At 39.3% G+C, this 144,179-nt stretch overlaps 2 protein-coding genes and 1 long non-coding RNA gene across 6 annotated transcripts; 2 read left to right on the forward strand and 1 right to left on the reverse strand.

The window, feature by feature from the left end:
• Positions 1-4,335: 4,335 nt before the first annotated feature.
• On the reverse strand, positions 4,336-75,900 carry LOC120441914. The gene is made up of 4 exons (XR_005614375.1): positions 75,807-75,900; positions 6,279-6,425; positions 4,946-5,145; positions 4,336-4,485 (listed from the first exon to the last, which is right to left on the reverse strand). It is a non-coding gene; the product is annotated as an uncharacterized LOC120441914 (long non-coding RNA).
• si:ch73-206p6.1 (phospholipid scramblase 1) lies at positions 55,714-69,896 on the forward strand. 3 transcript variants are annotated; one of them, XM_039617430.1, is made up of 7 exons: positions 55,714-55,733; positions 62,448-62,541; positions 65,021-65,063; positions 65,165-65,385; positions 65,553-65,714; positions 66,228-66,389; positions 67,810-69,896. In XM_039617430.1, exons 2-7 carry the CDS (start codon positions 62,473-62,475, stop codon positions 67,837-67,839), a joined length of 687 nt encoding a protein of 228 aa, XP_039473364.1. In that variant the 5' UTR covers positions 55,714-55,733; positions 62,448-62,472; the 3' UTR covers positions 67,840-69,896. The 3 variants fall into 3 exon arrangements, with proteins under 3 accessions (XP_039473364.1, XP_031588434.1, XP_039473362.1); XM_031732574.2 differs by lacking the exon at positions 55,714-55,733 and adding an exon at positions 61,704-61,796; XM_039617428.1 differs by lacking the exon at positions 55,714-55,733 and adding an exon at positions 61,840-62,193.
• A 3,831-nt stretch (positions 75,901-79,731) lies between the features above and the next one.
• plod2 (procollagen-lysine, 2-oxoglutarate 5-dioxygenase 2) lies at positions 79,732-114,931 on the forward strand. Of its 2 annotated transcripts, XM_031732502.2 has the most exons (20): positions 79,733-80,179; positions 92,933-93,024; positions 94,272-94,408; positions 97,619-97,782; positions 100,584-100,696; positions 101,032-101,095; positions 101,375-101,472; positions 102,452-102,553; positions 104,451-104,576; positions 104,691-104,812; positions 106,382-106,486; positions 107,294-107,419; positions 107,917-108,058; positions 108,781-108,843; positions 110,033-110,146; positions 110,442-110,507; positions 110,732-110,836; positions 112,121-112,267; positions 113,578-113,703; positions 113,871-114,931. In XM_031732502.2, exons 1-20 carry the CDS (start codon positions 80,077-80,079, stop codon positions 114,024-114,026), a joined length of 2,271 nt encoding a protein of 756 aa, XP_031588362.1. In that variant the 5' UTR covers positions 79,733-80,076; the 3' UTR covers positions 114,027-114,931. The 2 variants fall into 2 exon arrangements, with proteins under 2 accessions (XP_031588363.1, XP_031588362.1); XM_031732503.2 differs by lacking the exon at positions 108,781-108,843 and having other exon boundaries at positions 79,732-80,179.
• Positions 114,932-144,179: the final 29,248 nt, after the last annotated feature.

Raw genomic sequence — 144,179 nt, forward strand, 5'->3', positions numbered from 1 at the left:
AAAATGTTGCAGAGTAAAAGATGTATTCAATAAATAGAGAGGGACAGCATGGGGCCTGGGGAAAGTGTGCATGAGACGGAGGTTTGGAGAGTGGAATAATGGAAGAGAGGGTAGATGGGGCATGAGTGTACATTAAACAGCGGTGCTTGACGCCTGTGAAAGAAAGCATACCGCTGGGAATATAACTCTTAACTAGTATTGTCTCCTTTCAATTTAAAGGAAGAACAAGTGCTGTCATCTATATAATTCTTTCTTTTCAAAGGTGGTTATCAACATTCATTACTATACATTAGATCGCTAATTAGAATATCAGCGTTAAAATGGATGCTATGTGCCCCAGGATATTTAAGCACATCAGTACATATAGCTACAGAGTTGCTCAGGCTGTTTTTATGACCACAATAATGCTTTAAGCAAAATGTGAAAGAAGAGAAAGGGGCAAAAAATGTATCAGCGCAGAATGAAATGTAGCTCATCAGACACAACAACCTTATTGGGTATTTTATCTTTGGCGAATATACAGAATATATAAATACACTATGTTTATATGCTGTTTGTGTGTGTTTTTGCATATAGCTGAGGTCATTAATACACACATAAAACATTTAAGGGCTAGGGACCGGGGGCAGTTTTGTAAAGCATTAGAAAAGCTGGTGGAACATCTCAAAAGTAATTTTGTTAATTGGCAACAGGGGTATAAAATTGGGTATAAAAATTCCAGTGAGTATGAGTATCTTACATGTAAGGGAAGAGCGGGTGGGGGTTCCATCACAAAGAAAAAGATTTTGTTAAGAAATAGTTCAGCTATTTAAGATGTTTCTAAAATGTAAAATCGAAAACAATTTGGGGATCTTATCACCTGTGGAACATCGTATAATACGTTAAAGGAAATGAAGACGAATTCTTGTAGCATTGCTGAAAACCAATGTGTAATGGCCGTGGTCCTAGGACCCTCAGTCAGTACTGCAATAAAAACAGACATGATTCGGTAGTGGAAATCACTGCATGGGCTCAGGAACACTTTATAAAACCATTTTCAGTGAACACAGTTCATAACTGCATCAACGAACTGCAAGTTAAAATTCTACCATGCGCGGAAAGTAACCGTATATAAACAAGACCCAGAAACACAACCACCTTCTGGCCCTGAGCTTATTTTAGACTGGCTATGGCAAATTGGAAATCTGCCCTGTGGTGTGACAAGTCAGAATCTGAAACTCTTCGAAAATGACTGGCATCACATCCTCCTCCCCAACCTCTGCTATCATCTTTTTCATGTTTTGACTTCATGTATTCCTATTTCAGAGCTGAGCTTACCTTAAACACAAGTATAAGTGGTTTTGCTGCTTTGATGGCATCAGAATCCACAAGAGCAATGACCACTGCATAAGAAAGGGGCAATTTGGCTTAAACTCATGATGCCATGGGTTTCTTGCACATCTGATGTGACCTCCATTAAGGTATATAGAGGCTTGGGATAAGGTCAGAGTAGTAAGATAGTCTAAAACACCCAGAAAGCAATAAAAATTCAGCACAATGTATGTGATGGTAAACATCTGCCCAAAATACTTTAAACATTTGGAACTCTTATTCACATTCTTTGTTAATCAACTTGTGTATTCATATCGCTAAAATGTGTGGCCAGTCTCCGTAGTACAAATGCTAACAGCCCTCTCTCCTTTAAGGCCTACATCTCCATACACCATCCATGTATGCATTGCTCCAATTCAGTGATTATATACCAGTGTACTCTAATACAGCTGAAATATTGTATTAATTACTATAGGTGTTCACTTTCTAGATCAGGACAGGAGGACTGCACTGGCTTGCAGGGATTGCATACCTTCTTACTTTCAACCTTGCTTGTTTACAACTTCACAAAGGGAGGGGTGCTGCCATCTGCTGGGTCTCAAGACGCAGCTAGTGCAGGCTATGTAACATCTTACATAGCAGTTAGCTGACATTGTACTAGAGGTGGGCAATATAACCTTAAAATTTTACAAAGATATTTCATGGAAATTTGCAACAAATTTTATTCCTGACAGTAGAAAAAAAAGGTGAACAATAATTTATCGCTAATTGCAGCTTGCAGACAGCAGGATTTGTTAGTGTAAACAAAACAAACAGCCACCATCATTGATTACAGACTCTCGCCCCGTACTATGTTATTTTACATTTTTTAGCCACCACCTTTGGTTTTCACATGTACTATATCCATATATTCTCCATTTCTTTAAGTCAGGCGAATGTACGTCACAGCGCTCCTTGGCTAGCATGTTTGTGCTGCACTGCATGGTGCAAACAATAGACAAGAATGGGTTTCAGAGGGCAGTGCAGGGCTTGCTGTTTTTAAGTTATTGTTAAACTATAAGCTCTATAGTTTAAAATTAAACATTTTAATTTGTTACATTTAAAAAAAAATGTTGGATGTTGTACTTGTTGCTACTTTAAAAGCCTTTCGTCACCATCATGCAACTGCATCAGTAATGAGTGCAACTAGCGAGTGTTTCATCAATGCTCGGATGACACATCATGAGCTGCTGGCATCTCCTTCTCACATGCCTTCATCGCTTGGTTGTATTCAACAGTGTGTTTGATCATATGTTGTTTAGTAGAGACCTTTTTTTGTGTATATTTTGCAAAGTATTGTGATTATAATGAAATCATCTGGAGCAGCTAAATCAGAGGCCAACACTCAGCTCTTACCTTCAGACATGTCTGTCTCACTGTTGTGCAGAGATGGGGAGTAACATGTAATCCGATGACTTTTTTCAAGTAACGAGTAATGAAAGGGATTACTATTGCAAAAAAGTAATTAGATTACTGTTACTTTCCTGTAAGCACACTGCGTTACTGCGTTACTAAACTGAAGTGAATTTGTTTGTGAGAGTTTCTCATGACAATGACGTAAGGGCGTGCGACGTCCGTGATAGCAACAGATGTGTGTAGATCAACAATGGATAATATGGAGTGCAAGAGAGAGAACAGTGCAGTGCAGCGTTTAAAGCTTGGAGGTACTGACATTACTTTGAGTTTGATTCCGTAAAAAGTGACAAAAACATTAGCGTCCGCTGTACACTCTGCGTGGGAAGAAAACTTCTTTCTACAGCGAAAAATTAAACTTCAAATCTGAGCAAGCACCTAGCAAGTTGCCACTAGAATGTGAAATTCACAGAGAAACCCCAGGATCCCTCCCACTGACATGACCGCTGCGGCACCGTGCAAACCTCCACCCGCCCCACTCCTGCTAAACAGGTGACAACAGATTTAAGAGAGACAAGACTTAGTACTGCTGAATCTCTGATTTTATTTATTTTTTGCTGCGTTTTACTTGCATCTATTTGAAAGAGTGAGTGTAAACACAAAACATTTTATTTTATATGCTGGAATGTTAAAGAATTTCTTCAAGTCAAAGACTGTTGCATATAATTTAAATTTTGCTTAATGCAACGTGCATAAAATTAAAACTAATAAAACAATTTTTAAAAAGAGACTTTTTCATTTGATTCAATTTTATATGATGGATTATGCATAAAAACTAGAATTGGGCTGAATTGCTTTATTACGTATTCAGGTTGTGTATATTGTTTTTAAAAAGTAACTAAGTAACTACTTACTTTTGAAAATAAGTAATCAGTAAAGTAACGGGATTACTTTTTTGGAGAAGTAATCAGTAATGAGGTTACTAATTACTCAAGTAACTTGACCAACACTGCTGTTGTGTATGCTAAGGAGCATAAACACGTGCTGTTGCTCTATCATTGACCTGATGATGTGACACGTTTATATGATGTAAAAATCTATAGGATTACAATATGATATGAGAAAGTCCTACATATTTTTTTTAAATTAGCTAATCAACTAGTATTTCTGGCACCAGCTAGAGACAACAACAGCATTTAATTATCTAATTTACTAGGTATTACATTGCGGCTTATTAGGAAAAGACTAGTTGATAAACTGGCCTGCCTGCGTACCAAACCCATCACTGGGTGAAAATATTTGGTGCACTGTGAAACAAAACAGAACCAACAACCCCTGAAAAATCAAATGTAATGAACATGATTGGACAAGGACGGGTGATGCCAAAGAATGGTTGCTTGAGTTAAGATTTATAAAGCTGTAGGGACATATGAGACAAAGAAGGCTGAAAACCACTGATATAAATACATACAGTGTGTGGCTTTAAGAAGACAATGGCTTCCTTGATGGCACTTGAACCCATAAGAGAGCATCTGCCTGCCTTCATGTTTCACAATGAGGCTCATTACAAAGAATATTTGGGTCTTGATGAAAGATTTTCGTTGATGTCAATCCATCAAGCTGATACATACCTGTCAAAAAAAGAACAGAAATGTGCCATTGTAGTCATGTGGTCGTCACAAGATTCGACGCTGCGCGGCTGGTGATGGAGCTGTGATGGGGCTATGAGTGACAGCCGGTCGCTTGATTGTCAGCTCAGCCCTCCCATGACCTCCAATGAGTCTGTTTGTAAGCCACACATACAGTTACATGGTGTCCTACCAGTGAAGGATTTCACACAAAGCACAAATGATTCAGCTGCTATGCGGAGACGGCAGTGTGACTGCAACTACTAGAAAATGACAATCATTATATTCTTTTATCCAAGTTTCTGATGTACACACTGAGAAACTCAAGCAGTGTCATTGAATTTAATTTTAATGTGGTTTGATTGACTAAAATAGCATAAAGAGCGGTTTTAGAAATGCCTGCTCTTGTGCAAACTATTATCCCCGCAACAATCGCAACAGTAGATGGACACAAATTTTCTCCAACCTCTCTTAATTTGAAAAATATAAACATCTGGCTCTCCGTGCTTTAAAAAAAACAAGAAAGAAAAAGCAAACCAGTTGGTATGCTTCAGAGCTGAAACCCCACAATGCCCTGATGGCTTGTCTTTGTGCCACAGAAGCACATTCATTACCTCCTTCTGTCTATTTTAGACAAGGCATCAATTTGAAGATGTGAGGTGTCACGGTGTGGAAAATGTTGCATTTTCCTTGTCAGCCAAGCCTATGTTTCTCTTTCTATGGCCCGGATAAAAGGAGTGGCCTCGGCATGCATCTCTGCCATCTTTCCATTCCCCACGGAGATATTTGAGTGCGAGATGAGTCTCCCTCCATGCTGTGTACACACAGAGAAAAGAGAATTGGTGCAGATGCATACTTAGGACGAATAGCAAGTTTTTCCTCACCAATACAACCAGAGCAAAAGTATTCAATTTACGACATCTGCTTCACTTCAATAATTCAATGCATTTGAATGTTTTATAAGTAAACTATGTAATCTTTAGAAGGAAGGAAGTGGTGTTGTACTGGAAGCTGCCTTCGCTGTTGTCTTTCATAAACAAGGATGGCATAACGTATGCCTTAACCCTTCTTGGCTTGATGATTTAGCTTGACATGCTCTGTGTTCTTTAGATTTGACTGATTTGGGCTTTGATGAAACTGAATCATGACAATTTCTCGCTGCATTATAGCTGTTGTCATTCCAGCCTGAAGACAACAGTCTAATAGGATCAAAAATGAGGCAACAATGATTTCAGCCATACAGCCTTGCTTTATTAACATGCCTTTATCTCTGATATCATCAAAAGGCTATCATCAACTAAAAGTTAACAGCATAAACCCTGAGCTCCTCTATCTCCTGAATGCGACGCACCATCATTTGCTGTTTTTTTTCTGCCCCCTTGACTGATTATCATTACCTTTTCTTGCAAATACCATGCTCATTACGTTAGTGTACAGCCAAAACATTAGTAGAGGGAGCCTATCTCTCTCCCATGAAGGGAGAGGAGAGGAAGAGCTATGGAGGCAGATTTTCCCCTAGCCTCAGCAGCCAGCCCTGGCGCACTTGGCTATTAACCACAATGAACATGGGCTTTGTTATTAACATCTGTTCATCAGGGATCGGGCCCAGGCCTAATCACCCCTCACACCTTCTGTTTCTGCACAAGAAGAGAGGCAATCAAGGGCATCATTTGGCAGCTGGCTGGAACTACTAATGCTTTTCTCCTGCTCTGCTCTGCCTCCCCCCCCTCTCCTTTCATTGCCTTTTCTCTTTTCACTGCCATCATTTTTTCCTCTCTTTTCTGCCCTTATCCTCAAAAAATGTCTCTTTCTCCTCTTATGGGATTATGTTATTTGAGAAGAACACACACATACAGACAGACAGACAGACAAACAGACGTGAAACACATAGAGAAAAAACATGGACACACACGCACACACACCAACAGACAGAGGCAGAGAGTGAACCTTGATAGCAGTGAGATGGTAGATTTACTGATGGCCGTAACAGTCCGGCGCCATGGGTGGTTCACATGAACTCAACCTCATCTCAGTCTCTCCGGTCCGCTCCTCCCACTGTATCGCGGGCAGATGTTCACAGGTTCATATAAGCCCCTGAAACAACATTCAGACCGGGTGTGAGAGAAAAGACAGTCACAGGAAAAGATAGAAAGCCGTGAGAACCAACACTGGCAAGAAAGTAAGAGATAATAGCAAGACTGACAGAATACCAGTGGGAGATACTATATGTCAAAAAGAAAAAAGAAAAATCACTACTACAGATTCGCTCACAGTGCAGAAATAGTTCTTTTGAAGGTTATGTTGGTGCTAAAATATGTGACACTCATATCCATCTAGAGATGTGAGCTATTATTTGGAGGTTTTTCATTCTTTTCATTTTTTTGGAAGTTTCTGGCGCTCGATGCATGTTTGTCTGTGTCAGTTCTGTTGTGACCATATGATATGTGTTTTTCTGCTGCGATTTATGCCAGAAATTTCAGCATTTGTTGTCATCGGATTAATCCCTTTGTCAGCCCTGGCCTCTTGAACACATTGTGTCTCCTTCTGTTACCCACAGGAAGGAAGGACTGGGGCATCTGTGTTTGGGTTGGCTATGTCTAAATCAGCACTCCTTGTCCTATCGTGGTAAAGACATAGACACACACACACACACACGCACGCACGCACACAAACATATACCCCCTTCCCTCTCTCTCTCTTTTCCAGTCTCTGAATGTCTGTTTCTAGCCGAGAACAACATGTCCTCTTCTGTCTCAGTAGTGGGGCTTCTCAACACAAAGCCCTTTTCATGTGTGGATGCGGGTCTGTGATGGCTGTCACATTTTGGCTAAGTTCTCTGGGGCTGTCAGCTTGATATTATGTTTACCAGGATGCTGCTGTCACTCAGAAAAGTTGCTATTACTGACAGTGCTATTACTTCCTTGCAGTATTTCTTGACTGTTAAAGGGTTCAGTGTACCCAGAGCACTGAGATGGGTATGATCCATGGCTCATACCCATGAGCCATGGATCAAGCACAGTTAGATAGTTAGATACTATCTTTAAATCAGTTTAACTGAGTAAAGCTAAACCAATATAGACTGTTAGTTTAAAATCAGGCCAGTATAAACTGTCAAGCTTAACATTTAAACCCCTTTTAAAAGTTCTGTATCATAACTACATATCCAACTAACTGCTTATGCAGTTGCGGCTTAGCTCTATATCAGAGGGAAGGTCACTGGATCGATCCCTGACTCCTTCAGTCTGCATGCAAAGTGTCCTTGGGCAAGGTACTGAACTCAGAGTTGCCCCTGATTCATCCATTGGACTGTGTGTGTGTGTGTGTGTGTGTGTGTGTGTGTGTGTGTGTGTGTGTGTGTGTGTGTGTGTGTGTGTGTGTGTGTATACATGTTTAGAAATCTTTGTGAGGACAGAAAATTGGCATGCTACTATAGTTGTGGGGACCAACAGTCACTTATGGGGACAAAATGCCCGTCCCCATGAGTTTGAAGGTGTTTTTGAGACTCAAAATGTAGTTTTAGTTTATGGTTATGATTAGGTTCAGGCTGAGGGTTAGGATTAGGCATTCATTTTAGATGGTTAGGATTAGGGTAAGCGGCTAGGGAAACCATTATGTCAATGAGATGTCCTCACTAAGATATGAAAACGAGTGTGTGTGTGTGTATGTATGCATGCGTGTGTAAGTTTAAGAAAGTTTTTAGGTATAGATAAAAGTGCTGTAGGATCGTGCATGTTTGGAAGACGGAGACTTGTAGTAAGAAAGTTCTTTGAGTGCTCTACTGAGTAGAAAGGAGCTATACAAATAGTGGTCCATTTAATTTGTGAATGATTTTATTGTTTATAAACCCTTTATCACTAATACCTATTCTAACGAGAGATTTCAAAGTGATTGCCACAGATTCTAAAGGAGACACATATGCAGGTAGATATGCAGGCTACAGTGATACAAAGCCTGACTGCTCATCACTGCCTTTGATACCTTTGGAAGAAGAGGCTCTGGCCGCTGGGCTGGAGTCAGCATGCAGTCACTGAAACGCTCTCCTTTGCTAACTTTGTGTTACCGTGCTGTCTGTGCAGACGCTTGCAAAGAGCTGATGCTGTGTTAGCAGGTGTTTCTGTCCTAGACGCAGTTAGCACGTTACCTTTGCTCTCTTGCTCAGTCATGCAGTAAAAATAAATGTTATGCTCATATCTCCATTCTTCAAAAGTAGTAGATCACTCCACTATTCTCCTATTCCCTGCACACTAACTGAAATCAGCTGATTACAATGCAAGTGCAGGGAGAAAACGCAAAAAAATGTAATGTGATTACAGTAATGCATTACATTGGAATGAAACAGATTACACCCACTGTATACACACTGCAGTATAGTAAGCTAGCAGGAAAAATTAAGCTCAGAAACATTATTTTAAACCAACTCAACTAAAGTTAACTTAATTAGCTAGCAAGATAAAAGCTGGTATGCTCACTTAAAATAACTAATCAACAAAATAATCAGATTCATTCAGGATCATTTCACTAACACAGTCATTTTTTAAACGATTTGACAACCAGATGGTATTTTTAAAATGTAAATAATGAAAGAACTTTTTTATTTTCATTTGAACTGACTTTAACTATTTAAACTCATCTTGTGTCTGTTGCATTGAAAGCCCTACATCTGAACATGTCAAACCATAAACATTATGAGATTGAAAAGGCGTGGAAACACAACAAACACAAACTTAATTTACTTGTTCCAGCATATGGAGTTACAGTTGCTTCTCCTTCAATGAGAGAGGTCATCATCCAACCATATCCAAAACATAGTGCATCCATATGTCCGTGTGCATGTGGTAGCATGTTAATTCCATGCATCTCTATAACAGTTTGCCACCGTGTTTAACAGGCCTAATTGACTTCAGATATTTGCACTAGAATCTAAAACAAGTTTTTTACAACATTTAACAGACACGCAAACACGATAACATCTCTTGCACCCCCTGCCATGTGTACCGGTGCTATAGTGTGAGCAGGAATTGTCTAATTAGCCTGTTTGCAGGCTTGGAGCATCACTTTTAATGAGGTATCATTTCCTCAAGGTCATTTCCGTGTTCCCAGGTTGTGTGTACGTCTTTGTGTGCATATGTGAGCGTGTGTTTTTTCTTCCCCTCTGTTTGTTTGCATTCTCTTTTTTAATTGAAAATGTTGACTCAGGTTGTCTCCATCTGTTAAGTGAGGAGCAGCATGACAGCAAATAATTATGACCTTTGCAGCCTGTCTTCTCCCAGAATGCTGTTCTTTCTTCAATAGCACAGCTCATGAGAAAAAAAACAAAACTGTTGTTGCACTTCCTTTATGAATAAATATATTACCTGAGGATACTTACTACTGTGCTACCATTTAGAGAATTGACTCAGAATGTGTAAAGACTCATTTCTTTTCCTTCCATTGTCATACCACCACATGTTCTTCTGTAATTCATATTTGCTTCCTCTTTTCAACCTCTTTTTCCATTTCTAGCCACAGGGGTCAACGACAACGCACACGGTTGACAGTAGTCAACAATAGCTTTTTGGTCATGGCTCACAACGTCCACACTTTGCCTCTAAAGACAAGGGTCGTCAATTTTATTGTTTAAAAGTCATTCTGCCTAACCTCTATGACTCCATTTTCTTTCATTTCTTGACCTAACTACCCGTTCAGTTCTCGTCTCCTTCTCACTCGATGGCTTCAGTGCGTATGTATTCACCACGCAACAGCTCTCTCATTTCCAGTGTTCCCTTCATTTTCGTCTCATTCTTCATGGACACTTCTATTTCTGTAATGGTGCATGGTCAACCATTATGTCTCTATCACACAATTGTCTGTCTGAGACATTTGCCCATATACAGATTGAGCTTTTCACCTTCGTGTCACCTAAGCTTACCTTGTCAGGAGCATTTGTACCTTTCTGAAACCTTGAACCAAGCCAGGGATGGTAGCGCTAGCACAGCTAGCCAAGCTATGCTGCCACCCACCTAAATACCTGTGATTCAATGGGAGGAAGCGTGCCCACAGTGGAAATGATAACAGTGGAACTGGTCTAGGCCTCTATAACCAGGGGAGTTCTAGTGTCCCTCCTCTGTCAAAGTAAAAACAGTGAGGTGCTAAACACCTTCCATCCCAGCAGTGGCGGGGGGCTCACAATGCCATTAGAAAAAGTGTGGAGAAACACTTGGAGTGTCAATTCCTCAGGCTGGTTACACCGCAAGACTCTGTGTGTCCAGGTATGCTGTAGTCATGCCAGTAGGACAGAGTGATGTGGGGGTGGGGTGGGTGCTCTAGGAATTACATATGGCGGCTCAAGAGGGATAGGGGGTACGGGTGGGATGTGAAGGATGTAGTGTGTGACTGTATATGTGGTCTGACGCCTGGAATGCTATTTAACTACTTACTGGCAGGTGTGGTGTCCAAAACATACACACATACACAGTTGTGTGTAGTCGCAAAAAGAAAAAGAAAAGTAGACTGGGCCTTGATGGGTTAAATGGCCATGTCCCCCCTGTGTTGAGGGGGAATGTGCTCCTGTGCTGTGAGCGATCGCTTCCTCTCTCAGGGGCTCCAGCATGGGGCCAGACTGGTGGCTGTTAGCTGGAGATGGATGACTTCTCATCCTGCCTCTTCCGACAAGTAGAGCGCACAGGCAGAAAAACAACACAGGAAACATGAACATGCAGCCAGGAGTAGCAGTTTTATATATACAGTAGACAATGCACAGTGCTGCATGACTTTTGTAGAGGTGGGGGAAACAGCTTAATGGAAAAACAGTATTGCACTGTTATCCCAAGACTAAGATACAGAATTACCTAAGTCAACATATAAGTTTACCTAGATCAGCGGTCCCCAACCCTCGTTTGGTACCGGGCCGCGAGAGTTGAGGCTCAGGTGTGAAATGTATGGTTTTCAGGGTTTTTATCGGTTTTCAGCGTTATTTTGTTATCGTTTTTATCGTTAACTCGGTTTTCCTGGGTTTTTTCACGTGTGTTATGAATAAATCTTCTTTTTTCGGTACCGGTACTAGTTTTATTTTGTTGGATTTATCCGCGACACCTTAAAGGCCGGTCCGTGAAAATATTGTCGGGCATAAACCGGTCCGTGAGGCAAAAAAGGTTGGGGACCGCTAACCTAGATGATTTAGCTAATAGTCAAATTATTGTGATCCTGAAATTTCAGCTGTGACGGATTTAAAAGAAGCTCCTAAAACAACAACTAGACAAAATACACAGTAAAAACATGTATAAGCACATACTGTACATATATTGCAGGCTCCATATTCTTTTGGAATTTTCTTTAGTAGAATAAAATTCAGAAAACTAGCAAACCATGCTAAAAGTATAGTCATTATACCATCCCTTTTACAGATGGAGGTATTAAAGAGATGGCTATGAATCTATAAAGAGAAGAGCTTCCACCCTCAGAACTTTCATTTCATAGGGGGAGGTTTCAAAATGGACCAGAATGAATGTGAAGGTTTAGTCCAAACATCTTGTAACTCATAAAAAAGGCTTTTAAAAAAGACAGAAAATATTGTGTATTTTTTATGTATTTATTTATGTGCTGTCTGTTAGAAGGGGATCATAGATCTTATGTCTGAACAAAATTTCTTTTGCCTCACATCATAAAATGTACTGGTCTATAACAGCGACTTTAAAAGACTGAAAACCCATTTTCCTTGGTTCATGTGTAACCACATGAGCTACCGCACTTCAGCTGTAGTCTACATGGTCCAAGAATGGAGGTCACCCTCAAAGCCCAGTACAAAGAGTGGACTGATCCTGTGGTGTTGACTTTAACATAATGTCCTGACTCCCCTCCACAGTGTTCAGAGAGTCCTGAACAATGTATCTGAAGTGAAGTTCTCTCAGCAGGTGGAGGTTCAAACGGGTCCCAAACCAGAGGCACCTCGGGAGGGATCGTATGGCTGGTGCCATTAGGCCTGGCCAAAGTTTGACCCGCACTAAAAAACAGGCCTGTTCCAGACCATTTCTGCTAACCCCCTGCTAAAACAACACCAGGGAAAGTGTGCGCCAGTATAGGTATAGCTTTGGGTGTAAATGATGTGTGTGTGTGTGTGTGTGTGTGTGTGTGTGTGTGTGTGTGTGTGTGTGTGTGTGTGTCCATGGTGAAAAGGGGCAGGTGTATATGCAGCTGAAAATACTGACCCAAACTTGGGTAAACACACAAATGACAACCTCATGGGTTTCCTTCTTTGAACTCATGTGACATGCGGCAGAATGTGTCAGCGCATGAACATATGACCCATATGTGTGAAGCATTCTTCATGTGAGGTCAAATGTGGGTATATTTATACAGCACTGCATCAAAGTGCAATAGTCAAGTCATCTTTTACTATTGAAGTTCATCATTAGGGGTTTTATTATAAACACAAAGTTTAAACTTTATTGAGGAAGTTAAACTTCTTGGTTATTTTTATGTCTTTTTCCTAGATGTTCCTAAAGCTAACAAGGTGCAAGTTTTCTTTTTGGTTAATTAAGGATCCAATTTCTTTTTTCACACATCTGCACTTTATTTTTACTTGTAGCTATAATACAAAAAAAAAAAAAGTAAAACACTGACAATAGGGACCAGTGAACATCTTAACAGGCGTTGATGGCCACCAACTGATAGGCCCCGCCCTTTGGTCAGTGAGTGATGGGCCAAACTTGACCTTCTCTCTGAACGGCAAGGGGTATGGGGCTGGAGATTGAAAACATCCTCTCAGAATGATGGCTGTTTCAGGGCCTGCAGACATGGGAAACATGTCCTGCCAGTCACACGCACTCTGTGGTGTAAAAAAGAGCCAAGAGTGGCATGCCAGATATGTCACCCATGCGCCAGACCGACTTCGCAGGCCAAGCTGAGCTAGCGGGATGCCACTGGTCACTAACTTCACCAGACAGACATGGGATGTGTTTACAAATAGAAAAAAAGATAAGTATGTCTCTTGCATATTGCAATGCCACGCTCTGTAGCTGCAATGAGACTGTGGATTTTTCTCTCATGGATTTCTATCCAATAGTCAGGAGAAAATACGTTCTATTGACAGAAATGTCTGGTAACTGACAAAAAGACAGAGAAAACATGCATACTATTTAGCCACATGAATTCAGGTCTGCATATTCTATAAGAAACTATGAGAGAAGATATGCAAATGTATCTTATAGCATGTGATTGCTGAATTGTCTCTAAAAAGGGCCTTTTTTAGCTTGGGAAAGCTAAATATTACCAAATATCTCTGTGCTCACAAAGGAGGCAAATAGGTCTAGTAAATGTATATGCAGACACAAAGTCAAAATTTTAAAAAGTAAAAGAAAAAGTAGTTATTAAACTGTTCGTGATGCATGGATTTCTATTGAGGATCCAGTGGTATGCACTATTCTGTGATTTTAGGAGGTGCATTAAAAAAGGAAAGGGAGAAAGAAAGGGAGAGACAACAGCAAGTGCCTCTGATTGTAATTGACAAAGAGACCTTTTTGGGGATATGGGGGTGGGTTTATGTGGGCTGGATGTTTGATTTGCCGTTGATTTGTAGAGTCCCCCCAATTTAAATCAGCAACACAAACTCTAAAAGGCATCTAGAGGTGATTTGCTCCTTTTTTTCCCCTCCCTCTTATGGAACCATGAGGCTGGGGCATGAAGTGTCACAAGTGACGTTTTTCTTCTGGAGTTATGACTTTATATTTAGGTGTGATAATTTATATCACATTTGAAAGGTGTGCTATGTGGTAAAGTAGTCAATCCGCTGCTGATTACAAGCAGTTGTGCGAACAACATCTCAAAAAGTCCTTTCACCTTCTCCCTTCAGTTTTCAAATGTGCATCTCAATTGATAAACAGTGGCTGTGCTTAGTAGTGACCTAACAATTAAAGTAACATGTAAAGGTGTGTTACCCAGAATGCCAGTGAGTTATCTCGCCATAAGAACAGGCGGCGCATCGTCAGCCCAAGTCTCCAAGAGAATACAGGATGCTCCATACGACTTGGAGACTTGGGTTGACGTTGCCACGTATAAAGTTGAAGCGAACATCTCTTGATAGTCATGCTTGAGAAATGAGATGAGAAAATGATGCACACCCAGGTGGTCAAATGCTCTTTTTGTCTCTCAGCAGACAACCAGTGCTGCTTTTGTTGCTGTTCATCACTTTGAAGGAGGACCCATGGTGGGTGTTTACGGTTCCTCGCTTCCTCTTGGTACCACATGCTTCCATGCTCCCCTCACCAAACAAGCAGGAGCTTTTGTTGTAGGAGGGGAAGTGGAAACTTGTAAGAGCTTATAATATATGGTGTGAATATATGGGGGGTGAGTAATAAACCATACATCTATTCAACTTAAGCTACTCGGTGGCCATATTCCCTCACAGTCTCCACACTTCTCACGAGGACCCCATATCGGCACCCATTTAAACTACACAATAAAAAAAAAAATCACTTCATTGTATGCCAAGTTATATTATATATATATACAGTTGTAATCCTATTGGGCACACAGGCTAGAACATATTGTTACCAGTCATTAGGCCCAGATTAATACTTGAATACATATACATAAAACCCAACAGAATGATATTACTCTGACTTGGCATCCATAAATTGTGGAGATATAGTGTCGCCAGATAGAAGGCATATGGCCATGGTAGGACACTGCTCCTTGTAATTGAGCAGCAGAGCAAGCAGTCCATAAAGATGCCAAGACATAGTTAAATATTTATGTAGATGAATGGAGTAATAAATAAATGGTTAAATGAATAATGGCTTGACTAACGTGATCGCAATAGATAAGTCATGTTTTATTCAGGACCTCTAACCCGTTTAGAGAGAAAAGAAGATGTTATTTTAATGAGTCGTTTGTTTAAATTGCCTCTGAGTGAGGGTGGTATTTCAACAAAGTGAGATGTTCAGTGTTAAGTTTAAATAATCTTAATAAAATGCAGGTATGCTGGGTTATTCTGCAAAAGGTGCCTACAGAGATCTGAGGCAGTATTTCATTGTTTTAAATCAAATGCGGTTTCCAAAGTCAATGCAAAATGATTGTGCTGTTAAATCTAAGTTAATCAGCGCTGGAATAATACTTTCGCTCTCATCTGGGTAACAAAACCATATCTTCCCTTTACACACAGATAAAAGTCAGTCTGTGCTTTTCTCCTATTGGGGATATTGTATGTCTGTGGACTCCCCACTGAGCTTGACCAGATTGCTGTTTAGGCATGCCCTCTACAGGCAAAATCTGGAACTGAGACCACTATCTTCTGATGTCATCTTTTTAAAAATGAGCATGAACAGACATACTGATATTTAAAAGGAAATATTGGGATATTTTACAACGAAATAACCAAATTTATTCCTGCAATGTAAAAAAAATCATTTGTTTTTGCTGAAAATTCACTTTCAGTAAGATAACTGAAAGTGGACAGTGCCGTTGTTTTATCACATCCAGAACCATTGAGATAGTTTCTTGAGTGGACACAAGGGAAAAACTGTCAACAGCACTGACACAGATTCCCACTGTGAAGTCAGGACCACATAAGATGTAAAGCTGTCCACAGCATGCCATCAGGATTTCCCTCTTTGTCCTTCAGATTGTTTTTTTTCTCTCTTCTCCCTCTGGATGAAAAACGATCCCATTATACTATTTAATAGCCACAAATGTAGTCGTTCATAACCTACCATTGTTGTTCATTTTCGTCCTAAACAGATCCACATTAGTCCAGAGTCACAATAATATTTATGTTTGTTTTATGGTATGGTTTTACACCGTATGTTTATTGATTAATTCATTTCTTTTTCTAGTTATGAGACAGAATTCAGTAAATGTAATGATTTGTGAATAAAGACTCTGTTACCGAATAATGTCCCAGCAATTAAATTAGCTGTTTGGCATGTGGCTTGTGGCCATCTCAAATCTCCCTGGGACCCTTGCGTTCCTTTGACGGCCCACATTTTGAGTCGCCTCTTTGAAACCTGCTACTGTAAATAAAATATTTACACAGAAACCGTTAGCAATTAGTTAGTTCAGTGTTACTTAAAAAAAAAAAAATCCAGGAAACACACAGAAATTAGGCAAAAGAAAGATGAAGAAAAAGCATAAAACCAGCGTGATTTCATGATCTGCCTGCAGAAACTGCGTGATGTTTTGGTTTGTGAAAATAATTTTCAGGGGACATTGTTTTGTGTTCGTGTGGTTTGCGTTCATAAGTGTGTGTATTTGACTGCATATAACCGAGCGTGTGTATTTGTCTAGTCTTTGAAGGCACTGCCTTCCCCTGTGTGTCTTTATTGTGGGGCAGCTGAGGCCCTGCCTGTAGCTCTGTCCAGCAAAGAGACTCAGACACCAGCTGCATTCACCGTCACAAACCTCCACCGGCCTTTGATGTCTGCTCTGCTGCCCAGCCCCTGACCACAGAAACACAGTGCATCCACCAACCATCTTGAGCAAAAAAGACAGAAACACCTCAGTCCTATTTACATGTTTTTATTATCTAACGGGAGAGGAGAAGTTGTTTGATATCCGTGGACAAAAAACAAGCTGTTCGGGTCTGGGCACTCTGGGGTGTCGGACTGATTGACTGCATGGGCAAAGTTCCCAGGGTCTGTCTTTGTGTCCGACTGCTTTTCAAACAGCCTCAGGCTTGAGAGAGTTTTGCCTTGGGCAGAAAAATGATAAATTAGAATTACATTTTACCAAATCAGAGTGTCTAGTTTTGGACTAGAAAGGTGCAAGAATGAAATGAGATAGGCTTTTATCATGTGGAATCAAAGTACAATCACGTTGACGTGAATGCAGTTGTCCTATGAATATGCAAAAGAAGAAACGGGGCTTCCCGCTGCTGTGTTGATGCAATTGATAGAGCACTATTTGGTTTGTAGTTTACATTTTTGCATATTAGCATTGAGATGCACAACCTAAGACACTAAACAGAGGTATGCTTGATGAGGTGCATTTTGCCTACTGAATGAAATCTGCATGAATAAGAGCAATTATGTGTTTGTACATGTTTTAATTAGTATAAATGCTATCATCTGATTTGCATCTATTAGAATCTATTGTGAAATGCACCTTAGCAAAGAATACATTAGATTCAAAGTTTTAAAGACTGAATTGAAAGTCAGATCAGTATCCTCACACTGCTGTCACTGCAGTATATTTTCTAATTCAAGTGCTCAAACTGGGGCATGCCAGCCTCTCCCTTGCCTCTCGCTTCTGTAGTCAGCTACTCAGAGTATAGACTCTTCCTTAAGACAGCAAAGTGAATACAGAGTTGTCCAGCCTGTGGCTGTGATACTGCCTGTGACGAGTAGAGTCTATGGGGCAAACGAGAACGAGACAATAAATAAAAGGGAAAAAATAGGGTAGGGGGGTGGGGGGGAATCAAAGATAACAATGCATTTTTCCTACTGTCTTTCATGGTTTTACGGCAGAAGCTTTAGACGCAACGTTTGTATCATTACCTCTCAAAAAATTTCTAAGCAGTGACATTTCCATGAAACCCTAGACAGATGACACGGCACCCGATGTACCCCCGGATAGTGCCTTATTTCACGATCGTTGTTAGCCTTAAAGCCCCTGTGCAAGCATCTCACAAATACCTAATGGTCTTTATCATAAATATCAGTGCTGCAAAGGTTATAGTTAGATAGATATGTCCCTGCGCTCCATTTAGTTGCATAGTAGACACTTTTGACTGATGCTGCTTTCAAGTAGCTAGAAGCACATTGATAGAGGAGGCTTAGAGCTAAATAACAAGTAGGTTACACTCGGGGTAATCTTAATGCAGGTGAAATATCTGCTCTTGTGTAAAGGTTATCTCAATATAACTTCTACATTGTTTTCTCAAATCTCAGCAACATCCTCTGTTAAACTAATGGAGGACCTTGCCATTTTGCAATAGCGTGACTTCGAGGCAGAACAGTGAACTCAGAAAACAGTCTGCATCAACGTAGAACCTTTACAGAGAATCTGCAGCTTTCTCCTCTGTACTGGGAGCACTGGAGACAGACTATAAAGGCTATTATAGTTTTGACTAATAGTTTACTTGACTGAATTATAATCACATGATAATATCTATTGACCATCATTGATTTGCTATTAGAGGGCTAGTTTAACCTTGATTTATGGTAGCAGACCTGTCGAGTTCAAGGCCATAAAGGGATCATTGACAAGCAACGATAGCCCTTGGTAACATGCCCCTAAGGTCCCCTTCAGCAGCAGATCGATACCTGACCTCTATAACCATTATTTACCAGCAATAGCTTTTCAGCTTTTACTAAAAATGATGTACAGTATCTGTCTGGGGGGGAAAGGGATACATTGTTCTTAACCTTGTGCTAATAGGCTTTTCCTGTGACTGATGTATCGAGGTAAAACAGAAACAAAAATGAAAACCTGCAAAGAACACTATGATATGCTTTCCCCCCCATTATAAGCAACACTCGCAATTGTTGACTGTTTAACCTCTATGCATGTGTTATATTATGAATTCATAATCGACACTGCAAACAACACAATTTATTTTTCTCAGAGGAAGTAGGAGGTGTTGCGATCAGTGCTGAATTGGTGTAAACTTTCTAAACATGTCTTGATTTCATGCTGAGATAAAGTAGGATATTTATTTTTGTAATTATTACTTTGGGGAAAGAGATAAGGAAATACGTATAGATATGTCTAAATTCAGGATGTGTTGTTGGAAAATAATGTTTACCCTTCTGGTGTATTTAAGAAATGATTCTGTTGATTTAAGAAAAGCATCAGTTAGTTGATTCTGCTGGTTATCTGTATTGTTTAATATGAAACTTATTCCTCTGCGTCACAGGGGCACAGTAAAACACAACTGAGCAACACCCCACAAAAACACTTGATTCCTCTTCACAAAAAGGTGAAAACCATTGCAATGTTGTTTCTGGACAGCGAGAGTGGAAAGAGTCAGGTGACTGCTACTTATCTGTGGGACTTTTCCGAACCAACTTCAGGATCTGCAGGGTAGTTTCCCAAAGATCTCTTGTAACGAAGAAGTGTGTCACCCAATCAAATCTGCACTTCAGTGATGTGATGGCATTTTTTTACGACTAAAGTACATACAAGTATATTAAAATCAGGCTTTCTAAACACATGTGATAGAGTAGGATCAATCAATTGATGGTCTTAGTCTATATTTAGAACGGTACAGATCATTACATCATTTTAAATTGCTAAGATTTGTTTGCAGTGAGTTTACATTCTTGCCATAATATTCAAGTCAGTAGCGTGAACTTGGTAATAAAAGCAACGGTGGCTCCCCATTAAGAAGGACCTTGGGGGACAGAGTATCTCTCACAGAGTGACCTTTATTATGAACAGAGCCAATGGGTCGTTGGATGTGACACATATGTATTAGGCTGATTAGGAGCACAGCCTTGACTGGGGTCTGCAGGTGTCCAGCAGCACGACACCAGCAGCCTTTCTCTGTCCGAATTAAGAGGAAATAGTGAAGGCATGTGACCTTTTTAGATAGGAAAGAACTTCACTTTACAAGCTATCCCATACGAAGAAAAGCAAATCTAATCTTTAGTGTTTCTTTGTGACAAAGAGCGAAATGTCTGTTTTTCATTATTTACACACAAAAAGCCAATGATGCTGCTCATATTGCACTTTATGGTTGATTTGATAAAGGTTTTTTTTTTCTACAATATCAATCTTCCAACTTTCCTTAGAGGTTATAGTGCATGATTACATGTCTGCATGCAGCGTGTGTCTGTCGGTCAACAGAATCCACTCAGACAGGTGATGTGGGTGAGTAATCCATTATAAGGATACAGAATCCCTTCCTCAGCAGTGCACAGTTTGAGTGCACTCAGCAAGACCTTGATGGGCCCCAGAGCCAGGGCCTGTCAAGCCAGGAGGCAGAGTGATGGAGAGCCCCCACCATGGTGCAGTGGACCCTGGCTTTCACCCACGCACTGCCACTGAGGCTGCACACTCAGGGGCCTACGGTCACTGCAACACAATCCAGATGTAGTCTACTGTGTGTGCAGGTATGCACGCGTTGGACGTACGTGCGCATGTTCTTCTCACTAAGAGTATGTGAGAGTGCCAGCAAAGGGTCAATGCAGATTGAGATATTTCCTGCCAGTCTCCTGTCTGTCTGTCTCAAGGGCTTGGGATATTTCCATTATTGAAGGAAAATTCACTCAAATCCCTCAACCTTGTCAGCCAATGACATGCACTCCCAGAGGACATTGGGCTTTAACTCTGAGGGACATTAATGAAAAGGCTACCAGCTCCCTGAGGAAACACCGCACCACAGCACATAGTGCTGCACCAGATAATGGCCAAGAGAGACACTAAAAAGGATTAGTGTTACTTATATGGAATCTTGTAAAAAATATTTGTCTTTTTTTCTTTTATTTAGTTTTGATCCAGTATATAAAAAAAGAAGAAAAAAAAACTATTTTGTTCACTAGATTTCATGAGAACTACTTTTGACAATGTGTTGGACAGACAGCTGTGAAGACTTTGTTTATGCAGACGGAATCCAGACAGAAAACCAATGCCCCTCCTGTGGTGATCATGGTTATTGTCAAACCATTAATGATTAAACATAGAAGTTTGTTGTAGTTATGTCTTTCTTTGTGTGTTTCCCTGGCTTTATACACTTACAATTCTGTGCAAGTATGCCTGTGTACATAACTGACATACGTAATATATTTCCTGAATGTTTGGTTATATAGTAAATGACTTTAAATTTGTAATACAGCAACACCATGGTGAGCATAATGCAGTTTTTATTATAAATCAAATCTTACAGGAGTTATTAAAGCAAAAGGCCTCAACTTCACTAATTGGCGCAATGATTTAAAAAAAAAAAAAGCGCACGTGTGATTTCTTTTCAACCAACTGCAGTGAATAAAGACATTCCATGTTGTTATGAAACTGAATCAATAATGTAGAGCACTGCTGTGTCTTTATTGCCTATCTGGGGAGCTACCGATTCATTAAAAAAAAAAAGAAAAAAAAATACAATATGGGATTTGCTTGCCCAGGGGTTTAGGTTATTGCAATTAGAAAAAAAAAACATGCCATCAAAGTCTTCTGTAAATATGTCTGTTAATTTATTGATGCATGCATCTGCAGTAATGATTCATTAAAGAGTGAAAGTATAAAGTTATTGAGAAATGATTCTTAGTTGCTGACACACTGCAAATCGCACAACTGTCTACATCTAAATATGATAAGAGGTAAAGAAATAATTGCACAATTGTGTGTGACCGATTATGTGATATACTGGCATAACTTCAAAAAATAGAAAAACATAAACAAATTTTCACCCCGGCACCATGTCATGATATATATTTGTCTGTGTTTTTTGATATGGACTTGAGGGCGTGTGTGTGTGCATGTGTGTGCGCGTCTCTGTGTGTGCGCGTCTCTGTGTGTGAATCCTGCCAGCCTGAAAATCAGTTTGGGCTGTGAAATCCCTGTCAGTGCCCAGGGCTTATGCATTCTGATCTGCTTGGGAAAGCTGCTACACTAATATGTGGCATTAAGCCGGAACGGTCACATTGTCTCACTGTAAATGTTCTATTCATTTTTCATACCTCTTTGTGCAGCAGTGTAGTGTGTGAATACCTGCATGTCTATGGACTGAAATATAGCAATAAAAAATAAGTTGTGAAAAGAGACAAAGACATGCTTCTTTTACTAAAATATTGTAAAATAGCTTGGATTAAATTATTGATACCCCTCAGAAGGAGCGATAAATATGGATTGTAGTGACATTTCAAGCAGACTATTGTCTTCAATTAGTACCGCAGGAGGCTTCTATCAAATATATTAGTCATTATCTTATTTAAATGGATAAAAGTACCCATGGTGCTTTGGCATCACTGTGTGCACCACACTGAATGTGGGAGAGTGAAAGAATACGATTGTCTGAGGAGATAAGTAAGAAAATAATTACAAATTATGTTCAAGGTTAAGACTACAAGACCATCTCGAAGGAGCTTGGTGTTCCTGTGACCACAGCTGGTAATATTATTAGAGAGGAACATCTGAATGGTGGGAAAAGAACCAAGAAAACTTCAAAATAGATACAAGCTGACAAATTGACAGTATCCAGTTGCACCATTTGTTGCTTTCCGAATGAAAGTCAGCTCCTTGGAAGACCCAACTTTTGTAAAAGGAAATAAAAGAGGAAGAACTGTGATTTGCTAACGTGAATGCTGATGAGAACCAGTGCTTATGGGATGATATTTGTTGGACAGATGACGTTAATTAGAGCTTTTTGAGAAGTCACATAAGCTCTGTGCTCATGAAACAAAAAAACAAAACAAAAAAAGAAGCTTTCAAAGAAATTAACACCATGCCCACTGTGAAGCACGGAGGAGGCTTGGTGTCATGGCGCTGCTTGCTGCATCTGGCACAGGCTGCTTTGACTCTGTTTGGGGTCCAATGAAATCAAAAGCTAATTAAGGCATTCTGGAGCAAACCATAGTGCCCTGACTACACTGGCATTGTCAGGGAGCTCCATCTCAGTCACAGGTCACAGCCACTTCAAGAGCATAATGATCCGAATCATGCATAAACAGTGGAGAAGAAACAAAACATCAGCTCTTTCTGATCTTAATCCAATTGAATATTAATGGAAAGAACTAAAACTTGAAGCAGCTTGTCGAAGGAGAACAAAACTACAAATTCAAAGGTGGTTGTAGAGAGGGGCCTGTTATTAAATATCAGGATTACGGTTATAGAGTTTTTGTACATTGCATTTCCCTTTGTGCTTTTAAAAATCTTAACAGCAATGCCGTTTCAGTTAAATATGGAAGAGAAAATGATAAATGCCAGTTAACTGTGACAGTTTCAACTCATATGAGGAAAAAAAGCAGAAGGGAACCAAAGATTTGGCCACATCTTTAAAATCCTGCTTGCAATAAACTGACTATCCCTTAACATGACTAGAAATTTTAAAAACATGGTCAAAAATGATTTATATTCATATTGTGGGGTAACATAGAGGTACATAAGGAAACCTTAATACACATTGATGGTTATTAGTTGTTAGGTTTACATTCTCTACTCTATCATGAAGAAGTAGATGTTCTAGTAATTAGAGGACTATCTCAAAATATTAAAGTAGTTTGAGCTCTGATCTACTTCTTAACTGAAGTTGTTTGAAGGGCTGCTCTTTTGATTTTAGTTCACAAACTGTGTTTTATTTGTCGTAAAGTGCTTTGTGACTTTTTATGTCTTTGAAAAACTCCATATAAATAAACTTTAGTTACTTTGCTTAGTTACTTGCTTACTTAGATTTCCCTTGGACTGTTTTCTGCCTGATCACAAGCATTACCAAAATATTGGACTGTGCCTTTAAACCTTTACGGCTTTATACCCACATATCCACATATTGTAGATTTTGAATGTTTCACTATCAAATATTTGTACAGCTGTATACTGATGGTTGCATAAGTTAACCGGCTACCATCAAAATATCATTAACAGTAATTGAAACTCTCTGTGGATCTCTGCCCTCTAGGTGTTAGGACCGTCAGAGTTGGTTATGCAAAGGAGGACACGATGACAGTCGATGATATGTGTGTTTTTGTGTGTGTATATATATGTATACGTGAGTGTGTGTGAAAGGTGATTGTTGGTGGTAGCTCGGACAGTTCGCGGCCCAGCGGGGACATTGGCACTCCGGCTGGGTAGGTAATGATATCAGATGCCACGCTCGACAACAACAGGTGCCTTGGCACTGCCACCTTCTACCTCCACGCTGTGTCAATGACATCAACACCAACTCACTGGTTAATTATAGATCACCAATCCCCTGCTCTTCACTGTTCAGCAGTGACAGGAGCATGAGGTTATGGGGAGATGTTCTGTTGAAGCGGGATGACAGGCTTTGCAAAGAACATGACACAACAAGTCGTTTTTTTCTGCTATGGGCTGTTTAAAATTAATCTCGCAATGTGCTGCATACGCATAAAAATGCACAACTAATGTGGTTGTTTTGACTGATTTTTAGGAGGCTGCAAATGTTATTAACTGATGTCATAGCCTGCTCAGCATTCATGGTTATCCATTAACTGTCACTGGTGACACAAACCCAACTGGGTTGCGAACATGCTACTTTTTTCTTATTAACAACAGGCAATATTATAGGTATTATGAGTACATCCAAAATATACCTACAACTATATATAAATTATTTTTTTCATTCACCACTTTCTCATTTTTTTTCATGAAGGGCATATGCTTTTTGTTGTCTTGTACCTCATATGCTCAGAAGCCCTTGTGACTAATTCAGTAGAAGTGCTCAGCTCCAGGGTGGAGATTGGGAGCAGATTTAGGTGGAGCATTTGGATGACCATATGGAACTCTTTGTGGCGCCAAGAGACCATGCAGCTTGGAAACCTGATCACCATCTCCCTGGTGACAGCTGGAGCCTTTACACCATCAGAACATTTGTAGACTTCTAATTTGTCATAACCACCTCCTGTGGCAAAGAAATATGCTGCAAAAATTAGGTAAGCAAAGTTTGGAATTTCTGGGACGGAGCAAGATTTCGGGAGCAGCGCCAAGGAAGAAACCGGGGAGAGGGCTAAGAGACTGGGGGGGTTTGCAGCATGTACAGGAGACTTATCTTATGCTTACATAATCCCGCCGTGTTATTAACTGAGTCACTAGAGGTCTTGCTTTAAATTATGAAGATGTTGTCACTGCAGTGCATGCACAGGTTGCTCTCAGTATCTGCTGTAGGTATGAAAGTAGGTATGAAATGGGGTTTCCTTGTTCCTGCCCAGTCATAATTTCCAGTCACAAGTACACATATGAGTGTGCTTCTGTGTTTGTGCTCGCAGGTCATGCACATGTACCTCATGTATATAGTGGCTGTCAGTCAAGCACAAACTCCCTCTCCCTGAAGTCCCTAAAGAGGGAGAGCTGCTGGTTATTGTAGCTTGTCAGTAAACATATCCCATTAATATTTCATGGAGCTGTATATGTGTGTGTGTGTTATTCTTTTTTCAGCTTTCTCTCAGTGTACCTTGTTGTTTCTCCCCATTTGTCTGAATGAACCGTGTACCTTATGCTCATCAACCAGAAAATCCTCCCCCTCCGTCCATTCTCCATCTCCAGTGTGTAAAGTGTTTTCTGCCTGAAGGCACAATTCTCTTGTCATTGTTGTACACTCAGGGCCTTGTTGTAGTGTGATGTAATTGTTTTGCTCCGAGACCCTACACATTGCAAACTGAAAACAAAGGATAGTTTCATGATCTGTGCTGCTTTGAACCTTTTAAACTCACAGTTTGAGCACTTGAACCATTATTGTTTAGCTAACAAATTAATGACTCTTTAACAAAGCCTCACACTAACAGAACAGTAATTGCCTGAATACAACTCCCATATCTGCAGTCAAATTGGTGTTGTGGGCCTGTAACGCCGGCATGAAACCGAGACTCAAATTCTCATTGCACTTAGAAGAGCTCTGGGAAAGGCTTGTAGGCTAGCATTTTCTAGTGGGAAATAGCCTGAGTGTTTTTTTTTTTTTTTTCATTGCACAGTAGTAATGCTCTCTAATGCTGATGGTTGACTCTCGGCAGGCAGTCCCACAATTCTCAGGTGGGTCTTTCTAAAGCACTAGCTGAATTAAGTGGATATGGCTGCGAGATTTTTAAAGTGCGTCACAGCGTACAGACTGCTGGTCTACCGTGACATTAGTTGGTTGTTAAGTGTTCTTTAGCGGATTACAGCAGGCTTTGGCATGTTTCTGACAAAGCAAAATGGGGCTATCAAATCCAGTTGGCCTGATTGTGGACGGAGAGGTGATAGAGTCTGTTTCTGTTAATTTGGTTCAAGCTGGCACCTCTGGGAGAACAGCAGACAGAGAACTGTCCAAGAGGGCATTAGGGATGGTTTTAAAAACAATAGATGGGAATCCAGGCATTAGAAAACATAAAATGGAATCTGTGTGGTTGGGTTTGATGCACAATGAAAGGAACTGCTGCACACATAAAGCCCTAAGGCTTGCTACTGTATATCTGAATGGTACAGTTTGGCAAGGAGAGAAAGCTGTGACAGTGACCACGACATAAGGCAAGCTGATCCAAAGCTGTTCCTAGCATCACATGGTGAAAATATACATTTCTAGAAATAAAGCATTCTTATTTATGTTTAAACTTGCTCCATGTGATGAAACACTTCAGACGCCAGCTGGGTAATTCTTTATTTATCCTGAATGAATACAGTTAAGCAGTTGTCTTAGTGAGTAAATTCCTGCAAAAATAATAAAAAATAAATACATAAATAGTTCAGTCTTAGCAGCCAGGTACAAAAGTCGGGGTGAGCATGAAAGAATAAAGGGTAAGAAAAGGAATGGCTTTAGAAATGCTCGCCTTCAGCGGAAAGCTATCTGGACTGTAAGTTAGATGTAGTTTGGAGAGTGAGAGAGAAATACAGAGAGAGCGAGGGTGAGAGAAAGCTAGAGAGAGGGGGCTATGGATTTTAATCCGTCAGTCGATAAAGGTCAGTGCTCGAAAGGGCTTTATTCCTCAGCTCCACATCAAAGTGTAAATCCGCTGATTGCAGGCCCTGAATGGGGAGACAACAAGGCTCCATTTGTGGTCCGTTTCTATGGCTCAGTGTGTGTAAGACCCCGCGTGCGCAGACCCATAATACAGGGGGTTTCTATCAGGGGCCCCCTAGATCAATGGGCTGCATGACCTTTGTATTGTGCTGCCAGTTTGGCCCGTGATGTCATGCCATCTATCCGGTGCTCCACTTAAAGGGGTGAAAGAAAAGCAAGGCAAAGTCCCACACCTTCCTCCCACTGAGCCACAGAAAAGACAGCATGAAAGGCATCATCTGCAAATGTATCCACCTGAAACAGGATTTATTCCCTTCAAAACACACCTTTACAGATTAGGGTGCTTTCTGAGAAGGTGCGTAGGCGTTCAGAATGACATGTCTGCTGGTTAAATTCTGACTGTTACAATGACAGTTGTAGGTTATTGCTCAGTCACTGTTTGAATGCATGTTTGCGCATGCTAACAAAAGTCTTGTTGGCTGATTCAGATAGCCCCATCTCTTCTGGAGTGGTGTTCAGCATTGATCTATGGTAACTGAAATTAAACATGGTGCAGCAGAGACTCTGGGCCAAGAGAAAAGAGAAGCCCTCTCATTGTTCCCAAGTGAAAGGTCCTCTTTATAGTGAGGAGAGACGATGGCAGCTGGTAGGTTCTTCCCTCTATAGAAGATAGAGCACTTCCACAGAGTTGTGGAGTGCATTTGAATGGAAATCTAAAGAGGTAGGCGTGAACCATTTGTTTTGCTATGTTTGTGTTTGCTGTCAACATGTCTGTCTGTGTTGTGGGGCGGCCCCTTTTTACTGAACAAAGTGGCTAACCCTCCACCCCCACCCCAACTCCAAGGCACACACAAACATGACCTAGACATAATCACAGGGGAGGAAGAGTTACCCCAAAAGAGAGTGCCGGAGCCATCTTTGAGGGGCAGCTTTGTCATGGTGACAGATGTTGTAATTGCCAACTGATAGATCACTTGTCAAGGACGCCATTAGGACTTTGGTGGTTGGGGCCATTGGAAGAAGAGAAGTGGTTAAAGGAACAACTGGGAGGAGGCGGAGCTAGCACAGACGGGAATGGATGCAGACCAGGTCACATATATTAGCCTTTTGACTGGAGCCATGGAGATTAATAATGTGATTGGCCACGCATTAGAGGAGACACCGTTGAGAATAAAAGACTCTCTACTCCTGCCTTCTTGTGACGGCATGAAAAGTTTAAAGGATGGAGCGTATAAACAAAACAAACCCTCTATGGTTCTACCTATAAAGCACTATATGGCCCACTAGCATTGTGCTGAAACGAACAGTCTTTGGGTGATAAATGGCATGCACATGTACATGCTCCCACACATCCTGAACTCTTCATAATTCTGTGATGAGATCCAAAAATACGCCGTTTTAAAAAATCTTACCTCTATCTCTCTAAATCCGAACAGTGACGCCTTAATGTAAAAGATAGCCGGGGTCCTCCATAAGAGCGTGATGAGGCTTGAGGGGCCCAAACCAGAGAGAAGGCGCTTTTCTCTGGTGGCACATTCAAGGTCATTTAAGCAAGTGTCCCCACGTTCTACAAAGTGTCACTCTACACCAAAGTAAATTGTCAGTTTGTTTATACTTGCCAGTTGATTGTGTAAGGCACCCCTCAATGCACACACACACACCCACACATACACACACACACACACACACACACACACACACACACACACACACACATAGACACACAAATGCATACACCAAAGGCTCCCCAGAGGTCAATTAGGACAGACAAGGGGCTTTCAAACAAAGGGTGCTAGTGGCCCAGAGCAGCCAAGGGAACCACATAATTAACAGTTATAAAGTACTTTACTCTGTTAATTTAATTAGTTAATCCTTTTATCAGTGATGCTTTGTTGAAGAGAGTCATTACAGGGCTCCTCTTCCAGTGTAAGGGCTGAATGGGTGGTAATAGAGCTACACAACTGATCTGATCTCCAATGGCCACAAAGACACTCAGGGGGCTGAGAATGGAGGTCTGTGGACTTCCATCAAGAAAATGTGGTCATATGTTATTTCTCCTCATTAATCTTGGCAAGGTGGTGGGTTGTTATATCAAATGTGTGTCTGTGACGGTTCGATTATTTTACTTCTGGTTGTAGAAAGAGTCAACGAGAAAAGAGACAGATCAAATACATTTGAACGCACAGGTTTCTCATCTCTGATTGTATGTGGTAGTTTGAAGTCAAATGATTGTTTTCAAATAAATAAATAATAAATAATGCAAAAAAAATTGCTTCTTCTTCTTCTTCCCCCAAACCCATATCTGCCTTTGCACTCTGGAAATTATTTAAATGAGCTGAGCTTGCCATTACATTTATTTTGCAGCACCAATTGAAGAGGTAACAATAACGGGCGTGTAATTGTACATGATGTAGTTGCACGCAGTGTCACTTCTTTGCATGTGCAGCACCTTTGAACATCAAATCGTGTTTGAAAATGTTTTAATAATCAGTTCCGCTGCCCCCTGTTGGGCGGTGAACCTGGCTTCCCAGATTTCGACAGAGGCGCCCTCTGGCCCTTGCCTTCCTGTACTCACACAAGCATTTAACTTGGACTTAAAAATGGAGACGCTACTGTTTAACTTCATATAACATCTTTAAATGTGTGGTAAAAAAAAAAAAAATCATCAACTGGCTCTGTGTGTGCCGTTACGCCCATTCCACATTAAAGTGGAACACAGGGTCCTGCTGATTGCTACAAGCCCAGCATAACACCATTACAAATGCATGTGCTGGGCTGAGGATAGATTTCATAGCTACTGTATGCAAATATTCTAACACAATTAGCAACACCATCACTGTACATTATATTAATAAAACATAGGCAGTAAGTGTGTGCTGAAATGAACAGCTAGTTCTTTCTGATGTACATAATTCATCTAATTCTATCCAAACAATGCGTTTCTTCAGTATCTTTATCAAGAGTGCCTATAATTACTTCTCAATCTTTTAATTGTGGTAGGCCAGTGCCAAGAAAATTGGTGTGGAAGTCACAATCAAACAAGTCTTAATCTGACCAGATGGCTAATTCTATACTTGTGGGGAGGTTTGACAGGAAAAAAAAAAACATATCTCTGATTGCAATCATTCTCAAACATCAGAGCTTCATTAGGGAGACTAGAGGAATCGTGATGATGCAGATGTGAAACACCTGTTAGTAACCATGTTAACGTCAGCCCGGACCATGTGCATCTTACAGACATATCAAGATGTAGTCTGGAGACATGTCATTCTTACACTGTAAGAGAACACTGTGGAGAATTAGCCCCTGGTTAATTAACTGCACCTGCTGGAGCATCCCCCAATGCCCGGCAGCCCTCTAGCCTCTGCTTAACAAAATTGATGAAGAACCCCCCCACCTCACACTCACACACGCACACAGACACAAAAATCCTCTGGCTTCCTTCCTTTAGCTAGTTTCCTGTTTTATCACTGTTGTTGTGTAGTTTAAACAATACACAAAGAGATAAAGAAAACAAAAGTACTAACAAGGTAAAGTTCTGAATTTTTAAAAAAGGTAGCATCAGTCTTTAAAGCCTGAATATTTCATATTCACTTTGTGAGGAAACCAAAAAAAATAAAAAGAAAACTGCTCAGTCTGTCACACACATGCAAGTACAACTCCCACTCAATGATGAAATCATAAGAAAAGAGCACGTACTTTAACTGTCAAAGCTGCTGTGACCGAAAAGTTGTACTTGTACTAAAGTGTAATTTTGAGGTATTTGTAATTCGTGTAACTGCCTTCATTTTGTGAGTAATATTTTCACTTTGCTGTACTTGGAAATATTGGATTTTTTTAAAAATTCTGCACATTTATTTGACAGCTGATGTTATGATTTATTTACATGATTTAAGTCTATAAATTATGGCAATTTAACCACAAATGAGGTTATGTAGCTGCACTTTACATTTGACACAATATACAAAAAGATGAGGAAGGAGTGAGGAGGAGTAAGGTTGGTAAAGGGTTCACAACTCCCTAACAAAACCACACTGGCAAGCAGATTATTTCTCAGCATAAAATTGCAAATTTTGGGTGATTCATTACCATCATCTTCATCATCTGGCACACGGTATCACTGAAAGATTCAGAGAATGAAAAAGGTTTCTTGGCGTCAAAAGACAATTCCAAACAAACAAAAAAACCCAGATCCAAATATGCTGTCCTTTTTCTCAGCCCTCTCTCCTTTCCAGTAAGATGGACAGAGGTAAAGCTGAAAACTGATGGCAATGGATCAGACTTGTGATAGCACACAGTTCACAAGCCAGCATCGATGATACTACACAGAACATTAGTGCATATGGTATGGGCATATTACAGATCGCTGATGAATACTAACCATTATATAAGGGATGAGGTGTCTAAAGGAAGGCCTTGCTTATTTCATCAAGACTGTGCTAAACTACATTCAGTATATATTACGTGTATACTAAAACAGTTTGGGTGTTTCATAAAAACTGACACCGCCTAATAACATTGGTCCAACTGTTAATATGTCAAAAGAAGACCAGACTAGTTGAGGTCCTAAAATCCAACCAAGAAAGAATAGGGAAACGTTTTACTTTAAATATTCAACTACTGGTCTCCTCAGCTTAATAATAATTTTTTAAAATGCTTAGAATGATAAAAAAAAAAAAAAAAGTGGATGTAACAGAAAGTAAATATACCTCTATCCCAGCTTTACTGAAATGTGGTTCTGGTATTAAATTCCAAATCAGCACATACTGTATGTGTGATAAAAAATATACACATCTTTTGAACTTTCAGTGCTTCCTTTACTCTGCTAAACATGTGCTTCCAATTATGTGTAAATTGTTACATTCTGTTTTATTTATTTTGGAACAGTTTTGTACTTTTACTTGAGACTTTGAATACACGACTATAATTGTGATATTTAATCTTGTATTTCATCTTTTGCGTAAAATCAACGATGATATTTCTTCCTTATCTGGATCTTAATGTGTATTAAATCTATTTTTCCAATATATAAACTGTATTAGACAAAGTCAAACTAGAGACTGCATAACTGTATGTTCTATTAGTAAGTTTACAAACTCCCCCAACTGTTAAAAAAATGGCTCCTTTATAATTTCTGGCAGTCTTTGTGGGGATTTGTGCCCAAATGAAAATGCATTCGAAATGAGCAGCCCTCTGTGGCCCCCACAGTGTGCAAAGATGGCATACAGCAATAATCTTAAAAAAATGTAATTAAACACAGATAAGATTAATACAATCAGGGAGAGATGATTGAAAGATGCTGTTGTTGTGTAGGAGGGTGGTCAGGCCCCCGGGCCCCTGGGCCCCAAAACGAGGCAGCTAGCTGTGGGGAAGGGGGCCCTTCGCATTGGGATTAGCTTAGCCAGGTGGGGGAGCTTCGTGGTTGGAGCATTTAAATTAGCGGTGAGATGACAACCCCCATTAGGAGGGATTAAAGGCCTGCTGGCAGGCAGAAATGCACTGGCACTGGCAGGGGCATCCGTCACACAAAACCCAAGGCGATGTGGCACAAGTCAGTCACTCAACAGCCACTGTCATTCTTCTCATTACAATCGCACAAGACAGTGTAAAATCATTTCATAAAATTTGCTCGTCCATGAATTGCTTTTTACCGTAACTTAAAAAAAGTACAGGTGGCTCCCTAAAACATTTTATCACCAAGGTGACATCAGTGCAAAGTTTTGTTCTTACAATGCAGCAGCTTTGTTCTTGAATCTTTTGCTTCTGTTCTGAAAACACATTTTATGTTACAGTTTTTATTCCTTTAATGATCATAGCTGCACTTTTCACGATTCCATTCAAAATGTAAAAAGTATAGTAACCTGAGTATGCGGTCTCTCTTTAAATTTAATTCAAAAGGACAGCGTCCAGGTTCAGGGCTGCATGCAAAGAAGCCCAATCACCATGAAGGTCCCTGCAGAGACTCTGTCTGTCAGTGGGTTTGTGCTAACGTCAAAAAGCTGCAAGAGGAATTACTGGCTTACTGCCACCTGACAACGGCACTTTTTTGTTCCTGATGCATTCCTAAGTTCTCAAGGCAGAGGAAAACAAAACAAAAAACAGCAATCCGATTAAAACAATCTCCTTGTGTGTTGATTAGCATACATTTACATGAGAATAGCCCTCTGTGATCAAACAGTGGTAGGTGAGTGCAGCGCCCTATGTGGTGTTATGGCCCCTCAGAAGGAAGTCCACAATGCACGCCACGAGCGCAGAATCTTCCCTGCCTAGACTGTATTCAGCCTGTTTGGCCTGCGCTGCTCATCGTAAATGTGTCATCTCTCCCACGGCAGCTTACAAACAAGAACTTTTAAAGCCCACCACCTGCTGAACTAAGAACTGGGATCAGTATAGGATGAGAGGATTGTATCTCCATGCAAACTAACTGATGACAAGTTCCAGATAGACACAATAACAGCTGAGGGTAGAAACAGGAACATCAAGCAGAGTAGCAGCATAATTTAGCAATATACAGCCTTTTGTGTGATGAACACACAAATATTAATGCTATACTCTTACCTTAACAGTGAGGTAAGCGCTACGAAACAAACATTGACAAGCACTGCAAGGGTGGCGGTAACAGTTGTGATGGTGTAGGGGGAAAAGGGAGATGATAAATAAAGAACTGTAGACAGACAACATCAGATGTCACCGTTTGGTATTTCTAGAAAGCTCCAGAGAGAAAGGGTAGCCTGGAGCCATTGCAGTATATGAGACAAATGAAGTGAGTGAGTGCAAGCTCCTGTGCCAACCTGGGCTTTCTTTCTTCCTCCCTTACTGTAGGCTGAGCTCTCCAGCGGCAACAGGAAATCAAACAATTAGCAGGAGGGAAATGAAAGGTCCTTTTTTTGCCCTCTGGCACTTGTAAACATGGAATGAGTGTTTGGAAAATGCTGCCATCATCATGCAAAGTTCTGTGTCCTGCTGTATCTGTCATGCCGTCAAACAATACAACCTGATAAAGGAAAAAAAACAGTGTTCTGAGATAAGGGAAATATATTAGGAGTTAATAAAATGATTATTATTTATAAATATTTGAAGTAAAGTTGAACTTTAAAAACTAAATTCCCAGATCTGTAAAGGTATTTCACAATTTGTATATTAGCACACATAAATAATGTTGAAATTACATAAAACATGTTGAATATGGAGTTGTATATGCACAATACCCATTTAGCACAATTTGACAAATCAATAAAATATGAAAGATGAAAAGAGAAAGAACTTGTGCTACTAATTTAAAAAAAAAGATACAAATGTAATAAAAAATGTATTTCTTGATGCCACACACCCCAGAATTGTAAAATAATAGTACATATAAATATGAAACGGGTTTTTCAAGTATCTTCTAATTTACACACATCTTTATCTACATTATAAATAAAAGCATTGATCAAACATAATAAATGGATATGACCCTAAAAGAGAAAGGAGTTTGTGACTTAACCTAAAGTGTTTATTGTACTTTCACTCAGCCAACTGGGTATTACGGCTACACTTAGAGCTACATGAAGTAGCTTTAAAGAGTAAAGCAACGACATGACTCGCCCCATATTGCAACAGAGTTCAATGTGCTCTCTAAGTGGAATTCTTAACTATGGGACCCCTTCACAGCAAGGAGTTTCTGTTTACATAAAAGAGCCAACCAAGGTCTGGGACATTGCACTCGGGACTGGGGCATCCCAGTCCTCTGTCGAGGTGGAATGGAGAAAACATGGACGTTAATGTAAAAGGAGAAAACAAGGAACATGTGTTTTTCTTTCAGAGATGAAAGTTTCCATGCTTTCTTGTTTGTTTTTTTTACTATAGCTAGATAAATGAACATCTATCTATCATTTATTTTCACATTTGTTCTTACTTCAAAATGCATTTTTTCTTCTAAATAATCTTCTAATTTTTGATTTATTTTTTTTTTACAAAATGTTGCATGTAACATTTGTAAAAAAAACAAAAAAAAAAACACAACCCCAAAAAGCAACTGTGTAAAATGTGTAAATATGTAAAAAAAAGAAAAAAAAGAAGAAGAAATAAAGATGTGCAATATTATGGATAACCAGGGATATTTATATTAAAGTAAGTTAGGAAGTATTAATAGTACAAAAACAGATACTTTTTAATATTTAGGAGTATCATCATTAAATGCTTTGCTAGAGAACAAAAATATGTAAATACTGCAAAAATACACAGCCAAGGTTCATGGGATCGATATCTCTTATTCTAAATGTAGCATATCTGAGAAACATTTATTTTTTATTGTTGTTATTAATTTGGACGTCATCCTTTGTACTGCAATTTTCTGTGATATGCCATATTACTAGGTGGTAATGGTTTTAAGTAACTTACACTTTTATGTAAGTTTAAGAAATGTATCATTTGTCTTGAAGCATAATAGTTATGATATAATCTGAAAAGCAGATTTAGATCTCAACATGCCAGTGGTACTACTGCAAAAAAAAATGCAAATGAGGGAATTTAAATGAAACATAAATTAGTGAAGCTAATGGCTCCATAGCCTTACACTTTTGACCTGAGAAAAGGATTAAAGGATACATGTCCAAAAATTACCGAAATACAAACAATCCCTTTTTCCCCTAAAGGTCCCTTAAAAGATGGCATTGAAAAGCACTGACTAATCCTGTATGAGCAGTGCTGACCTTAGATGTCCTCCTGGAAAAATGATTCAAAGTTTTCATTCAAAGTACAGAGCCTATAGCTTTAAGCTTAGAGAGGATTAACTGTAAAATCCTCCCTAACATAAACAAAATATAATCAGATAACATAAAATATAATCACATTTGTGGCAGGTCTGTAAATATGTATTTTGTTTTGCACTCACTTGTAAGGGATGTAGAGTAAAGCAAATAATCTGCGGTTTTAATCCGTGTAGTTCTATATCAGGTGACTACAAATAATGGGATGCAGCATGATTATATTAATATGGCTGGTAAGATGTGATCACTGCTAAATGTAAAAACTGAATGTCATATTTTGTTTATTACCATGTAGCACTGACTGCGACCGTTTCCTTTCTTTGCAGCATTATTATCCCCTTCTCTGCACACTTGTTTCTGTCTATCTCTTTATACGAAACTGAGCATGCATACTGCACACATTCCATAGAGCCACTGGAGTCCAATGTTGGCCTGACCTGTCCACATTTTCCCCAGCCTGTCTCTGTGCTCCCAACATCCCTCTAAGTAGTGCTTTACACTAGGGCACCCTCTGGGGCTACTGGGGCCACTTTGATAGAGATGGATGCGCTGGTGCTCTACTGCCCTCCAATGGCAGCTGCTACACACACACACGCACACACACATACATACACAAACACACACATACAGACTCAGCACCGCTCTGCTCCACTCTGCCTGCCAGTGTTGGGCACTTAGCACTCAGTACTGAGAGGATGGACTGGAGACCAGGAGACTGACCAAAGTGAGGCCAAAGGAGAAGGGCCTCCACATAGGAAAACTAGTTCAAGCAGATGATGCCATGCAGGAGAAGCATGTAATGGAAGGCTGTGAACAGGTGTAAAGAAGCGTGTTTGTATGATGGATGCTAAGACCTGCCACTGCTTCCTGCAGCATTCACAACTGGTGATTGTTATGGTTTAGAAAGCAATACAGTATGCCTTTTGCTTCTACTTTGCACTTATCTTTCTGTAAAGGCAGCTACACAAACACACAAATGTACTGTACACATTCATGCATACACACTGTTACAGTCAAAAATGCAGAAAAAAACCCACAGTATATGTATAGTTCATAGAGATAAATGTACACAGTCTGCTGAGGCCCAGATGGCTTAGTCACAATGGCGGTGCAGGGCAGCCTTTGATGGGTGTGAGTGATTGATTTCAGGCTTGACTGGCTCTGATAGAGTCACCTCAGGAGGCGCCTGGCAACCACAGGCCCACGCCAGAGCCTTTCGGCAAGAAACAAGATGGAGCTGAAATTCGCTGGATGCCCAGCAGCTTCATTCCCGTCCCCATAGAAGTCCAATACATTCTGGGTACTTACAACCAGTGGAATTGGATAGATTTTGGAACTGTCTTCAGCTTTCAATGGAAAAGCAGTTTACAGTAGAGTAATTGGTCATTCAATATGTCACAGCATGTTACTTTCAACACAAAATATTTTTAAGTATTTCTTATTCGGATTTTTAAACTCTTTTTCTGCTTCAGCCTATGAAAAAAAGTACATGCAACTGTGAAGTCCTGATTGACTATCAAATCCAGAGATGACATACAATTTGTGGTAGCTATAAAGCCCTCACAAAAAATAAATCTAGTTTATTTTATATCCATATGGCTTTTCCTTTGTTACTTTATGCTCTGTTGAAACGCTGTAATTTGCCCTGCATGAAGATATTGAGCGATAGCTGTAATGGAATATGACTGTCATCTTGGGGTGACATTTTCAGCACTGCCACTGTGCTGCGACTGACTCCGCTGAGCTCACTGGGCAGGAGGGCACCGTGTTCACGAAGACATATTTGCCCCGGAGTCATCTCAGTTACCCGCTACAGTATGACATGATTCGACAATCAATTAACCGTCCCCTTACTAAACAAGACCTCTTGATTAGAGTCAGTTCATGACACCAACAGCAAAAGATTTTCCTCTGCTGTCTGCTGTAAGGGTGAAATAGGAGCATCTGACTTAGAAAATAACTGCAGACACCATTAGTGTTATGCTGGCATATTAGCTGCTAAGCCAAAATAGGGTTTTATTATTATTCCCGGTGCTTTAATTTCCTTTAAATGTACAAGCATTTACACATACACACATCTAAATAAACATAACACCTGAATGTGATTATTCCATCCTTTATCTACACTGTACTACACCCTAACGTTTAGTGAAAAATGTAGAGGTTTCAAAAAAGGCGTCTAGAAAGAATACACGGGACAAAACACAAAAACAGCCCATATACAAGAAAAATCTCATTTGCAATTATGTTTGTATTTCTAATCACAACCTAATTGCTTTAACTAAATAAATCACACTCTGATTCACCATGGCAATGCTATGGTAATAATTACTACTGTGATGACACCGGCATCAGGCAGGTAGACTTTGCCTCATTTGAATAATTAACATCTTAAGACGCAATGCCTCTTTCCCCCCCATTCATCCTCCATCCCTGCCCCTAATTGTGAGTTTATTAAAGGGGATTGATGAGGCCTGTGCATAATTTACCAATTAATTTTACACATTTGTAAAATTGCATCTTCAAACAACACGTCACATTTGTTTAGGATTAAAGTTTAATGCGTCTTGTTGCTTATGACTAAGAAATTAATTTGTATAAATATGTCCCCCAGCTATTCTGCAAGAATATAAATCATTGGTTGGTTTATAGAGAAAACATTCTGCAGCTTTACCCAAATTCACATATTTATGAGGAGTGTGTTAGAAATGTCTGTAGACATAAATGAAATCTCGATGCCTTTTCTGAAAATACAGGTCAATAAGAAAAAAACACCCCAAGGTTTTTAACTAAATTTCTGAAAATCACTGGAAACCTCTTGATTTTTAGGCTTACTTACGATAGAAATAATGCTTTTCAAATACCATAAATAATACAGTCAAAAAATATGTCGAAGAATCCGTTTCAAAAGACAACATTAATATCCAAATATTGTTTTAGCTGAGACACACTGTCTAATCCAGATATGTAAGAAAACAGAAAGGGGGTATCGTTGCCAGTCATGCAGTCCTAGCTCCAAACACATATATCTAACTGGAGACAGAGGGGCGGGCAGAGAGGTGAGAGAAAGGGCAGGGCAGCTCTGCCCACCTGGGGAGTTTGGCATGTGCCCTCCCTGGGCCTCCTGCAGACCTGGGGTCAAAGTAAATAAAGGGGCGATGTGGACCGCCTCCAACAACCCCCTTACCAACCCCTTTTCCGCCCTTCATCCCACACCCCAGTAACAGGAATCGTTCTCTTTATCCAGTGACCACGCCCTTCTGAAGCCATCCATACCTCCACTGCAACACATACCATTTTAAACATTCTCAAACTTCAAGTCCAGACATCAGGCCACAGTCCATTCTCAGTTTGTGACAGTCTAGTGCTGAAACATGGCAGAATGGCCAAAATATACATACAAACTATTCTATATGCATGTAATGCAAACTCATATCAAGCAAGGTATATACTTTTGCATCTGCACACATACTTATAAAGTGTGTTGACTACTCCATCTTGGACACACAAATCAATGTGCACACACACGCACACATCTTAAGCGTTAATGAATTCCAGAGCTGCATTTCACTGAAACACGGGTGGAAGAACAAAAAAAAAAAGTGTCTCTGAATTGAGGAAATGGTGGACAAAGAGTTCAGATACCCCTGCAGATTTAAAAGTGGAAAAATGCTTTGCACGTAATTAAAAAAAAAAAAAAGAAGTTCGTAGCCATGGAGCTGGCTGAGCTCATAGCAGGAAGCACAGGATTTGCTGTGTGCATGAGCAGGGTCTACAAGAGCTTACCAGGCTTGTAACCACATGTTAATTGTATATTAGTCTTCAATTGTTTCAGAGGTTAACACATTCACACGTTGCTCCCCTAACAGGTTTAATGTACCAGTATTACAATGTGCCAAACTTCCATCCATGTTTTGTTTACCCTCCCTCTGTTAACGTGACTCCTTCTTCCGTGAAACTGATCTAAAAGGACATCCGAAATCATGTAGCCGTTCCAACAAGATACTTTTGCCATGTTTGACAAAAGGACAATATGCCAACATCATCTCCAAGTTAATGTTAGGGCAGAGTAGACACATGGAGACAGGCTCTCTTTCGCCTCCTCCTCCTCCTCCTCCACGTCGTCCATGTCTCCATCCCCTCATCCCTCCTGCTGCAGGAATTCCCAACCCTCTCTGCAGGTAGCCAGCCAGCCAAGACCAGCAGAACATGTGTTTTCCTCCCTTGGCCGGGTCAACATGAGGTCGTTCATTCACTCCCAGTGATACAGCGGCCCGATTCGCCTGCTTGTATGCTTATCATGTGCCGCGTCCTCACAACAGATGATGAATTCCACTCAACCGATAGATAGATAGAGGAAGGGAAAGGGATGGAAGAGAAAGATGGAGAAGGACCCCCCTCTGGTGCCTCCAGACGCAACTCATCCCAGCCAGTTTGCAACTCAATCAGTGACATGTGTGATTTTTAGAGAGGAATTGTATGTTATGCCTTTTTTTTTCAGATGTTCAAGCAGGAGATGGTTTTGAACTTTGACCACACTGTTATGAATTTTCTTTTAAGGCTCAAAGGAACTTAAGGAAAACATTTCTGGGATAGTGTACACAGGATATTCAGGTTTCAAAGCAAGTTTTGATTTCAATAATGTCTAGCTTTTAACCATGCTGTTTCCACAAGTTTGTTTTCTTCATTCTTTTGAACATTCATAATATTGGTGCAAGGAGTTTGAACACTTAAAAAAATATTGTTATATGACGTTTATTACCCTATTTACTCCGTAAACAAAAGAATGTGGTTCAAGATTATTTTTGTGAATTTTATGTAGACAAAATCACAGCAAACAGAAGAACTTAGAGGCTTATTATTGATCAGATAGTCTTTGATGTAGTTACCACATCCCCGTGGCGTGTGATCATGCCAGAGGCAGTGACTCAGGGGGTATGGCAATGATAGAAACACAGTAACAGAGTGCATCTTTGGGGTTTTATATATATATATATATATATATATATATATATATATACATATACATATATATACATATACATATACATATACATATATACATATACATATACATATACATATACATATATACATATACATATATACATATACATATATATATATACATATACATATACTGCTGTTCTGCATAGGCCTGAACCCCCTCAGTGAGATCATTAACAAGACTGGCTACGGATACCGACTACGGAACGGAGCGGTTGTCAGCCACCTCCTGTACATGGATGACATCAAGCTGTATGCCAAGAGTGAACGAGACATCGATTCACTGATACACACTACCAGGATATACAGCAATGACATTGGAATGTCATTCGGACTGGAGAAGTGTAGTCGGATGGTAACAAAGAGGGAAGGTAGTCAGAACTGAGGGGATTGAACTACCAGAAGGCAACATTGCAGACATAGAAGACAGTTACAAGTACCTGGGGATCCCGCATATGGGAACCATGAAGAGGCCGCTAGGAAAGCTGCAACCACCAAGTACCTGCAGAGGGTCAGGCAAGTCCTGAGGAGTCAGCTGAACGGTAAGAACAAGATCCGGGCCATCAACCCCACGCCCTGCCCGTGATCAGGTACCCTGCTGGGGTAATAGGCTGGCCAAAGGAGGAGATAGAAGCCACTGACATAAAGACAAGAAAGCTCCTTACCATGCATGGAGGGTTTCACCCCAAGTCCAGCACCCTGAGGCTGTACGCTAAGCGGAAGGAAGGGGGCGGGGGACTGGTGAGTGTCAGCACCACAGTCCAGGATGAGACAAGAAACATCCACGAATACATCACGAAGATGGCCCCAACTGACAGCGTGCTCAGTGAATACCTCAGGCAGCAGAAACCCAAGAAAGAGGAGGAAGGCGAGGAACCATCATGGAAGGACAGGCCCCTGCACGGTATGTACCACCGGCAGATAGAGGAGGTGGCTGATATCCAGAAATCCTACCAGTGGCTGGACAAAGCTGGACTGAAAGACAGCACAGAGGCACTAATCATGGCAGCACAAGAACAAGCTCTGAGCACAAGATCCATAGAGGCTGGGGTCTATCACACCAGGCAAGACCCGAGGTGCAGGCTGTGTAAAGATGCCCCAGAGACAATCCAGCACATAACAGCAGGGTGCAAGATGCTAGCAGGCAAGGCATACATGGAACGCCATAACCAAGTGGCCGGCATAGTGTACAGGAACATCTGTGCCGAGTATAACCTGGAAGTCCCGAGGTCAAAATGGGAGATGCCCCAAGGGTGATGGAGAATGACCGAGCTAAGATCCTGTGGGACTTCCAGATGCAGACGGACAAAATGGTGGTGGCTAACCAACCGGACATAGTGGTGGTAGACAAACAGAAGAAGACGGCTGTAGTGATCGATGTGGCGGTTCCGAATGACAGCAATATCAGGAAGAAGGAACACGAAGCTGGAGAAATACCAAGGGCTCAGAGAAGAGCTCGAGAGGATGTGGAGGGTGAAGGTAACGGTGGTCCCCGTGGTAATCGGAGCACTAGGTGCGGTGATTCCCAAGCTAGGCGAGTGGCTCCAGCAGATCCCGGGAACAACATCGGAGATCTCTGTCCAGAAGAGCGCAGTCCTGGGAACAGCTAAGATACTGCAAGGGACCTCAAGCTCCCAGGCCTCTGGTAGAGGACCCGAGCTTGAAGGATAAACCGCCGCAGAGGCGTGCTGGTGTGTGTGTGTGTACATATATATATATATACATATACATATATATATACACTTACTGCCCCTTGTATTTCATACCTCTTGTTAGTACCAGATTGCACCTCCTTTTGCATTTCAAGGTTTCAAGGTGCTGGAGACATTTGTCAGAGAACTTGGACCAAACTGATATCAGAGCATTATACAGTTGCTAAAAAATTATCCATCCATGATCCAATGTCCCATTCCACAACATGTGGAGCCATTTGAATACTGTGAACTCACTGTCGTGGTCAAGAAGCCAGTTTAACGATTTGAGCTTGTGACATCGTCCCCTATCCTGCTGGAAGCAGCAGAAGTACTCAAGTAGTCTGTGGTTTTTAAACAATGCTCAGTTGCTACTAAGAGGTCCAAAGTGTACCAAGAAAATATCCCCCACACCATTACACAAGAACCAGCCTGACCTGCTTCTACAAGGCATGATGGATCCATGCGTTCATGTTGTTGATGCAATACTCTGCCTGTACCATCTGAATGCTGCTTTTCCCATCATCTATTGACCAGTTTGGCGAGCTTGCATGAACTGTTGCCTCAGATTCCTGTTCTTAGCTGGCGGGAGTGACACTCGGTGTGGTCTTCTGCTGCTGCAGCCCATTCGCTTCAAGGTTTGAAATACTATGTGTTCAGAGATTCTCGTCTGCATACCTTGGTTGTAACGAGCGCTTATTTGAGTTACTGCCTTCCGTTAAGCTCAAAGCAGTCAGACCATTCTTCTTTGACCTCTAGAATCAACAAGACATTTTCACATAAGAACTGCCACTCGCTGGGTATTTTATTTTCAGACAATTCCTTGTAAACTGTAGAGATCAGCAGTAGATCAGCAGTTTCTGAAATACTCTGAGCAGCCAGTCTCACCTTTCTTCCCCATTCACATATTATTTACAGGATATATTTATCCTGTGTCTCCAGTGCCCTCCTTCCTGTCCATTTCACTCACACAACACTGTTACATAAATTAAACATGTCCTGTAATTTTATGTATTTCCATGTAAAAACAGCTTTATGACAAGAGCAGTGTATTAGTCTGCTTATAGTTTTGCGTGCTGACTGGAGAAATGGAGAGTTATCGAGTGAGAGGGTAAGAAAAAAAAGAGTGTATTTCATTTTTGTTGTACCTAGAGAGTCAAGTAGTATTTTTTTATCCTAAATTACAGGAACATACATTTTATATTTTGAAGAAAAAAAGAAGAAGTAACTTTTACCCTGGTGGAGTACACCTCATATTTAACACTAATTTCCCTAAAATAGTACACACAACATAGTAAAGAAGTTATCTGGCTTACTGAGTTGTGTTAAATCTGGAACCTGGGATAAGAAATACAGTTTTCCTGCTTTTCTGGTCTAGAAAAAAAGTTACCTTAAAAACATCTATGTTTCCCTTTTCTTGCTAGAAAAAAAGACAAGCTGAGGAGACCGTAATACTAAGGAGATATAAAATAAATAAACAAAAATAATAACACTTAGGCATCACAGCCTGTACTTAATGTTTATCAGGTGTTGTGGCGGCCATGACACCGTGCTGAGTAAGATTCTCAACAGGAGGCATCCTTTTGGCCCCGTCACCAGCATGTGGGCACCGACGGGAGCTGAAAAGGCGAGACAAGAGATTAAGGAGGCAAGAAGCTTTGTCTGTGCACCCTCCCTGACTCAAGCACAACCACCTCTCCATACACCCGCCTCCTCCCTGTGACACACACACATGCATACACACAAAACACACACATACACACGTTCTGCTCCCATTTTTTCTTATTACTGTAAGCACAAAGGGAAAAAGGACAAAATAGTACTTACTAATGGAGCAAAAATGTTCCCAACTCCCTACCTTTTCACTCCCCAAAAGCCAGAAAAACCACTCACCAAATCTGTTCTGTGTCCCACTGTTGAGAACTACATTTAGTCAATCATATAGTGCCCTATAAGGAATGAATTTCGGGACATCTTGTGAGACTGGGTGAAATGTGAGTTAATGGGAAGAGAGTCAGTGGTTGAGTGAAGAAGCCAGGCAGAGTAGGTAGTTAAAGAGCAGAACAGTGCCTTAGGGGTACTCAGTGTATCCGGACTCACACTGGGAAAAGTGTATTTATCAACTTAATAGCAGGTGTCTGATTGAACATGACTATGATTACAGTAAGTTGTTCCTTCTTTTGGCTCCTCTTCCCCTGTTCCTCCTCATCATACTCTCCTTCTCTGCTTCCTCCTGTTTTCCACCTTACCATCCTCTACCTTCGTTTTAAAAATACAGGAAGGTGTTATGGTGGTATCGCTATCAACACAAATTGATTTAATTATGTTATAGAAGGATACTATATAAAAGGAATGGATTGTATAAAATTCATGTAAATACGTTGTATGCATACAAAAGAACATTCCTATATTTTTATCCTATATTTTATCTTTTAAATCAAAGAATAATATATGAGAAGACAAAGTTTAGCAGACCTAGAGCTGCAGAAATATCATAAGTAGAAATAAGATTCTGAGAAAGAGAGACACGTGAATAAACAAGAAGTGAAATCTGACTTGTGGAATAGGGGGAGTGAGAGCCATTTAGCTGATAAGGCAGGGAAGGCCCTTCAGGTGTCTCCTGCTCCACTGCTGTGTAAATGAGCTCCAATTAAACAGGCGGCCGCTAGCTCTGGGTCTCCCTGCAGCCCTCCCCAGCCTCCTCAGCCTCTTCCATCCCCTAAGCTTCCCCCAGCCCCTTGCTGCTCGCCGTAAGGCCCAACCCACCCCATGGCTCCTGCAGCTGCTCGCTCACTCCCACTCTCTGTTTTTCGCTCACACTGCGTGACCCAAAGGCCTGCTTAACTTGTGTGTGTGTACACAGTTGTCTGTCGATGTGTGCGCGCGTCTCTTTGTGTTTCTGTGTGTTCGCTAGCCCCACAGCATTTCAGCTTATTGTAAACTCTCGATAAGTGACAGCATGGTGGAAACGCTGCGTCCCAGTGTCGCGTTGATTTGTGTGCATTGCAGTAATTGCTCTGAAACTCAAAAACTTATTCTCGCAGTCAAATTTCAAACATAAAAATGGAGAGAAAAAAAATGTAGTTTTACTCTAGAACTTGAGAGCCTTGTGTTTCAGACTACTGGAAGCGTCTCTGAACACTGACCAAACACAACACTAACAGTTTGCAAACATCATCTGAATCCTCAGAAGGCCTTTGCCGCACAGCAATGAGGGTTTGTGAACAGCGGGTGATTTAGCCAATTAGATGAGGTGGTGATTTAGGTGGCCAGATTGGAAAGGCCACAGTTGGCTGCTGGCCAGGATACTGGGGTTGCCACCCCTGATCCTCAAGGAGTCATGTCACGAGTTCCTATATGACCACAGTGAGAGCAGAGGAGGGAATGAACATTGGATAAACAGTGCTGCGCTGTTTCTTCTTAAGTTAACCCTTGTAGACATCAAGGCTGATTGATCTTTAAGTAAATTAGTTAACTGCTTAAGGAGTAATATGGTTTGAAATGCCTAATAGTCTCCGAGTTCTTTAAATAGCAGTCTAAAATGTGGAAAAAAGGCTCAAGCTAGCCTATGTTGACTTCAATTATTATCAAAAATGTGGGCATCATGCCAACTTCAGCTAATTGTTTAAGCACTAAATTCTCCAATCAGCAATTGTACAGCTTATTAAAAGGACATATTTTTGTTACACAGTAAATATGCTCGGTCCCTTATATCATGGTTGTTGAAATTCAATCTAAGTCGCATGAAAGGTGCCATTGTTTACGACGGATGGGTCAGAGCTACAAGTCAGCCTGTTACACAGCTCACTCTGTGCCTCCCACTGTAAGAGGAAAGCACAATTACCTGTTCTTGTCGAGGTATACAGGCCCTGTCAGCGGCGCCTCGTGCATAATGCATACCTGACATTCTGCTAACGTTACCTGCCACATGTAACCAGTCACACTGTAAAAGGTGTTTGTCTGCTCCCCCGCCACTCCAAATGCTAGATATTTAAAATTAATGGATGTGATTAAGATACTTTAAATCCCGCAAATGGTATATTTAAATATTAAGTCACATGTAATTAAGCAGGGAGAAATATTCATCCCCGTTGTTAGGGCAATTATAACAATTTCCATCAAGGGATTTCTCAGCTTGACTTTTGTTCTGAGCAATAGTGATTAACATTATGGTTAATTGAAGTCATTTTCCAAGACTAGGGGTATTTCTTATTTCCTGGCCTTAGAGAAAAAGGAAGCCGGACAGAGAGGAGGCAGCGTGTCTGGTGTAGAGTCTTAACAATGTGATTTTCTCCTCCCTGGTTCCCTTCTGTGAGCATATTTAACAGTGTGTAGGGGGGTCTTCCCCAGGTGGCTGAGGAGGTCAGTATCCCCTGTGGGAGCGTTGAGTCAGTGGACAGTCGGAGATGAGGGCTCAGTGGGGAAACGCCACTTGGGTTAGCAGCCATTTCCTTACATCACTTAGAGGAAGGAGGGGATTGGATGGTGTGATGTCCACCTTGTTTGGCGATAGCAGCTTTTTCCAACTGAATGCGTAATGTTGTTCTACTTATCAGACAGTCCAATTAAAAGTTGTATAAAGCTATTAGCTGAGCGGTGAGGGAAATACTACATGACGGGATAGAAATAGCACAGTGGGTTTAATAACTTAAAGTCAAACATGCAATCAAAATGTGTTTAGCTCACTTTATTCACTTTTACTTTCTCTGTGCAGGAGGAACTAAAGAGAATTCAAATTTATCACTTTTGATGCATTTAGGGGGTTTGATTTTGTGCCATCACAACCAGTTTGAGAGCAAATCAGTGCGAGACGAACTAAAAATGGATGAAAAAGTTCAAAAATACTTCTGCATGCGCATAAAATGTCTGTGTGGGGATTTAATTAAGCCACTGGAATATTGTATCTAAAGGAAAATTCCACTTCCACACAATTCATGTCATTAAAAGTCTTTCACTGCCTCACGTGGTAATACTGCAGGTGATATCATCAAGTTTTAGCAGTTACATGAGGCATAATACGGGGTAAAAGTAAGCAAAGATGACACTGTCAATCAAACGAACAAATTGTTGCGCTGCATTTCTCACCTGTTTGTGCGACAAGTTCACCTCGACTGTTCATCATTTCCCAAAATTGCCGCTTCGTTACTCTAAATCTGTTTACGTGACGATCTGATGTTGTGCCTCGATATCAGCTAATTGCTCTCGCGCAGAAAGCGAGCAGTCAAACAGTGGCCCCTCTGTTAAGATTCCCAAATCAAGACATAATTGTCACCCAGCATACAGAGAGTACAGCTCCATTACCAACTCTGTCTTAGTGTAAGTAATATGCCTGCATACTGTCATGAGTGACACGGGCCTCTTCCCTTCAGCTCCGTGACCCGTTTTAAAGATCAGCGCCAACCCATGAGCATGCACCCAGCAGTTGTCCTCCCTCTGAATGTTATTACAGAGGGAAGCAAGGTCAGATTGCAGAGATGATGATACATGGGAAGCACTTTTGAAATAAGAAATTCTTCTTTTTTTTCGCCGCTGTGTCGCATATTGACCTTGGCATTTTTGACAATAGCATCCATCACACACATGAAACCCTTCCAACAGGCAACACTGGTCTGCTGAGCAGCCAAGTGAATCAGATTAAGGAATAACACCAGTAGATGGATGCCTGACGTCAAAGCGGCAGAGGGATCAACCTCCCTGTTCCTCGCGCATTCCGCTTCCTCCGCTCTCCCGCACACACTGCGTGGTCGGGTCATGTTTCTCTGATTTTGACACAAATGATTAACGGCTGCAGGATTACTGAGTTTTTGATCGATGCTACAGCGATATGGCGGTATTTAATACAGAGGAGGATTGAAAGGTTGTCGATTGAATCATCTGCTGACACGAATCCATCAGTTTAAAAAAAGCGAATGCTTCGACAGAGTCGAGTCAATTACTCGTGCATAATTGAATCAATCCCTCCATACATTCTGTTTGTTTTGGTTAAACATTATTTTTATTGCAACTTATTTCTGTTTGCCATAATGTGAAAAGTCTGCCCTGTAATAAAGTAAACTTTTGCGCCTTTATAGGGTTTCCAGCTAATCACTGCAGGGCATCCCTTACAAGACTAATGAAATACCATTTCTCTCCGCAAGCCTTGTTTTCAAATATGTTGTATATCTGGTTTTAATTTCTCTGAACTTTAATAGTTCCACTTATGTGAAATAAAAATAAAATGGATCTCACAAAGAAGTGACTCATTTTATAGCGATGGCAAAGTAAGATTCCAGGCTGACGGCTGCTTTGCTATGGGGTCGAAAGCACGCCGTATCTGATCACAGTGCTGCGCTGGTTTTAACACAGAATGTCCTTCCAGCCCATGTACAGTCGGAGAATATCATGGAGAATGACTCGATCTCATCACATTTTGATTAAATTTAGAAAGCAAGAACTCTTTTCTTGCTTTTTTCCCCTCATACACAAAAAAAAGTCTACAATAAAATTTATGGATGATTTGCTGAGACGCACTATTAAAAACAATTAACTGCCATGATTATTCTTTTTTAGCACTGAAGGAGCCAGAATTACCTCAAGTGTAAGAATGCATTTGTGAAACAGTTGTTCCTGATTATAAAATGAATAATAATAATAATATTTTTTTTAAAAAACCATCCAATTAATGGTAGCTTTTGTCAGAGAAAAGCAAACTATGACACCACTGAAGCTTTGTATGGGGTGCCTGCATGGAAAAAGACATTAACAGAATGTGTGTGTGTGCGCGCATATGTGTATGTCTCAGAGAAGAGCTGCACTGAAGTACTCAGGCGGGAGCATCCAGTCAGTGACCCCTGTCTTTCCAACTGTGTGGAGAGAACTCTTCAGTGTGCATGCAAGTGTGTGTGTGTGTGTGTGTGTGTGTGTGTGTGTGTGTGTGTGTGTGTGTGTGTGTGTGCGCATGTGTGTCTGCAGCACAGAAAGAGCAAGACAGGGAGGCAGTGAGATAGAAGTACAGCACAAAGAACAGAGGAGCATTGTGCAGCGCCGAGCCTCCTCAGGTCCAATCTGTGCACGTCGTCCACATGCTGTAGCTCACAGTGCACAGCCTGAGGAGGAGTCCTGAACCGCACTGGCCTTTGCACTTTGCACTGACACTGACTCACACAGGGCAATGTGGCCACCTCACTGTATCTGTCTGGCCTGACCAGGTTCAACACGCTCCCTAAGCCGTGCAGAAACAGTAGACTCACTGTAGGCACGGAGCCGTTTCTCATTTAGCATTCAGTACTGGCGTGTTATCCTTAGCATATTAACCCCTATAAGTTGTTTTTTAATTTTTATTCAGCAAAGATATAATAATTGATATTTATTTCAATTTTTCAAATTTAATATAAAACTTCACCAACAATGTTTTTATATTAAAAAAACTTGCAAAATGTAAAACATGAAACCTTTAAAATAATAATTACAAAATGTAATTCAAATTAAAAGTTGGTTTGTTTGTTTTTTGCTAAGCATTCCATCGAAAATGAACTTTCTTATGAATTTTCTTAAATAGTAAGTATTATCATTAACAGCATTAAGATTATTTTTCTGATATATCTTTTTTTTCAAAACTAAATTGCTTTTTTTAAATGTAAAAAATATTTAAACCTTGACTAAAGTTTACACTATTATGTGCAAAGTTTTTTTTAAGACTGACAGAAAGAAACAATAATTTAAAGTATATGTTTTGTATTTAGAAAAAAATGTATATTTGTCATTAGCAAGCCTTAAGCTATACTGTAAAAAAAATGGTTAATGTTTTATAAAAGTTTTTACATGTCAAAATTCAACAAGGGTTTGGGGAGAAAAAAAACAAACATAAAAATAATAACTACATTTGCAAAACAATTTATTTCCCTGTCTGCTGTTACAACCAAAATTTGAAAATAAAAACACGCGCTATTTTTTTCTTTTATCAGCCTCAGCGTGATGGTGTTTTCCACAATCAAGTTTTACGGTGTGCCAGCAGGAAACCATGTCCACAGGGACCCTCTGGAGAAAGAGGTGAGTACCAGGTGCTGCGAACCCTCTCATGCTATTACCACCATACTGTCATGGCTTTCTGTCCCATTTCTACCTTGCATACACCCTCCCCCAACCCGCCAGACAACAGGATGGCATCACAACAGCTGCACGTTCGGCAGCTTTGTCCATTTACAGCATATTTTATAGTCTATACGCATGTTTTTCCTCCCTTAGTTTTGTGAAGTGGACACTGCTGCGTGGCCCGAAACACAGCAGACTCATTTTATGTTGACAACTTTTAAGCACAAGGGCACAGAAATAAAACGGTGAGGATGATTTAATTTATTTTTTTTTTGCAAGGGGAAGAGAAGCCGGTAGTGAAGGGTTTGCAATACGCTGAACAATATTCTGGTGAAATATGGACTTGGAGCACCCTCTACCCATCATGAGTTAAAATGCAGGCCAACTTTGCTCCAGAGTCCTCCCATTCCTATGTCTGTAATTGTCTGGGAGCCAGGCCTTGGTCCTGCTCTCCAGAATTTTAACAGAAACCATGAGAGGGGAGGCTGCTTTAAAGGCTTCATCAACTGTGACCAACCGCCGTCAGCAGTAACCCATGTTATACAGGCTGCAGTTATGACACCCTCAAAGGGCTGCCCATGAGGAGGCAGGCGACAGGGAGGGGGATACAAGGGGAACAGGGCCTCAGAAGTTTCCCACCTTCCCTTGAACCGCAGCCGCACACCCTCGGCAGGAGGTGGACAGGGCCAGCTTTGAAAAATAACACCTTTGTGATCCCCAGTGTTTGGGGATGGATCGTGGTCTGCAGATGGCTCCGGATACTCTCTGTGTGGATGGTTGGGAATGAGAGCGAGCGAGAGAGGGCTGAGCTCTTTTGTATCCATTTTTGTACCTGAGGTTTAAGATTGAAGTCCAAAGTCTCCAGTTATTCGCAAGTTACCTTAATGGGTCATTTAGTCAATGTTCTATTATTTGCTCAACGGAAAGTCACAAATGAAAGTGCAGCTAGATGCAATTTTACAATATGCCTCCCCCAACACCATCATGATGATGAATACGGCCTGCAATTAAGTTATACAAAAAGCTGCCATCGTCCAGAAAGTTCACACGCGGCCTGCATATGGCTAGTTAATGGGTGCGAGTGGAAAACTAAGAAGCAGACGTGGGAACTGGGAGCCAACTGAGTTTTGGACAGGGGAGAATAAATTATTATAGGCCAAGCAATAGTGACAGCATTTTCCCCCTCAGTCAAGGGAAGAAAACAGTATGCTGAACTTCTAACCCCTGAATCCAAAATCATTTTTAGCTGCAGTTGACAGTCAGTAACCGGCACTTGACAGCAAGCTCACGAAGGCTGGTGACACTTTCCTGGGGCTCAGCGGGGTCCTCCAGTGGTCCAGCCCTCTGTAAAGATGATCGGCTGTTGTGGTGTTTTTCTTTCCTTCGTCTTGGCTGTTTCAATGCGCAATAAAATATAGAGTGTGTTTCATTCCTTTCTCCACTTTATTTACATTTCGCTCCTTTGCTCTGTTTGCTCAGTTGCTAGCACCACATTAAGAGCCAGTATGGGAAATGCCAGTTCAACGCAAATAATCATTTAAAAAAAAAAAAGGGAAAAAAGATGGGTTTTATATCAACAAAATAGTCTTTTGATAAAATTCTTTGCCAGCGTTTAAACTTTAAATTTCACATGCACATCATCTTGGAAGGTTTTCTCTCCACAGACATAACATTACAGTACTGGGACAGAGCTTTCAAAGTCAGCATGAGCGCCAGTCTCGGAGCTCAGTAGAGAAGACAGTGCCTCACGAAGGCTTGTGTTGCCTCCAAACAGCTGTGGTGCCTCTTTTGTGTTATTTGGAGGGCCTGTTGCCCCTGCTCTATTCAAGGCTTTCACACCAGTCTCACTCACTTCTCACTCCCTGGGTTCCTCCTCACAGGTCATAAATTAAGCGGAGGGAAGAGAGGCCTGAGATCAGAGAAAAAAGATCAGTCAGGGCCTTATTTCGGTTGGTTTTTGCCACATATTCTGCGCTACAACGGCACAGAGAGAGTCCGTTTCATAAGCAAGTGTAAGAAGCAAACCTGCTGCTTGGCGAGAGGTTCCCTAATGTACGGACAAGTCGGTGGATTTGTGAGTTGGGATGGTGCATTTTGGGTTCATCCACTTGGGGCCACACTGCTGTTGACACTATATGTTATTTTAATGAGTGCTGCAGCGCAGTGGTTAATGTGGCCACGGCTCGTGGCTCAGAGGTGCTGCGAGGAAGCGTGTGTGTGTGCGTATGAGAGAGACAGAGTTGGTGGGGGATGGGGGTGGAGGGGTCACAATATGGTTACGGTGACAAGCGCTGGAATAACTCATACACCTCTCCTGTCAAAACAAAGACTACTTGAAGTGAATGAGGCCAGCAGTGACATATTTTATGGTAACTGGAAAAGCTTTTCTTGGCGCCGATTTTTCTTTTTCTTTTTCTTTCACGAGTTCAGATGGAGTTAGTTCTCATTTTCACAATTCAAATTTAAAAAAAAAAAATCAACATCGTGATGGACACATTGTATTCAGTAAGGTCACCAAACTCAACCCAGTTGTGCATACTGCGACAATGACTTAATGACATGAATGGGGAAAATACTGCACAGTTCAGTGGGTTGCATTGCGTGCTATTATTCCTTTGTGATACAGAGAGATCAAAATTATGAAATATCATGCGACACATGTGGGATCTATTCAGTGATATCACAAAACTCCCATTGAAAAACGGGTAAATGGCTTTGCATGAGGCTGTGTACAGAACCATATGGACGCCTCCACATCTCCTCATTTCATACATGTTTCTTTTGACATCAATAATGCCTCGGTATCCAGTCGCGTTTGGAACACATCCAAAACAATTATAAAGTTGCCGTGGAAACTGAGGTCCTGTGCCAGGGTGAGGCATACTGTCTCCGCTCAGATAACCACATGGAAAGTCACAGCAAACAAAGCACTTGACAGGGGTGCAGAAATGGGAGAAATAAAGAGAGGGAGGGAGGTGAAGGATGGGCAGAGGTGAAGAGACAGCGATGGAATAACAAAAGCAGCGTTCTTGGACAATAAACGTACAAAATAAATCTGTATTTTTGGGGGGTTTGTTTGTTTGAGGGTGTGAATTATAGACATTTCATGCTAGACAAAAAAAAAAAAACCTTGTTGTGACCAATTTAAAGGCCAGTGTTCAGAACATAACAAGGCAAAAAAAAGAAAGAGAGATTTAGAGATCGAGAACCAGCGTTATGTCGAGGTTCAGCAAAGGTCTTAGTTTAAGTGCGGAACAATGCATGTGTTTGTGCTCTTGTGTGCCTGAATGAACATTATCATAGCAAACTAAAACACAGCCTCTTCGGTGACACATGCAATTTTGTGTGCGGGACATTGGGACTGGAGTAATGTATTGTAACCTTATGCTAACCTAATGAACAAGAGGATGAAAGCGGTGTAATGGAGGCATTTTTACATTTATCTTTAGGCTCCTCATTATGCGGTGAATCTGACAACCTCGTTAGGAGTGCACGAAAGATTACCCATGCGGATAAAGAGCACCACCTTCACATAAAAAAAACAAAACACAAACACACGGAAGAATTGTAGAACAGGTAGGAATGTCAAGAGCAAAGGGTGTACAACTGGTACGCACACACACACACACGTACACAAACATGCATATCATTCCCTGGTGGGAGTAACTCGGCTCTGGAAGTCAGAAGCACAATCTGACTGGGTTTCAAAGACCCCTGACTGTCTGTTTATTTAAATGGGAGTAAAGAATGCCACCATTTCAGAGGCAAAGCATTAGTATGTTTTGATCACACTGATGAAGAAGTTTCAGTGCTCTGTTTCGGCAGCTGGGATGATAAACGGGATCACCGATGCTACAAATAAGTCTGCTTTATTTCACATTAGATCCAGGGTCTACAAACTTATGCTAAATGTATAGCTGTTGGGGGGGGAAATAATGAATATTTAGGTTTTATAGCAAAACATTTATTTATAGAACAGAGAAAACACAAAGCAGCCTGTAGATTCAGCGTTTTTTAGGTTACATCAGGTCAGCAATCGCCGTAACGTGAATCAATTAAAACATGTTTTTAGGTGTTTGCGCCTGAAGTGTCAGCAGATCTGTGCGTGAGTCATCATTTGTTCTCATTAGTGTTTCTTGGAGAAATCAGTAGCGCTTGAGGAAATCAGGTAATTTGTATTCACAAATAAGCATACTCGACCCAACGACGTCATGTCATTTGTAACAGAGAAAATGTTTTTTGTGCGTGTGTGTGTGTTTGTAAGTACAAAAATATCTTTCTTTCTTTTTTTTTTTTTTACAATGAAAAAGCAATTTCTGCATTAGTCTTCTTACTAATACCAATGAGGCCGGGCATCATTAGCTCAATACTGCTCTCCAGTGGATGCAAGGTACATTGATACACTCAAAGTTCAAGTGCACAGGGAGGGTTTTCTACTATATTTGTAGAAATTGAGTCTCGAGGTTTTGAAACGCCAGTGCTTTGCAGCTTAAGATTGTATAAGTGAACCTAAACCTAGTTTTAAAGGATGGTTAAAAACATGACTAAGAAAAAGCTTTTAATAATCTAGGTCTGGGATTAATCCATGTCTAGGAAACCAAGCCAAATTTTTTTGGTTATTCCTGCATGTCTTGGATTATTGAGTTTCACTGTAAGTATGACATATGTTCAGAGTTTGACAAAACAAGACATGACTAAAACAAAAGTATCTACATCAGAACAGCATCTTAAAATCCTATCCTTAAGAGATAGGAAGAAAAGAAGGAGAAAAGAAGATTACACGGGAACTGGACTGAGAATTTATGAACAAAAACAGATTTTAAGTACGTGACTCCAAATTTGAAACTGTTGGTTCAAATTGTTGTCAGTATGTACATTACAGGTCAGGAGAGCGGTGCAACAGTGAGTGTATAGCCATGAAACCACACTGTAAAACACAGCAGAGGTGTTCTTAAGACTTAACAAATTCATGCATAGTAGTTTGATATTCTAATAGATCTTAAAACAGGGCGAGAAAATCAACTCACACGACTAGGGCTGCTCAATTAATCGAATTTTAATCTCGATTACGATCTGGGTTTTCAACGATCATTAAAAATGACTGAGCCGATTATTAGCACCTCCCTCGTGCTTTACTCTCGCGCTGCTCCGTGTGGCAAATCGAGCGTACCTCTCTGCGTTTCGAACACGCGTCACAACAATTAAGAGGACCCGAGGGAAGCTCGGAAAGCTCAGAAAGCTAAGCAGAAGTTATTTGGAGAGGAGAGGATAATGGCTGCTGAAGAAAGAATGCCGTTGGTTGAAAAGAGAGGTAAAACGACTTCAGTGGTGTGGAAACCAATGTTCCCTCTAAGATGCGCACGTGCGCAATTGCGCACTGCTGGTACGGTGTCTGCGCACAGAAAATCTGCGTTGCGCACAAAAAAAAAATCTAACCTGAATTGAAATTAAAATTAAAACTTTAACAATTCTGTTTTGCAGTGTTAGTCAGTAAGTGACTAGCTGCTCCTGTATGGGATTAGAACGATGCCACCTTATCCTATAGTCCAGCCAATAATGCGATTCACATTCAGATATACGCAGCCAATCAACGTTGTTGACAGGCTATGACAGCGTCCCTTATGTGCCGACACCGGTGTTTTAGCTAGCAAAGCGGCGTGGCTGATGTGCAGTGAAGCCACATTAATGACAACGTGTACAACCATTGGAGATGTGAGCAGGACAGACGGAGCAATTGACGGAAAAAGTGTGGACTTTATACCAGTTTTTAAACTGTGTTGATAGGCCACGTAAAACCAGAGTTATGATAAAAATATATGCAATGTTTGGTTTTCTTCCTGAATACTATCGTTGTTTATATTTACTGCGGGAAGAAAGCGGTAAAACGGCGTTTTATAAGGAAAACGCTCGAAAGCGCTCTCCGCCTGTGAGCAAAACCAAAACCAAAAACCCCCACCCTTTCCTATTGGTCGAAAAAACCGTGTCTACCAATCAAAAAATGATATGTGGCAACGTGGCATCTAGTTGTTAAGAAACGGGGAAGTTTTAGGAGTGACGGCGGTGTTCTGACATGTGAGAGATTTGCGACGTTTAGCGCAAATCTTGTGTGTAGTTAGTGTGTGTAGTGTAGTCAATAGTTTTGTTGGTGTGTGAGAACAATGAGGCGACAGCTGAATGTTACAGGTGTTACAGGAGTGATACATCTCCTGTTGTCACGCCTGCAGGTATCAGGCTGTTGTTCTCCTTTATCTCATAGTGGACAGAAATGATTTTTTGGAGTGGCACAAATAATTTGTGTGGCATCAGATTTGATGCAGAACAGCTGATTGTTCTGTAAATAGTTTGAAATGTTTATTTAAAAAAACGCCTTAGCTGCATTAAAAAAAATAGCTGCAAAAAACGTTGTTGTTTGCCAAACTGAGTTAGTTTTTTGAAGTAGTAACTATATAATTAATTGCCCAACATTGGTCATTATATACTATATTTTGCAGACGGAGAGTTACAGGACTCTCTCCCAGACCACAGACTCATACTCATAATACAAGTCAGAGCTTTATGAAAAAAAAAAGAAAGAAAGTTGTGTTTTCAAAATTGGAGTTCAAGTTATTTTTACTTCCAATAGTGTTAACATACTACACAGGTCATGAACAGGATTTTTTAAATTTTCATTGTAAGTGGGCTAAAGCAGTTAATTAAAAGTAGTTTAACATAAATGTAAATGCTGTAATTTGATTATTTTAATAAACCATGTAACTTGGATGGATTAGATGCTGGCGTGACCACAGTGCACACGCCTGATGTCGCTCACAGTGGTCCAAGGGACCGCTCAGGGAGTTTGTGTGTTCGCTCAGACACATGAAATATTTGAGGAACATTGGTGGAAACATTATGGGTTCATGGAGTCAGACGTGGATCAAATATTGTGCAGTATTTTGAAGTTCACTAAACATAGATGTTTACATTTTCATTTATTTTTATATTGCAAACATTTGCACTGTAATCAGTATTTGCACACTATTTTATATTATTTTTGACAATCTTTAAAGCCATTATTCAATACATTGTTATTGTTAAATAAATATCGTCAAATAATCGAGATCTCAATTTCAGTGAAAATAATCGTGATTATCATTTTGCCATAATCGAGCAGCCCTACACACGACTGTTATAAGTCAATTCATCTTTCTCCTGTGTGAAGGACCTCAGTCTGAGACCTCTCCTCTGACTCTGTTCAATCTATAAAAGTTGTGCTCCACTGTCAGGAGAGGACATCTTGGCCACGTTCGTTGGGACTTGGTTAACAGAGCACATGGACTTTCATGAAAATGACGAAAATTACGCAGTTTTCACATTTTATGGCCTCCAGGGAGATTAAATGATAATTTTCTGCAGACATTATAATTTCTATTGCTAACAATCAAATTGCTTTTCAATTTAATAGAATTTCAGAAATTCTCTTCTGCACCAAAACTGATATTCAGTGTCCTTTCTAGTGGACAGCGAGACTTACTACTAGAGCTGGGCGATATGACCCAAAATTCATATCTCGATATTTTTTAGCTGGATGGCGATATAAGATATATATCTCGATATTTTTTAAAGCCATAAAGTAAGAACAAAAGAGAGTTCTTAGTCAAAGCTGTGTCCCAGATGTCACACAGGCACTTTTATTAACATACAGCATAGATGTACATGAAAAAAAAAACTACTCAAAATAAATTATGAGCATTTATTAAATAATGATGCTCCATAAATAAAAGAAAACTATGTTGTTTTGTGCATAACAAAGAGCTCACAATTGTGCAGTCAAAATGTAAACTAAAAGACGCTGAGCATAATTACATAGACAGATTTCACAGCTGCTCTGTTCCCAACTTCTACTGCGTGACTGACAGCCTGGAGTTTGAAATCCGCTTCGTAACCATGTCTCTGAACAGGTGCCATTTATGGTCCTTATACACACACAATACGGTAATATTACGTTGAAGCACAGTACGTATTACTCCGCGAGGCTCCTCGGTAGCCGTAATGCTCCGACAATCCATCAAGCGGTGCAGCTCCATAGCTTACCAAAGTCGAACTAAAACATTTTTTGACAGATAGCTGAGCGCTGTGTATCACATAAAATCGGTTCACGGTCATCAAGCACAACCAGAATTCATACAAAAGGCGCGCAGTCAACTTTTGAGAAAATGAAAGGATTTCAGGCTGTGCATGGCGTTAGCGTGGCTAGCTCGTTAGCGTGGTTAGCTCGTTAACACGTTGACACCGTCCAGCCCCACGCACGGGGCGATGCGCAGTAACTCATTAACGGAGATTTGCCGTGTCCATCTTGTCGCTGCCTGCAGGTGAAGCGATGGGGGAGGAGGGGGGAGTTGTGTTCAGTGAAGGAGAGGCGAGGTCGAGTAACGTTGCGTAAAGACAAAAGTGGACGAAAGAGAGGCAAACTTGCGGCTCCGCAACTATAATTATAACGTAACATAGACTATATCGATATAAAGGATATTGTCACATCTTATATCTCCTATAAAAATATATCGATATTTTTTAAAAAACTCGATATATCGCCCAGCTCTACTTACTACCTCACATTTTCAACCTATCTATACTTCAGGAAGCACAGGGAAGGGTAAAGCAGAAAGGATTTTACTCAAATTGTAGAAGATGAGCCAGACTTGTTGGAGTTAGGAGATCTGGTCGAGGAAGGACAGACATTAGAGCAGTGCAAACACTGAAAAAAAAAAAAAAAATATGGCTCTGAATTGTAAGGTGAAGACCCTACTAGATCCTAATAAAGACAACATCCCAACAATCAAACGAGCCCCTTTGAGCAAGCACTTGGCGACAGTGGAAACAAAAAACTCCCTATAAACAGGAAGAAAAGCTCAGGCAGAACCAGGCTCAGGGAGTGGCAGCCAGCCTATTATCTTGATGTTACTGATACGGAGGGAAAGGAATAAAGCACTCTGTAAGCTGAGACCTCCCTTAAACAGAATGCAATGAGGCTGCTTCAATCTGCTGAGATGGTGTAAAGATGATTCCCTTCACAGGCCGGTGTCTTGTATACCAGTTGTGAAACAAAATCCCACAACTTCAGAGCTCTAGTGGTGTCAACATACCATCCCTCTGTCATACTATCCACGATCATTGTTAGTGCCTTGGGTGACATGACCATACAACCCAACTTTATGTGCCTATTGCCAGTGTTGGGGTTGGCACTCAATAAAAAAGTAATGAATTACTCACTAAGCATTACTTCTCGTAAAAGCAGTTCAGTATGTTACTTAATTACTCACTGGAGAAAGCAATTTGTTACACTACTTGTTGCATTACTTTCTTGTTACTCTGTAAAATGACAAAAACACACTGTGACATGATTACCAGTTAGCAATATAAACCTTAGGCTTCAGTCGCACACACCAACACAAATCCCCAACATACACAGAATCTTTCTTTTAGTGTTTAAGTATGAACACAAAACCCACAACAAAAAGCAAGGATGAAACCAGCTCAAAGAGACTTCAAAACAAATGACAGTGTTTCTACTGTAGAAACATGAACAGGCACAAACAGAGGCTTCAAGCCTGACTGCTCATCACTGTCTTTGTTACCTGATAAAGATCAGCCTCTGGCTCCTGGGCTGGGCATGCACTCAGCTTTCAAATCACACTGGGTTCTTGGCTAGCTTTGTGTTAGCATGCCGTCTGTGCAGGTCCTTCCAAAGAGCGGAAGTTGTGTTAGGACGATAAAACAGTTGTTTCTGTTCTGGACAGTTTACACTTTGCCATCGTTCAATTAAACTAAAACTAATGTTAAATTCTCTGTGGTAAACCGCTCCACCATTTTCCTGCTCTGGAACAGGAACTGAAATCAGCTGATTGCAGCGCAAGTGTGCGAAAAATAAAAGGAAGTTTTTTCTTTTTTTTTTTTTTTAAATATCTACCCAGCATGTAGATAACAAGAAACTTTGTAACACAAGTAATGACATAATAATGAGTTACATTACTGAAAAATGTAATGTGATACAGTACAGTACAGTAATGCATTACACCCAGCTCTGCTATTTTGTGTGCAGATTAGAGTTTAATTAAAATAGAAAAATAAATAAATTTAAATGTTAAATTTATGTTTTAGAGTTCATATGCGTATTCTCAGTTTCAGTACAATATAATAATCAGAAAATACAATATAGACTTATTTCTGTGTAGTAATTTTTCAGTAAAAAAAAAAAAATGTTTCTCAAAATAGAAGCAGTTAAGCCAAAGACAGATAATCAGGGTATTAATGCCAAATGAGTGAGTTTAAAGCCAGATATACTGTAGGGTACTTACCCTTAAGGAAACAATCACGTCTTAATAAATGCCATCCATGCTTGCAGGAGGCAGCATATGGTTTTAACATCTGAAAGTCCTCTGGACATTGCACTATTAACTTTATTATCAAACAACAATTGTATCATAGTACTAAAACACAGGAAGACACAAAAACAACATCTGAGAGCTTAATCAAAGCTAAAACTAACCGCAGTTAAACAAGGGATTGTAAAAAAGTTCTGTAGTAGAAATCACTGTGTGAGATCAGGTCTGATAAACTGTTGTCACTGATCATATTTTGTCTGCATTCAAAAAAAGTTTGACCATTACGATGCAACGAAATTGACATATATGACCAAGATCCGGAAAAGCTGTTGTATTTTTTAAATGTAATATAGATTGAGGCAAAGTAGAAAACTGTCATGTTACTCTTACAAATCAAATATTTACATTTTCGAAGAGACTATCGGCTTGTTATCAGCAGACAGTTCAAAAGCACACATATGTGATGTGATTACCATACATGGCAAGGGTTGCTTTCCATGAAGGCACCATTAATATTGGTGTATATGACGTAACTTTGGAATTTATTATAGATTACTTTGTAAAATCCACACATTAACATGCACAGGTAACAGGATATACTTGAAACCGTTTCACAGTGTTGCGTTTCCTCGTATTTATGGTGACATCAAGAGGATGGAAAAAGAAAATACCAGGAAAACCGATATGCTGCTAACGTGTGCATAATGAATAAATTAAATAGCATTAACTATTAATGTTGGCTTTTTCAATTATACTTATCTATTTTTGGTTTTGTTTTGCTTTTGTGTAATGCAAACGGTCTAATCGTGCAACTTATAACTATTTTAATTTGCTCTATTTTTTTCAGTTCTACTCAAATCTATTTGCTTCTGCTGAGTTCATTTCTATACTCTCATATCGCCATTGGTGCATGAAGATGGGAAGTACAACCACGTCGACCAATGAGATTAGAGTTTTATTCCATTGGTTTGGTTCCGGAGTGGCCCGTTATTATTTTAAGTAGCAGGTTAAAATCGGTGAGTATTTTTTGTCCCTCTTGTAACATCTGGATGTCTCGCGTGTAGTTAGAACTGCGGAGGGCGTGTAGAGACACTTTCGTGTTGACTGTAGCCCGTCGCTTTGAACGACTGGCTCTGTCTGAATCCCAAAGTAGGCAGATCAAATCTCGGGGTGCGCTCTCCGTACCAGCTGACGAAACATTCACGGGTAGTAAACATATTTAACGTGATCGGTCACATAAATCTGCGCTGACTCGATCTGCTTGCTTGAACACGGTCAGTGTGGCTCACACGGGCTTTAGGCCCGCTGTCTATGTGTAAACAAACGGACTATGAGGATTTCTCCAGCTGGTGTCTCCCCGTCAGAAGCTCGTCACTTCCAGAACCAACCAAGAATATCTGTGTCGCCCACCATGTAGGTCTGCAGCCGCTCCCCCACGCTGTGGACTATAACTACATCGCTGTTGGTTAACAAAATCATATACTGGAGCTTAGAGAGCACAGCGATGCCCCCAGGCTCTTCTATCGACCTCAAAATACTAGATAGATGTCGAAAATATACGGATCGTTGTCCATTTGCTTCGGTTTAGCAGCATTTGTTCACGACTGTGATTATACATAAGCAGAAGATGGCGCCATTTCTCAGTTTTAAACACTCTTCATCAACAGGTCTCATCAACTCCCTCTGGACGGTATGAACATGTATGCTGTGCCCAGCCCGGGAATACCAGGCTGTCCCCCAGGATTAGAGTACCTGACGCAGGTAGGTAAAGTACAAGTGACTCAAAAGTCTAAATTGATACTCAAGGGCAGACATAATGAGCAATATTACCTTCCTTCTGGTTCCTAATATTAAATAGCCACCTGACACAGCAGAAAATCACAAAGCAGTGAAAACTATGGAAAAAACTATGGAAACATACCCTGACTTACTCATCCTTTATAACTACATAGATTAAAACACTGTGTATTGACAATATTTCCTCTAAATTAAATAGCTTAAATTAAATGCTTAACCAAACTGACATAACTAACAACCCCACATATAATGATCGCCACTGATGTTCACACAGGCATTCTGACATGTCACAGTAGGAGAGTGTGAACAATTAAAGAAAAAGTGACTGAATTCTGTGCAAGCTGGTTTGCTGTCACATTATGATTGTTACACTTGTTGTTAATAGTGACACTTCTGCTTTTGCTTGCTGTGATAAGTCAACATCTGCCCTGTGAATAAGCTCTGTTGGGAAGAGTTGCTAATTAATTGAAGCCACCAGTCTTTTTCTTCATTCCTTGCAGTTTTAGGTCCATTCATTAAAGTTGAGAAGAATATAATGAAGTCCATGGTAAAAGTATATTGATCCACTTAAAATAAAAAGTGAGATGCGCTGCATGTGTTTATTCCAGAGGGTAAGTTGTTATAATTAGTAAAAGATATGAGACCAGGCTGTTCTGATCAAATCAAAGGCTGTCTTTCAGAACAAAAAAATCAAGTCATCAGAGAGAGATTGGTACTCATATGCTAGACTGTTTGTTCCCAGTGCTTTGCTCAGCTTCTAGAGCTCCATTTAAAGTTTGACAAATTTGAACTGCGACAAAACCTGTCTAGATTAACTGGCTAGCAAAGGTTTGTAGATGAGGCAGTGGCTCTCACATCCTCACTCTGCTGCTATAGCAACAAAACTTTTCTCTGATCCCTCTGGCCTCGCCTGCGCCTCATTGCCTTCATCCTTTTTTTGTTTTAGAAAAAGCTTCTTACGTACCAGCTTAGTTACCACCAGAGGCCAAAAGTGACAAACACAGTAATGGGAACGCTCTCTCTGTCTCTTCTGCTCGCTGGCCTCGCTCTCATAAAATGAGTGTGCGCCAAGTGATTTGAAGTTTATCTGCTGCTTGAATGACCCAAAGAGGGGAGAAAAATACCCTACTACCATTTTTGATAAGAGGTATCATATTTTGGGGGGAATGGATTGATCCAGGACTATAATTATTCTATTCTATTGATTATTTCTATCTGAGATCCAGGGCTTTAATAGGAAGAAACCTCTGGCAGAACCAGACAGGGGCAGATGTAGAAACGTTTTCTTAGATTTGCATAAGGGTGGCATGGAAATCAGATTAGGTGGCAAAATCAAAGCCATTTCTTTACACATATGCAGGTGTTACCTTCTGTAATATGTACTATATATGGTTAAATACATCAAATGCACTAAGTATACACATGTTTCATATAAACATCATCTGTATCTTTCTTATTGGCTTTCATCCAAATAATTAAACATTTCAGTTGCTTAAAAAATGTGAATTTTAATTCTATGTACTGTATAGCCTATATAATGAATAAGCATGTAGCCCAATAAGTATACAATCCAGAAAACTACACAATATGAGATGGATCAGTTAGAAATACAAGTCTAACTTCACACTCTTCTTATTAGAAATAAATGGTAAATGGCCTGTATTTGTATAGCGCTTTACTAGTCCCTAAGGACCCCAAAGCGCTTTACACATCCAGTCATCCACCCATTCACACACTGGTGATAGCAAGCTACGTTGTAGCCACAGCCACCCTGGGGTGCACTGACAGAGGCGAGGCTGCCAGACACTGGCGCCACCGGGCCCTCTGACCACCACCAGTAGGCAACGGGTGAAGTGTCTTGCCCAAGGACACAATGACCGAGACTGTCCGAGCCGGGGCTCGAACCGGCAACCTTCCGATTACAAGGCGAACTCCCAACTCTTGAGCCACGATTGCCCAATCAAATTGTTACACGTCTAAATTTACACAAAATGTCAAAAATGCGCCGTCGGTTGCTGCTGACAACAAGAAACAAAGCCGTTTTGCGTTAGGGGCTGAACCATTTTTAATGAGGGGGGGATCATACAGTATATTTCGTTTTAGAATTGATATTCAATGTTAATTGAAGCTAGGCTCAAAGTGTTAATGATAGCTTATTTTAATAAACAACTGTCATATGCAAATCTTGAGTGGTACTAGAGGTGGCAAAAGATTATTTTAGGGTTGCACATGCCACCCCAGGCCACCACAGTAGATCCGCCCCTGGAACCAGGCTCAGAGAGGGGGAGCTGTTTCCTGTGACAGGGTGGCGGTGAGGAGAGGGAGAAATAATACAGCACCTGTTATTTATGTTTATGCCAGCATATATAACACTACCCCACCAACAGCTGCTCCTCTCAAGTGTTACATGAAAAAAAATAACATTGCTTATGTGGTTTTCTAGGTGGATCAACTGCTCATCAAACAGAAAGTTGAGTTGATTGAAGGTATAGTATGTAAATAGTTTACTACATGCATATTTTAAGGATGTCTTTAGCGACAGTTGTTCAGTGTTTTTTTTTTTTTTGTTTTTTTGTAATCCATGCAGCTCTTATTGGTTTTGAAAGCAATAATAAGTATGAAGTTCGTAATGTCATGGGCCAGAATGTCTTCTACGCTGTCGAGGAGAACGACTGTCTGAGTCGACAGTGTTGCGGTCCCCTGCGCTCCTTCACCATCCACATCCTTGACAATTTTGGACAAGAAATCATCACTGTCACCAGACCACTTAAGTGCATGTCATGCTTCTTCCCTTGTTGTCTACAAGAGGTGAGCGTAACTATGTTTAGACATATCCTCTTTGTATATGTTAAATTACAGTATTTCCCTTTGATCACCAAATTGTTTACACCTTGCACCACATCTTTGATTTTTACATGTATTTTTTAAATGCTGACTAGAAATGAAACTCTGTTCTTTAATAATGCTTCATTCAGCTGGAGGTGCAGGCTCCCCCCGGCAACACAGTGGGCTATGTGATACAACAGTGGCATCCCTTCTCCCCTAAATTTATTGTTGCTAACGAACACAACGAACCTGTACTGAAAATTCATGGGCCTTTCTGCGGATGGAGCTGCCTTCCAGATGTTGACTTTGAGGTGGGTTTACCCAAACACAGAGAAATCCGTGAAATTTGTGAAAACACAACATGACATGGTTACATTCACACCCACTGGACATTATTTTTTTAAAGGAAGCCTCCTCGTGCTCTGAAGCGAGAAATGTGTTTCCAGTAACACAAGCCCGTGGCTTGGATGAAGCCACTGCACAGGGCATGCTCTTGTGTGGCATAGTGTAGGCTTTGTTCCATGGCTCAGCTAGTTTTATTAGATTGAGCTGTGAAGGGGATTTGGGTCAGTGATACAGGCCTTTTGCCAGATCCAAAGAAAGGGTAACTGAAGCATGATATTACCATCCCCTAGCTGCTTTGAACTCATTATGGAGCGTACAAATCTCAGATTTCTGTGGCAGCGGGCAAAAAAAAATAAAAAATCGAATTATGAGCTGTTCGATGATCCTGTTCCAGTAAAACCAAACAAGTCCAGGGAATGACCTTTACGCTAATGCAACACATGTGCGCAATTTGTTTTCTTTTGCAACTCTTTCCACAGATTTTAACAATGGATGAAGTCAGCAAGATTGGGAAAATCAGTAAGCAGTGGACAGGGCTTCTTAGGGAGGCATTCACAGATTCAGACAACTTTGGTATCCAGTTTCCCATGGACCTGGATGTGAAAATCAAGGCTGTGATGATCGGCGCATGTTTTCTCATTGTAAGTTCAACCTTCACTTACCTTTTAGTCAAAATGATTATATGATATATTAACCTGTCATGTTAAGGCTTTGTAAAGGATGTAGTTTTAGAGTTCTTGAGCTGCAGATTAGGGCTGCCACAAACGATTATTTTGATAGTCGACTAGTCACCGATTATTTTTGCGATTAGTCGACTAATCAGATCATGCATCCATTGGACGTAAAATGTACAGCTTATTGCACCAGCATGCATCTGCTCTTATATAACTATCATTAGCTTACAGCTTTAAGTGTTTAAGGTATGTGCTAACTAAAAATAAAGACAAGATGGTAGTTTATTAAATTTTAATGAAATTTGCAGATTGTTTCGGTGAAGTTTAATAAACTCCTCGCTATCTAAAATATAACAGGACACCGGAGTATATTCTGGAGCATCTCACACTTCTGATAATCAGCTGTCTGCTTGACGTTTATTCAGCTGTGTGAAAACTTTAACTTTAATCTCAGCCAAACCGATTTACTCAGGAACAAATAAAATACTAAAAAAAAAAGCCAAACAATAACATTTTTAAGTTATCTAAGTGACTCATATATGTTTAACCTGAGTAGCGAAAGACGGCGGTGGGTTTGAAAACGATTTGCCGGGAGTCCGGTGTTCTCACGGCTCTAGTGAGCCTTGCCCCCGGCTAGCTATCGAGCTAGTGGGTAACAGACGTCTCCGAAAACGTCGGAGCGCTTTTGAAAATATGTGGTGTCTTGATAAACTGAGCAGATACTTGAGGTTTACACAGTTACATTCTCGCCTGAAAATATGTTAAACGTTTATTTTGTGACCCAGAAAGAATAATGAGAGTAATATTAAAACTAACTAGCTGCCGCCATTGTTGGAAACTGAGCTGGGCTGCGCTATGAATTCTGGGACAGACCTACTTCTTCTTCTTCGGGGTTTAACGGCAGCTGGCATCCTTGTACATGCAGTGCTGCCATCTTCTGTTTCAGTCCGTTATTACACTCTTAAATCCTACTACTTATTCCTGCGTCTTTTGTGATCTTACAAAGCTTCAAACGAAGCGTCGACTATCAAATCAGTCGTCGACGATTTTGATAGTCGACGTAATCGTGACTAGTCGACTAATCGTGGCAGCCCTACTGCAGATTAGGTGTAATTTTCAACACAGGGAACCAGCAACTGACCGACTGACTTAATGTGTAACTTTGCCCTCATTTAGTGGGAAATGTGGTTTAAAATCACCTGAATTGCAACTAATAGAAATAAGAGTTTGCTAAATTCTTTCAATATGTTTTTACTTTTCTAGAAAATTGGCAGTCCAAATTTTATATATGCTTTGGCTGATGCATTTTAACAGACGATTAAGCATTACATCGTTACATTTTTAAGCATTTTTATGAATGTTTTCTTTTTCCTTATTTTGCATACAGGATTTCATGTTCTTTGAGTCAACTAACTAGGAGCCAAACTGCATTTCCTTGTACCTCTGCAAGAAGAACGAGGCCTCAAAGCCATGGTGATTAGTCCCAAATGCCCTAACATCGAACAACCTTCAAAGAAATAGTTTAAAGAAAGTACCAAATGGTACGTCAACGTCAACACTTTGCATGAACAAAGAAATAGAAGGTTTGTTTTAGACTTAGCTGCTCAGGTTTGTTGCAAAATCATGTCATTGGGCTGAAAGTGCACAATGCAGTTTTAGTTTAGCCAGTGTTCATGAAGATTTCATTATTATAATTATTATCTTGTATTTATTTAAAAGAAATGTTTTTTTTAATATATTTTTTGCCGTGTGTTTTACATTGTGATCATTAATTCAATCTGGAACCTCCAAAAAACTTTGCTATTACTGCAAAATAACGTTTAGGGTAAAGATACATTTATATACAAGGAAACGAAAAGGGAGAACAGTGGTGTAGGAAAAAAATAGTTTGGTCAATATGGTTAGTATGAAACCCTCCTATGTAATTTGGTCATATTACAAGTAAAGATACTAATTTACTTAATCTACTCTGCTTGCATCTACTGTGTGAGAACTAAGGAACTCGTTTAATTCGGTTATCTGTAGTTCTGATATCCAGCACCCTTTTTTTATTGCTTTATGTTTTGGTCACTTTGCCACACATAGCAATGTCTGTGTGCACTGCTTTGAACAAGTGTGTGTCTGTGAGCTATGATTGTACTTGTCTGTGAACAGAAGTTATAATACCATAAATTTTTTTTTCCACAGTATTTTTTTTTAAGGAAAGCGTGGGTGGGAAGTAGAAAGGATGTTCTATAAGCTTGACACACTGTTCTTGTCTTGCCCACTAGAGGGAGCTAGATATTCATTTAAGAATAAGCAGCCCAGATGAACGATCTAAATACTTGCTAATGTTATTAGTATCTGATGACATTGTATATTTTTTTGATAAACTCAGGTTGAAATGCATGCTACTACTGTATTACAGTGTTGGTCACTACTGGCTCTGGACGTTAAACACCTGCACCTGATACTATGAACATGAAGCGTTCACTGGTTTGTTTCTTAAATCATTTTGTATATGATATGATTTTAATATCCATATATTGCTTCCATTTTCTTTTATATTACATTTAATTTTGATTATGTTTACCTTTTACATTAATATCCTATATGACAGTTTTACATGTATCAAAATATTGTAGTTTCCAGTACAATAGAATAATATTTTGCAGAAAATGGACATTATAATACATATTAAATGTGGCAATCGGTGTGATTAGGGGTGGTATAAAGTATTGTAGCGAAGGCGTTATGTGTCAACTACATTGCCAGTTAACATTCTTTATGAAATATTTTTTTCACCATGACTGTGTAATCTGTGACTTTACAAACCTGAAAAATCAGCCTCCATCTTAAGCCATTTTTACATATTAATAATTAAGCTTTTATTTTTGTAAAAGTACTATATATTGCCAGTTGGAAGAGATAATATTACTGGTGTAAACTTACATTTTTTTTGGTGTCCAGAGTGTTTTATTCTGCCTTTAATGTATTGACACTTGTTTTTAGAATAGCCATAAGTGGATTTATTTCTCTCTTTATAAACATAATTTTTTAAACCCCTTAATTATGCGAAACATAAATAAGAACTTAATAGATGTCTTTTCTGAAGTCTGTTTTTTTTTTTCTTTGCATAAAGTTGGTTGAGATAATACTCAGTTGAAATAAAATCCAATCCCATTCTTGCCACTAGCATGGGCCTTTCTTTTTCTTAGAATACAGTAGTAGAATAAGATGCTGGTGCTAGATCCTCTGAAGGCTATTTGATTGTGTTTAAACGCCAAAAAATTCAGCCAGAATGTGATCTTAAAAAAGGGAACTTTGCTATTTTCAGTCAGTTATATAACAAAAACAGTTAGAGTCCTTATTCTTCTACTTTTGCACTAATACTGTAAACTGATAAACTGTTTAGTCACGCAATGAATGGAAATGAGCTAAGCTTAGATTGTGCAAATAGTCCATGGAAAAACTTCAATAAAAATTAAAAAGAACTGTGATGTGTGATGTTCTTTTGATTTCAATACTACAATGAGTAGAAACTGACCACTAACAACCACTGATAGTGAAAAGGTTAAACTTTAGTAGGTACTATGACTGAACTTCTTTGTTATAGTCATTTCAGTATGTTTTATAACAATGCTCAGACCTTGTAAACAGTTATGTAAAGGCACTGTGCTTGGTAACCACCTTCATCTGGTCTTTCATCGGTTTCCTTAAAACGTCTTTGTTAATGTTTCTGAATGTTGAATTTTTAATGGAAAAACCTGATCTGAGGTCCAGAATAATCAACAGTTGCATCAAAGAGATATGAAGGATATTATGAAGAGGGAAACGAAAACTACTAATTTTCTCCCTTCTGAAATAAGCTACAAACCTTCATTGGATAAGTCCAAGTAATTCTCATTACAACAGCCTTTTTAACAACAACACCTTTCGTTATGACATTTATTCAACGGAAAAATTATCTGCTGTGAAAATACTCATATGTTTTGATGAGCCTGGTGTTTATGGAAATTATCATTACTAAGTTATATTAAGAGCTTCCTTATAAGGTAACTATTTAAGGTCAAATTTCTCTAATATATGTAGGGTTTGTATTATACTTATGGATATGTGTGAATCATGGCAAATATCAAGTTTCAGTTATTTTTGTGGTGCAGATGGTTTTTTCACGTTATATGGCAATATTTTCCGGAATACACGATGTCCTACTTCTCTGAGTGGTACAGATAATTAAGCTGTGGTTGGAAAATAGTGTGGAGGAGTGCACGTGGAGGAGGGAGAATGTGATTAAGAATAACACTTTATGCCATTTTTTTTTCTTTTTTCCTGATCATCAAATAAAATTCTTCTCATGACATAGGTATGGCAGTGGTTATATTTGCAGTAGTACTGAGGCGGATAGATGGTCAGATTGTTGTGGAGTGGCGATGTCTATGATATAGCAAGTCACATTTTCTGTATGTGCAAGTAAGCCTAGCTCTTCTGGCTTCAAGTGACATCCATTCTTTTATTAAAGGGTTTATGAAAGGGCTGTAACACACACAGATTCTAGATCTGACCAACCTTCTCAGCCGTGGGCAAAAGACGACAACCAATAAAATTCTAAAAGATAATTTATTAGTACACTGATCATAAAAATGAAGGGACAAAATAGTCCAGTGTCCCACTTGCAAAAGGGATACAACACACAGTCCAAGCTATGCCACACTTCACTATGCCGACAACTTTAACAGGAAACAACAGTTGTCCTCCAAGACCCAACGCCCTGTAAGTAAAAGGCTGATAATCACGCCAGCCTCAGTAAACCAACTCTGCCTTTAGGCTGTGTCACATAGTAGGCACTGACCTCCACAGAGAAACAAAATATCACAGCAGTGTTTGTATTGGGTATAAATAGACCAGAGTATCAGTACAATCAAATACACTGCCTTCAATTAATCCAACCCCATAGCAACCAGTGGTTCACAGCAATTGTGATACACAAAACAACTCCCAAACTAGTGCCCAATACCCACAGCAAACACAGAGATGAGTGAATATAGGCAATACTAGTCCACCATATTACAGGGGCATCACTATGGCAGCTCAGTATGAGCCAGTGTAAACAAGCCAAGTCAGCAAGATGTTTTCTGTGTATATTAGAAAGCTAACTTTAGCATTCTAACACAAATACATATACAGTATATAGCTACTATTAGCCGGTCTCCTGCTCATAAGGGATTGCTACAAGAATCAGGGATCAGGAATCCTTCACTGGTTTGGCAGATGTATAAACCACTACACTACAGAGATACTGTGACTGCACGATTATTTGACTTCATTAGTCTGTCACATTGTTGTGGAGAAATTTTGATCCACTCTTCTTTACAGTGTTGCTTCACTTCATTGAACTTTCCAGACATTTGTTTATGTACAGCTCTTACGGTACTGAAGACTGTGGCACACACCTGAATGCTCCAGACCAGCAAACTGACAAAACGTCTGCTTTTATAGAGGTCCTCATACTTGGTCATCATCATATAATTAGGTATATTTGATTAGCAGCACATGCCTGCTAATTACCCTATTAATTCCTATGGAAACAGAGAGGGTGTACCTAACTTTTTAAGTACATAACCTCACTAACATAACTAAATATAATCTATTTTTCTGACAACTGTAATTCTGTACTTAAACTTACCCTGGTTTTCAACAATGAAAAAAGAGGAACAGTTTTTTGAGATTAACAATGTAGCACTTTGTAGATACCTGCAAAAATGGTAACACACACAGCTAACATTTCACCACTGCTTGTTACAAATATCACCACCAGGTGTAAAACTGTCACTTTTGAACTCTTTGTGACCCCACATTTCAATCAACATCACTGGGAACTTTACTATCTGTTGTGAGTAGCAATCCCTTTATTTCTTTCTTTATTGTTGCAAATTCAATTTAACAAGGATTAAAAGACTTCCTTAGAAAAAAATCACCCTCCTTTGACATGTACTGTAAAAGAGCGCACATTTCAGAATTTACTGGAGTTCTGCTGTAAGCTATTATGTTTCCAAGGAACATTCCACATTTGTTAGGAATTCAATATTTAGACCACACAGAATGACCTCACTGATGTCAGTGCAGCAATTTTGATGACTGACACGTTCCAGACTGTGAAAAACAGATTTATTTTTTTATTTATTTGGGGTTTTTTTTACAGTAACAAATGTTTCGTGCAAAACATTTGAAACTTCCTATATAATTAAGCACATTTGCTTTCAATAACTGCGTAATATTTTTGCAATACATATACTTAAAAGTTGGTTACACAAAAAAATAAACATCTGTGAGTCAAACATATTTAATATACTACAACAGTGGTGGGTTAAGCAGACATGTCGGTTTGGGAAACTAGATGGGCTGAATTATTTGTATTCCGAATTTATAAAACAAATTTATTCTTCAGCTCTAGCAACAAGCCAGCATTATAGTAGTGATCGATTCACAAGTTTGGCTGATTATTTTCTATTAACTGAACTGCTTGATGTAATCACTCTACACATTTTTAATGATGTTGAAAGATGTTAAAATTCATTTTAACATCTGTTAGCATTTGTCATGCATGCAATAAGCATATCTTATTAGTATTGTGATAAATCTCCGAAGCCCAAGCTGGAATAGAAAACATATCTTCTCATTACATTTGCTGTTCTGCTCTGAGAATAAAATGGAACGCAGATTGCTCTGTGTTACAGTGACTACAATTGTCTCCCAACAGTATACAGAGAGTGGAATTTCTGGTATCTGTATTTTAAACCCAGGGTGATAAACAAATGGCTGAAGCAACATCTGTGCAAACGGAGCCTAAGAAAACACTATATACCCACAAGGGTAGAAGAAAACAGATGTAAAGTATAAAACGGGGGATGGTTGTTTGCTTTTACACTGAAATAAGAAAGACTGGACTGGAGACAGTTTAGACTGCCCGTGCCTATGAACAAGGCATGTGTATCAGAAACAGCTTGTTTACAAAAAAGATTTAGAAGCTGTTTTAATTGTAAATGAAAAAAGAAAGAGAGATTTTTGACAAACTAGTCAAAAAACAAAACAGACATTTGTGTTTTAGAGTGATTTTTTTTAAGACCAACACTATAATATATGTATATAGAGAGCTGTGGAAAAAGTATTTGCCCTCTTCTTGATTTCTTATTTCTTTGCGGATCTGTCACATTTAATGTTTCAGATCATCACACATATTCTAATATCAGACAAAGATGACTGAATGTTAGTGTCATATCTTATCCAAACCTACCGCCTACCTGTGTGAAAAAGTAATTGCCCCATTGTTAAATCCTGAATTAACTGTGGAAAGTCAAATCACAATCACTTGAGTAGAAACTGTCTGAGAAACTGAAGTAGGCTGAAAGATCTCAAAAGCAACACATACTGCCATGATCTAAATCAGGGGTGGGGCAACTTCAGGCCTCAAGGGCTGGTGTCCTGCAGGTTTCAGATATCACTCTGGGTCAGTACACCTGAACAAATGATTAGTTTGTTACCATGCCTCTGGAGAACTTCAAGACATGTTGAGGAGGTCATTTAGCCATTTAAATCAGCTGTATTGAATCAAGGACACATCTAAAACCTGCAGGACACCGTCCCTTGAGGCCTGGAGTTCCCCACCCCTGATCTAAATAAATAAAGAACAAATGGGAAACAAGGTAACTGACCTCTATCAGCTCTTAAAGGCTTACAACGATGTTTCTAAAGCTTTGGGATTCAGAAACCCATGGTAAGAGCTAATATCCACAAATGTAAAACAGTGTGAGTAAGCCTACCAAAATTACTCCAAGATCACCTCAACAACTCATCCAGGAGGTCACAAAAGAACCCAGAACATATGTAAATAACTGCATGCCTCACTTGTCTTAGTTAAAATCAGTCAAAGTGTTCATGATTCGACAATAAGAAAGAGACTGGGCAAAAATGTCATCCATGGATTAAGAAAAGGTTAGGGTTGGGTGTAGAACTAAGACAGCATTTCATTAAAGGAACATCAAACCAACAGTTAAACATGGTGCTGGTAGTATGATGGTCTGCTGCTTTGCTTCTGCTATAACTGATGGAAACATGAATTCTTCTCTGCGCCAGAAAATCCTAAAGTCCAGCTATCATTTTAAATCTTGAAGCTCAAGTACACTTGGATTATGAAACAGGACAATGATCCAAAACACATAAGCATGTCCACCGTTAAATGGCCAAAAAAAGAAAACAAAATTAAGGTTTTGGAATGGCCTAGTCAAAGTTCAAACTTAAATTTGATTGAGATGCTTTAGCATAACGTTAAAAAAGGTATTCATGCTCAGTATCCTCCAATGGGACTAAATTAAAACAATTCTGGAAAGAGGAGGGGGCCAGAATTTCTCCACTGCGATGTTAAACACTCAGTGCCAGTTATTGCAAATGCTTGATTGCAGCTGGCATATATAATAGGAGCACTAAATGTTAAAGTGAGGGAAGTGTCTGATTATACTCCTGATCCAGAAGTGGGAGAGTGGCGATAGGCACTGTCTTGCTGAAACAGCCACAGGGTGCCGTGCTGCTTCTACCTACTATCGAAGCTGGAGATCCAAAGACTAGACCACAGTGGGAACAATAGTAAGCAGTATGGACATAAAGAGCAAACCCAAGTAAAAACAGGGTTGTATAATATTTAGTTAAAATATGACAAAACCACAACCCTTTGGTAGTTGATGACATCTTAAAAACTGTGGGAAAAAGGACCCAAATCCTAATCTACACTTTCTAAATTGTGAACTTAGCCACACACCCAAGCTTCCCCTGTGACCACTGAGATATAGATGTCACATATCAGATGCACTGAACCAACTACTGTCAGCAAACAGAATCAAGGCAACAATTACTTGTCCTCCAAACTGCATTTGGAAAACCAAATTAGTAGGGTATGTACATATATTTATAGTGATGAGGTGGCACTATATTGGCAGGTTTACTACAAGGTTGTAAATCTTACCCACTTCTGGTACACATTTTGAGGCCTTGTGGTTCTAACGTTGCCGCCTAATGATGACATTCAAATGAAAGGCCGTAAAAAAGAGCTTATTATATGTGTCTCAAAACTCCAGCTTGTCCAGTAGAAATGGACATTCATAAGACTAGAACTCACATATATTTAAGAATCGCAAGAAAATATACACTTGATAAATACAACCTGCTGCCTCAAGTGGTTACAGTAAGTTGTGGCCTGTTTTCTGAGACAGTCGATAAAAAGCCATCCACGAAAAGAGTGAATTAATCCATATCTAAACCCTTTCGCCTTGTGCAGCTAGACTCTGTGACTATAACAAATGCACATGCTGTGCTATTTAAAGGTCTTTGGTCTAAGATTAAATGCAGTGTTACCTTCTAGCACTTCCTTCGAGGAATCCCTCAGCCACACCCTGGACCAATGGAAGCCCTAAAATCCCATAAATGTGACCACAGGAGCCAGGCGATGACGTGGTGACGTAGTGGAAGATGACCTGCTGAAGTAAGAAAAATGAGTTTTACTCTTTCCATTGATCTGGACTAGTAATTACACTTTCTGTGAAGTGATCAAAGCATTGGGGTAAAAATAAAACCCATTCTTTTACAATCACAGTGCAGTTGCGGGTTCTCATGAATGCTTTAGGGGACCAAGTTTCTGTTATATGTGACTCACCAGTGCAATTGCAAAACCATACCAGAAAAAGAGGGTTGTGTCAAAAATAGAGCACAAAGTAGAACAAAATCCAGGGCCAACTGACAGATAGTCAATATTCTGGCTTATATATTTCCTAAACTATTGCACTGACATGAATTAAATGAGTAATATATATTATTCTTTACATTTTATTCTCACTATTGTTTGTGCTAGTTACCAGTTAATGAGCAGTTTTGTCTTCAATTTTCCATGTTTCTCTCATCTTTTTAAGCCATTTTTTGTTGTTTTCTGTTCAGTATTGAGCATCTCCTTTGAGGCCTGTCTCCCTAATGAATCATCTGTTTCTTCTTGCAGCTTGATAAAATTTAAACAGCGCTTTTAAACCCACTGTCTCCACAACACCGCCAAAAATAGAGGATGGTCTGCTGTCGTCAGGGAGCTACAACACTGTTTAGTCTTTTACTTACTTCAAGTGACAGTGAATGCTGGAGGCTTGTGTGTTTTTGTTTTCCACAAAAATGAGCTTATATTAAAAGGCGGGCTTAAGAACACACCACCTGTGCTGCAGGAAACTTTCAAACAGCCGGCATTCCTTTTAAAGGTTGATGAACAGCTGTATTTAACTGTGCTGCAATCCAAAGTCTCCTAGTATCCCCTGATACGCAGGCAGATAGAGTGAGGATAATGAGGTCCAGGTGTGTCTTGTTGCAACGATGAGCTAATGGCGTCCTACTTTGCCATCACCCCCCTCACCGCAGCCATCTCCCAGTTCCTGTATCCTGCACTTGCCCATTTTTGTGTAATTAAATGCAATTTTCTCACCCACACCACATACCCAATGTTTAAACTTGTCAACAGTGCTACTGCCACCACCGTGGACTCTTGACATGTCATTACTTCAATCTGCAAGTGCTGACTTCGACAGACAAAACTCTATAGATGGCCTCCTGCTTTTTTGCAGCTCTAATGTATGTCACATTTCCAATTACTGTCTCTGGCAGAAAATGAAATACCTTGTATGACTTCTGGACATTTTGTCAGGGTGCAATCAAATCTAAAGTGCATTACATTAGCTTTTTCAGATATCTAATGGGTATTGAGTCAGTGAACTGAAGCAATGGTTGTAGCATATTCCCGTCACAAGCTTCCAAAATAAAACATTAGGTTTTGCACCACAAACACTTTTATTTTCCAGCTGCAGAGAGTTCCCTCACAAACCCACAGGGCAAAAATCCCTGTTATAAGTTATATGTTTGGTGCTGAGCTGTCAAATTACTTTAATTCTTCTTTTGGCTGTGAATGATTGGACTGAAACTTTTGCAAAAGTGCAAAAGCAAGGGTTGTTCTACTGTTATAATTTGGTCTGCATTAGTCTGAGTTTCCGAATAGGAGGAATCTCTGTTGTTGAAAGTATTTCTATTCAAGAGAGACAGCAAGATTTAAAGGGGTAATTTTCTCATGACACTAATGACACACTAATTTCCACAAACATGCCTGCCCAGTGCTTGCTATAGTGTCAGTTACACGCTGACTTACCAAAAAAGAAGAAATTAAAAACAAAAACAAGAGAACAGCTGAAATCAAAGTCAAACATCCAATACCAACTTTCTGGCACGACTCTACATTTTATAGTTCTATCAGGGCCTCACTGGAAAGAAGTAATAAAAGTTCTCACTCTAAATTTAAAACCACGATTCTGGTGATGTCATTAAGCAAAACAATCTTCTGGCACTGATTACAGCAGCCATGCAAAGTGTTTACCAGGAAGGAATGGTCTGAGCTGGGGGGCGAGTCTGTTACTCTTAATAATGAATCAGGGACACAAATCACAGAAGGCATTAGTTTCAGTGTCAACTAAAACACAGGGAAACACAAATACAATGTGACAGTTAATGAAAGGCAGATTTATCATCTGGTTTCTGCTTTCCCCTTCATTTCTTTTTGTTGAGGGCATACAGCACCTCTAACATGTGTAGCATTACATAGCTGCTTTATATATGTTCATCACCTCGATGATGTCACAGGATTCCCTACTGTGTATCATCACCTGGAAGAGGATCTGCATTTGATGGGACCACTTGGTCCTTGGGAGGATGGTCTACTGAGCCAACAGGACATATGCATCAAACTATCCAAAGCCAGGAAGATTCCAGGGGGATTCCAGCAACCCCCAACAACAGGCTGCTGTCTGTGCTGCTATCAGGGAGCCTGCTGGCTGCCAAGACAGAAAGGACAAGGAGCTTTTATCCTACTCGTAGCTGGACTGTCACATAAGCTGCACGTGCTAACTGTATAAGTTTAAATGTCTAATTGTATATGTATTCAACTTCAGCTTCTGCTATAACACCAAATTATTTACACTCAATTATAAGGATTATTTAATTATTTAAGTAAGTAAAAAGGAAAAACCTTTTCATATTGTAATTTCTCTAATGGAAAAAAGCGATCCAAATCTGGCCCTATGTGAAAAAGCAGCTGTCCCCTAACAGCAATCAGTTGTTTGCAATAACTGGCAATAAGACTTTCACGCCCATGTGGAGGGACTTTGGTCGTCTTTACAAAATTGCTTTATTCCAGCCACATTAGAGGGTTTATTGAGACTGTTTAAGATCAAAGGAAGGTTTTCTTGAGCTTGCACTTGAGATTTGCGGGACAAAAACTGATGGCCAAACAGTCTCCTTCAGGATTTTTCTTTTCTGGTAGATTGCAGAATTCCTGGTTTCATCACTTATGGCAAGCAGCAAAGCAGCTTCAGCCACACTGCTACCACCATGTCTGAGTGTTCTGATGTTCATTTTATGAAATGTGGTATTAGTTTTATGACAAATCTAATTGGACTCAAACTCCCAAAAATTTCAGCTTTTGTCTTTTCACTCCACAGGATATTTTTTCAAAAGTCTTGGGGATCATCAAGAGTTTTCTTTTGGGAAATATGAGACGAGCCTTTGTTTTCTTTTTAATCACAGTGGTTTTGGCTTTGAAACTCTCCCTGTGGATGTTGTTTTTGGCCAGTCTATTTCTTATTACTGAATCATGACCACTGACTTCAACTGAGGTCAGTTATTTAGACATTGTTCTGTGTTTTTCTCCCGAAAAACGTTAAATAATTAAATAATTAAATAATTTCAAATAAGCGTCAGATAAGTCTGTATAGCCCTTTTCCCCTTAAATATTTTAATAATGATACAAACAAACAAACAAAAACAAACAAACAGCTTTTTTTTGTTTTGTCTGGTTTTCTTTGTCTAATAATATCCTAATAATGTATTATTATTTTTGTTTTTTGACCATCTGATACATCTAAGTGTGAGAAATATGCAAGTAAGAAAGAAAACAAGAAATTGGGATAATAAATAAAATAATAAGTTTTACTTATTTTTTATTATAGTTATAAAGGAAAAAAGTTTCTAAGTAATTTCTGGAAACGGACTTTTTTATATGTTTTTGCTGAGGTATTCGACAGCTTACACTAATGAACTGTTTGAACTTCCCTGCAGAAGGGGAGCAGTGTTGGTCAACCAGATGCCGTGTGCTCAGGGGGAGGGGACCAGAGGAGGGATAGTTAACAGCCGGCGGGGTGCGGGGTTCAAATACAGCTGCGCTTACTCACACTTTTCGCGTAGGACGTCCCTGTGCCAGGGGTGAATGAATACCGTTATCTTTCCCTCTGCACCGTCTCACTTCATAGGCTTTAACTCAAGAACTCAAGCTGCAGCTGCAATTAAGGAACCACGCCTGTTGCTCTTTAATTTCCTTGAATTGTAGCACTTATACGACAGCTCCCTAGAGCTAAACGAATAGTTACAGGCTCCCAACCAGAAATCACACTACTCGTCGATTTTTTTCTAAATCCCCCCTTATTAATTTTATTATCGCGAGAACCAACAGAACGAGCCTCCTGGGCTGATCTTGACCACTGCTGCTGGGCTGGGAGTTAATATCCCCGTCGGTCACCCAGCTCTCTGACCTGGAGCACGCACTATAGCAGAGATGGAATACCTCAAGTTTTATTTAGTGTTTTCATGCTGGATCAAGTTTGCAACTTCTGTCTTGTCCAGTGATGTTCCTCAAGCCCCTGTGCCAATTCCTAAAGGTAAGAAACGATTAAAAAACAAAAAAACTTTTACTCCTTCCTATTCTTGTTTAGATACAGGGAAATATGGCTACTTTGACACAGCCAATGGCTACATCACATTTTACTGCGTTTACATGTTACCGTATTTTCCTGCGTCTGAGTTGTCATGCCAACTGTGCAAATACGAAGTTGTGTAGGTTATTTTTCTGGCTGTAATTTCCGGTTACATGATGTCTACATGAGACGCAGGTTGCCTGCCTGCGGCTCCCTGTGTGGGAAAGTGAATATGTCTAGCGCGACATATGTCGGAACGTAAAATTACATGATGTTGTTTGACAGAAGAGTCGTCTGCGGTTTCTCACAATCCTGTTTTTATTTGTTTGGCTGCACACAGCGCTGGCTTTTTATAAAGATGTCAGGCTGTAAATTTCACTGCGAGAAATAACTAACCAATTGTGGGCGAGTCTTTGATGATTTCACTAGTTTTCCCTTACTCTGCATTAAGACTAAAAATTCAAACCGTTATTGACTTAACCTAGATCCGAGTGAAATCCCCGAGTATATCATTTTATTTATTTATTTATTATACAGCAAACAAGCAATTATGTGATTGAGATACAGAGAAACGCCTGTAAACGTGTTATAATTTAAGGTTTATGGAACAGAGCCAAACACTTCTCTGATCTTGAGACAGGCTTTATTCTGATGTAAAGGGCTAAGCTCCTTGAAGCAAATCGTGTCATATTTTTATTGACTTTGGGAGGGGGGAATCCACCCCCTGCTAACACGTAGCTGTCGTTAAACTGCTCTAAATTACCCTCATATTATTCCCGTTTAGCATGACTTCTTCCATAGTCACAGAGCACCTTGTAAAACCTATAGACAACATATGCAGATGTTGTGGCTTGTGTTTTAGTTAAGTCTGGAAATCTGGTTCTTTTCAAATGATGCATCTTGCTGGGAGATTTGACTATCAGGACACAACAGCTGCTTTCAGTCTCTACAGGCTTGTTTTGTCATCTGCTCTGGACTTCCACACAGTAGCCACATTAACTTTACGAGGGATATAATGTTTTATTGTGAAAGCCTTCCATCACTAAACTGATGCAATATGTTGGCTAAATTTGTGACAGAAAGCAAACTTTCAAAAACCATGACTAACATTAAAATTGAACCCGTAAACTGTAAACTCTACATATAAAGTCATTTAAAATGAGAGCACTGGACATTTCATTTTACACGCACATGTACTTACCAAAGTGGTTAAATGAAAAGGACTAGGGAGGAATCCAAAGCTGTTTTAGTTTTGGGAAGTTCTACGTTAAAGATTCAGTACATGGTAGTGGATTATTGCAAGCCTTTCTTTTAAGCATCTGAAGAACATCAGAAAAGCATAAAGTAACTCCAATTGGGGGCAATCAAGTATTCAATACACAGTCACCCATTTCCAGGCATGTATTAGATGGAAGAAAAGGCCATGAGAAACATTTGTTCTGCCTGACATCAACTCGATGAGTATTTTGCAAAAAGCCAACCTTTCCAGAGAAAGGGTGGGTGTCAACAAAACAAACAAAACCTAGATGAGAGTTGTGTGTTTGCCAGGTGGACCTAAATATGTTTTATTAGAACAAGTTCAAATCACATGGCGTTATGAAAGAACAAGGTGTCACTACTGTTCAAATAAAGCAGAAATGGTAGCTAATAAGGCACCAATGAAAGGATCCTAAGTCCCTAGGTGTTCATTCAACATTGGTTGTAGCACAGATGCAAACGGTGTGATTTAGCACTGAAAAGGGGTCAGTAGAAGGAGGAGGAATTTACAGCTCTGCCCATTTCTCACCAGTGTGCACCTGGCCACTCACGGTGAACAACGGACATGGCTGTCTGGTTTGTCCGTTTTGGAAAGTTACAAAAATTGGGGCTGCGTAGACCCCCACTGTCCAGCAGTCTGAAAGAAGCCTTTCACTTATGTCTGAATGACTGTGTGAAACTTCGGACGGAGCATTGGATTCAACATGTAGGTCTTACTAATCCAAGTTTGAATAGTTTGCTGCAACACATAGTTTAAAATAACCAGCCCACTGTTAACCTCTGCCAGGCATCCTATCGGAACAATGTTTTTCCAGTTTTCTTGGCCCAGCTCTTATCCAGTTTCAACCTAAATTATGCAGTGAAAATTGTAGCTACTTAGGTGATTATATTTAACTGCTGTTTTTTTTGCAAGACCCCCCACCCGCCACAAGTTTTTCGTATCATTTAATTTGATGCAATGCCTGTATTTCTGACTGTTTATAGAATATGTTTAATAGTAAATGCTGGCTAGGTTAAAGGCTATTTCTCATGGCTTGTACCCCTTATCCCATGGATAATGCATCTCTCAGCCCTTTCCCAGACATCATTGACGTGTCAACAGGCAGCATTTTATAGAGAAGAAAAGGAAACCCCACCTAAGGTTGTCCATGCCTTATATACTGTATAATAGCGCTCTCTATTGCCTGTAATTCCAGTCTAACAAACTTAACAGACCTTGTTGCCAAGCCAAGGTTGTAATCATGCCTTAGAACGTTGTCACTATGTCACCACAAGGTTGGTTTCGTGCCTTCTTTTCAGCCAAATATGTGTTGTGTTGTCTGCTTTTTTGCATTGCCTTGTTTTCTCTCTGCTGTGTCCCAAGGATTTTATGTTAACTTGGAAATGTATAGATACATGAAAACTGCAAGAAGCACAGTTCTCAAGGAGAACTGAAAGTGAATGACACTTTAAAAATGTCAAAACACTCCCTTTTGTACAAATAATCAATTATTTTAAGTCATTTTAAATGGCTTTCTGGTAATCAAGCAGCTGTTGATCTTTGACAAAAGCCATGCTAGCTGAACCTTATATTGATGCAGCTGAAAAGACTGAAAAGGCAGTACTTTTCAGACTCCTGCATATTCTTCAAAATTTCAGGACTCATTTAGATTGTAGTAATATTGGCCAGAATGTCAAAAATACTGAGGATGGAAAATTTACCTTCACCTACCAACAACTTAGACATTGGGACCAGTTTGCAAAATTTGCCTGTGAAAGTGGAGAGAAAAACAACAATTAAACAAAGCTGAAAAGATCAAGGTGGAACATGAACAATTGGACAGTACATAAAGTTTTGATTTGTACTTCATAAAACTGCAGGATAAGTCATTAGTCCTGGTGAAGGATGTGCTCATCAAGTGCCTTTTGTAGTTGATTATAATGATGGTTTAAGTAATTGATACACAAGAAAACCATTTTTAAAAAAGAAAAATTCGAAAGTAAAGCCATGTTTGTGCTATTTAATGAGGCAGTGATTCAGTTTATATGAGTAATTGATTCTTGTTAAAATAAATTACATAGCTGAGAAGAAGCCAACCCATGCTCTTAGGGACCTGCTCATTGTTTACCTTAAACAAATCATTTAATTCCCTCTCCAGGTGCAGAAAGAGAAGCAAATTTAATGCCAGTTTTTCTCTCTGAAAACTGTGTGACAGTTCTGACAAATGAGAGGAAACTGAGAGAGAATCAATATAATTATGATATAAGAGTGAATTCTTCTGTTAGAAGTTTCTTGGGACTCTGTGTTGTTGGTTTATTACAAATTATTCCTCTATGCAAACCTGAAATCTATGTGTAACCGCTGATATATACGATGCGTGGAAGAACATAAAATATTATTTGCCCATCAAATCCTGACCCATCATTGGTAATGAAGTCACTGTTACATTGCCACATAACTAAATGTGCACATCTTTTGGTTTTTCTGCAGTATGTACAACTAATTGAAGTTAGTTAGAAAAACTTGCTATGAGGGCATCTCTGAAGAAATATTTCTAGCACAGTTTATTGGCTTTGCCACTGATGATGCTGGAGGCACGATGGACCGACACTCCTTATTGAAAAATTCGCCAAGATGACTATTATTTATTGAAACATTTAGAGTACTTAGAACTTGTGGTCCATAATGCTGGAAAACATGTTACAAATTAATTTTCACATGTTTCTTAACTCTTAAAGTTTGAAGTTCTGCTGGCGACCCCTCCTCCCCAGTTAAGATATTTACAGATGTGGGTAAAAAGAAAGACTCATTCACTGTAAACACTACTATCCAGGAAAGCAGGAGAAAATCTGAAATCAAAGCAAGTATTTTCTTAGGAATCTACTGTAGTGTTATATTAATTCTTTCTTTAAACTGAAAGCATTTTGTACTGTTGCATTTTAACATTACGGTATGTCTTATTAAATACTGAAGTTAAATGGCACAACTAGTCAAGTGGAGATGGGATGTACTTCTGTCATGTTTCCTTTGGTTTGTTGGCTGTGAGTGTCTCAAACAAATTGTCAGACTGAGAATTGTGCATGTTAATTTAACACTAAACCTAACATGTTGCAACAGTAATACATTAGTCTAACACACATATACAGTCCTGTTAACAGCTTTATTTTGACATATATAGTAGCAACTGTCAAGGGAAGTAAAAGACCAGACAAGACTGAATATAATATGTTGGTAGTCTGTCTTTGTGTATAAATTAGATGGCGATTAATTGGAGGCCTTCCGCAATCTGATTGAGTGATTGCAGTCAGTCCGAGTTGGACCAAGACAGATTGCCTTGCAGTGAGTGATCTGTGCAATCGCCTTGCCATGAAAAGTGTACGACCAGATTGAGTGATTGCAGTCAACCTCTGTCTGTTCGATATAACGATTGGACCAAGACAGATTTTACGCCTTTGCAGTGAATATTTTTCATCGTTTTGATCTGTGATCTGTGCTATATTATATTTTTCGTTCTCTCTTTCTCTTATATTTTATATAACCACACTGAAACAAGTGCCTGTTTTTATGCGACCAGAGGTTGAGGATGTTGCTTGTTTATGTTCAACCTCTGGACAACCAACTCAAGATTGTAATCAGTCTAAAACAAACAAACAAACAAGAATTTACGGATGAGAAGTAAAAAAGCCCAATCAAAAAATAAACTTAGACTAAATTTTTGCCTGGTTGCACAAAAAAACGGCAGCCGTTACAACTTATGTCTAAAATGTATAGTTTTATGCATCGGTTAAAACACTGCATGACATTCAATTTCTACAGAATTTACAGAAAATATTTTGTGATTTATATCGTTATCGGACGATAGAATTCTTATATCGGATATGTTTTGGTCATATGAGCCCCCTACCTTGTGTTGTGTCAAAACAGCGACAAAAAAAAAAAAAAAAAAAAAATTCAGCCCAATCACTTACAAATTTTTCCTGGTTGCACAAAAGCTGACATTCAATTTCTACTCTAATGTGACTGAGCCCTAAGTTGTGTTTGTCATTCCTTATACAGCAATTCAGCACAGAATACATTAGCATATTGACTGAGTGCTTAACCTGCAAGTGCATAATGTTGAACTGGACTATGTGTTCCTCTCATTACTGAAAGTCTATAGTATAACCAGCTTTTTGGCAGAAGAGAAAATTACTGTCCTAACTGTCACAGCATGACAAAACCTAGATGAGAGATTAGCTTTTTTTCTAGTTTTTATTTGTTTGTGTAAGGAAAGGTAATGAGCTATTCCTGATTCAAAATGATGTGTGACGAGACTACGAAAATTGTTTCCTGGCCCAATGTTGGTGACATCATGCCACATCCTACGCCTGAAGTGCCTGTGGTTTGAAATGTGTAATTGAAAACACAGCCGTTTCTGTGGATGCCCTCCGTGGCTCTTGTGTTATGGAAATAGTGTGTTTTATCAATTATGGTGACTCTGGTAGTGACTCAAAAATAAACTCTTTATTTTAGTTGTAGACAACAAAAAATAAGACTTGTTCCATCAATTCTGTAAGCAAAAAGGTTTACTAATACCTTGCCTATTCTCTAAGGCTAATGACTAACACACAGGTTAAAAGTAATGTCCTCATGTCTGCAAGTCCAGGTTTAATGTATGAAAAGTGAAACTTCTGTGCGTAAGCCTCTTTGTGGTCACATTAAAATTCTAAATCTTCCAAAGCTGGAAAAAGCCTTACAAAATAGCTGTGGGCTGGGCAGTATGCTTTATGTGTATCTGAAAACTTAGAGATGAAGGGATATAAATGTCAGGGTTTAACAGTTTAGGAGTTCATTAATTTTTGTGTATATGTATTCTTCTTATATTGTACAATTTATCAGTATCAGTATACACTGCATAAAGCTTCAGAAATACCCTACTCTCTCACATTTCAAACAAAGGTTTTGAAATGTCCAGTCAAGATTGGGTTTGAACTTTTTCTTCAAGTCCTCTGTCCCTTCAATGTGTTAAACCAAATTTACTAGCCTTCTGAAGGAGACTGACTAACACTGTGTGGCATTTTTAATAATGTGGGTGAGTTAAATAACCAAGTTTGCATTGATATTCAGATCAACACCTTTCTCATTCCAGCTGTGGTCCAGTATCTCAGCTGGGATACCGGCTGATTGCAGATTCTTGCGATGGCTGAATTTGAATAATTTTGGTAACTTTGGCAACTGATACAAGTGATGAAATATTCATTCATCAGAAACTGAAGTATACATTCTTTCAGGGTTGGAGTTAGCTGTGCAGCACACAAGAAAAATACAGTAACCTTGTTATCTTCTATCTGGAAAATCTTAATAACGCTGAGGAATGGCATGGTAGACAAAGATAAGCTCTGTTTCTGTAATGACTAACCCCAAGAACACCTGGCATAGCTCCGTCACTTACCAGCACCAGTATGGCCTCTGGAGCTAATCTTTCTTCATGCACTCAGAACAAAACTTCCTCCAAACATGTCTCAGCGCATTTTAGAAGCATACCAAAAGTATTCCTCTATGTTAAAACTTGGTTGGGTCCTTAAAACAGTGTTGTTATATTTTGTTGCCAAACCAACCTTGCTTCTCCAACTTGTCTTAGGAAAAATGTGCTTTGGCCAGCCAAATGATTCTCCATCGTACTTTTCTTTTATATAGTTATATTTTCAGCAGCATTACCTTTAAAAGAGAGATAATTGTATGTGAAGGACTTTAAGTAACACAATGAAGGGTTTCAGCTATACAAAGTGCTAGTATAAATCAGCATTGAGGTTCTGGTTATGCACGAGGAGCAAAGCCATACATTAAGAGGAATCTTTAGAAATCCATTATACTCAGTTTCTTAACATGTTCCATATAATCAGAAATGCAGGAAGTCAACACGGACCTTAATTAAATTTAAATTTACATCACAGATTGGCTTTGAGGAGTTTCTGCAAGAATATCTGAAAGTTCACTTTGAAATCCTTGCATGAAAATCTAAATGACCTCTGGATGAGGTTATAAGAATTCCCTTTCTAGCTCAGTGGGTCTCTTGTTCTTGCCATCATGCTCAGGTTAATATGGACCAATTCCAGCAGACTGTGAATGAGGCCGATTGTTTCTCGTTGACATAAACAGCATCCTCGAGCCAGTAAATGCAGATAAAATAAATGTAGGTTATTGACTGCAATATTTGCGAAGTATCTTTACTTACTTGACCAAAATAGAACTAAGGCTTGTGTTCACTGGCCAAGACCGTCTCATCAAAAAGAATTCTGTTATCCTAATGTGCAGGCCAGGGCAAATTCCCATGATACCCCTTTCCTTTCTGCAAGAAATGCTTACTTAAGCCTAGCCCCAGCCAGTGAGTCAGAACTTTTGCTCATCCAAGTGTGAAAGTTTACCTAGACGGCTGAGCCCCATGTGGTACAGAGGAAAAGTGCAAAGGAAAGACCACTTGGCGTCCATGCCTTTTTTGGAGAAGAGAGTTTCAGCAGCACTGTATGAGCTACATTCCTCTCCTCCTGTGGGCTGTTCATACAGTACTGACAAGAGAACACGCTGTGTTTACCCTGACTAGACACCAAAACTCTAAAATCACAGCTGTATAACAGCCTCCCTTTTAAGTGTTACCATCTGCCGCTCAATTATGCTTCATTATGGGTGTGATTATGGTGTTTGCACAAAAACACATCAAAGGACTGCTGGTCAGTTGCCCTAAGATTCAAAATTAGTGTTAGACAAAAAAACAAAGGAAGATGTATATTTCTATTACCCTCAAAAAGTCCCTGGGATTAAGTCAAATCATGAAGGAAGTGTGTCTTCTATTAACACCCTAGCTCAGGGGTGTCCAACTCCAGGCCTCGAGGGCCGGTGTCCTGCAGGTTTTAGATGTGTCCTTGATCCAACACAGCTGATTTAAATGCCAAATGACCTCCTCAACATGTCTTGAAGGTCTCCAGAGGCCTGATAATGAAGTAATCGTTTGATTCAGGTATGTTGACCCAGGGTGATATCTAAAACCTGCAGGACACCGGCCCTCGAGGCCTGAAGTTGGACACCCCTGCCCTAGCTCATCACCCAGTTATTTAGTTGGTCTAAACCAGGGATAGGTAACTCCAGGCCTCGAGTGCCAGTGTCCTGCAGGTTTTAGATATTACCCTGTGTCATCAATACACCTGAATCATAGTTCATTTCCAGGCCTCTGGTGAACTTCAAGACATGTTGGGGAGGTCATTTGGCATTTAAATCAGCTGTGTTGGATCAAGTACACATCTAAAACCTGCAGGACACCAGCACTCGAGGCCTGGAGTTGCCTACCCCTGATCTAAACCAAGCCTATAGTAGCTATCATTATTATATTAAACATGAATAATATAGGTTATGAATGTTGCGTAAAAGGATATTTATTTCTAAAAAAAAAATTAATTTTGGGGGGAAACAAGTGAAATGGTAGATTAGATGAATGATTGAACTATTTCTTTTCACTGTTATAATCTGTTATAATTTAATAGTCTGTTATAATTTCATGGAGCCCTATCCTAGAAGCTTGCACTAATCTAATATCACAGTGCTGTTGCTCCATTAAATAATGAAGAGTGAACAAGTCCTCTAAATGTCTCCGCCTAGAAATAGGCGGATTTACCTGGATTTCTGCATTAATTGGTAGCAAAATGTGGTCTGGTTTTAATCTTTGTCACAATAGCAGACCACATGCTGGTTAAACTAGGAACACATGAATTTTACTCTTTTTTTTTTTTTTTTTTTTTTTTTTTTTCTTTTTTTTTTTTCTTTTTTTTTTTTTTTTTTTTTTTTTTTTTCTTTTTTTTTTTCTTTTTTTTTTTTTGTTTAACTTCTTGTTTACATGCGTTCTGGGTACAAGTTAAACTGCTAAATGTGTTTTGTGTTAGACACAGAGTTTTGAATGGGAGATTGAGATTTGCAAATGGTGTCCTAACCAGATGAATAATGTGAATGGCTTTACTTTTAACGTTTCTGTTGAGCACATTATATAATTACCTAAAATGCTGACTGGAAATGTGAACCCTTGAATTAGTAACTTGTTGAGACTCCTGAAGCAGCAATAGCCTCCATCAAACGTTCCCTGACAAATTGGCTTGGCTCATCAGTTTTCGTCTCTTGGAACTTTGGCTTGCATTTGAAGACAGTTTCACAATATCCAAGCAAGGTTAACATCAACAGTTCACATGAGGGCACTGAAACTCCCAGGGGATTGCCAAAAATGTTTGAAAAAAAAGAAACACTTGGAATGTAGGAAATAAAAGTGTATGTCTCATTTCTTTTAAATCAAAGGTGGTTTGCATTTCCAGGCTATACTTAACTGGGAGCTTGCTTGTTGGGATGCACTCATGTGGTGTCCATGTTTATGACAGGAGTGAAGTATGTGGTTCCGAAAGGTCACGCCAGAGTCACAGAGTAATTGGTGTTAGCTGTCAGTGCGTTTCTTCCTCATGGGAAATGTCTCACTGACATAACAGGAAAGTCACTGTTTTTCTTTTCTTCTTTCTCTCAGAGTATATACTGTACTGAAGCACAGCTCTTCGAAGTGAAAATAGATGTCACTGTGCAGATATCACAATATGCAGCACCCTGTTATCTTTCATCGAAGATATACAAACAAACCTACTTGAAGTCTTGAGTTTATGTGTGTGTGTGCAGAAAAAACAAATGGAGTTAATTTCAAAGAGAAATATTAAACATTTCTCCTGGCTGTGATCACAGCCCACAAATAAAAGAGACCTTTCATGGAGGTTTCAGAATTTTTCCAAGACATATTTGTGTGCGCCTTTTCTGTCTGCAACACTATGGCTGACTTCCAAGGTACACAGTCTGAAAGTCTGTTCTTTTATCCCCATACCTAACCTGGCTGACCTGTGTGACATCAGCTTTGCCTCTGTGTTAGTACGGTTTAGGGAAATGGGCAAAATAGAACCCTTTCCTGCAACCATTTAAATAACCTGTTTTATAGAGCAGTATGAGAAATGTGTTTCTCAGCTGCTGGAAACATCATCCCCTGGCAGCACTGTGCTCCAACATCTTCTTGCTTCAAGCCAAGAACAAGAACAGGGAACACCTGTGGTTCAGAATAGTCATCCCTTGCCTCTTTTCAGTGATTGATGTGAAACTCTTTCTTTTAAATGTTTCTCGGTTTTGTTGGGTGACATAGCATTTGGAACTGTTTGGAAAAAGAAAGACAGGGCATTATTTCCACCTTCTATCAGGACTTTTACGTCACACTAATACTGGAATGGCTGTGATGACGGAGCCACAGACTAGACAGAGATGAGAGAATGGCTAAGTCACACTGACGGTAAAGGGATGGAAAAGAGTTGCAATGAGGTTTCTGGACAAATACAGCTCTAGAATGGGACCTACCATGTGAACTAGTTCCTTACTTGACAGCATGTTTATTTTTACACTAGTTTCTGAGGTTTGTTTATATATATTCAGTTGTTTGTGTTTTTTGTTCACATAGTGAGAGGTAAAAGATGTAAGTATGTCTGTATCAGTTAGTTCCCAGTCACACAGGCCTAGAGACTGGTTGGTGTCTCCCTGGCAACCTCCAGTCACTAGGGAAGTATGTGTACACCCCAACCAGTTGGCGAGGGGTCGCTGGAGATTGATGGCTGTCACTAAAAAATCAGTTGCTAAAATTCCAAATGGTCACTCAGACTTAGAAACTGGTCAGTGACCCCTGGTAACTACTGGTTACTCGGGAAAAATGCTTATTCCCTGATCAGTTGGTGAGTGATTGCTGAATGCTGCTGTCTCGCTAGGTGAAACTGGTCTCACAGACGTATATGGTAGTGCTGCAGAAATCCACAGTTTGCTTAGAAGACACAGACTTGCCTGCAAACACTCGCCAACTTCTAATAAAATGGTAGTGAAAATGTGAAAAGTGCAACACAAAAGCAAATAAGACTGTTTGCCTTCAGAGTAAAAGCTTTGCCATACTGCTGCAGCCAACAAGTTTAAAAAGGGACAGCTTTTACTTTGAAAGCAAAGGGTCTCTGTTTTACCTTTGTTTCACATTTTTTAAGTTACACTATCACTTGTTTGCAGACAAATCTTCTGTTTTCAGGGTAGTTGTTCAAATGTCTTAAAAACCCGATGCTCCTCTAACTGTTCATTACAAGCGGTTGGGACAGGAACTAAGGTCTCTGTATCTTAACATTAAAAAACATTACATTTAAAAAACTAGGGTTTCATAAACTGCATTTAAATTATATGAAATAAAGCTGAAGCGACAAATTTATCCATTTAATTTGTATCAGCTTTTTTAGATTCACATCAAAGATTTATTTGGCCAAGATTAAGAGGTCTCTCAAGATGAAAACGTGATGTCTTAACATGTCCTTTTTTGAACTGTCTAATAATTTAACTCTTTATACGTATAGTGAGGTTTGCAATGCAGTCAAAAGGACAAGAAAAAGATCAGTGATGATAATCGTGTTAAACTTTGCACTCCAAAGGAGAAATGACAGCTCTTTAACTATGTTCTTGGGCAGACTGCATTTTTGAGTTAGGTCCTGTGGAAGCCTTTATAGGTCCCAGATATCTACTCTTTCCCACTCCCAATTCCACTTGCCAATGTCCAATAAATATTTTACAGGGGTTTAATGGGACTTTGTGCTGTATATTAAACAGAGGATAGTCTGGTTTCCATATTTGAAAAGCAGGAATAGTGCTCAAATAGTCATTTAAAACCACATTAAAGCATCATTAACTTTTTTGTTAGCTTGTCTGATGGCTAGCACAGAACAGCACATTTTAAAATGTAAGCTAGGAATTAATTAGTTTGCCCCCTTTATGTTGTTACACCATTTCATGAAAAAGATTTAAAGATATGTGGTCCTTCTTCCCTTGGCAATAACTGCCAGAACATTTCTGATTAGAGCTCCCTCCCACCTCGTTTTACAAAACATGAGAGAACAAGTGAAAACTAGCTCAGTGTGTTAAGCTTTTGAGGAATCTAGACACACTATGGTGAAAATTTGCATTTGGTTAACCCTTCTTCAGACCTCAGTTTTCAGCACTCAAGGCCACTAGAAATATCCTGGAGGTTTGTGGGAGTTCTTCTATCCCAAAAAGGAGGAAATTATTTTGTCTGTCTTTGAAAATACACGTCCGTTTTGGGATCAAACTAAAACTACAGTAGTCCCTCCTAATTTGAGACATAGGTTTGCTTAACCAAATAGTTACCAGTATGTTGACATAGGTTTGAGGTTTACAATGATCATGGTCCACAAAGAAGTGGGAATCTCAATGCGTATATTTAAGCTTAGAAAAATATACACATTTTTGTGGATATCCTTCAATGAAAGCCAAAATTTTTGCAACCTAATATGTCTTCTGCAAGAGTATATCCCTGCATCCCTGTAATTTCACAGGAAAGAAAGCATTCGATGACTTAAGGTCAAAATAAGGAATATTTAATGTTATTTTTTTCTCTTTTTCAGAGAAATTGCTCGTCTTAACTGTTGCAACTGAGGAAACAGATGGTTTCCTCCGCTTCATGAGGTCTGCTGACTATTTTAACTACACTGTGAAGGTAAAACTTTCTTTTTAAATTTTGAAATGACTGCATATTCACAAATCCACAGTAAATGGCACTGCACTGACACACACAGCAGCAAAATGTTTTAACACAAACTTCCCAGGATTGATTGCACTTATTAAAGGAAACAATGGAGTGGAGCAAGCTGCAAAAACATTCATCTCAAACGGATAGCGTTTAATCTGGGTCCAGAATTCCCCTCTGTGGTTGAAACAACTGCAAAAAAACGCTTTTTCCTTCTTCTTTTTTTCTTGCTCAGAGTTCAGTTCATGCTCTGCCCTCATTTGTATGCTTATGTGTGTAATTGTGCTGCACCAGTTTGTTTTTGTTCTCCAGGCAGACATTTTCAAGAGACTTTGTTTCAAGAGACTTTTGGGCCAAGACAATCCATTTTAGTGGTTTTAACTATTTTAAGTTCTTCTTGTGTATTGCTTCTTATTATGTGTTTGCTTATATTGTTTCTGCAAAATGCATACAATAACTTCTGTACAGAAAGCTCATAAAAAAGATTATTAAAAAAAGAATATCCAGAAAATATAATTGTATCTCAGGAGTTTTACCTGTTACTGATGGTTATTATGTTAGCTTAGGCTATTATAGTATTATAGTAACGCACTTGCATTGTACGGGATCAGGCTGCAGAGTAAACATTGCTCCTGGATCAGTTTTGCACATGTTGTTATCAAGAAGGAGGGCTAGATGGATGTTTCCGGGAAAGGAATGCAACCAGACAGTTTACAGTTGTACACAGCTGGGAAGAAAAAAAACTCTCAGAGGATTTAGTCATAACGATTAACTTCACAGAAGTGACGGAACTGCCATTTAAGAATCCAGAAAACTCTTAACATGCTTTTTTGTCTACTGGGGCATTTTAAGGCTTGCATGCTCCGCAGCACTGGTTCTCATCACAAACACTATGTAAGATTAAAACATCAGCTGTCTTGCAACGCTCCCATTTTCATTCCCATCAGACAGTGACTCCCTGTGTCCTCCAAATCGAGCCATAAGCGGGCTGATATCTTGTAGCAGTTGTGTAGACTGAACGCAGCGTAATAAGCTCTTCAACTGAGCGATATTAACCCATCAGCTGTAAAGAATTGGAATTATTTTATCATTAATCAAGTAACCAATGTGAGAGTGCATTTGGGAGGTTTTTTTTTAAAAAACTATACAAAATAAAACTGACAGACAAGACAGGGCTGCAAGGCCATTTTTGGGACTCATTGTGTGTTATGTTTTAGGTGTTGGGAATGGGAGAGGCATGGAAGGGCGGCGATGTGGGTCGTTCTATTGGTGGAGGGCAAAAAGTCAGACTACTGAAGAATGCCATGGAGGCTCTGGCTGATCAGGAGGATCTTGTTGTCCTCTCCGTGGATAGGTACGTTCTGTTTTTTACTGACCTTTTCTTTAATATTCAGATTCATTTTCTGTTAAATAAACACATTTAATTACATGGGAAAATATATAAAAAATATGTCTGATTGGCTAAATTTGTTTTAATCTAAGCCTTGTCAGATGTAAGATATGCTGAATATTCCCAACAGACATTTGTGAAACAGACATGCAGACAAGCAAAAGCCTTCATTCTGTTTTTATGATATTTACAGTGAATAAATATAATAAATTAAAAAAAAGAATGAGTCGTTTGATCATGTGCTTTTGCTTCCTTACACTATAGCTTCGTTATTTCAGTTTTTTGTTGTTGCTCAGCTTCTGTTTAACCATCAGCTTTGATCTGATTTATGTTTTCTGTTTCAGTATAAAAAAGAGACGCAAAACACCTTTAATTGCTACGTAGAGCTATAAATTAGATATTGTAACTAATTTTCGCAATCACAGAGCATAATAATTGCTTTGAAAGCCTTATTTCCTGAGTGAGAGGTGTTTCTGCATATTTAATTATGCTCCACTTCTTCTTGCAAAGGCATTATTACAGAGCAATACCAAATACATGAGGAGAATAATTCTCCCATGCAGGTAGGTGAATTATGAGTTTTGCAGTCAAATGGAAAGTTTCACTGAGTAAATGTGAGTGGTTAAGAATAATAAGAGCTTTGCATGCCACATTTCCTTAAATAGAGCAACAGACGATGATACTTGCCATACCATGTGACATGAATAATGTTCACCATAATTGCCGTGCAAAGCTGTCACACCCTTGAAACAGGTAATTGGAATGTATTTTTTTCCCTTTTAGAGGAAGTGATTGTAGTATATTCAACTGCCTCGGCATTTCAGAGGATTAGGAGCCAGTTAAATGTAATTTAACATCTATAATCCTGCTAGACCACCTCGGGTTTTTTGATAGTTTCTGCCTTTGCTACAATCACAGGCCTATATTTTGTCTTCTCTGAATTCAGTCATTAAACTGTAATTCACTGTGTTTTTGTGCTTTTTTAAAAAATGTGCTGAATTCTCAAAATCAAAACGCCTACATGCATTTAAAAAAAGACACATGCATACATAGAAGTAATCACTTCAGTGTTTCATGTTGCATAATATAAATTGAAATTATGATGTTGTTATAAATTGAATTAAATGTGTTTTCTCACACCTTTGTAAAGACATGAGAAATGGTGCTTTCCATTTTTAAATTCATAAGGCAGGAAAATAAAACCTTTTTTTGTAATTGCTGCATAAGTATCTCCAGATGTGTTTTCTCCTCTTTGGTGCCTTTGACTTGGATCAATGCTACTGCAGCAACCAAAATGTTAATGAAGCAATGACAAACAATATATACAGTACATGTTCTGAATTTACAAATATACTATGAATTGCACTGTTCATCATACATTGACTGGCACTTTTTACTGGGTAGTTTATTATTGTTCAGCTGCTCATTAGCACAAATATCTAATCAGCCAATCACGTGGCTGCAACTCAGTGCATTTAGGACAGCAGACAGATTTACAACAATGTGCTGAAGTTTAAAGTGAGCATCAGAATGGGTAAGAAAGGTGACTTTAAACGTGGCAAGGTTGTTGGTGCCAGACAGGCTGGTGTATTTTAGAAACTGCTGATCTAATGGGATATTCCCACACAACCACCTCTGGGTCTTACAGAGGTCCAAAACAGAGGTCAGAGAAAGAGAAAATATCCAGTGAATAGCAGTTCTCTGAATGAAAATGCCTTGTTAATGCCAGAGGTCAGAAGAGTCAACAGTACCTCGAAATGATGACTGGTAACAACCAAGATGTGCAAGATAGCTTCTCTGAATGCACATCATGCTGAAACTTGAAGCATTTGGACTACAGCTGCAGAAGACCACACTGGGTGTCACCCGTGTCAAGAAAAAGCAGAAAACTGAGGCCACAATTTGCAAAGGTTCAACAAATTTGGAAAACAAATTAATTACATGCTTGATGTGTCTTGATTTCTGGTGCAACATTCAGATGCTAGAGTCCGAATTTGGTGTAAATAACATCCCTTTTATCAATGGTTCAGGCTGTTGGTGCAGTAATGGGGCACAGGATATTTTCTTGATATACTTTGGCCTCTTTAGCACCAATGGAGCATGATTTAAATGCCACAGCTAACCTGAGTATTGTAACTGAGTGAACCCATTTTCTGATGGCAACACACCAAATCTCAAATCATGACAATGTTATTGACTAATTTTCTACTTACTTCATGATAACTAGGTAACAATAGAGCACCTTCGAAATGGGATATTTACATCGTGGATATATAGGTATCAAGTGAATATGGACCAAAATCTCTAAGGAATGTTTCCAGCACCTTGTTTAAGCTATGTTAGATACTGGTTACATTCACCTGCTAGTTTGTGTTGATGAGTCTAGCAACCTAAAACTATTCTTGGTACCAGTAGTTAATATTCACTAGTTAATATTACACAGTGTTCAATCACACCAAAGTTTGGAATTGTAGCAAAACAATTTGGCATTTCACTACAGTGATGGTTAATTAAACATCATGAAAAGACATTTGAGTAAGTATAGGTAAATACAAGAAATAAAGAGAAAGAAATCTAAAAGACAATTGTTTTAATGGACAAATTTGTCTTTTGCACCTTTCTTGGTTTGCAAACTACATGACTAGTTACTATTGTTTTGCAATTGCTTTGCTTGGCATGGTGATAAACTGTCATTGCACAACTCAAGCTATTGTAAAAAATGGGATTTAGTTCATGTGAAATCCCCACAAGTACAGATGAGTGCACACTTCATCAGAGCCACATCTATTAGAAAATATTTATTAAGCAATTATTTTGGGAATGGTGTCACTAAAATGAATCGCCTCTTTTATTGTTATGATTCCACACCTCCAAGTAATAAAATCACCAGAAATATTACGATTTTCCACATACTAAAATATCTGACCTTTGGGTAATAGCATACTTTTAAACAGGTCATTTTTTTGAATTTTTTGAAATGCCTAGCAGTACAATCCACAGTGCTTGGCTGAACAAGTGTTCCCACCTGAAGAATGTCTACTGTTTACATTGAGATGTTTATCAGTCTCAGGCAAGTAGAAGCCTAGGAAGTGTGTCAGATGTAAGATAAAAGATGTTGATGAAGTTGAAAGGTTAAATGATCTGTTGCATTTCGTCTTCACTCCTCCCTTTTAGCTATGATCTTATCTTTGCCGGGGGACCAGAAGAAATTCTCAGGAAGTTTCAGCAGGCCAATCACAAGGTGCTATTTGCTGCAGAGGGACTGGTATGGCCAGATAAACAGCTCGCTGACAAGTACCCTTTAGTCCGCACTGGCAAACGCTACCTCAACTCTGGAGGTGGGTTCTGAAAATGAAAAGCTGCTTTGACTTGTTTAAAGTCCAATCTCTGACACTTTGGAGTAATAGTAACCATAAATTGTGGTTAAAGAAAGTGAGTTCAAAAGACTAGACTAGCTCTTCCCTAGAGGTACATCTACACAAAAAGCATTGCAACTTTGTTTTTTAATCCCGTGTTTGGCATGCAGCTGACAGACACAATTAACTTCTATTTTAACCAACCCAGCTGTCTGCACGAGCTGTATACCAGCTTGCATTTTACTCATAAAAGAAAAAAAAGATGTGAGGTCTTCTTTTCTGTGTTCTTAAATGCACAAGTACAGGGATTGTATATAAGTCTCAGCACACCTACATACTCTGCCTGAAGGCATTCTCTTTCTGCTGCTGCTCTACACCTCCTGTGTAAACATAATGTTTCTAATTCAACCCTGTCACCCATGTTTTACCCTAAGTGACAAAATCCAGGCATCTCCAGAGAATAAAATGTATTAGTTAAGGTGAACGGTTCCTTGTGTTGGACAACTGGACACTGCAAATCTGAAGGCAATATTAGGATCATTACAGCATTGGTTTCCACTGAAACTGGTTCCAATGTTACCCACTGTGTTTATGTTATGTGCCTAGATATTTTATGCTTGACTGTAAACACACCTAGTTTCTATGTGTGCAAAGGGATTTTGAAATTCCACCATCAGCTGTCAAAGTTTGAAGACCTGTAAGCCTGGCTGGAATTCGGGAATTTAAGCCGCAGTGGCCCTTCAGAGTTTTACAGTTAAGAGAGGTGGAGAAGCTGCGAGACCTGCAGCGCAGTGTTAGTTTTAAAAATATAATACCACTTAATGTTTTTATTATTATTATTATTATGTTTTGCTGCAAAATTCAACTATATTTGCCTTGTAATCTTGCTCCGTCAGGTATTTCCTGTCTGCGGCACAGTGGAGGTGGGAGAAGCCCATGGCATGCTGCGGTTTCTTTTCTTTAGTAATGATCCTCTCTGCCACATGAGGGGATGTGAATACACACCTGAAGATGTGAAATGAGAGAGGGGGAAGACAGTTCAGAATATGTGCACTTATGCAGACATTTTTAAGAAAGAAACAGTAACAGTATGTTCTCATATATAATCCGTATGGCCTGGTCATTTGCATTCTGCCAGTTCTTCAGGACATTGAATTACTGCCTTCCTTGTGGTCATCAGTGTGGTCTGACCTCCCATATTGGAGCCCGGCTGTCTCAGACTGATCAGAGGCTGTTTTTAGCATTCATTGTCATTGACATGACATGTGGATTTGTCTTGGGCCCCTGAATGTGCCACAGTTTGTATAAAATTGTAGGCTTTGTTTGTGTTCCTAACGCTACCGCCCAAGTGACCATTGGGGAAAGTTTTATAGCATCTGGATGCATACTTTGTCACAGAGAGTCTAGTGTCTTGGAGATGCAGTCAAGATAGGGTTATGTTTGTGTGTGACTGCATGTGTTTATTTAAGTAGAGTGAGGGGTCATGCACACTAACAAAACTACTAATGGTTAAAGCGAATTACCTGAAATCCCTGGGATTTAGCTATTAAACCCTGTCTGTGCAGGCATATATATCATAAAAAATGTGAACTGTTGCTTCATATTATGTGTTTTCATTCCTGAGAATGTTTTATGCTGCCTCATCTAGTAGAGCAGCACAAGACATTGAACATTACCAACAGGCTTGCAATGAAGTGCTTCTCAAGTTTGGAACGGACAGAGTGAGAGTTAGAAACACGGCGTACGACTCTCTGCCAGTGGTTGTCCATGGCAACGGAAACACCAAAGTGAGCAAGAAATTGCAGTCAAGGACACACCTAATGTAGCCTACTTAAGGGACAGAACAGATACTTTTAAGATAATTATCCTGACCTATGACACTAACCTTGAATGTAATTATCAAACTCTTTCCTGCCATTTGCAAATGAGTTTCTGTTGGCCTGTGACGTTTAGATTTTATCCAACAACCATTCATCACTGCTGCTGATGTTCTGTTCCTTGTATAAATTTGACTCTACTTACTGGTAATGTGATACTTGCTAGTTACCTAGGTATAAAAGGCAGTGAATATAGCTACAATACTCTCATTTTGTTTTTCCTGAGAATGTTTTATGCTGCCTCATCTAGTAGAGCAGTACAAGACATTGAACATTACCAACAGGCTTGCAATTCCCAGCATTTTCCCTGGCTCACTTGAGGTGGACTAGCTATCAGAAATAAAAGCTTAAAATCATAAAATATCATTTCTTTTGAACATTTTTCTCTCATTCCTGCCACTTAGATTATGTCATGTCTGTCCATCGACTTGTTTACAGTGTCTGAGGCTTTTTTCAAATGATAGGATGCAAAATGGAGCAAACCAGCAACACAGCCAAACCCTACAATCTGTTATTGTGGTCACTGTCCTTGAGCAACACAGTGAGGAAAAGAGGAGACATGGGGGGGAAACTGGAGTAGAGTAGCCATGAGAATGTGCATTTATAGTGTGTAAGATACCACCAAATATAGTTTCAGAAACTCAGCTAGCAGTAAGTTGCGTTGGTCTAAACATAAAGATTACAACCTTCTTACTACCCATTATTACTCTGAGGGAAGAGAAAGTCCCTAACTATTTCTTGTGTGTGCTTGGGATTATTGCCAAAAGTCACACTCTGTGTTAAGATGTCCAGGCTTCCCAAGTATTTAGACCTACACCATGGAGCCAGCCATGTATACCCCTGTAAACATTTCGCACCCTATCTTTTACTGCTGGATATGTGTTTCACACTGTTTATTACTTGCAGGTATAATTGGCTACGCCCCGTACATAAACAGAATAGTTTCACAGTGGAACCTTCACGATAATGATGATGACCAGCTCTTCTACACTAAAATATACCTGGATCCATTACAGCGGGTAAGTCCTGCCAAGAGAGCAAAGATTCTCTAAATCTGTGGCTTGGTTCATGTCTCCATTGTGTTTTTGGTGTGTTTTTTTAACCACGGGCACAGTGAATTGATCGTGACTACATCAACATCTGCCATGTCTCTATTAGTAATGTAATGGGAGCTCCACAGCTTGGCAACAGGTTCAAATTGGATGTGGTTATTGCAATAAGAGAAGACAGACCCACAAGAGTAAACTGTGCACCACTGAATCCCAATGGCAACATCTTAATTTAAAACACATGTCTGTGTTTTAAATTATGGATGGCTATGGATGGCTAAATGTAGGTCTTTGTGTTCTTACAGGAATCTCTCAATATGACTTTGGACCACAAGTGCCAGATTTTTCAAAACCTGAACGGGGCTGTTGGTGAGAATTTAAAGATATTTTATTTTCTAATTGAATTTTCTGTGAATCTGTATAATTTAAACTCTGTCTTGGATGTCTAAGTGGAAAAAAAAACAACAACCAAAAAACCACTTAAACCAACATTTGATGTTGGTGCTGCCGCCAATCTGTGGATTACTTTCAGTGAACATGTAGGATTTGCAGTTTATAAGTTATAAATCCTCGCAGCTCTTGCCCATGCAGTAAGTCAGTTTTCAAAGTCTGGCCTAAAATGTCTTGTGTTCCCCTTTTTGTTGGCAGATGAAGTGCTTCTCAAGTTTGGAACGGACAGAGTGAGAGTTAGAAACACGGCGTACGACTCTCTGCCAGTGGTTGCCCATGGCAACGGAAACACCAAAGTGAGCAAGAAATTGCAGTCAAGGACACACCTAATGTAGCCTACTTAAGGGACAGAACAGATACTTTTAAGATAATTATCCTGACCTATGACACTAACCTTGAATGTAATTATCAAACTCTTTCCTGCCATTTGCAAATGAGTTTCTGTTGGCCTGTGACTTTTAGATTTTATCCAACAACCATTCATCACTGCTGCTGATGTTCTGTTCGTTGTATAAATTTGACTCTACTTACTGGTAATGTGATACTTGCTAGTTACCTAGGTATAAAAGGCAGTGAATATAGCTACAATACTCTCATTTTGTTTTTGCCATCACTCAATTCTACATCATGGTGAGGAGCTGAGGAAACTAAAAAGCAGGATGCCCGCTATAATTCTGTTGATTTTTCTTCTGGTCTTTTCCTTCTCCTGTCTCATTTTCTGGCCAACTGCTTATGTTTGGTCTTCCCTGTTAAAGAACCAAACTGACCAAACTACTGAGTCATTCTTCCCAGAGGGCTCAACAGCTGAAAGAAAAGCTTTTAATGAGAGATCACAGTATATACCGTCTAGTGAGCTGACTAGCGAGATGTCAGACCATTAGTTCATTTTATTTCCCAGTTATCTCGCCAAGTTGAGTTTGGTGACAGCTACACGATCACGGCGTTAACGTCTGCAATAACAGACTGGTAAACAGTAGCAACCAGGAAATTACACATTCTCACACTAAATACAGAGCAGCAATGGTTGTGCTAACAGTATGTTGAAAGTTATGAAGAATGATAACATTGTTGCCAAGCCTTGGCTTCTGTAGACGACACATCACTCTGTGGCCTTTGGTCTGACCTGCAAGTGAATGTGTCCAGTCATGACACAGTCTTACTATAAATCTTTATATCCACAGCTGTATTCCAGGTTAGGATTTTCAAACATATCATAAGAATGTGACCTCAGCTGTCTCAAGTCTTTTATTTACTTTGAATGCTTTTTTCTTGCAGATGTACTTGAACTATCTGGCCAACTATGTTCCTAATGCATGGAACTATGAACATGGCTGTAGCCACTGTGATGATGACGTTGTGGACTTTTCTCAGTTAAAAGTAGGTGTTTCAGACTGCTTTTTTCCATCTACTTGCTATCCTTTTTTAGTCTGCTTTGAAATAGCTGCTGTGGAAAGTTCTTCTTCAGCCTCTCTTCTAGACTCCGGAAAGGATGACACATACAGCCCGTTTCCCAACATCAACCACCCATGTATCACTGACTGTTTAGACAGTAGTCGAAGATCCCAGATTTTTTTCTGTATTTCAACAGATAAGCAATTCTGTTGGTACTCCACTGTCTTTCCAGCAATAATAGGTTATGTGCCCATTCTGCATTTCTGGACCATTTTAAAAGAGCATAAGTGCAAGGGGAACTACTTGGGCAAGAGGAAGCACTGCACATCTGCAGTGTAGGATATGGCTTTTGAGGTTTTCTGAAGGGCTCATTTAAAGGGGTGTCACTGTCGACCAGGCTGTCTTTGAGCGTGCGCCGCACTGTGGGTTTTATCCACAATAGTAACTTACAGTGGTTGTACTGAAAATTTGTCACAGAGTTCAACCCAGGCTGGCAACGTATAGCCGGCAGGAATGGCAGGCAATAGGAAATGTCTATTGCTGTGTGGTTACGTCTGTCAAGAATGGTGCCAAACTTTACTTCTGGGTCTGTTAGGAGAACACTGTAACCAACAAAAGATCTCAGTTCACCTTTATTTATTTTTACCTTAAAAATAGTTTGAGGAAAATCTGTCTATTGTAGAGCAAAATATAATTTTACTGTTCACTAAAATTGATGTTTTCACATTACACAAACAAATTTACTGTAATCCTACATGCTGCATGGATACACTTCAATAGTTTAACTGGAGCCGATTCAGTACAAACCAAGCTACATGAAAGGCATCACTGTGAAAGTTGCTATTGGTGACCTTCCACAGTGAATGAAGAAAACACTGCTCCTTCTCAATAATAGGCACATTAGAAAGGACATTTCATTCCACTGCGCCCCTTTGTTTATGTGGGACAGAAACTGGTGGAAGCTCAGGTCATGTGGAAAGTTTGGTCATACTGTCCAGGCCTTTCTTGTGGGGTAAACCCAGTTTGGAGGCAGTACTTGTTGGTTTTTAGTGTACTTGTGTTTTGAGATTGAACTTAAGCCCTGCAATGACACTGAGAGTTACACTACGGAAGACCAAACAATCCCATCCAGGCCACTTCATTGCCTTCTTTAACATTGTTTCTACTGTTAGGCGTTGCTTTTCTCTGCTATAAGAAATGCTAAGGGTAGCTTTTTGCTTTCGTTTCAATGTTTCTGTCTGCTCCTGCTTTTCTGTGACAATTTAAGTTCACATTGCCTTGATGGATGAGCTCCCATTCTTGTGCCTAAAACACAGTCATTGCGGAACTTGCAAATTAGATGGTTCTTCTCGGATCTCTTTTCATCCTTGGCCCAGACCTTTGCCATGAACTGGTCAATAGAATCAAGAGTCCAGACTGAGCTGTGTGGGCTGCAGCTGAGTGTCATGGGAAAGTCTTTGCTCTTCTCTTCTCTATAGCTTCATTTTTCCATTTTATCTTTATTTCCTCAACTTTCTGCGGAATCATTTTGTGCACGTGTTTGTAATGTGGTTTTGGTTACCCACTTCATTAGATTACAACATATCAGCTGGTTGGGATGGAAGATGCTCACGAAATTAATGCAAAGGGTTTTGCAGTGTGTTAACTGCATGGTTAAAATGTTGAAGCCAGCACCAAATTCTGCAAAGACAATAGCCAAGGCACAATTCTAAAGTCAAATCAAGAAAATAGAGTTAATGCAGTGACAGATGTATTGGCTTCATGGTTTGCTTATGTGAGAACTGAAATGTCAAAATCATCCATGGTTTATTTTAAAGTCTTCCACTGCCAGGGACACTTCTATGAAATCTAAACAATATGTCTTTCTTTCTAATCTAAACAGGAGTATCCAAATGTGCTGGTTGGAGTATTCATTGAGCAGCCAACTCCATTTCTTCCTGAATTCTTTCAGCGACTTCTGACCCTGGATTACCCAAAGGATAAACTCAAACTTTTTGTCCACAACAATGTGAGTATATGCAGCTGCATGTGCAGTTTTTTTTTTCCTTCCTAGATCTCTACATGGCTCCTTACACAGTATGTGGTGTCTCTGTTAATCCATTAATATTGGCTCCCTGCTCAGGAGGTTTACCACGAGAAGCACATCCAGAGGTTCTGGGAAGAGAACAGGAATGTGTTCAACAGTTTCAAAGTTGTGGGACCAGAAGAAAATTTGAGCCAAGGAGAGGCCAGGAATATGGCAATGTATGTATAACTATTATAAATGTATCATTTCTCAGAATCTGAAGTTTCTTAGAATTTTTGAATGATTATAAAGGCTATGGTGTTTTCAGACTTTGATTAACCATGCAATACTTTCAAAACTTCTAAATGAGTTTTCCTGTTTTCTGTTTGGGAAAACAGTCATCTTTGTTGCTAGAAGCATGAATAATTCAGTGCAGACAAGGTCTTTATTAAGAAGAACCAGAGAGACAAACAGACCTGTGGTGCTGCTATGTAGTCTTTCTGTATTGATTGCTCATAAAACGTGGTCTTAGGTTCAGCTAAATCACGATTACAGATAAACATAATATGACTAAACTAATAACAGACAAACAGTTGTAGTTTTTGCTTCTGAATATCATTCACACTCAAACCTGGGAAAAGGTGCTAAGGAAACTGGAAATGTGGGCTGTGGACTGGATGTGGACTGGAAATGAGAGCTCCCCCTACTCTATCAATATAATTGCTTTTATATAAAAGATGGTAGTAGGGGTCCACTCCTATTACAGAAAATAAAGTCGAGTTATTTAAAAGTCTTAGTAAACTCTTTCTTGATGGGTTCATGCTCTAAAGTCTTTTTAACTATAACATAATGTTTATTTTGTAAATTATAGCCACTATTAGTGTTCTAAAGGATGACAAGGCAGGGTATGTTTTATTGTAACTGACAACCCTCTTCAGCTCGTGCTACAGCATCCCAGTCAGGCTAAGGCCAGCAACTTGGTAATTCAAAAATATGACTTTTCTTAATTTTCAGCCATTCTAATGTTTTTGATTTTTTTGAGGTTTTTTTTTTTCGATTTTAAATTCTTTGCTTCCTCTATCTGTGAAGCCTTAGACCCTATGGTTGAAAAGCAGCCCCAAACATAATGCTCCCTCTACCAAGCTTTATATTTGGGTGTGCTTGATTTGTAGTGTGCAATTCCATTTTCCTTCTGACATTGTGGATTGTCACAATTAAGTCTGAACTTTTCACATCTACCTACAAAACATCATCCCAGAATTGTTGTAGAAGATGTTGAAGGAAAACAATTGTGTAAGGAGGACCAATGCAAAATGTCTTCTCATAGTTTAGCAGGTGTCATAAGCATCTACAAACATCTGATGGAGACTGAGACTGTCCTCAAGAAGGTTGTAAATGTTGCTAAATTAAATTCATTGACTTAATTTTTTCCAGGCTGCATTGTGACTGATTTAAAATCCTCGGCAATAAGGATTCACAAAGACACACACAGGTGTAAACTGCAGCTTTATTTGGACCAAAACGTTTAGGCACAGCATGCAGGGAAGCATTGGTCAGCACAGCCCTGTAATGAAGAAGTCTTAGGTTTATTAGGAGTCTCTAATTTTCTGAAATCTCCTTATCCACTGGAGGTTTAAAGATAGCGAGAGTCAGACTCCATCATTGAAAATTACACCTTATACTTTGACGCTGATAAATCTAAAGCCATGACAGTGATTAATTCCAAGCCTTTTATTGACCGTAATCAGCTCTGGGTTGGAAAACAACAAATCATTTTCTCTGCCATGTCTGTGTTTTAATTTCATTAGGGATCTTTGCCGTCAGGATGCCACATGCGACTACTACTTCAGCATAGATTCTGATGTCATGCTGACCAACAGACAGACACTGAAGCTCCTCATTGAGCAAAACAGGTAATCACACAGTAACTGGAATAGAAGCCACAACTGAGCCTGTTCGGACCTTGTCGGTAGCTGTTGTGATCATTGAACCATTTAGTTTATCCCGCAAGTGGCAAAACCACAGGAACATTACAGCTGAGTGAATTAAAGTTTTAAAATAGGCTGGGTTGGCTTCCTGTTTTTCTCCAGCCACATGGATACAGCAAAAGAGTCTATTGAACTAACTCAGAAATGCCACTTTGCATTATACAAAAAACAAACATTCAACCTCTTTTTGCCCTTCTGCAGCTCATGATCTTAAAGAAACCTTCCCATAAACTAGATGTCACTGTGGCCGTGGCATGGTATTGTGACTGGCGGCATGCAAAGTGGAAGACGTTTACGGATATTTAAAGACAGCATGGGAATTCTCAGCTGGCACAGAGGTTGTGGGAGCAAAAGTCCAATTTATCTCAACCAAGAAAGTTTACCATTAGCATACTGCAGTATATATACGAACCCACACTGTGATTTATGGTTGTGTTATTTTGCAAAAGTTTTCCCAGTTTATTTAACAGAAAGAAAGTACACTTCTTTGAATTGAGTCCAGCATGACGTACTGGTGTGGTTTGAATCGTGGTTTTTTGTGATCTGTTTCTGACTTGGCAGTGTAATATAAAGTATACTATCCAGCTAGAGGTTGAGACTTTAGATAGAGGCCTTACCCCAGTGGCAAGTGGTCCAGTGCAAAAGCTGGCTGCCTGCTTGGGAGATTTCACTGAGTTTTAACTTCCCTGACAGAGTTACCATCTCTTCACTCCGTCTCTCACTTTCCAACAGAAAAATAATTGGCCCCCTTGTCACTCGTCACGGCAAGCTGTGGTCCAACTTCTGGGGAGCCTTGAGTCTGGATGGTTATTACGCCCGATCTGAAGATTATGTTGACATTGTGCAGAGAAAACGCGTGTAAGTCACAAGAGCAATAAGGGTAAACAAAGTTATGGCTTTGCATTTCATGGTTCACAAAGCAAATGTGGGTACTGGATCTCTGAGCATGTCCATAACTATGAATAAATCTTGAACCGTTGTGATGGAACTATTTTCCTTCATGTTTAGCCACAAAAAATAAGACCTGCTAACTTAGAAGGCCTATGTGAACAGTCAGAAAAGTGATTTGATGTGAAAAACACTGAAAGTAAGTCAAACTTTTATTTCTGACCGACTTTGCTTAAAAGTCAGTTAGTAAGTTAGAATTGCTCTAAGATTGCACGGAAACACTTATTCACCCACAACAGTTGGAACCCAGATTGGCAGTATGCAGAAAATAAATGGTTGTTATGAATATGCTGAGCTTTCTTTTCTACCACACAGTTCACTACTGCACACAATGCATTCCAAGAATTCAGATTTTGAGGATTAATACAAAATAAGCACTTCCCGTCTTTATGTCTTGTTGTTTCTAGGGGTGTGTGGAACATTCCTTACATGGCACATGTATACCTTGTCAAGGGCAGTGCCTTAAGGAATGAACTGAAAGAAAGGAACTACTTTGTTCTGGAAAAACTGGACCCAGATATGGCTTTATGTAGAAATGCCAGAGAAATGGTAAGAAGGCACAACCGCCATCTTTAAGGATTCCTCTATTAGCACTACTGTCTATAAAATATTAAGATTAATTTAGCAACAAGAGTGTATAAGGTCATACTAACTTTAGGTATATTTATAATAGTTAGTTTGGTTAAGCAATAATTTTGCTACTAACAAAAGTCAACAGCTCAACGGAAACCAAAGACTGGCAAGTATCAGTGTTTGTATGTATGAGTATGTATGAGTGTCTTCGTCAGCAAGGCATGACCGTCCTGTGTTTACAGTGTCTCTTTGGTCGTGCGAGGTTCTCTGCTACACTTGTATCCCATCATCCTTTACTTTCTTTTAACCTGTCGTGAGCACAGTCAGTACAACCGATGTCTGGCTGGCTACCAGACAGAAAGGGTCTTGTCTCTTGTGGGGTTTTTTTTCTTTTCACTTGTGAACTTGTTACCTAGCCTTGCTTTGGGTCACTTGGACTTGGCAGCTACAGTGTCTGATTCAAACACGGTGTATGTTGTTTGGTTTGCTTGGCCTGCTCCCCTAGCATGCATTGCTCCCATGTTAACCTACAAAAACATCAGCTTCAGAGGGAATCTTGCTTCTTTTTCGTGCAGGCGTGTTTCCTCTCCTCCTGAAAACCTATGTATGTGACATATGTACTTCCTCTGTCACCCTGTTTTTTTATTTTGAATTCATTAATGTCACCTTATTTACATGATGCTTCTCCTTTATTTTAGACCAGTCACAGAGAAAAAGACTCCCCTTCTCCGGAATCATTCCATATGCTCAGGCCCCCAAAGGTTTCCATTTGTTTTGAATATTCTGCTTTCTGAAACATCCATTTCCAATGGGTTAGCACTCAGAAACCAATCTAAGCCATGTAGCATGCATACTTTCAAGCACAGATATAAATTTTCCCTTATGCTGAATTTAGTATTGGAGGTTTTGTGATTATGAGTTTATAATGAATGTTTTTTGAAAATGCGCAGTTACAAATTCTTAATAAAGTCGTACTGAGTTGCCTACTTTGTTGCATAAGAAATTAAGATAACTGGCAACTCTTTGGAAATTGATGTTGACTTTTTGCTTGTGATAACTTTAGGTCTAAAAGTAAAATGATCTCAGTCAGACAGAGAAAGACTCATATTCTTTTATGTTTTTATGATTGCTTCTAAGAGCAGATCACGGAGGAGACAAAAGCTTGGAGAGTTAGTTCACACAGTGAGCAGTTCCCCTGTCCTGATGCTTTACCCTAAACAAACAAACCCTACATCACACACACGTTACCAGCTGCTCTTTCTAAACATACTGACTAATCTCAGACTAGGCTCAAACAATTTTTTCCCACAGTCATGTTAAACATCTGGTGCAAATCACAGTTTGTCACAGAATGCATTTGTACATTAGCAATTTGGAAACTTGTGCAAAGAGATTGCAAAACTATCCTTAATTTTTCATTCATCTTCATCAAGCACAAAGCCTAGTCTGATAGTAAGTCCAAACCACTCCTACACATCGCCCTCCCCATGCTTCACTTTAGAGGGAATATAATTCCTGGATTTGCTTTGTCCCAACCTCCCCAGCACCCCTCTGTTCCTGTTCTCCCACTCCTCTCCTCCTCTCCTGCCCCATGTTATCCAGTTCCCAACCCTCTAGGACCCTCCCCCAACACCCATAAATAATCTAAGATTATTTATATGACATCTGTGTCTGTTTGAACGTAGAGTTCAGTAATGATTTCAGTGTGTTTAAGCACACTTAAATCCGACTATATTCTCAGTTTTGTGCAAATGAAGCTTTTAGTAGTTTGCCACAAGTATCAGCTTGTCAGTTTTATTGCCAGTGATAACTACTCATGAGTATTCATGTTTTCTAATACTGCATGCACTATGATTATGTAGACAAGTAAATCTTGCTTGTGAAACAACAGAAATCTTTTGCTTCTCGAACTTTTATGAAACTTACTCAACTTTCTCCTGCTTGCTGCAGGGAGTCTTCATGTACATAACCAACCGTCACGAATTTGGGAGGCTCATTTCCACAGCCAATTATAACATTTCTCATTACAACAATGACTTGTGGCAGATATTTGAAAACCCTGTGGTAAGTCATTATGATCTCTCATTATCCTTCAACCACAAAAAAGCTATTTTTTTCTGAATAGCTGAGATAAACAACAGCCACCTGTAAAGGTTATTAACAATAATGGAACAATTACAGATGTAAGACAATTTTGGAATAATGACTTTGGTGTGATAAGGCTCCTGACTGATGATTTACTACTGTATTTGACAAGCTGGGATCTGCCCTGTGGGAGATGAGATTAGCTCTGTGAGGTATGCAGGTCAGAAAACAGTTCAGAAAATGGGCACTAATTTGAAGTACATTCTGCTTGCAGGATTGGAAAGAGAAATACATCCACTCAAACTACACTCGAATTTTCACTGAGAACTACTTGGAGCAGGTTTGTATATATACATGTGTATCTGTATGTCTTCAACATACTGATACAGACCGTGGGGGGAAATGGGATGACATAATGTCGCAGGAAAAAAAATCCCAACATCTGGTTTTACCATATCTGGGTATTACATTACAGTTACTAGAGCTCAACGTGAAGGTGTTATTCAAGTCTATTCTCAGTAGCCTCTTTTTGTGTGTCAATGTGTGTGTGCGTGTGTTTTATAGCCATGTCCAGATGTGTTCTGGTTCCCAGTCTTTTCAGAGAAGGCTTGTGATGAACTAGTCGAGGAGATGGAGCATTACGGTTCATGGTCTGGAGGCAAACACCAGGTGTGTATTGTTAGCCCAGTTTCACTGAACATAAAGTGCTAAGTGTAATTGTGACACTACAGGCACAGTGCTCTTCTTATTCTTTCTTTGTTTCATGTTTACACATTTTAATAAGGTCACAAGCATAATAAAATATAAGTGGTGCTGGATTCAGTTTAGAAGTGTGAGTCAAAAAGCAATATTTATTTATTAGAAAGGGCAGGACCTGAGATGCAACCACCACAAAATCTTCACCACAGGAACAAAAAATATTAAATGACACATAAAGATTCCAAAAATATAGAAAGTCTGAAAATTCAGCACTATGATAGTAAAAAATATTGCAAAGGTTAAGTTGATTTAATTAGCATAACAGATATGCTGGGAAAACTGGAATGTACTTATAGTTTGATGTGTCTGCTTTATCTTGCTTAACATCTTAAAGTTTTTTTAGGGCTAAATACAACCAGTGTACTTTAAATTCATCAACTGGTGGTTTCATTTATGTAATATATATAATGACAAATACCCATTGCATGTTGCCAGAAACAAGAAGACACTCTTCCTATCATTAATAATGATTAAAAGGCCTGCTGGTGAAGCTGGTTTTGGCTGGTTATGCGCAACTCCAGCTTTAGCTCACAACAATAGTGTGAGGGCATGCTACCATTTGCTAACACCACTAGCATGACTAAAAGGTTTATTGATTATTTTAACATTATAAGATAGAAATTTAGATTTTTGAAATTACCCCAAAAGTTTACATGAATTAACTGAGTTAACTATTGCTGATACTTTTAAGCACTCTTTCACTGTTTGTGGGTTAAATGGCATCCAGATGTAACAAGTATCAAACAGACTATTCTTGGTTAGCTTGTTAGCTTTTAAATGTCAAAGTTATGTTTTGGCGTGACACAGAAAGTTACACACATGCAACTATGATTAATGTATATAGTAGAAAAATGATTTTAGTGCTGTCATCACAAGGTTGGCCATTTGAATACAACCAAAAAACCCCAGCTGTGTTTTAGTTTAATGGTGTCTAATTCCCATTGGCTCAAAGTTGGCCAGATTACATTTTATACAAATACTTTGACTCTGTTTGAGAGGACTGAGCTGGATGGGTCATTAAGTCTCATACAGGCAGACAACAGAACAGCCTGTGGTTTAAAAAAAAAATAACGCATGCACATCATCACAATCACCATCACTTTGAAACTGTGGACACACACTTTGAGGATAGTGGGTCATTTGTTCCATCGTTAGTCACACTGCATCGTGCTCTGTTTCTCTCCTTTTTCTCAGGACAAGCGGATTGCTGGAGGCTATGAGACTGTGCCGACAGATGACATTCACATGAAGCAAATTGGGTTTGAGAAAGAGTGGCTCCATTTCATCCGAGAGTTCATATCACCTGTCACGTTAAAAGTTTTCTCTGGCTATTACACAAAGGTTTGTGTGAATCTGACCTTTTTCTACTAAAAGCTGAGTTATAATAGCAGAAAAGTTTAATCTTGTAATGACCTGCTATTCATGTTTATGGCCAATTCTGATGTGAATCTTAACAGCTGATGACAAATTTTCCATTGGATGACAAATGGGTCGGAATTTTCAAAGTACATTACCACTCCAGTATATAGAGAGACGAGACGACGAGGCTCCAGTTAAGTGCACTGTGGTAATAATGGGGTAAAGTATCAATAACAATGGAAATTTAAAGTCTCACACAGGGGAGGGAGACCTGCTGCCAATATGGAAAATGTAAGTTATTACCCCTTAATTACCAAAGTAATATCTAAGTAACAACCAAGTAATCTCTTGTATCAACAATGGTTATACTAATTTATTGTTACACTGAAATTTAAGTCATTTGGTAATAAGTACCCAGAAACTAGGGAAAATTATGGTAACGTTTTAGGGCCACTGAAGATCAGGAAAACAATAAGGGGCATTTATTTATGAGAAAAAAAGGCAAATCTTCAAGATTAAAGTGGCAAATTTCTGAGAAGAAAATGACAGTTTGTAAGAAAAATGACAAATTTGTCAACAATAGCTTGGAAAATAACATTATCTTTTCAAGGGAATTCATGGCTTTGCACATTGGGTTTGGTATGCACTATGCCAACATTAGATACAATAAAAAACAATTAAATTATATCTTTTAATTTGATTTAGCAACAGAGAAACACTTGTGATTTTAGCTCAGAATCACCACATTATCATAAGCATCATGTCTTTGAAGAGATGTTGTCATGAACTGGATCTATTTAAACAGGACACTCATATGGATGAGGTGATTGTCTTTGTGTATCAAGAACTACAGCATAATGGACATTTTCTCATAAGCTTGCCACTTTTTCCTCACAAATTTGCCACTTTAATGTCGAAAAGTTGAGTTTTTTCTTAGGATTTTGTATCCCCCATTCCCTGCCCCTCATTTTTTTCACCAATCTTCAGTGGCCCTAAAACCTGTAGTAGGAAATATACATATGCCTTTGTATGTATGTCTATTAGGAATACTATAGTAATATACTGGAAACACTATCACAACTTGCTAGCAATAAAGTTGACATCCATGCATTTGTAATTTTTGTATACAGACTTTAAAGTGATAGTAACCTTATAATAATAAAGTAATACTGGTGGACAGGTTCACATAGTAGAATAGTATTACCATATTGTAACTTATGTCCTCAGCATAATTCTTTATTTGAAGGTAACATCAGTACTGTCAGCTAATGCATTCTATCCTTTTGTCACAGGGTTATGCTATAATGAACTTTGTTGTAAAATACACTCCTGAGAGACAAGCATACCTGAGGCCCCACCATGACTCCTCTACTTTCACCATCAACATTGCTCTGAATAACAAAGGCATAGACTTTCAGGTAAGGACTTGTATTATGCGGCATAAGTCACACTAATATTATAGTTGTTATATTTTTTTTCTTAAATGTAGATTTTATCTTAAGCTTTCCAATTAAATAATGTGTCTGATGAGTATTGTTAACCCAGTGATTTATTTCACAATTATAAATCCAATTTACTTTTTTAGGGAGGGGGTTGCCGATTCCATCGGTATAACTGCACCATAGAATCACCGAGGAAAGGCTGGAGCTTCATGCACCCGGGACGACTGACTCACCTGCATGAAGGCCTACCCACAACCGGCGGCACCCGCTATATTGCAGTGTCTTTTATTGATCCTTAAACTACCTGACGGCCTTATGATATCAAGTCTTTCAACCACGCTTCGCTTTTTTTCGTCCAATTTTTTTTTGTTTTTGTTTGGTTGTATGATTTGAAGTTTTGCGCACAAGCTGTTCTGCTGATGCGATTCTTTTTTTTAAAGCAGTTGCTTTAAAATCTTGAAAAAGTTGCATTCAAATAATCTCTGTCAGACAGAGAATAGAGAGGAAAGGGAAGTAACAAAGGCAATTAACAGTTTTGATACACAAATTGAAACAAAAACCAAGCTAGCAGGGTAAGGATTTCTGTCACATTATTGCTTCATTTTTTGATTCAAAACCAAAATCTTTCAAAAAATCGTCTATGCTGTAGATTGTCATGATTTTCATTGCTCTGTCATGTTTACCATCATTAATGCACCCTGGTTGATTTGCTAGCAATTAGCTCTACTGTGTGAGGTTGTGCGGATGACCATTGTGTATAAAGTTGTGTTTCAGGTAAAATGTCACTGAACTTACGTATTGCTTCAAAAGTTACTACTGGTGCTAATAATCATGTTTCTGCAGTGTAAGCTACGTTGTTTTCTACCCTGAGTCAGTCAAGGTTTTATTTGTGATTTTTTAATTACATTTCCATTTGGTTTGTGCCCCATTAAAAGAACTTGTGTACTGTAATTTTGCACAGCAAAGAGAGCAGAATTCAATAAGAATTCTAGCTAAATGAAGATCGATATGTCATTTTTACTTGAAAGGCTTTCCTTCTTTCTTTACTGAATATTGGCAACACTGATTTGCTTTACTGAAAATATTTCTGCAAAATGTTCTTCCTTTTTTCTGACAGATATGAGTGACTGGATTTTAAAACTCAGCAAACTATTTTTTAACTTATTGTGTAATTCAATTAAAAAAAACTCTGAATACTGAAAAATTAATGTTTTCAAATTTACTCTAATTTTGCATTTAATATACTAATGTGCGCTGTGGTAAAGTCAACACATTGCCTCATGAGCCTTACGAGACCCTGAGAGGAGACACAAACCCAGCTTCAGGAGGTCACAAGTGTGGGTAAATGTGATGGTTGCATCTGGCATACCATGTGGATCCATCCACTTTGATGACCTCGTGGGAAATAATGGAGCAGCTGAAAGCACATTCTTTCATTTAAAGCACTCGCTGTCCAGAGAGCAAACCGAAAAGTCTCTTTGTAGATCGAAGAATGTCTGGATGTAGTTACCACTGCATACAAGCTTTCATTGTCTTATCGCTTTATCAGTTCATTTTCCAAGTCTGGACATGTCACATGTTAAACCCATCATGGTTGGTTTGGACTGAAGTACTCCTCTGCGCAGGGAGTAGCCCCGAAGTGCTTGGGTGCGGTGTGATGATGTACATCAGTGCAAATGTGGTTCAGTTTACCTTAGGGGCTAAGTGTAAACATGTACATGCAACTTCATGAAAGTGGTACAGATGGTGTTTAAAAGACTGATGACAGAACAGAGAGGGGAGGTGTTAAAGGCAAAGCTTACAGAGGAAAAAAAAAACATCCAGTGAAAACTATGATTTTTATCCTTTAGATGACTGTATGTTTACCATCTAGAAACTTAATAAAATATCCACCTTAGATTGAGCCCTAGATTTTATCCAAGTTCTCACCTTCTTATCAAATCCCATTTCTTTTTATTGCCGACACCCTCTGGAGCTTTACTTCCCCCTTGAGGGCCGTGTATTTACCTGACCAGATGTGCATTTTTGCTCCGTCAAAAGCCGAATGAGGGCTGAATTTCTGAGTAACCGCTATGAAGCAGTGAAGACGCAGGGAGCGGAGGAGGAGATTTAGGTCGGACTAGGAAAGGCTCTCAGCTGCTGAAAGAGCCCTTTGTAGCCATCATTTCCCTTGAACTGCGCAGTGTCCAGACCCTGTGAAAGGTGACATTGATTACAACCAGGCATGCAGGAAAAACCTCTTTACCAACCAAACTAGGAGATTCTCACAGCAATGCCTTTATCAAAAGAAAGAAACACATATCTGAACATTGATTTATTCGAAAGTCGCAAGTAGGATACAGTATACTCGATGTTTTGGAGGCAAAGGCAGGTTGTTCAAGGTCATTTCCTTCTTTTATTAATAAAATCAACTCTAGAGTCTGTGTTTTTACAGTTGTACATGGTTGTACGCACCATGTTTAACCCAATGAATACCCATACTTAGGGTAAATGGTTTTTGAGATGGGAATTTAGTTTTTATACCAAAGTAAATTCAAGTGCACCACTAACTGCAGGGTGCCCAGTGGCAAATAGTGATTTAGACATTACCCCAGCAAGCACTCTGGTCTTGACCAAACAAAGGATTTAAATTAAGTGTTTACAACATTGTAGGATTTTAAGTGCCTGGGGCCAGTCTATGTGTGGTCATATCTGTAGCTGATGGTTTAGAGGCAATCTTGCACCACGGGTATAATGAGAAGTTTCCAGCATATTTTGTCTGCCCTTAATGCACTATTTACCTGTTAGTGCAGTCACTCATTTACTGCCTGGGGTAATGAATCAAAACATTAATCTAAAGCGTAAGAGCAGAAAATCTATTAAGTGGCAAAAGAAATATTCTTAACTGTCCAAGTTCAACAAGATGCATCCTTTCATACTTTTGTTTATACTGTTGAGCCACCAAATCTAGCTCTCTTGAAAAAAGGCGACAGTAAGATACAAATATACAGTTTCAGTTCATCTTAGTTTAATTTCCCCACTTTTCTTCCACATTTTTCTTCCCAGTTAATTTCCTCGTGCACCTTAACACTGCTGTTTTTACTAGACTTAACTTCCAGCTGTAGATTAATAAACCTTTGGTGTGCTATACTATGAGCTTTTGGCATCAAGCAAGCCTATCCGGATCTGTAAAACACTGTACGTAATAGTGCTTGAGTTAATCAGGGTAAAACAGCATGTCATCCAGTGCAACAGACTCACTTATGATTGTGGGTGTTGAATCATTTTTGGACAATGAGAGAGGAGGCGTTTGGAATGAAACCAGGAGTATTTCCATGGAATTTGTTTCCAGTGAAAATATACAAGTTATCATTAGCCATATGCTTTAGGTAATTCATCATCCTCTTGACAGAATAGTTTTGTAAGACATGTGTTTTGTGTGTATCCGTGAAATCAATGCAAAGTCAGTGATCATCCCTGAGGAATATACCACTTCTGCAGGATACAGTGCGACCTTTTCATCCAAACAGCATCATGGCAAAAAGGCTACCTGCATGAGTGTGTGTGTGTGTGTGTGTGTGTGTGTGTGTGTGAGAGAGAGAGACATAAAATGTAGTGCGTGGTTATTTCACTGTAAATTTCTCAAATTACATTTATAGAAGAGGGCGGAGGGGTAGTAGGGGAGTTGGTTGATTAGTGTGGTTTGGGGCCAGGGAGAAGGTTCAGGCGCAGTGCAATTGTGAGTGAGGCATCAGTGGAAAAGTACTGTGATGGAACACAGATACAGTAGGAAACATTTGATGCCACTGAGTCGGCATGTTGTGCATTAATGGATGCGTGCAAATACGTTTGTGTCCATTATTTTCACTTGTGCACAGTTCAAAAGATGTTAAATGAATTCAATCTCACATTTCACATAAATGGGGCTTCGGGGACCTGAGGTCTTTTAGGAACTGTGTGAGCAGAACAGATGCAGCTAATATAGGCATGTTTAAAAGCTTGGAAATGTGACTATTTCTGTATCATTTGCTAACAAGCAGTCTGGGATCTCCACTATGGAGCAACATCTTCAGCAGTGGAGACACAGAAGTATGCAGGCCTGCTGCTACTTGTTTGGTTAAGGTACCTGTTCTAGAAAGAACCAAAAACTTGATTATTATCATCACTTTTACATTTGCATCATTGGAGCGCAAAGAAGAAGAAAATGACTTGATAGCATCTAATGAATATATTCATATCTTTTCTTTAAAAACTGTTCTAAATGCAGGGAAGTATCTCGATTTAACTCTTACATTTTGATTAAAACCTGGCTTGTGCCAGCTGAAGAGTGGAAGTATTTACTCCTAATTCTTAAAAACTCCTGTTTGAGGCAACAGCAGCAGCTCTAACACATTGTAAAACCTTTATTGGGTTGTATAAAAAGAGCGCGAGACTCTGAGTCTGCAAATCCCTGTTAATGTGTTTTGTTTGCAATCTCACATGTGAGGCTAACATCTATAATATATATGAAACAAACAGAAAAACAAAAAGATTCATGCCACATGTTAGGTAAGACAAGATGATCCGTATTGAACATGATCCATAATGTTGGTTGTAACCAAAATAGTACTTATTATTACGGGCCTATCATCATGCCTATCTCCCAGGTAAGTAATGAAATACATTCAGTCCACAATACCAATTATGTTGATTGTATGCTTCGAGGCGATCAACACCCTCACTTTTTACCAGCCAGACTGTTTACCATCTCAAAGTAAACTGGGTGCAAGTACCATTTAGCAAAATTACACAGCAACGCTCTGTAAAAACAATCAGCAGCCCCACACTCTCAGGCAGATATTGATTTATGGAAAAGACAAAAGTGGAATGGAAGATGGGTGGAGGATGGGGAGTTTTCTAAAGCCACAGAAGCTCTGTTTATAGAAAGCAAACAACAGTCACACAACATGTCCTTTATGAGCTATTTTGGAGTCCTTTGAATAATCTTTTAGTGTGTTTAAACCTGTACTTTGTCATTTGAAGTGCAGACAGAAGACTAGTGTTGTGCAGTGGGGCATTCTGGTGTCAGGGTGTGTGTGCCCAAGTCTACGTGGTGGCTACGTGTCTTAGGTCAATGTGGTTGCATAAAAGGAGCAACGAGAGCCTGGCATTTAGAGCCCCCCTGTGGGTACAGACTGTTTATGCCACTTCTAAAGTGGATGTCAGGGATTTTTCAGTGTAAAGAGAGACGGTAAGACAGAAAAAGAAGATAAAAGCATGTTCATTCTTAGATGTAAGAAAACTCAACCTTTGTTTTAAATGTAAATACAAATCCAAGAAATCAATCAGTCCAGCCAAGAATATATATTGACTGCGATTTGGCTGTTATGTTAAATTAAATATATTTTGATTCTTGATGGTGTGAAGAAATGAAATTGATTACTTTTTCTTACTTGTGTAAATGCACATTTTTTCTATATTGTCTGCTCACAGGAAGCTGTAAATGTAAGCACATTCAAAGTATTATATAGGGCAATGTTCACACATTACAAATTAAATATAATCAAATTTTTTTTTTAAATGCTGGCAAGCAAAGAGAACAAATCAAATACGCTGATCGTGCTTTTAGACAGGCAGTGAAATTGCCTGAATACCAGCTGACGCCACTTGCTGTCGTGTTTGTTGATGACTGTCGACAAACGTCAAACAGTCAATTTCCCTGCTACTTTCATCAGCTAGTTTGTAATTCTTGGCACAGTACTGGAGATGACCACCCACGCTCAGTATGTCCATAATGATTCACAAGATAGGAGCTGGTGAGAGTGGGCCGTAATGAAACTAAGCCTAAATATATAAATCTTTGATGGGTCTAATTTTGACTCTGTGATGATAGGAAGCATTTGAAATAGGCTATGAATCATAAATGGAAATCTAACAAAGATTTCAGCATAAAGTAAGGCAACAGTAATAATAGCATTGCATCAGAATGTAACAATAATTACACTTATTGCATGTAAATCTATATTATGTTGGACTTTCGCATAAGAGAGACTTAAAATGGTTGATGCCCCACTAAAAAAGTTTTCTTTTGGACTGGCAGTCTGGCAAGAATATGGATATTGTTATACCTTATTGACAGACAAACAGGCCCCTCTAATATAAGAGGGCTTGAGACTGCAGAGACTAAGTTTGGATAATAATAACAGACAATAGTCTTTCATGGTGACGTTTCTAAAAAGTCTTTGAGGTGACTGGTTAACTACCTAAAATCAATAACTATCAGTACAGTTCACTAATAGTGTCATATCAGTTTTAAGAGTAAGAAAAATCCCCCCAAAAATCAAGGTTCTTTCTTGAAAAGATCAAAGATAAGCAAAGAATGAGGGGATTTCAACTACTCACCAACAGAGCAACAGCCTATCTGAAGTTGTGATGAAAGGCAGTGAGTGAAGTGTCTCATTCGTGCAAATGTGCCATAAAGTATCAAATGTATTATCATCCAAAAGCACAAGACACATAGTATTGTACAATTTAGCATGTGATTAAACAGTGATAATAGGTGCTGATTCTTAGGTTTAACCTTTACATACTGTACGAGTCCAGTTTTACCCATTATGACATTTGACAGCAATTCTAAATTTCCTGTAAGTGTTTAGCTTAGCTTTAGTCATTGGTCCTCTCTGTGTGGGTCGAGTGAAAGACTGGTGACCTGTCCTAACCTTAACTATTCCATGGACTAAACTCAAGTCTCGTGGCTACAGAGGCTTCTCTGTGGCAGGTTCTAGACTCTGGAATAGCCTCCCTCTTTATATTAGATCTGCACAAACACTCGAACATTTTAAATTGTTACTAAGGACACATTTTTATGGTCTGGCTTTTAACACACTTTGATGTAAACATTTTGGTTTTAACAGTGTTAGTTGTTGTTGTTGTTTTAGTTGTTTTTATTGACTTATTTTATTGTCTTATTTGTTTTCCTACATTTTACTGTATTATTTTTTTGCATTAGATTTATTTTAGTGGCATTTTATATTTTTAAGCACTTTGTGGAGCATGGACTGTTTGGAAATGTGAATAATAAGCTCCAGCTTCAGGTGACCCTGAATTGGCATGGATGGACGGATGGAAGGATGGATGGCTGTTCAAACTTAAACTTAGATCAGTTTTTATGGTTGCTTCTGCCTCCACATGCCAACATTTTGTTAAATAAAATGCATTGAGAACATTGAGGCTCCACAAATCAATGAGTGACATCACAGTGGCAACATCTATGTTTTATATGCAGACTTTTGCTACAATGGATGCGATTCTGCTTTTTCCATCCACTATCTCTTACTTCAAGACCAAAAAAATGATGTCTCTATTGCCAAACCTCAGCAATCTATTTCTTCAAATTACTCACAATTCCAACACTTCACTTGTTTTACCTCAAGATACAGCTTGTTATCTTACAATAGTATTACGGGAGGCAAGAATACAACAGGTAAAAATATGAAACTTTGTCAAAAGTGAAACATTAGACCATTGGTGTGAATGAAAGATTCTGCCTTCCCTTGTAACAAAATCACACCCAGCTAAAATCTATATTTGAAACATTTAAAATAATACTTGGGTATTACTGATTGCTTCAGAAAAGGTTATATGCAAAAGAAAGGATTGATATTGCAGCTTTCCCATAGTTTCTCTTGACTGGATTCCATAGAAAGCTTTCGCCAGTAGCTGTCTGTCCGTTGGTATGACATAATTGCATGTTCCCAGTTGTGTGGCTCTTGTTAGATTTGTAGTTAGCACTTCTTTATATCCTACCAGATACTAAAGACGAAGAATCCCTCAGCACGGGTGTGTTTGTTTTGAGCCATCCATATGAACCTAATGCCCTCTGAGGAGCCAGAAGCAGCAGCGACAGGCTGGCAATCTGGTGACCACAGCACATCAAGACAAAACTAGTGGTGATCCACCCTGATCCTTCTAATTGGCTCTTTGGCTCCCACTTAAAAGACCAACCACAAGCAAGGGGGTGTTTTTTCCCCTTGGATACCTCTGTTGTATGTACAAAGGAAATCTTCCACACTGGACATTGTGGTCTGCAGCTCTGTGCTGTGGCATTCTGCCTTCATCTGGGCACTCTGCCCTAACCATCTTTTTGTACTGACTTTCACAAGTTTCTGTGGAAGGAGAATTTAATATCTAGGTCAAGTCTAACTAACCGTGCAAAACTTTAATATTTCATCAGGTAGACTTGGCTAAAAATGCATATACCATGCATTTAAAATGCTGTATACGACTGGGACAGGTTCTGAAACAACTGGATATACTGCAAAAGATAAATGTTTTCTGCATAAACTGAGCTGGAAAGACAATAATGTGGATTCAGATCCCCAACACCCAAAACACAGAAGGCTACAGATGCCAAAGTAAGGCTGGAAGACTATTACCAAAGTCGTTAGGATTCCACTTTTTAGAAACAAACTCCATATTGATTCATGCCATAGTTGTTGAAATATTCCAGTCATCCATTTAACCAACCAAACTTGCAAGGATCTCTCCAGTGATGTAATGATGCATTGCACGTGCCTGTATCAGCAGTATCTTAAATAAAATATTACTTGATATAACAAGTTGATTAAATCTTTTGGAAAGAATGAATGAAGCTGACAAGCTACTCAAAGCCCAGTGGTAGGTAATTTTTTCACAACACTCGCGGTAGCAAAAAATTGCATTGCTGTTATATCTGTCAGGTGCTGCTCTGCATAATATTAGGGTTGGCTTAATAGAATTACAGAGTAGACCTGAACTTAGCTGTGGGTCCTCTGTGTGAGATGGTAGAGTAAATTTAGCCTCTGAAGGTAAGGGTTTGATTGAGAAACAAGTGCAAAGCACAATGCCAAAGTCAAGTGGTGGTCATTATAGAGCACACTTGGGAACCCCATCCCCCACCCTCAGTCTCGCTCCCTTCTTTCTCCAGCACACGTAAACACTGAGGTTAGAAACCACGGGGAGTTGTGAAAGCTAGAAATCCCTCAGATCTCTCAGGCAACACAGCCTCCCAGGAATGCAAAGCTTAAGACTGGCTCACAAGGTCAAAAGCTTTTTTGTATCTTGCCTGGTCGGTATCTCACAGGGGAACCTTTTAAAGCAAGTGAGACCACTGATTAAAAAAGGTTAAAAAATAACATGTTTAATTATTTTCCACCATGCAGCTTGGGAATAGTAAGAGAGCTTATCTATGTGGGAAATTTCTCAACAAAAAAAAACTCCTTCTGTATGAAGAGACAGATGCATCCTTAAATGCTAATACATACTCTGGCTTTAGGCTCAACATACCTCCCTCACTTGTCTCTCTCCAGTTACCAAGGTTCTGTCCCTGGAACTTGGCAACACTTGCCTACAGCCTCTTGCTCTGAGCTGCTCACATACTACAAACATGCTCAAGGTCTTCCCCTGGGCCATTCAGACTGTCAATAAACACTATCCCCACACACCCCACCCCTGCCCACCCACCTCACTAATCTCAGCCATGATCTGAGTAACCCCCATCACTCAGACAGAAAAAAAAGAGTCACATACTAAAATTAAAGCTACTTTCAGCTGCTCCTTTATTCACAAGGGGTCCCACAGAAGGTAGCATCCACACATTTAATTTGGCAATTTTTGTTTAATGCTGGATGCCATTCCTGATGCAACTGCAAAGGGATTTGTGTCTCCTCTTTAGATTGAACTAGGGATCTTTTTTTCCTGGTAGGCAAACATGCAAACCACTATATAATGCAGGCACTAAAAAGAAATCTTGACCATGTTTATGCCTTGTACCACGTTTTCTCCAGCACATGTGCATCATGTACTGTATAAAACACACACAGAGCCTCTTGAGATAGCCTAACTCACTACCTCTGGCTTTTATGCTGACATGCATCAAATACCCCCCAAAATCTGGAAGAGTTTAAGTTGCTGATGGGAAACTCTTCTTCTAGGCCAGAGGTGATCTGGAACATCCATTATCTTAAAAACAAACCACAACTCTTCTTCTTTGACATGAATGTACTCAAAGGCCGTGTTGACCATCTTGATACACAATGTCTAGCAAAAAAAAAAAAAAAACTAAATTAAACCACAGGAAGTGTTTTTGTGCACTTCAAATCATTTGGGAGCATGTATTCAGTATTTTTGTTGAAAGCTTTATACTTATTCCAACCAGACTTGCAATGTAACTACTGAAGATCAAGGTTTGTGTATAAAGAATAAGGAAAGCAGTTTTTCTCCCCTAGAGAATGCATATATTTCCTGGGCAAGAGACTACTTTCATCACAACGTTACAAAAACTGCATTTTGCAGGGTTTTTCCTGGCTTAGAAGTGGGTTTTGGGGGAGGGTGGTGGGGCTATGCAAATAATCACAATCTGCCTGCCTATGTTAACAATGACTCTGTGTTGCCTCATTTAATGAAATGTATACATTTCATTATCATTTCAGCGTAGTTGTGCTGATAAAGTGGAAAAAATAAACTGTAAAAAATAACTTACTCTAAGGGTGGTTGACTTGAATCCCCCAAAATACTTTTTGTAACTAAATGAATGCATTTGTTTTAATTTGAAGAGATTCACTGCTTGGGTATCATAAAGGATTACATAGACTTTCCCTTGCAAAGAAAAAAACATACTAAATATAGCTTTCCTTGAGCTAATCATAAGCTCACACAGGTAGAAGTGCAGAGGCATGATCATTTCCAGACTATGCTGCACACGAGGAATGATACACTACACGTACTCATATACACAGGTACTCTTTCAAGGCCCTCATTTGAGTTAGTCACTAGGCCGAAATAACTTGAACCAATCAGTGGTTGGCGTATGTTTGCCTACGTGCACATTCACACACAGCTTCCTATAATTTTCACTTGCATGGGAAGCTGTATAAAAGTACACATATGGCCACCCAACTATGTACATTTGTGTGCTCAGTGCTGGGTGTGTTGATTGCCTTCCGTCCAAACCACCAGTTTACTGATGCATGCTGCTAAAATCTCATAGTCTGCTTCCACATATTACGTTGCATAGGTTTAGTGCTTTGCTCATTTGCAGTCTCATTATCCTTAGCACAGAAAAGGAAATGGAGGGGTGGGGGGAGGGGGGCTGATAACAAGTCAAATGTTAATTAAATGGTGTTGTTTTTTACATTCCCTGGTACTTTTCAGTATTTATTCTCCGTAACTGCAGAACTCACAGTATGTACCTCAGCAATGATGATCTGACTCCCAGTGAACAATGACAGAATGAAAAACATTTAGCTTGTGTATGACGTTAGAAATGTGTGCCACACTCTGTTTTTTCAGAGAGGAATGTATTGCGACAGGTAAGAAATTTGAGAGCTAAGAATAAGAACATAGTATGTAGTCTAACAGACATCTTTGTTTTTATTTATTTATTTATTTTAATGCCGGGAACAAACATGGAAATATGTGTTGAGAGGGAAATGTAATGTTCCAAGTGTTCTTCCTTTTAAAGTTTCCATGGCACTGCCAAGACAGTGGAGCCTGCCAAGGTTCCAAATGTAGGGCAACATTAAACCTCAGTTTTAAACTAATGAGTCATGGTAGTCTGGGCAAAGGTGACATCATTTCCTTTTAGCCACAGTAGGTCTGGAATCTGAACCCCCTCCTCGCCCACCCTCCAGCCTTTATTTAGCAAATCTGTGAAACTCGTCCAGAGTGGAAACAGTCACGATTAACTGACCAAAACCACTGAGTCAAAATCAAATGTGACACAAGCAGGCTTGTCGCTTGTATCAGAGGGGTCTTGAGGTAAGCAGGCACTATGATAAGGTGATTTTACTTGAGGCACTTTAACTAGCACAAAGAAAGTAATAGGAGCCCTAAAATGACAGTGTGATTTGGGCGTTTTCCCAAATGCTATTTACACTGATGCACCATAATCTAGGCCTTAAATTACAGGGTAGTGCCACAGAAAGTAAGCATTAAGCGAGTTCTTCCACCATTGTGTCCCACTCATTCGATAGAACATTAAGCTAAATGCCAATATAAATGGAGTCATTACTGTGTTCCGATGAGATTCTTTTGAATTTAAAAGGTGTCATGTAGCAGATTCAAATGAAAATACAAATGCCAAGAGTTCAATACTCCGAGAGCAATGGCAAGAACATCGAGGATATTCACTGAGAGACTGCAAAAATTCTGAGAATGATGCCTGTTCCTGAGAATTACATCACCCGCACTGATACTGCTGATAAAGACGTATAAATTCTCTAGTGGCTTGAAATGATATGTGAAGGAAAGCTGTGGGAGCAGTCATGAATTATTGTTGAAATACTCCATATCTTCACAGCTGTGTGGGAGAGACATTTGGCCAGTGAAGTACAGTATGGGAGTGGATGTTGCTAAACAGGCCACACTGAAAGACTAAACACTCACACATCTATACAGCACTGAGTAAGTCTTGTACCCACCCTCATTTCTTTATAGATAGGAACATTTATGACAAAAAATAAATACAGATGCAGCATATGAGGCAAAAACAGACTTTGTACAATTCTAATTCTAAGGTTGAAAGTCTATATTTGGTACGACCACCCTTATTTTTCTACACACCCTGAACTCTCTTAGGCATGCTCTTCTTTGGATGTTGGCTGCCTTTTTGTTCTGTTCTCTGTCAAGATGATCCCATACCGCTCCAATAATCTTGAGATCCAGGCTCTGGGGAGACCAATCTATAACTGATAGTGTTCCAATGTGTGTTTTACTGTTCAGGCGTGCTATATGTTTGGAATCATTGTCATGCTGAAAATTGAACCCGCTTTCCAGATGGTATTACATGGTGGATAAAAATCTAATGGTGCTTTTCCGAGCTCATAATTCCATTGATTCTGACAAGATCCCTAACATCACTGACTGAAAGGCAACCCCAAACTGCCATGTTTCGACACAAAGACAGATGGACCCAGAACGCAGACACAGCCAATGGGAGCAGCTCAACAGATATATTTACAAAGAGGATGATGACAACAGAGTCTGAGAAAGGACATTTAGTCCTTACAAATTCTGAGGCAGGTGGTTAAGTAGCCAAAAACACTGCCCTTCGGCTGACTGATTTCCTGAAGATTGGGCAGGTGGGTCAGAACAGTATCATTCCAGAACTGGGTCTACTCCATCTAACAAGTTCTCAGGGGAGGAAGCACTAACAGGCAACATGCCAAGACTGAATCCAGCTTTCATAGGAAAAGTTGGGGAAGGGTTAGGAGGGTGATCAACGCAGCTGGCGGTGACACACACACACACACACACACACACACACACACACACACACACACACACACACACACACACACACACACACACACACACACACACACACACACAGGGAGATTTCCTGGAAGGGAAGATAAAATGAATGGTGAATAAAGATCGAAGCGAAGGCTATTTCCTAAGAGCCTGACGTTACCACTTAAACAGTTGAAACAATATGGCAAAAGTGAATAAACACAAGCTTTTTCCAGCTGGTGGCCACATTTTCATAGTCTTTGACCCAAACAGATGCACAGTAGAGATATAGGACCAAAACTACCAAGGAAACCATGATAGAGCCTGTGCTATGTTTTACAAACTGGAGCCTTTCAACGAGGCATGTTCTCCTGACCTCCGTCCTATATATCGGCTACTTTCTGAACCAAAATGTCAAATTTGGTTTCTTTAGACGATAATACATTTTCCCACTGGTTTTCAGGACAGTTCTTGTATAATTTGGCACACCTCAGCCTTTTCTTCCTCTTCTACTGACACTATTTCTGATGAGACTTTGACGAACAGTTTACTGACAAACTGAAGGGCCAGATGCATCTCCCAGTTTCCAAAGTGTTTTTGAGCACAAACAAACAAACAAACATTCCTTTGAAAATGTTGGTTAATGGGACTGGACACTTTGCTCAAAAATTTTTTTAACAAACAACAAGTGTTATCTGGCTACTTCTCATAGACTCAATGAAATACAAACAAATATAAAGAAATGAGGCGTGGCTCAAGACTTGTGCACAGTCTTGTATATAATAATGGTACACCTTTATACAAAATGATGCCTCAGATATGTTATCTTGTTGAGTCTTGTTTTAAACTGCATAGAGAAGAAGCACTGGCCTCTGTTCTGGAAGCAGAGAAGGTCTTTTTATTATATTTTAAAATGAGTTCATGGCGCTGATACCTCTTTCGACATGTGGGAGACTCAGTACAAACAAGGTCTGGTTACACAATGCAAAGTAAGACGACTCATAAGCACTCAGGAGACAAACGCTGCAGCAGCTCAGTTTCTTCCTTTCAAACATACTTTGAAACCAGATCAATCCAGATTCATTTAGACTGCCTTCAAACTGTATTAGACAGTGTTCCAGTGCATCCCGTGTGACCGCCTTCATCATGTTTCAGTTTACCATCAATTTGACTGAATATGTAAATAAAGTGAACCCGCTGCTAAACATGCAGCTAAAAGAGCACTTACTATGCCAGCATGCAAGGCTTTGACAGCTGCTGGTTGTGTTCTTTGTGTTCACTTAGAACTTGTAAGGAGTCTTACGCCATTTAGGTCTGTCAGCTTGATGGGTTTCTCTGCTGTAAAACAAAATGAATTCAAAAAGGTGTGATTTTAAAATTTGGGGGTGTTTGCAAGCACATGGTTAGAAAATTCTAATTCTAAAAAAATTCACCCAACTCCAGTATGGTAGCTTATTTGTATCTTGCTGTGTTCTGAAGGGAGATTACAAGTGCTGTAGGTGGTCTAACAGCACAGTCAGAGTGATGTTTGTCTTTATTTATCTCTAAATGGGAAAAAAATAAATGACAAAACACCCTTAGTTTGTTTTAGGTCCCTTGACTTTCTTCAGTGTGGAGGGTCAACACAACAGTTTAAGCTCAGGCCAAGAAAACATTGCGAGAATTACAGTAGCAAGTTTCCTTTAAACATTATAAAACTGCACATCTGGAACTGGTACTGTTTGTATGTAGATGCTGTTTGGTGTTGGTTAGACTCTAAATGTTGGTTTGTATAACAAAAAAAAGGAAAAAAAGGTATTTTGAAATTATATCATCACAGGACTATCAGTGTATCTCAAGTAAATCAGATTTCCTCACAGCTGGACTGATCTGACTTAGCTGAAACTCAGTATTTGGCCACAGATATTAAATACACAGTGTCCTCCACAAGGTGTCACTGTGAGAAAGACCCTGCTCCAAGTAAGAAATGCCACAATTCTCCTGCAAAATAATCAACACATTATAGGAAGAGAACAGAAAAAATTGCCTGCAATCGGTTTAGATTGAAACACACACACATACACACAACTAATTAAAAATTTTCTAATTTGCATTTATCAAACACTCAGCCATCAGAAATATCAAAAGCCGACTGAAGTTGCTGTCAACATCATTAACAACAAAGCAGAATTTCAAATGAAAAAGAAATATTTGATCACTGAGATGAGACGCTCTGCGTCACCCGCCTGCATCCGCTCCGCTCTCCTTCCCCCTTGTGGCTAAATCAAAAATCGGCACTAATGAAGGAGTCACTTTAAGATTTGCGAGCATGTTTTTTTTAAGTGTCTTAACCCTTACCTTTAGATTACTTTCCCCCAACAAGCTACTTAAACAAAAAATGATTTTTATAAAAGCAAAATAAGAATACACATTTTTTACACATCCATTCATTTTATGAACAATTCAGCGATTTCGAACAATAATACGAGTTAATGTGAGTCTGCTAAGAGAGCAGGGTGTTTGCCCTCACACCACAAGGGTGCGCCAGTGAGCTGCAAATGGAATTTTCAGAACTCCCAAAAAAAGAAAAAGAAAAAAGAAAAAAGAGAAAATCAGTTTAAGTTTAACTAACTGAGCAGGCTGGCTGTGAGCTTCTAATTGATGATGTAGGTTTTGGGTTTCTGCGCCATTCATAGGGAGCAAACTGGGTCATAATTTACAAACATCATTTAATAATAATAATGCAAATTCATTAGTGCAAGACCCAAGCAATCTCTTTCATCAGTTGAATAGGAGAATGCCACTGGGGCTTGAAAGCAGGTCGGCGCGGGGGGTGGGGGCAGGCAGGGAGCGAGGGTGCACATTCTCCAGCTTAATGTGGCTGCCTGGCGGATTTCTGTGCCTTCAGTGAATTTGTGATCACAAATGAGCTTCATCTGCAAAGCATAAGTAAATGTTTTTTTATGAGACGTTGCGGAAATTCTAGACTCGGTGATGTCTCTGACAAAAGAAAAAGACACAAACATACACATAAAAAAGAAACAAAAACTCTTCAAAATGTTCTTTGTAATAAATGTAAATGCCAGACATATTTCCCCTTGAAGATGCAAACGCATTTGGTGTCAGTGTTTTCACAAGCAGAAGAGAGAGAGGGATAGAGACGCTAAGTTTGAAAGTGCTGTCAACAAGAATTGTTATTCAGTCCGTTCTTCTTTACACGCGATCAGAGGAGACTACAAAAGTAGAAGGAGAGAAGGATGGCGATGGAGGAAGCTGGGTCTCTCTATTCGAGTCTGTGTCCGGGGAGATATGATGTATGCCTGTAGCAGCTGTGACACTAGATGTTCTCAGGATGGCAAAGGCATAATAGAATTTGAGAGATTTTTTTCCTTAGTGTGGGTCCCGTATCACCCGAGGATAAGGACACTTATCTAGCAAAATTGCAGTCCTGAGAGACAACATCAGGTGGCAAAGGAACGGAATTGGCTCTCATCCTGCTCTTTGTGTCTGAAGAATGACGGCAACATAAGCACTTTGCGCGCACATTATTGAACCAGCTTGCAAATCTCGGGGACTGACTCACAGCCACGGTGAATGTTAAAAGAGAACACGAGCTGCAGACAATAAACAAAAATGAAATTATTGGCAGGGATTAAATGATATTTTCATATTGAGGGCTTACATGATTTATTCAATAATTTCATTTATTGTTTCTAAACTTTTCATAATCATAACAATTATGATTATCAAATAATTGATCCAACGCAAAAATAGAAGTTTTTCAGTTTCTTTAACTCCTTGCAATTTGCTGATTAATCTTAATTGTCCTTAGGGGGGTGGAGCCTCTCACAGGGGGAGAGGGCGGGGCACACACTGAAAAAATTGCGAGTCTGTTGGTGGCTGGGTCGCGTCACCGTAAGCACGCCTCATAATGCTTACCTTCACCAACGAGGTTCTTAAATAATAACTGAGTTGGCAGAGAAGTGCATGGGCAAAGGGGGCAAAGGAAGAACTTCTTCAGTTTTGATTTCTGCACACGGAGAACTGTACTGCCCCCACTTGGTAAAGGCTGGAAATACATGTAATATTTGAATCATGCCCAATTTCCAGAAATGCCCTGGAACAAACCCATATTGTAAACGGGATATTGGATATTATATTTTCTCTTGACACAATTTAATTTTCAAATTCGGTACAGATAATCTTCAAACGAAGGCTCACAAAAGCAATCATATGGATTTCTAGTTTTCCAAAGAATTTGCCTGGGGCAGGCAATCCAAATCCAAACTGGGTCTAGCTATTAAAATCAAATTAAGCACATGGACTTAAGACCACATTTTTGAGGCATTCGCATTTATTCAATACAGAATTGTATACTACATCCTCTACTTTGAAGTAACAAATAGTATTTAAAAACAGGACTTTCTTAGTATCTGGTAAATAAAGTGTCAGAAAACAAATTGAAAAACAAATTGAAATAGCCTGTAAACACACAGTCTTTTCTGTCTCCATGTTAGTTTACTTTGACAATTATACATTATAATCATACAATTCAATGGGATAAATGAGGCTATCATTTTAAAAATATGATGTACAGACTAACTGCTGATAAAAATCATGAACTTTAATCCTGTTATTATATTAGTATTATTATTATCTATTCATTCATCCATTCATTATTGTTATTATTTTTAAAATGTTTTACAAAAACTCAGAAATAAATGCCATAGCTGATCCAGTACATTGGAAAGTTTGTCAATGGCTTTTTACTAGATATTCAGGGTCAATTTGGTTCAGACCTTGTCTATTAAGTCGTCTGGTAACATACTGTTCAATAGAAACTGAGGACCTTATGCCAGTACCTCAATGTTGGAGCACATTGAATTTGAAGGTTTTTAGACAGTCCGTCCCCTCTTGAGAGCCGTACAATGGGGAAATGCAAAAGGAGAATTAATTCATCTGGGAATAAAAACCTTTTCAGGCCTCAAAGACACCTTTCAGTATCTCAGATAAAGTGTCACACGTGATAAAGATTATTACAGTCTTTTGTCTGTATAGCACCCATCTGATTCAACCAACAGGAGAAGAGCTTAATGTCGCCGAAATTAAAAGCCCAGAATGTCATTAAGACCTTTGAGCTCTTATTTTAATTTTTCTAGAGTGGGAAGTGCAAACATTTGGTCTGATAAGACAGATAAGACCTTGCTATAACACATGCTTTTTTGTATTCCTTTGTTTTTAAAAAATAAACTCTGTAATTACAACATCTCTTGGTTCTCCAGAGTAATAAAGTCAGTTTACCTGTGTGGGTGACAAAGGCATCAGTAGTGGCAACAGGGCAGCAGGTGGTATCTGGGTGATGCATTTAAGAAAAATGTGGGTGGGTGATCATAAATTGAGCCATCACCTTTCTTCTGCCGCTGCAGGCTGCTGCCTTTAGTTCCTTATCTACCATATTCCCATTACATGCTCCCTCTGTGTGTTTTTCCCTCCTTTCTTTGGTGAATCACAGAGGAGTGGTAAATAAAAGGGACAGAGGGAGAATTTAAAAAAAATTAAAAAAGCAAGGAGGGAAAGGACCTGAAATACAGGCATCCCATATCCTCAGCCCTACCTCCATAAACGCTGTTGTCAGTGCTGGGTGCAAGAGCAATTAATCTCAGCCAGAGGAGGGAAAAAGGAGAGATGCACAAGTACAAAAGCTATCAAGATGACAAGACTTCGTAGTGCAATTTACTAGGTTTCTTCTCCCGGATATAAATGGATGTTAAACTTGTTATTGTGTGTTGGGAATTTATTGCCGATGTGAGCCCTGTGTCGTAATTGAGATTTTCACTGACATTTGCTTTGCAGCTGATGAGAGCATAGTAAACAATTTAGCACACACACGATGGGACACATCTGTAAGATTAGTAGATGTTATTTAAAAAAATAAAATAACTAGGAGTATTGTTGTCCTTTGAGAGTCTTGAACATTAAAATCCAGTCTCCACCGGTGAATTTCAGTGAGCTTATTTCTCTCTCTCTCTCTCGTTCCTGTTCCTTTAATGCATGCCACACTCCCGTGAGTAGCCTTTTCCGCAATAATGAATTACTGAGACATCAGTTCTACAAGGCCAACTGAAGTGACGCCACAAAGACAAGTGAAATGAGTCTTCAAGTGGTTGGCCCTCACGTGGAGAATAACATTATAATGGCCAGAGGAGAAGGAGCTTTGATGTAGCACCGTCTTCATTTTTACAACCACCAAACAATGACATAAACTAAAAGGACACTAATTATAGACAATGAACACATCAAGAAGTAATCCCTACCTCATGCGTAAGCGCTAAGTGTCGTCTTTATGGTGCATTTCAAACAACGCATTAACATTTTATGACCAAAATACTTCATTGTACACCACAATTCTGCAAACAGGCTCTGCATTATTTCCTAGCACCTACTTAGTCTTGGCCTTTAACTGCATTGTTGTTTGTGTGGCTACATTGCATACTGTCCACTCTAAATTTGGTCTTTTCAGTCTCTATTATGATGCAGCTATTAGAATGTCACAGAGAAGCAGTATCAAGGTCGCTCGCTACTAAGCCGACTGTGGTTCCTCCCCATCGCATATTCACGACTTGGTGGGATGTTAGTATCTAAAGAACCCAAGCACAGGATTAGACATGTACAGCACTTCTGTAACAGATGGCATGAGTGCTGTCAGTGATATTTCAAAGAAAATACAAATCATGGACTCAGATAGCTTAGCGCAACTTCACTCCTCATATCACAATGACAGCTGAGTGTGTTTTCTTTAACATTTTCGGAAGTGGTTGATGACTGCGGCATTGACTGACTATATTCACAGGACATCAAACAGGCCTTGAGTTTGTTAAGTACAAGCAGCAAACACAGACTTGACAGCAACTGGGTATGAGTAGAGGAGCAGCACATAGGTAGGCAGATTGAAGACTTAATATCAGTGTAGTCTCTCTCTTACTACCCTGTACTGCAGATATGTCAATGATACAAATGAGAATGGTTCTGAATTATATGGTTTTACAAACAATATTACCCAGAGGCACAAAAAGAATCCATTTCATGGGTATATGCCATTTAATTACTTTTTATTTTATTTTACCATGCCAGTGTACTTTTGTTTCCATTGCTGGCATCATACAAGCAAACAAACAAAAATTGCATTATCATTCACAAAAAGTTTGAGTCTTGAACACTTGGGCAAGATCTTGCACTGACAGGGATTTACATAACACATATCAAGACCATTGTTGCAGACCAGACTGTAAAATGTAGAATTGATGTAATTTTAATAGCCCTAAATATATCTTGTACCCATAGCACATATAAAAAAAGAGAGAACATTATCAAGTGGGAGAATAATTACAGCTAACAAAGGAAGCAAATTTCTTATTATGTTACAATGCATGCATTAAAGACAACTGAATGGAGAAGAGAAAAAGATGAAGGACAGATAATGTTCTTTTGTTTAGAACAACTTTATATATTTAGACTTACAGAACAGGTAATGATGTAACAGATTTATAAAAGCAACTTAACTTTAAGGTATATTCTTAACTCCTCAGACAATCTACAAAATACTGTTTATACAGAAAATTGTTTTGACTGTTACATCATCAAACGAATTAGGCTGATTAAAAATAAATCTCACAAAAAAAATTTAAAAATTAAAGGCATTTTTTTAATACCAAACTGCTATTTATTGTTACATGGCAGACCAGGAAAGAAAGCATCAATCTATATCTCAATGAACTGCGTGTAGTGAACTGGATGTAGCGTTTCCAGTGGGAAAAATGTATCGTCATTCATCCAAGTGACTTCTTCAGTTTCAGCTGACTGCAGGTTTCCCCAACCTTATGAACAGTACATTTGCATAATGACTGAAACTAGCCCAGTGAATGAACAATGGGCTGTGAAGTCAGTTTCTTGATCATTAATATGCAAATTGTCATGACCACTGATCAACATCCACTGATCAAAGACCATTGGTCAATGACATTTCATCAATGGCCATGAGTACCATTCGGAGAGATCTGGGGAATGGCTACCCTGAGGCCCCCTCCTCGATTCAGTGATGGTCTTTCCCTTTTCATGTAAATGGCCTCCTTGACTCCCCACTCAAACCAGTAATCCAGGATTCACTGGGTTGGACAGCAGAAAACTGGAAAAACGTTGCCTGGTCTGATGAGTCTCAATTTCTGGTGTGACATTCAGATCATGGATGTAACAGTTTGGAGCAAATAAAATGAAAGCATGCATTCATGCTGCCTTTAATCTAAAGGTTTCCTGTTCATAGTAAACAATGAAGTGACTTGTGAGTCTGTGCTGTTTGTATTTTTGTTAAATTGTACTTTTGAGCTCATGAAGGCCTTTCTATACTCGCAGTGAAAAACATAGTAGAAGGGAGACTATTTCATTATTTTTATTCATTATTTATTTAATGAAAGAATAAAAAATAGTGTGGGTAATGTTGTGGATAAGAAGTCAGTTTTACTGAGCTAGTACATCATTTTTTGTCATGCAGTAGCACAGCAGAAATAGCACATTGTTAGAGGTAGATGTATCTTAAATTTTCTATTAAACAGGAAGAGAACAAGAACTGAAACCAAAAACAAGGATGCACAACATGGCGTCCTTTGGTGAGATTTTAATGTGAACAAATGGTGCTATTTACAGTTTGCCAATTTTTATATCCACAAATTAAAGTGAGAATGATGAAGTTAGAATATAATCATCCAAATGCATTGCAGTATATGGCAGCTTAATCTGCTTTATATTTACTAGTCATGTTTTCCTCTATGGAAATAAGAGGCGTAGGTTATTCCGCAAGGCCCTGGATCAGCTGATCGGAGTCTTCCCATAATTGGGTTTATTGAAGAAGCAGTTTACTTTTTATACCGCTGAGGTACTGGATGTCCCTGGGACATGAGCAATGGAGGAAATGATGTTTACAGAAGGATCCGAGTGCCCTTCTCTCAGAGGTGCCCAACCACTTTACATTACAAAAGAGAAAAACAGCGACAGGGAAAGCTCATTATGCACCTGATATTTACCATTCAGCCAGACAATCTAACACATTGGGTTGTTTTCATAATTTTTGTTTCTGTATTTGATAAGATATGGAACACAGAGCTGACTTTTAATAAGGCACGTGTACCACACTGCCTTTTCTGCTCCCCAAGAATCAACATTCCACCAGAGAGAGGCAGAAAGATGCATACCAAATAGGAAATCATTATTTCTGCCTTTCACAATGCGGAAAATGAGGGGCATAAGGTTTTTCTTTGGTAGCAGAGTAGATGGAAAACATTTAATTTAATTTTTTTTCTCTAACTTGGAGCTCAGCTCTCATATCAAGTTACTGTAAGCTTCAGACAGATCACCATGCTTTCACTTGTGCTATGTGTATTCAGATGCAGACACCCACAACAAACCAGAACTCTCTGATTTATATGCTATAAGGCCTATAACCTCAAGCATAACCTCAAGCACAGACTGACTGATATATAAACAGTAAACAGTGATTTGTGTCTCTCTAACAGTTTTACAAACTGAGAGAAAAAAGAAACAAAAGAAACTAATTAATAGCTTGAACCTAATGCTTCTTTCATGTTTCGTGCATAAACGAGTCAGTGTCACCTGGTCTTGCCCATTAAAAAATATCATTATTTCTAATACAATGTTGGATCCTATTAATGATGCCTTTTCAAATGTTTTGGCTGATGGCAGCTCTGTGGATCCTTTTTAACAAAGTTTTCCCAAAACTTTATTAATCACTGCTGAGTTCTTTTTTCTTTTTTGCTTGTTTGACAGCTTCATGGTCAGACACTCAAACTTGTTGGCAATAGTCTCCTGTGTCCTGAGGAAATGAGCCTCTCATCTGAGTGACTGTTAAGGAATAGCTAATTAGCCTGATTGTGTTCAGCTGGGCAGTTTCTAGTCTGTAATCTACGTCCATGCAGCTGACCTGACGCTGATCTATGGTCGAGTTCAATTATGGGTGTTCCAGGATTTCATCTGTTAAGCTCTAAGCTTTTGCGTAAAACTATTTTCACATTTAAATGAGTTTGAGTGATTTAGGTGACTTTGAATGTGGCATGGTTGCTGGTGCCAAATGGGCTTGTCTGAGTATTTTGAGAAACTGCTGATCTGGTAGAGTTTTCCTGCACAACCATGTCTAGGGTTTACAGAGAATGGTCAGGAAAAGAGAAAATATGCAGTTTGCAGCAGTTCTCTGGGGGAAAATGCCTTGTTGAAACCAGAGGTCAGAGGGAAATGACCACACTGCTTTAAGCTGATAGGAGGGCAGTGGTAACTCAAATAACAACTGGCTCCAACCAAAGTATGCAGAAGAACATCTCAGATTGCACAACATATATAACTTTGAAGCAGATGGGCAGAAGACCCCACTGTTCCTTCCAGTTGGGGCAATAAACGATCTGAATTTGGTAGAACTAACATGAAAACATGGATCCAGCCTACCCATGGTGATAATTTAAATGACAATAAACAAAGTTTTAAACATTTTAAAATCCCATATACACAAAAATACCACAATAACATATCGTATGATACTATCACAATATATTGCCTGCAATAATGATAGTATCATGATACAGCAAGAAATCATACAATACATCACAATATCTGTCTAACGGAAACAAACAAGCCAACAAAGAAAAAAATGGTTTTAAAAAATAAAAAGCAGGAAAATAAGCATGTTAATAAATTGTAATGAAATGTCATTTTAAATAATTAGCCCTCTGAGTTGTTTCCTCATTTTCTCGCTAGGATTTCTTTTCTTTTTCTCTGCAATTAAGTTAACTACAGTCTGCTTTATCTTTACTAATACCTCTGAGGTCCCTGCTTCAAGAATCTTAAAGAGGTGGCTCTGTTAAGTTAAAGTGTCGGTAAATTGAAACAAAATTTCCCACCGCTTGAACTTTAAGATATATGTTAAGTTCTCACTTGCATTTTCCTTATACAACATCATTTTTATTCATTTTGATTTATACTTAATTCTTTTAATTATCTTGCATGAGAAATGTCAACGTTAACACAAGACACAGAATAACATTCATCCATCATCCTTTCACCCATCCCTCCTCTTTCGCTTAACAAGTCATGAAAAACAGTTTCCAAATGTGTGTTCACATGTGTAACATAAATGTGTACTGCAGTGTATCAACAAGAATAAAAAAAAACAAAAAACGTATTTGCATAGCTTTTCTGCCTCAGCTAAATTATAGTGCATGCAGAACTGTTGATGCGGCAACCCCAGTTAAGGTCAAGGCTGTAATACAGCACTGGTCCAAAGTTGAGTGAATTCAGATTCGGCTCGTCAAAGTACCAGATCATACAGCAGGTCAGAGTGCATTTCAGATTTAAATACTAAAGCTTTGTGGTTTATAATAGCTTGACTTGAAGGCCAAATCCATTTTTTCATGGGAAAAAAAGGAATCTTCTCAAGTTTCATATAAACATTTTCTCCAGATTTGACGTGGCAATAAAGACAGTAATAAATGATTTATTATTGCTGGCAGCAGATATTGTTTTATGCCACAGTTTGTAAGGGTTAAAATGAAGTTTAGCTTTATTCTCTTTCCTTTAGTGAGACAAAACACACTACTAATAACATATATGTACATCATACATTCATACATGAAGTAACCTTTATCGTTAAAAAAATTAAACATCCAGGGCATTTTGGTCATATAAAGAATTTACAGTCAATACATTATTACTGAATGTGCTTTATGAATATGTATCTATTTTTCTACCAACAGTCATCGTGCACAGAAAACAAACCACAACATGTTATTTGGAAAACTGGCTTAATGCACTTTATTTCTGCATTAATAGAACAACAAACATGGAAAGCAGGTTATTTTTAGAGGGCTAAAGGCAGAGGGATTACTGTTGGGGGTCTCGTCCACCAGCCACTCTGGCTTGCTAACAGATGGCCACTCTGTCAGACCTGGACCACGGGTCAACATTATTTGCATATCAAATCAGTCTCTGAGCAGGAGTCGCTCAGCTTGCTTTCACCTGTTCCCCTCATCCTCAAAGACCAGTTGGAATACCTGTAAATTATGTTTTTATGTACAGAGCAGCAGATGAATAAATAGTTTATTATATAAAAAAAAGAACAATTCCCCTACAGCATCCATTTTTATGTGTTTCACTACATATTTCTTAGATTAGCTTCTATAATAAGCTGAATTCAAACAGAGGCTTCCAGTGGCACCAGTACAGAACAATCAGTTCATCTTGTTCTTTACTGAATGTTTTAGTGTCCTCCTCGAGCTCTGGTAAAAAAACCAAAACTGAGCAGTCTTCTTAAAGCCGCACTCCTTTGGTTACATGGGTTTGATGTGTCACATTCAGCATTTTTACATCAACTGTGGAATGAAATGTCCACAGTTTAAAAAAAAAAAAGAAAGGAAAAAGCTTAACAGAATAATCATTTGTTCTGACAAACGTTAAAGCGTTAAAGTTTTCTGCAAAATAATTTCTCCAGTATGAAAGAAAGGCCTTCAGTTTTCATGCCTCATAACAATGATGAAAGACAAAATCTTTACAAGGACTTAGGTGCAACATATCCTTTACCTTTTCTCCAGCCTTTCTTCTCTGTCGTGGTTACGGACAATGAGGTTTGTAATGAGCTCACTTTTCCTGCTCGCAGGGAGAGATGCAGTGCATGACTTCGTCTTCCTTTTCAGGTTTTCTTCCACCGCTTTTCACCAGCGGTGTTTGCTGGGACAGAATTTGCTCATATAACACCGGCTCACCTCCATAAATTATAGCAGGGAAATGTGATTTATCTTCTTTCTCTTGCGGTTCCTTTCAGCTGACTCTCTGAAATAACAGCAAACATAAATAGGGGGTATAAAAAGGGGGCTCTGAACGCTCGAGAGAGTGGATTACTCCATGAATCAGTTTATTAACGGTGGGCCATGGAGCGGTGTCGGTGCGAGGGGAATTTATTCATTCATAAAGCAGTGTTTACAGCATTTATCTTCACCCGAGAGCAGGGCCCTAAAATGTAACAAAGCACACTAAGACAATGATATGGCGTGATGGATCTAGGGGTTCCTGTGTCAGGGCCGCCAGCTGACTCTGAGGTATTCCTCTGCTGCTGTAGGTCTGGAGATGAATAACATAATCTTCGGCGCAATGAAATGGAGCGGACAATGTTACTATTGTTTCTGAATCATGACTGGATCTGGTTAACACAATATAATCCTTAGTCGGAATGACAAAATGAGAATGAATGTTGTGGGACATGCACAGAAACACATATCCAAATGCATGCCTCACATGAAGAGACTCACAGACTCTACTATCAAATATTCTTTCACTACAGTGGTTTCAAACCTTTTTCCACAAGCTACATCTTAATGAGCTAAACCCCTGGAGCGTACAATATGGTCAGAAGAAAACTGTTGACTTTGATTTTGGATCCAAACCATGCTTTTTTTTTTCTTCTTAAGTGAACACAGTTAGTGGAGGCAGACTTTGATGTTCGCTCAAGCTTGATAGCTGACTCTGGTTAGTGCTCTTTAGTGATGGGACATTCAAAAGAGCATTAGGATGTTTGAAATTTCAAAAGATAAATGATGTCAATGTCAGGCCACAACAGACTCAATCAGATTGCTAGCTCAAAAGCAGAAAAGCCAAAATAGCCCACTGCCTTTCAATGAAAGCTTAGTGCTTTATACAAAGAGAGGACATCTCTTTCCTTTATGCATGTTGTCATTTATATACTGCCAAGACTTTGATGAGTTTGGTCTCTTATCAGAAATATAGAAACACACATATTAAAAGTTCTCATTAAATTTAGAAATATATAGAAGGTCCTGAGTTCATTACCACCATCAGGCGGGGTCTTTCTGTGTGGAGTCTGCATGTTCTCTCTGTGTTTGCGTAGGTTCTTTCCGGGTACCCCGTGTTCTCCCACAGTCCAAAGACATGCAGTTAGTGGGGATAGGTTAATTGGAAACTTTAAATTGCCCATAGGTGTGAATGTAAGTGTGAATGGTTGTCTGGCGACTTGTCCGGGGTGCACCCTGTCTTGCCCTAAGACAGCTGGGATAGTGCCACCAACTTTGAAGCTGATAATAATGTTAGGTAGCATGATTTTCACATTTGGTTTGACACTGACCTCAATCAAATTTTCACCAGAATTAAATCAGCTGGAGCTGTTATTGATATCTACCATCACACAAAGTTTGCAAATTATATCTTGAAAACTGTTGATGCTAGCCTGTTAACAAACAGACAGAATGCAGCAGACATTCAGGAAAGTACTGAGAAACTCAGCAGACTTCAGTAAGGTTTAAAAAAAATTATAGGACCTGAGAAAAGACGAAAATATACAGCAACTCGGCATTCTTTTATAACACCCACTAATATCACTGGGCTGACGTGCAATCATATATATTGCAGTGAAATGATTATTTCCTCAGTAAACATTGTGAGTGATACTGTAGATCATATATTGTGGGGAGAAAAAAAAATCAGGTCCCTACAGACTAGCCCCATAATGTCAAAATCTAATTGCATGCCCGACTCCTCCGAAAGTCCACCAAGTGTACGCCAAGCAAGCACAGAGATGGTAAAGGCATTTTGAGATGAAATGTAGAGCAGATGGCACCTTGTGGGTGGTACCGGCCATCTCTGATATGGGCAGTCATGCTGGGTGAGATGAAGTCTGTGGCTGATTGGTGTCTGTCTGACCCACTGGTTGGTTGATTACTAGCATCACACACCACAGGATGCAAGCCTAGTGTTTGTGCAGTGACAGCTCCCTGAAACAATCATTTACTATGTATTGACTTCATTGGTCATCAAGAAACACTGCAGAAAAAAAAGAAAAAAAAACCTGACAGAACAGTAATCTGTGTCACATAGCTGACATTCAGAGGCAAGTGCTACATTATGTGTCCCTCCTTGTACTAAGGTGAAGTGTATTTCAAAATTCCAGGCATGAAATAATCATCTGTGCTGCCTGTTTTGTAACATTTTCAGTGTTTTCACAAAGCATTTCCACTATGTCACGTTTTCTTTACTCACACAAAGGTGCCTTGGCATTGTTGCATCATTAGAGCCAATTTAGTAAAGCATGTGACCCAGCGATATTCTTCTATACCCTTGATAAAAATAATAGAAAGCAAATGCATTATGCCAAACAACATGTCAAAAGTGCATTAACTGTGGCCAATTTATGGGTGCGAACCTGTATAAGCACTGAACTCAGCCTCTTTGCTCGCCAAATTACTGTCTGCAAAATGATTGCATTACACACAAAATTGCATTTTCCTCCGAGCCTCTGTATTTAGCTGTAGCTGAAGTCACAACACTGGCCTGCTGTGAGTAAAATACTCAGGCTGCATCAAACTCAATTTGTCGAATTATTGCCAAATCTTTTCAAAAGGTTTCTGCCACAACAGCATTTCAGTCTTTGTAGCTCAAACAAGGCCTTCCAGTGAAATACTAGAGCAGGGACAGATATAAATCAGTGATTTAAGGCCCTAGAAGGAAGAAGGCAACACCTATAGTGCCCTGTCCAGGGTGGACCCTGCCTTTCACCCAGTGTCAGCTGGGAAAGGCTACGGCCCAGCAACCTTGAATTGGGTAAGTACATTTAAAAAAATTGATGGTTGTTAAAGATTGTATATACATCCAAGTTGCATCTAAAGATACATAAGAACAAACTTGTTATAGGTCTCTTTGTCACTAGTTATTCTTTTAAGCCTATGAGTAACACACAAACTGTAAACTGATTCCAAGTAAAACTTTAGTAAAAAGTTATTTTAAAGAAGAACAAAATAATAACGTTAAAAAATTGCTAATAATCTGATGATTGATGTTACTTTGTTTCCATTCATTATAATATGAAATATTAAAATAATAAATTAGCACTGCTGCCTCACAGCAAGAAGGCCCTGGGTTTGAATCGACCATCTGTGCAGAGTTTGCATGTTCTCCCTGTGTTTGCATCGCTTCACTCTGGGTATTTGGGCTTCCCCCCTAAGTCTGAAGACATGCAGTTAGTCAGTTCTAAACTGTCTGTAGGTGTGAATGTGAGTGTGAATTGGTTTCTTGCCCCACAACAGGCTGGCAATCTATCTGGGGTGTACCTTGCCTCTAGCCCCATGGCAGCTGGGATAGTCTCCAGCCCCTCCAGTTACCCTTAAATGAATAAGGGGAAGAATATGGATGAGTGGATAAAGGGGCCAGCTAAGGGGGTTCTGGAATGCCTCCAGAGCGCCTCCTAGGTGAGGTGTTTTTGGGCATGTCCGACTAGAAGGACGCCCCAGTGCAGATCGAGGGCACTTTGGAGAAATCACATTTCTTGTCTGGCTTGGGAACGCCAATTAATTATTTTCACAGTCATGTATTTGTCTTTGATATATTGTTTATGAAAAATCTAGGGTGGGTGGATAGAAAAAATACTGGCCTCATTAGTTATCTTGGTCAAATGCTAGTCCTTGTGGAAGCAACTCTTGGAACGAATCCAAGCAGTTATTTTGATGTCACGCTCTAAATTACTCTACTTTCAAAGATCAGATAGACATAACATACTGTGTGGCACCGGTAAGTCTTAAAACTATACAAGCAAACAGTTTTGCAAGGGTACATCTTCACAGCTTTAATATCGGCTCAATATAGATTTCCAGCGTGCAAAGCGTCACCACTAATCCCACAGGAGCAATAAACAGTCGCCATGCTACATGTATTGAAGACTGTGAGGTAGTTCAGGCAGGCTATGATGAACTGAATCATACACACTAGCACTCCCGAGCCTCCTCATGCCAAAAACACACATTCTCAATCTGCTGTTCGATTTAAGCTGCAGAATTTTCTATCCCTATGGTATATCAACGCCCTACACTCCCTATGCAACACTGCCTGCTATTCCAACTCCTCCACCAACACCGTCTCTACTTTTAGGCTCCAGAGGGATATTTACTCACTGTTCCCCAATTTCTATGTGTATTATATTTACAGGGAGCAATGAGCTTGGAGGCTAGATGTCAAATTGTATACTGCTGCTTTAATAAATCAACAAATCAAAAACAAGAGGTTAAAAATAATTGTATTTTTATTATAGTAACACTTAGAGAGCTGCTAACCAGTATTTTAGACTTCTCAGAGAGATTTCTATCCAAGATTATTTGACTGCCATGGCTTACAGTGGCAATGGTAAATTAAGCGAAGAC

Source organism: Oreochromis aureus, linkage group 9 (assembly GCF_013358895.1).
Source record: "Oreochromis aureus strain Israel breed Guangdong linkage group 9, ZZ_aureus, whole genome shotgun sequence".
Classification (NCBI taxonomy): domain Eukaryota; kingdom Metazoa; phylum Chordata; class Actinopteri; order Cichliformes; family Cichlidae; genus Oreochromis; species Oreochromis aureus.

What these genes read in the sequence shown, in the direction of transcription:
- si:ch73-206p6.1 (XM_039617428.1), top strand. Translation starts at nt 62,111, where the DNA reads ATGAGGATTTCTCCAGCTGGTGTCTCCCCGTCAGAAGCTCGTCACTTC. An exon ending in ATATCTGTGTCGCCCACCAT is followed by an intron (nt 62,194 to 62,447) that starts GTAGGTCTGCAG and finishes CTTCATCAACAG; the next exon opens with GTCTCATCAACTCCCTCTGG. An exon ending in TCGGCGCATGTTTTCTCATT is followed by an intron (nt 66,390 to 67,809) that starts GTAAGTTCAACC and finishes TTTTGCATACAG; the next exon opens with GATTTCATGTTCTTTGAGTC.
- plod2 (XM_031732502.2), top strand. Translation starts at nt 80,077, where the DNA reads ATGGAATACCTCAAGTTTTATTTAGTGTTTTCATGCTGGATCAAGTTT. An exon ending in CTCCTCATTGAGCAAAACAG is followed by an intron (nt 106,487 to 107,293) that starts GTAATCACACAG and finishes ACTTTCCAACAG; the next exon opens with AAAAATAATTGGCCCCCTTG. An exon ending in ACAAAGGCATAGACTTTCAG is followed by an intron (nt 113,704 to 113,870) that starts GTAAGGACTTGT and finishes TTACTTTTTTAG; the next exon opens with GGAGGGGGTTGCCGATTCCA.